Here is a 144,179-nt window from a genome sequence, read left to right on the forward strand (position 1 = left end):
AACTATGTCTGTCCTACAGTATATTAGCTATGTCTGTCCTACAGTATATTAACTATGTCTGTCCTACAGTATATTAACTATGTCTGTCCTACAGTATATTAACTATGTCTGTCCTACAGTATATTAGCTATGTCTGTCCTACAGTATATTAACTATGTCTGTCCTACAGTATATTAACTATGTCTGTCCTACAGTATATTAGCTATGTCTGTCCTACAGTATATTAGCTATGTCTGTCCTACAGTATATTAGCTATGTCTGTCCTACAGTATATCTACAGTATATTAGCTATGTCTGTCCTACAGTATATTAGCTATGTCTGTCCTACAGTATATTAGCTATGTCTGTCCTACAGTATATTAACTATGTCTGTCCTACAGTATATTAACTATGTCTGTCCTACAGTATATTAACTATGTCTGTCCTACAGTATATTAACTATGTCTGTCCTACAGTATATTAGCTATGTCTGTCCTACAGTATATTAACTATGTCTGTCCTACAGTATATTAGCTATGTCTGTCCTACAGTATATTAACTATGTCTGTCCTACAGTATATTAACTATGTCTGTCCTACAGTATATTAACTATGTCTGTCCTACAGTATATTAGCTATGTCTGTCCTACAGTATATTAACTATGTCTGTCCTACAGTATATTAGCTATGTCTGTCCTACAGTATATTAACTATGTCTGTCCTACAGTATATTAACTATGTCTGTCCTACAGTATATTAACTATGTCTGTCCTACAGTATATTAGCTATGTCTGTCCTACAGTATATTAACTATGTCTGTCCTACAGTATATTAACTATGTCTGTCCTACAGTATATTAGCTATGTCTGTCCTACAGTATATTAGCTATGTCTGTCCTACAGTATATTAGCTATGTCTGTCCTACAGTATATCTACAGTATATTAGCTATGTCTGTCCTACAGTATATTAGCTATGTCTGTCCTACAGTATATTAGCTATGTCTGTCCTACAGTATATTAACTATGTCTGTCCTACAGTATATTAACTATGTCTGTCCTACAGTATATTAACTATGTCTGTCCTACAGTATATTAACTATGTCTGTCCTACAGTATATTAACTATGTCTGTCCTACAGTATATTAACTATGTCTGTCCTACAGTTTATTAACTATGTCTGTCCTACAGTTTATTAACTATGTCTGTCCTACAGTTTATTAGCTATGTCTGTCCTACAGTTTATTAACTATGTCTGTCCTACAGTTTATTAACTATGTCTGTCCTACAGTATATTAACTATGCATGTCCTACAGTATATTAGCTATGTCTGTCCTACAGTATATTAGCTATGTCTGTCCTACAGTATATCTACAGTATATTAGCTATGTCTGTCCTACAGTATATCTACAGTATATTAACTATGTCTGTCCTACAGTATATCTACAGTATATTAGCTATGTCTGTCCTACAGTATATCTACAGTATATTAGCTATGTCTGTCCTACAGTATATCTACAGTATATTAACTATGTCTGTCCTACAGTATATCTACAGTATATTAGCTATGTCTGTCCTACAGTATATCTACAGTATATGAACTATGTCTGTCCTACAGTATATCTACAGTATATTAGCTATGTCTGTCCTACAGTATATTAGCTATGTCTGTCCTACAGTATATTAGCTATGTCTGTCCTACAGTATATCTACAGTATATTAGCTATGTCTGTCCTACAGTATATTAGCTATGTCTGTCCTACAGTATATTAGCTATGTCTGTCCTACAGTATATTAACTATGTCTGTCCTACAGTATATTAACTATGTCTGTCCTACAGTATATTAACTATGTCTGTCCTACAGTATATTAACTATGTCTGTCCTACAGTATATTAACTATGTCTGTCCTACAGTATATTAACTATGTCTGTCCTACAGTTTATTAACTATGTCTGTCCTACAGTTTATTAACTATGTCTGTCCTACAGTTTATTAGCTATGTCTGTCCTACAGTTTATTAACTATGTCTGTCCTACAGTATATTAACTATGCATGTCCTACAGTATATTAGCTATGTCTGTCCTACAGTATTTTAGCTATGCCTGTCCTACAGTATATTAGCTATGTCTGTCCTACAGTATATTAGCTATGTCTGTCCTACAGTATATTAGCTATGTCTGTCACACAGTATATTAGCTATGTCTGTCCTACAGTATATTAGCTATGTCTGTCCTACAGTTTATTAACTATGTCTGTCCTACAGTATATTAGCTATGTCTGTCCTACAGTATATTAGCTATGTCTGTCCTACAGTATATTAGCTATGTCTGTCCTACAGTATATTAGCTATGCCTGTCCTACAGTATATTAGCTATGTCTGTCCTACAGTATATTAGCTATGCCTGTCCTACAGTATATTAGCTATGTCTGTCCTACAATATATTAGCTATGTCTGTCCTACAGTATATTAGCTATGTCTGTCCTACAGTATATTAGCTATGTCTGTCCTACAGTATATTAGCTATGCCTGTCCTACAGTATATTAGCTATGTCTGTCCTACAGTATATTAGCTATGCCTGTCCTACAGTTTATTAGCTATGTCTGTCCTACAGTATATTAGCTATGTCTGTCCTACAGTATATTAGCTATGTCTGTCCTACAGTATATTAACTATGCCTGTCCTACAGTATATTAGCTATGTCTGTCCTACAGTATATTAGCTATGCCTGACCTACAGTATATTAGCTATGTCTGTCCTACAGTATATTAGCTATGTCTGTCCTACAGTATATTAGCTATGTCTGTCCTACAGTATATTAGCTATGCCTGTCCTACAGTATATTAGCTCTGTCTGTCCTACAGTATATTAGCTATGTCTGTCCTACAGTATATCTACAGTATATTAGCTATGTCTGTCCTACAGTATATCTACAGTATATTAGCTATGCCTGTCCTACAGTATATCTACAGTATATTAGCTATGTCTGTCCTACAGTATATTAGCTATGTCTGTCCTACAGTATATTAGCTATGCCTGTCCTACAGTATATTAGCTATGTCTGTCTTACAGTATATTAGCTATGCCTGTCCTACAGTATATTAGCTATGTCTGTCCTACAGTATATTAGCTATGTCTGTCCTACAGTATATTAGCTATGTCTGTCCTACAGTATATTAGCTATGCCTGTCCTACAGTATATTAGCTATGTCTGTCCTACAGTATATTAGCTATGTCTGTCCTACAGTATATTAGCTATGTCTGTCCTACAGTATATTAGCTATGTCTGTCCTACAGTATATTAGCTATGTCTGTCCTACAGTATATTAGCTATGTCTGTCCTACAGTATATTAGCTATGTCTGTCCTACAGTATATTAGCTATGTCTGTCCTACAGTTTATTAGCTATGTCTGTCCTACAGTATATTAGCTATGTCTGTCCTACAGTATATTAGCTATGTCTGTCTTACAGTTTATTAGCTATGCCTGTCCTACAGTATATTAGCTATGTCTGTCCTACAGTTTATTAGCTATGTCTGTCCTACAGTATATTAGCTATGTCTGTCCTACAGTATATCTACAGTATATTAGCTATGTCTGTCCTACAGTATATTAGCTATGTCTGTCCTACAGTATATTAGCTATGTCTGTCCTACAGTATATTAACTATGTCTGTCCTACAGTATATTAACTATGTCTGTCCTACAGTATATTAACTATGTCTGTCCTACAGTATATTAACTATGTCTGTCCTACAGTATATTAACTATGTCTGTCCTACAGTATATTAACTATGTCTGTCCTACAGTTTATTAACTATGTCTGTCCTACAGTTTATTAACTATGTCTGTCCTACAGTTTATTAGCTATGTCTGTCCTACAGTTTATTAACTATGTCTGTCCTACAGTTTATTAACTATGTCTGTCCTACAGTATATTAACTATGCATGTCCTACAGTATATTAGCTATGTCTGTCCTACAGTATATTAGCTATGTCTGTCCTACAGTATATCTATAGTATATTAGCTATGTCTGTCCTACAGTATATCTACAGTATATTAACTATGTCTGTCCTACAGTATATCTACAGTATATTAGCTATGTCTGTCCTACAGTATATCTACAGTATATTAGCTATGTCTGTCCTACAGTATATCTACAGTATATTAACTATGTCTGTCCTACAGTATATCTACAGTATATTAGCTATGTCTGTCCTACAGTATATCTACAGTATATGAACTATGTCTGTCCTACAGTATATCTACAGTATATTAGCTATGTCTGTCCTACAGTATATTAGCTATGTCTGTCCTACAGTATATTAGCTATGTCTGTCCTACAGTATATCTACAGTATATTAGCTATGTCTGTCCTACAGTATATTAGCTATGTCTGTCCTACAGTATATTAGCTATGTCTGTCCTACAGTATATTAACTATATCTGTCCTACAGTATATTAACTATGTCTGTCCTACAGTATATTAACTATGTCTGTCCTACAGTATATTAACTATGTCTGTCCTACAGTATATTAACTATGTCTGTCCTACAGTATATTAACTATGTCTGTCCTACAGTTTATTAACTATGTCTGTCCTACAGTTTATTAACTATGTCTGTCCTACAGTTTATTAGCTATGTCTGTCCTACAGGTTATTAACTATGTCTGTCCTACAGTTTATTAACTATGTCTGTCCTACAGTATATTAACTATGCATGTCCTACAGTATATTAGCTATGTCTGTCCTACAGTATATTAGCTATGCCTGTCCTACAGTATATTAGCTATGTCTGTCCTACAGTATATTAGCTATGTCTGTCCTACAGTATATTAGCTATGTCTGTCCTACAGTAGATTAGCTATGTCTGTCCTACAGTATATTAGCTATGTCTGTCCTACAGTTTATTAACTATGTCTGTCCTACAGTATATTAGCTATGTCTGTCCTACAGTATATTAGCTATGTCTGTCCTACAGTATATTAGCTATGTCTGTCCTACAGTATTTTAGCTATGCCTGTCCTACAGTATATTAGCTATGTCTGTCCTACAGTATATTAGCTATGTCTGTCCTACAGTATATTAGCTATGTCTGTCACACAGTATATTAGCTATGTCTGTCCTACAGTATATTAGCTATGTCTGTCCTACAGTTTATTAACTATGTCTGTCCTACAGTATATTAGCTATGTCTGTCCTACAGTATATTAGCTATGTCTGTCCTACAGTATATTAGCTATGTCTGTCCTACAGTATATTAGCTATGCCTGTCCTACAGTATATTAGCTATGTCTGTCCTACAGTATATTAGCTATGCCTGTCCTACAGTATATTAGCTATGTCTGTCCTACAGTATATTAGCTATGTCTGTCCTACAGTATATTAGCTATGTCTGTCCTACAGTATATTAGCTATGTCTGTCCTACAGTATATTAACTATGCCTGTCCTACAGTATATTAGCTATGTCTGTCCTACAGTATATTAGCTATGCCTGACCTACAGTATATTAGCTATGTCTGTCCTACAGTATATTAGCTATGTCTGTCCTACAGTATATTAGCTATGTCTGTCCTACAGTATATTAGCTATGCCTGTCCTACAGTATATTAGCTCTGTCTGTCCTACAGTATATTAGCTATGTCTGTCCTACAGTATATCTACAGTATATTAGCTATGTCTGTCCTACAGTATATCTACAGTATATTAGCTATGCCTGTCCTACAGTATATCTACAGTATATTAGCTATGTCTGTCCTACAGTATATTAGCTATGTCTGTCCTACAGTATATTAGCTATGCCTGTCCTACAGTATATTAGCTATGTCTGTCCTACAGTATATTAGCTATGCCTGTCCTACAGTATATTAGCTATGTCTGTCCTACAGTATATTAGCTATGTCTGTCCTACAGTATATTAGCTATGTCTGTCCTACAGTATATTAGCTATGCCTGTCCTACAGTATATTAGCTATGTCTGTCCTACAGTATATTAGCTATGTCTGTCCTACAGTATATTAGCTATGTCTGTCCTACAGTATATTAGCTATGTCTGTCCTACAGTATATTAGCTATGTCTGTCCTACAGTATATTAGCTGTGTCTGTCCTACAGTATATTAGCTATGTCTGTCCTACAGTATATTAGCTATGTCTGTCCTACAGTTTATTAGCTATGTCTGTCCTACAGTATATTAGCTATGTCTGTCCTACAGTATATTAGCTATGTCTGTCTTACAGTTTATTAGCTATGCCTGTCCTACAGTATATTAGCTATGTCTGTCCTACAGTTTATTAGCTATGTCTGTCCTACAGTATATTAGCTATGTCTGTCCTACAGTATATCTACAGTATATTAGCTATGTCTGTCCTACAGTATATTAGCTATGTCTGTCCTACAGTATATTAGCTATGTCTGTCCTACAGTATATTAACTATGTCTGTCCTACAGTATATTAACTATGTCTGTCCTACAGTATATTAACTATGCCTGTCCTACAGTATATTAGCTATGTCTGTCCTACAGTATATTAGCTATGCCTGACCTACAGTATATTAGCTATGTCTGTCCTACAGTATATTAGCTATGTCTGTCCTACAGTATATTAGCTATGTCTGTCCTACAGTATATTAGCTATGCCTGTCCTACAGTATATTAGCTCTGTCTGTCCTACAGTATATTAGCTATGTCTGTCCTACAGTATATCTACAGTATATTAGCTATGTCTGTCCTACAGTATATCTACAGTATATTAGCTATGCCTGTCCTACAGTATATCTACAGTATATTAGCTATGTCTGTCCTACAGTATATTAGCTATGTCTGTCCTACAGTATATTAGCTATGCCTGTCCTACAGTATATTAGCTATGTCTGTCCTACAGTATATTAGCTATGCCTGTCCTACAGTATATTAGCTATGTCTGTCCTACAGTATATTAGCTATGTCTGTCCTACAGTATATTAGCTATGTCTGTCCTACAGTATATTAGCTATGCCTGTCCTACAGTATATTAGCTATGTCTGTCCTACAGTATATTAGCTATGTCTGTCCTACAGTATATTAGCTATGTCTGTCCTACAGTATATTAGCTATGTCTGTCCTACAGTATATTAGCTATGTCTGTCCTACAGTATATTAGCTATGTCTGTCCTACAGTATATTAGCTATGTCTGTCCTACAGTATATTAGCTATGTCTGTCCTACAGTTTATTAGCTATGTCTGTCCTACAGTATATTAGCTATGTCTGTCCTACAGTATATTAGCTATGTCTGTCTTACAGTTTATTAGCTATGCCTGTCCTACAGTATATTAGCTATGTCTGTCCTACAGTTTATTAGCTATGTCTGTCCTACAGTATATTAGCTATGTCTGTCCTACAGTATATCTACAGTATATTAGCTATGTCTGTCCTACAGTATATTAGCTATGTCTGTCCTACAGTATATTAGCTATGTCTGTCCTACAGTATATTAACTATGTCTGTCCTACAGTATATTAACTATGTCTGTCCTACAGTATATTAACTATGTCTGTCCTACAGTATATTAACTATGTCTGTCCTACAGTATATTAACTATGTCTGTCCTACAGTATATTAACTATGTCTGTCCTACAGTTTATTAACTATGTCTGTCCTACAGTTTATTAACTATGTCTGTCCTACAGTTTATTAGCTATGTCTGTCCTACAGTTTATTAACTATGTCTGTCCTACAGTTTATTAACTATGTCTGTCCTACAGTATATTAACTATGCATGTCCTACAGTATATTAGCTATGTCTGTCCTACAGTATATTAGCTATGTCTGTCCTACAGTATATCTATAGTATATTAGCTATGTCTGTCCTACAGTATATCTACAGTATATTAACTATGTCTGTCCTACAGTATATCTACAGTATATTAGCTATGTCTGTCCTACAGTATATCTACAGTATATTAGCTATGTCTGTCCTACAGTATATCTACAGTATATTAACTATGTCTGTCCTACAGTATATCTACAGTATATTAGCTATGTCTGTCCTACAGTATATCTACAGTATATGAACTATGTCTGTCCTACAGTATATCTACAGTATATTAGCTATGTCTGTCCTACAGTATATTAGCTATGTCTGTCCTACAGTATATTAGCTATGTCTGTCCTACAGTATATCTACAGTATATTAGCTATGTCTGTCCTACAGTATATTAGCTATGTCTGTCCTACAGTATATTAGCTATGTCTGTCCTACAGTATATTAACTATATCTGTCCTACAGTATATTAACTATGTCTGTCCTACAGTATATTAACTATGTCTGTCCTACAGTATATTAACTATGTCTGTCCTACAGTATATTAACTATGTCTGTCCTACAGTATATTAACTATGTCTGTCCTACAGTTTATTAACTATGTCTGTCCTACAGTTTATTAACTATGTCTGTCCTACAGTTTATTAGCTATGTCTGTCCTACAGTTTATTAACTATGTCTGTCCTACAGTTTATTAACTATGTCTGTCCTACAGTATATTAACTATGCATGTCCTACAGTATATTAGCTATGTCTGTCCTACAGTATATTAGCTATGCCTGTCCTACAGTATATTAGCTATGTCTGTCCTACAGTATATTAGCTATGTCTGTCCTACAGTATATTAGCTATGTCTGTCCTACAGTATATTAGCTATGTCTGTCCTACAGTATATTAGCTATGTCTGTCCTACAGTTTATTAACTATGTCTGTCCTACAGTATATTAGCTATGTCTGTCCTACAGTATATTAGCTATGTCTGTCCTACAGTATATTAGCTATGTCTGTCCTACAGTATTTTAGCTATGCCTGTCCTACAGTATATTAGCTATGTCTGTCCTACAGTATATTAGCTATGTCTGTCCTACAGTATATTAGCTATGTCTGTCACACAGTATATTAGCTATGTCTGTCCTACAGTATATTAGCTATGTCTGTCCTACAGTTTATTAACTATGTCTGTCCTACAGTATATTAGCTATGTCTGTCCTACAGTATATTAGCTATGTCTGTCCTACAGTATATTAGCTATGTCTGTCCTACAGTATATTAGCTATGCCTGTCCTACAGTATATTAGCTATGTCTGTCCTACAGTATATTAGCTATGCCTGTCCTACAGTATATTAGCTATGTCTGTCCTACAGTATATTAGCTATGTCTGTCCTACAGTATATTAGCTATGTCTGTCCTACAGTATATTAGCTATGTCTGTCCTACAGTATATTAGCTATGCCTGTCCTACAGTATATTAGCTATGTCTGTCCTACAGTATATTAGCTATGCCTGTCCTACAGTTTATTAGCTATGTCTGTCCTACAGTATATTAGCTATGTCTGTCCTACAGTATATTAGCTATGTCTGTCCTACAGTATATTAACTATGCCTGTCCTACAGTATATTAGCTATGTCTGTCCTACAGTATATTAGCTATGCCTGACCTACAGTATATTAGCTATGTCTGTCCTACAGTATATTAACTATGCCTGTCCTACAGTATATTAGCTATGTCTGTCCTACAGTATATTAGCTATGCCTGTCCTACAGTATATTAGCTCTGTCTGTCCTACAGTATATTAGCTATGTCTGTCCTACAGTATATTAGCTATGTCTGTCCTACAGTATATTAGCTATGCCTGTCCTACAGTATATTAGCTCTGTCTGTCCTACAGTATATTAGCTATGTCTGTCCTACAGTATATCTACAGTATATTAGCTATGTCTGTCCTACAGTATATCTACAGTATATTAGCTATGCCTGTCCTACAGTATATCTACAGTATATTAGCTATGTCTGTCCTACAGTATATTAGCTATGTCTGTCCTACAGTATATTAGCTATGCCTGTCCTACAGTATATTAGCTATGTCTGTCCTACAGTATATTAGCTATGCCTGTCCTACAGTATATTAGCTATGTCTGTCCTACAGTATATTAGCTATGTCTGTCCTACAGTATATTAGCTATGTCTGTCCTACAGTATATTAGCTATGCCTGTCCTATAGTATATTAGCTATGTCTGTCCTACAGTATATTAGCTATGTCTGTCCTACAGTTTATTAGCTATGTCTGTCCTACAGTATATTAGCTATGTCTGTCCTACAGTATATTAGCTATGTCTGTCTTACAGTTTATTAGCTATGCCTGTCCTACAGTATATTAGCTATGTCTGTCCTACAGTTTATTAGCTATGTCTGTCCTACAGTATATTAGCTATGTCTGTCCTACAGTATATCTACAGTATATTAGCTATGTCTGTCCTACAGTATATTAGCTATGTCTGTCCTACAGTATATTAGCTATGTCTGTCCTACAGTATATTAACTATGTCTGTCCTACAGTATATTAACTATGTCTGTCCTACAGTATATTAACTATGTCTGTCCTACAGTATATTAACTATGTCTGTCCTACAGTATATTAACTATGTCTGTCCTACAGTATATTAACTATGTCTGTCCTACAGTTTATTAACTATGTCTGTCCTACAGTTTATTAACTATGTCTGTCCTACAGTTTATTAGCTATGTCTGTCCTACAGTTTATTAACTATGTCTGTCCTACAGTTTATTAACTATGTCTGTCCTACAGTATATTAACTATGCATGTCCTACAGTATATTAGCTATGTCTGTCCTACAGTATATTAGCTATGTCTGTCCTACAGTATATCTATAGTATATTAGCTATGTCTGTCCTACAGTATATCTACAGTATATTAACTATGTCTGTCCTACAGTATATCTACAGTATATTAGCTATGTCTGTCCTACAGTATATCTACAGTATATTAGCTATGTCTGTCCTACAGTATATCTACAGTATATTAACTATGTCTGTCCTACAGTATATCTACAGTATATTAGCTATGTCTGTCCTACAGTATATCTACAGTATATGAACTATGTCTGTCCTACAGTATATCTACAGTATATTAGCTATGTCTGTCCTACAGTATATTAGCTATGTCTGTCCTACAGTATATTAGCTATGTCTGTCCTACAGTATATCTACAGTATATTAGCTATGTCTGTCCTACAGTATATTAGCTATGTCTGTCCTACAGTATATTAGCTATGTCTGTCCTACAGTATATTAACTATATCTGTCCTACAGTATATTAACTATGTCTGTCCTACAGTATATTAACTATGTCTGTCCTACAGTATATTAACTATGTCTGTCCTACAGTATATTAACTATGTCTGTCCTACAGTATATTAACTATGTCTGTCCTACAGTTTATTAACTATGTCTGTCCTACAGTTTATTAACTATGTCTGTCCTACAGTTTATTAGCTATGTCTGTCCTACAGTTTATTAGCTATGTCTGTCCTACAGTTTATTAACTATGTCTGTCCTACAGTATATTAACTATGCATGTCCTACAGTATATTAGCTATGTCTGTCCTACAGTATATTAGCTATGCCTGTCCTACAGTATATTAGCTATGTCTGTCCTACAGTATATTAGCTATGTCTGTCCTACAGTATATTAGCTATGTCTGTCCTACAGTATATTAGCTATGTCTGTCCTACAGTATATTAGCTATGTCTGTCCTACAGTTTATTAACTATGTCTGTCCTACAGTATATTAGCTATGTCTGTCCTACAGTATATTAGCTATGTCTGTCCTACAGTATATTAGCTATGTCTGTCCTACAGTATATTAGCTATGCCTGTCCTACAGTATATTAGCTATGTCTGTCCTACAGTATATTAGCTATGCCTGTCCTACAGTATATTAGCTATGTCTGTCCTACAGTATATTAGCTATGTCTGTCCTACAGTATATTAGCTATGTCTGTCCTACAGTATATTAGCTATGTCTGTCCTACAGTATATTAGCTATGCCTGTCCTACAGTATATTAGCTATGTCTGTCCTACAGTATATTAGCTATGCCTGTCCTACAGTTTATTAGCTATGTCTGTCCTACAGTATATTAGCTATGTCTGTCCTACAGTATATTAACTATGCCTGTCCTACAGTATATTAGCTATGTCTGTCCTACAGTATATTAGCTATGCCTGACCTACAGTATATTAGCTATGTCTGTCCTACAGTATATTAGCTATGTCTGTCCTACAGTATATTAGCTATGTCTGTCCTACAGTATATTAGCTATGCCTGTCCTACAGTATATTAGCTATGTCTGTCCTACAGTATATTAGCTATGTCTGTCCTACAGTATATTAGCTATGTCTGTCCTACAGTATATTAGCTATGTCTGTCCTACAGTATATTAGCTATGTCTGTCCTACAGTATATTAGCTATGTCTGTCCTACAGTTTATTAGCTATGTCTGTCCTACAGTATATTAGCTATGTCTGTCCTACAGTATATTAGCTATGTCTGTCTTACAGTTTATTAGCTATGCCTGTCCTACAGTATATTAGCTATGTCTGTCCTACAGTTTATTAGCTATGTCTGTCCTACAGTATATTAGCTATGTCTGTCCTACAGTATATCTACAGTATATTAGCTATGTCTGTCCTACAGTATATTAGCTATGTCTGTCCTACAGTATATTAGCTATGTCTGTCCTACAGTATATTAACTATGTCTGTCCTACAGTATATTAACTATGTCTGTCCTACAGTATATTAACTATGTCTGTCCTACAGTATATTAACTATGTCTGTCCTACAGTATATTAACTATGTCTGTCCTACAGTATATTAACTATGTCTGTCCTACAGTTTATTAACTATGTCTGTCCTACAGTTTATTAACTATGTCTGTCCTACAGTTTATTAGCTATGTCTGTCCTACAGTTTATTAACTATGTCTGTCCTACAGTTTATTAACTATGTCTGTCCTACAGTATATTAACTATGCATGTCCTACAGTATATTAGCTATGTCTGTCCTACAGTATATTAGCTATGTCTGTCCTACAGTATATCTATAGTATATTAGCTATGTCTGTCCTACAGTATATCTACAGTATATTAACTATGTCTGTCCTACAGTATATCTACAGTATATTAGCTATGTCTGTCCTACAGTATATCTACAGTATATTAGCTATGTCTGTCCTACAGTATATCTACAGTATATTAACTATGTCTGTCCTACAGTATATCTACAGTATATTAGCTATGTCTGTCCTACAGTATATCTACAGTATATGAACTATGTCTGTCCTACAGTATATCTACAGTATATTAGCTATGTCTGTCCTACAGTATATTAGCTATGTCTGTCCTACAGTATATTAGCTATGTCTGTCCTACAGTATATCTACAGTATATTAGCTATGTCTGTCCTACAGTATATTAGCTATGTCTGTCCTACAGTATATTAGCTATGTCTGTCCTACAGTATATTAACTATATCTGTCCTACAGTATATTAACTATGTCTGTCCTACAGTATATTAACTATGTCTGTCCTACAGTATATTAACTATGTCTGTCCTACAGTATATTAACTATGTCTGTCCTACAGTATATTAACTATGTCTGTCCTACAGTTTATTAACTATGTCTGTCCTACAGTTTATTAACTATGTCTGTCCTACAGTTTATTAGCTATGTCTGTCCTACAGTTTATTAACTATGTCTGTCCTACAGTTTATTAACTATGTCTGTCCTACAGTATATTAACTATGCATGTCCTACAGTATATTAGCTATGTCTGTCCTACAGTATATTAGCTATGCCTGTCCTACAGTATATTAGCTATGTCTGTCCTACAGTATATTAGCTATGTCTGTCCTACAGTATATTAGCTATGTCTGTCCTACAGTATATTAGCTATAACTGTCCTACAGTATATTAGCTATGTCTGTCCTACAGTTTATTAACTATGTCTGTCCTACAGTATATTAGCTATGTCTGTCCTACAGTATATTAGCTATGTCTGTCCTACAGTATATTAGCTATGTCTGTCCTACAGTATATTAGCTATGCCTGTCCTACAGTATATTAGCTATGTCTGTCACACAGTATATTAGCTATGTCTGTCCTACAGTATATTAGCTATGTCTGTCACACAGTATATTAGCTATGTCTGTCCTACAGTATATTAACTATATCTGTCCTACAGTATATTAACTATGTCTGTCCTACAGTATATTAACTATGTCTGTCCTACAGTATATTAACTATGTCTGTCCTACAGTATATTAACTATGTCTGTCCTACAGTATATTAACTATGTCTGTCCTACAGTTTATTAACTATGTCTGTCCTACAGTTTATTAACTATGTCTGTCCTACAGTTTATTAGCTATGTCTGTCCTACAGTTTATTAACTATGTCTGTCCTACAGTTTATTAACTATGTCTGTCCTACAGTATATTAACTATGCATGTCCTACAGTATATTAGCTATGTCTGTCCTACAGTATATTAGCTATGCCTGTCCTACAGTATATTAGCTATGTCTGTCCTACAGTATATTAGCTATGTCTGTCCTACAGTATATTAGCTATGTCTGTCCTACAGTATATTAGCTATGTCTGTCCTACAGTATATTAGCTATGTCTGTCCTACAGTTTATTAACTATGTCTGTCCTACAGTATATTAGCTATGTCTGTCCTACAGTATATTAGCTATGTCTGTCCTACAGTATATTAGCTATGTCTGTCCTACAGTATTTTAGCTATGCCTGTCCTACAGTATATTAGCTATGTCTGTCCTACAGTATATTAGCTATGTCTGTCCTACAGTATATTAGCTATGTCTGTCACACAGTATATTAGCTATGTCTGTCCTACAGTATATTAGCTATGTCTGTCCTACAGTTTATTAACTATGTCTGTCCTACAGTATATTAGCTATGTCTGTCCTACAGTATATTAGCTATGTCTGTCCTACAGTATATTAGCTATGTCTGTCCTACAGTATATTAGCTATGCCTGTCCTACAGTATATTAGCTATGTCTGTCCTACAGTATATTAGCTATGCCTGTCCTACAGTATATTAGCTATGTCTGTCCTACAGTATATTAGCTATGTCTGTCCTACAGTATATTAGCTATGTCTGTCCTACAGTATATTAGCTATGTCTGTCCTACAGTATATTAGCTATGCCTGTCCTACAGTATATTAGCTATGTCTGTCCTACAGTATATTAGCTATGCCTGTCCTACAGTTTATTAGCTATGTCTGTCCTACAGTATATTAGCTATGTCTGTCCTACAGTATATTAGCTATGTCTGTCCTACAGTATATTAACTATGCCTGTCCTACAGTATATTAGCTATGTCTGTCCTACAGTATATTAGCTATGCCTGACCTACAGTATATTAGCTATGTCTGTCCTACAGTATATTAACTATGCCTGTCCTACAGTATATTAGCTATGTCTGTCCTACAGTATATTAGCTATGCCTGTCCTACAGTATATTAGCTCTGTCTGTCCTACAGTATATTAGCTATGTCTGTCCTACAGTATATTAGCTATGTCTGTCCTACAGTATATTAGCTATGCCTGTCCTACAGTATATTAGCTCTGTCTGTCCTACAGTATATTAGCTATGTCTGTCCTACAGTATATCTACAGTATATTAGCTATGTCTGTCCTACAGTATATCTACAGTATATTAGCTATGCCTGTCCTACAGTATATCTACAGTATATTAGCTATGTCTGTCCTACAGTATATTAGCTATGTCTGTCCTACAGTATATTAGCTATGCCTGTCCTACAGTATATTAGCTATGTCTGTCCTACAGTATATTAGCTATGCCTGTCCTACAGTATATTAGCTATGTCTGTCCTACAGTATATTAACTATGTCTGTCCTACAGTATATTAACTATGTCTGTCCTACAGTATATTAACTATGTCTGTCCTACAGTATATTAGCTATGTCTGTCCTACAGTATATTAACTATGTCTGTCCTACAGTATATTAACTATGTCTGTCCTACAGTATATTAGCTATGTCTGTCCTACAGTATATTAGCTATGTCTGTCCTACAGTATATTAGCTATGTCTGTCCTACAGTATATCTACAGTATATTAGCTATGTCTGTCCTACAGTATATTAGCTATGTCTGTCCTACAGTATATTAGCTATGTCTGTCCTACAGTATATTAACTATGTCTGTCCTACAGTATATTAACTATGTCTGTCCTACAGTATATTAACTATGTCTGTCCTACAGTATATTAACTATGTCTGTCCTACAGTATATTAACTATGTCTGTCCTACAGTATATTAACTATGTCTGTCCTACAGTTTATTAACTATGTCTGTCCTACAGTTTATTAACTATGTCTGTCCTACAGTTTATTAGCTATGTCTGTCCTACAGTTTATTAACTATGTCTGTCCTACAGTTTATTAACTATGTCTGTCCTACAGTATATTAACTATGCATGTCCTACAGTATATTAGCTATGTCTGTCCTACAGTATATTAGCTATGTCTGTCCTACAGTATATCTACAGTATATTAGCTATGTCTGTCCTACAGTATATCTACAGTATATTAACTATGTCTGTCCTACAGTATATCTACAGTATATTAGCTATGTCTGTCCTACAGTATATCTACAGTATATTAGCTATGTCTGTCCTACAGTATATCTACAGTATATTAACTATGTCTGTCCTACAGTATATCTACAGTATATTAGCTATGTCTGTCCTACAGTATATCTACAGTATATGAACTATGTCTGTCCTACAGTATATCTACAGTATATTAGCTATGTCTGTCCTACAGTATATTAGCTATGTCTGTCCTACAGTATATTAGCTATGTCTGTCCTACAGTATATCTACAGTATATTAGCTATGTCTGTCCTACAGTATATTAGCTATGTCTGTCCTACAGTATATTAGCTATGTCTGTCCTACAGTATATTAACTATGTCTGTCCTACAGTATATTAACTATGTCTGTCCTACAGTATATTAACTATGTCTGTCCTACAGTATATTAACTATGTCTGTCCTACAGTATATTAACTATGTCTGTCCTACAGTATATTAACTATGTCTGTCCTACAGTTTATTAACTATGTCTGTCCTACAGTTTATTAACTATGTCTGTCCTACAGTTTATTAGCTATGTCTGTCCTACAGTTTATTAACTATGTCTGTCCTACAGTATATTAACTATGCATGTCCTACAGTATATTAGCTATGTCTGTCCTACAGTATTTTAGCTATGCCTGTCCTACAGTATATTAGCTATGTCTGTCCTACAGTATATTAGCTATGTCTGTCCTACAGTATATTAGCTATGTCTGTCACACAGTATATTAGCTATGTCTGTCCTACAGTATATTAGCTATGTCTGTCCTACAGTTTATTAACTATGTCTGTCCTACAGTATATTAGCTATGTCTGTCCTACAGTATATTAGCTATGTCTGTCCTACAGTATATTAGCTATGTCTGTCCTACAGTATATTAGCTATGCCTGTCCTACAGTATATTAGCTATGTCTGTCCTACAGTATATTAGCTATGCCTGTCCTACAGTATATTAGCTATGTCTGTCCTACAATATATTAGCTATGTCTGTCCTACAGTATATTAGCTATGTCTGTCCTACAGTATATTAGCTATGTCTGTCCTACAGTATATTAGCTATGCCTGTCCTACAGTATATTAGCTATGTCTGTCCTACAGTATATTAGCTATGCCTGTCCTACAGTTTATTAGCTATGTCTGTCCTACAGTATATTAGCTATGTCTGTCCTACAGTATATTAGCTATGTCTGTCCTACAGTATATTAACTATGCCTGTCCTACAGTATATTAGCTATGTCTGTCCTACAGTATATTAGCTATGCCTGACCTACAGTATATTAGCTATGTCTGTCCTACAGTATATTAGCTATGTCTGTCCTACAGTATATTAGCTATGTCTGTCCTACAGTATATTAGCTATGCCTGTCCTACAGTATATTAGCTCTGTCTGTCCTACAGTATATTAGCTATGTCTGTCCTACAGTATATCTACAGTATATTAGCTATGTCTGTCCTACAGTATATCTACAGTATATTAGCTATGCCTGTCCTACAGTATATCTACAGTATATTAGCTATGTCTGTCCTACAGTATATTAGCTATGTCTGTCCTACAGTATATTAGCTATGCCTGTCCTACAGTATATTAGCTATGTCTGTCTTACAGTATATTAGCTATGCCTGTCCTACAGTATATTAGCTATGTCTGTCCTACAGTATATTAGCTATGTCTGTCCTACAGTATATTAGCTATGTCTGTCCTACAGTATATTAGCTATGCCTGTCCTACAGTATATTAGCTATGTCTGTCCTACAGTATATTAGCTATGTCTGTCCTACAGTATATTAGCTATGTCTGTCCTACAGTATATTAGCTATGTCTGTCCTACAGTATATTAGCTATGTCTGTCCTACAGTATATTAGCTATGTCTGTCCTACAGTATATTAGCTATGTCTGTCCTACAGTATATTAGCTATGTCTGTCCTACAGTTTATTAGCTATGTCTGTCCTACAGTATATTAGCTATGTCTGTCCTACAGTATATTAGCTATGTCTGTCTTACAGTTTATTAGCTATGCCTGTCCTACAGTATATTAGCTATGTCTGTCCTACAGTTTATTAGCTATGTCTGTCCTACAGTATATTAGCTATGTCTGTCCTACAGTATATCTACAGTATATTAGCTATGTCTGTCCTACAGTATATTAGCTATGTCTGTCCTACAGTATATTAGCTATGTCTGTCCTACAGTATATTAACTATGTCTGTCCTACAGTATATTAACTATGTCTGTCCTACAGTATATTAACTATGTCTGTCCTACAGTATATTAACTATGTCTGTCCTACAGTATATTAACTATGTCTGTCCTACAGTATATTAACTATGTCTGTCCTACAGTTTATTAACTATGTCTGTCCTACAGTTTATTAACTATGTCTGTCCTACAGTTTATTAGCTATGTCTGTCCTACAGTTTATTAACTATGTCTGTCCTACAGTTTATTAACTATGTCTGTCCTACAGTATATTAACTATGCATGTCCTACAGTATATTAGCTATGTCTGTCCTACAGTATATTAGCTATGTCTGTCCTACAGTATATCTATAGTATATTAGCTATGTCTGTCCTACAGTATATCTACAGTATATTAACTATGTCTGTCCTACAGTATATCTACAGTATATTAGCTATGTCTGTCCTACAGTATATCTACAGTATATTAGCTATGTCTGTCCTACAGTATATCTACAGTATATTAACTATGTCTGTCCTACAGTATATCTACAGTATATTAGCTATGTCTGTCCTACAGTATATCTACAGTATATGAACTATGTCTGTCCTACAGTATATCTACAGTATATTAGCTATGTCTGTCCTACAGTATATTAGCTATGTCTGTCCTACAGTATATTAGCTATGTCTGTCCTACAGTATATCTACAGTATATTAGCTATGTCTGTCCTACAGTATATTAGCTATGTCTGTCCTACAGTATATTAGCTATGTCTGTCCTACAGTATATTAACTATATCTGTCCTACAGTATATTAACTATGTCTGTCCTACAGTATATTAACTATGTCTGTCCTACAGTATATTAACTATGTCTGTCCTACAGTATATTAACTATGTCTGTCCTACAGTATATTAACTATGTCTGTCCTACAGTTTATTAACTATGTCTGTCCTACAGTTTATTAACTATGTCTGTCCTACAGTTTATTAGCTATGTCTGTCCTACAGGTTATTAACTATGTCTGTCCTACAGTTTATTAACTATGTCTGTCCTACAGTATATTAACTATGCATGTCCTACAGTATATTAGCTATGTCTGTCCTACAGTATATTAGCTATGCCTGTCCTACAGTATATTAGCTATGTCTGTCCTACAGTATATTAGCTATGTCTGTCCTACAGTATATTAGCTATGTCTGTCCTACAGTAGATTAGCTATGTCTGTCCTACAGTATATTAGCTATGTCTGTCCTACAGTTTATTAACTATGTCTGTCCTACAGTATATTAGCTATGTCTGTCCTACAGTATATTAGCTATGTCTGTCCTACAGTATATTAGCTATGTCTGTCCTACAGTATTTTAGCTATGCCTGTCCTACAGTATATTAGCTATGTCTGTCCTACAGTATATTAGCTATGTCTGTCCTACAGTATATTAGCTATGTCTGTCACACAGTATATTAGCTATGTCTGTCCTACAGTATATTAGCTATGTCTGTCCTACAGTATATTAGCTATGTCTGTCCTACAGTATATTAGCTATGCCTGTCCTACAGTATATTAGCTATGTCTGTCCTACAGTATATTAGCTATGCCTGTCCTACAGTATATTAGCTATGTCTGTCCTACAGTATATTAGCTATGTCTGTCCTACAGTATATTAGCTATGTCTGTCCTACAGTATATTAGCTATGTCTGTCCTACAGTATATTAACTATGCCTGTCCTACAGTATATTAGCTATGTCTGTCCTACAGTATATTAGCTATGCCTGACCTACAGTATATTAGCTATGTCTGTCCTACAGTATATTAGCTATGTCTGTCCTACAGTATATTAGCTATGTCTGTCCTACAGTATATTAGCTATGCCTGTCCTACAGTATATTAGCTCTGTCTGTCCTACAGTATATTAGCTATGTCTGTCCTACAGTATATCTACAGTATATTAGCTATGTCTGTCCTACAGTATATCTACAGTATATTAGCTATGCCTGTCCTACAGTATATCTACAGTATATTAGCTATGTCTGTCCTACAGTATATTAGCTATGTCTGTCCTACAGTATATTAGCTATGCCTGTCCTACAGTATATTAGCTATGTCTGTCCTACAGTATATTAGCTATGCCTGTCCTACAGTATATTAGCTATGTCTGTCCTACAGTATATTAGCTATGTCTGTCCTACAGTATATTAGCTATGTCTGTCCTACAGTATATTAGCTATGCCTGTCCTACAGTATATTAGCTATGTCTGTCCTACAGTATATTAGCTATGTCTGTCCTACAGTATATTAGCTATGTCTGTCCTACAGTATATTAGCTATGTCTGTCCTACAGTATATTAGCTATGTCTGTCCTACAGTATATTAGCTGTGTCTGTCCTACAGTATATTAGCTATGTCTGTCCTACAGTATATTAGCTATGTCTGTCCTACAGTTTATTAGCTATGTCTGTCCTACAGTATATTAGCTATGTCTGTCCTACAGTATATTAGCTATGTCTGTCTTACAGTTTATTAGCTATGCCTGTCCTACAGTATATTAGCTATGTCTGTCCTACAGTTTATTAGCTATGTCTGTCCTACAGTATATTAGCTATGTCTGTCCTACAGTATATCTACAGTATATTAGCTATGTCTGTCCTACAGTATATTAGCTATGTCTGTCCTACAGTATATTAGCTATGTCTGTCCTACAGTATATTAACTATGTCTGTCCTACAGTATATTAACTATGTCTGTCCTACAGTATATTAACTATGCCTGTCCTACAGTATATTAGCTATGTCTGTCCTACAGTATATTAGCTATGCCTGACCTACAGTATATTAGCTATGTCTGTCCTACAGTATATTAGCTATGTCTGTCCTACAGTATATTAGCTATGTCTGTCCTACAGTATATTAGCTATGCCTGTCCTACAGTATATTAGCTCTGTCTGTCCTACAGTATATTAGCTATGTCTGTCCTACAGTATATCTACAGTATATTAGCTATGTCTGTCCTACAGTATATCTACAGTATATTAGCTATGCCTGTCCTACAGTATATCTACAGTATATTAGCTATGTCTGTCCTACAGTATATTAGCTATGTCTGTCCTACAGTATATTAGCTATGCCTGTCCTACAGTATATTAGCTATGTCTGTCCTACAGTATATTAGCTATGCCTGTCCTACAGTATATTAGCTATGTCTGTCCTACAGTATATTAGCTATGTCTGTCCTACAGTATATTAGCTATGTCTGTCCTACAGTATATTAGCTATGCCTGTCCTACAGTATATTAGCTATGTCTGTCCTACAGTATATTAGCTATGTCTGTCCTACAGTATATTAGCTATGTCTGTCCTACAGTATATTAGCTATGTCTGTCCTACAGTATATTAGCTATGTCTGTCCTACAGTATATTAGCTATGTCTGTCCTACAGTATATTAGCTATGTCTGTCCTACAGTATATTAGCTATGTCTGTCCTACAGTTTATTAGCTATGTCTGTCCTACAGTATATTAGCTATGTCTGTCCTACAGTATATTAGCTATGTCTGTCTTACAGTTTATTAGCTATGCCTGTCCTACAGTATATTAGCTATGTCTGTCCTACAGTTTATTAGCTATGTCTGTCCTACAGTATATTAGCTATGTCTGTCCTACAGTATATCTACAGTATATTAGCTATGTCTGTCCTACAGTATATTAGCTATGTCTGTCCTACAGTATATTAGCTATGTCTGTCCTACAGTATATTAACTATGTCTGTCCTACAGTATATTAACTATGTCTGTCCTACAGTATATTAACTATGTCTGTCCTACAGTATATTAACTATGTCTGTCCTACAGTATATTAACTATGTCTGTCCTACAGTATATTAACTATGTCTGTCCTACAGTTTATTAACTATGTCTGTCCTACAGTTTATTAACTATGTCTGTCCTACAGTTTATTAGCTATGTCTGTCCTACAGTTTATTAACTATGTCTGTCCTACAGTTTATTAACTATGTCTGTCCTACAGTATATTAACTATGCATGTCCTACAGTATATTAGCTATGTCTGTCCTACAGTATATTAGCTATGTCTGTCCTACAGTATATCTATAGTATATTAGCTATGTCTGTCCTACAGTATATCTACAGTATATTAACTATGTCTGTCCTACAGTATATCTACAGTATATTAGCTATGTCTGTCCTACAGTATATCTACAGTATATTAGCTATGTCTGTCCTACAGTATATCTACAGTATATTAACTATGTCTGTCCTACAGTATATCTACAGTATATTAGCTATGTCTGTCCTACAGTATATCTACAGTATATGAACTATGTCTGTCCTACAGTATATCTACAGTATATTAGCTATGTCTGTCCTACAGTATATTAGCTATGTCTGTCCTACAGTATATTAGCTATGTCTGTCCTACAGTATATCTACAGTATATTAGCTATGTCTGTCCTACAGTATATTAGCTATGTCTGTCCTACAGTATATTAGCTATGTCTGTCCTACAGTATATTAACTATATCTGTCCTACAGTATATTAACTATGTCTGTCCTACAGTATATTAACTATGTCTGTCCTACAGTATATTAACTATGTCTGTCCTACAGTATATTAACTATGTCTGTCCTACAGTATATTAACTATGTCTGTCCTACAGTTTATTAACTATGTCTGTCCTACAGTTTATTAACTATGTCTGTCCTACAGTTTATTAGCTATGTCTGTCCTACAGTTTATTAACTATGTCTGTCCTACAGTTTATTAACTATGTCTGTCCTACAGTATATTAACTATGCATGTCCTACAGTATATTAGCTATGTCTGTCCTACAGTATATTAGCTATGCCTGTCCTACAGTATATTAGCTATGTCTGTCCTACAGTATATTAGCTATGTCTGTCCTACAGTATATTAGCTATGTCTGTCCTACAGTATATTAGCTATGTCTGTCCTACAGTATATTAGCTATGTCTGTCCTACAGTTTATTAACTATGTCTGTCCTACAGTATATTAGCTATGTCTGTCCTACAGTATATTAGCTATGTCTGTCCTACAGTATATTAGCTATGTCTGTCCTACAGTATTTTAGCTATGCCTGTCCTACAGTATATTAGCTATGTCTGTCCTACAGTATATTAGCTATGTCTGTCCTACAGTATATTAGCTATGTCTGTCACACAGTATATTAGCTATGTCTGTCCTACAGTATATTAGCTATGTCTGTCCTACAGTTTATTAACTATGTCTGTCCTACAGTATATTAGCTATGTCTGTCCTACAGTATATTAGCTATGTCTGTCCTACAGTATATTAGCTATGTCTGTCCTACAGTATATTAGCTATGCCTGTCCTACAGTATATTAGCTATGTCTGTCCTACAGTATATTAGCTATGCCTGTCCTACAGTATATTAGCTATGTCTGTCCTACAGTATATTAGCTATGTCTGTCCTACAGTATATTAGCTATGTCTGTCCTACAGTATATTAGCTATGTCTGTCCTACAGTATATTAGCTATGCCTGTCCTACAGTATATTAGCTATGTCTGTCCTACAGTATATTAGCTATGCCTGTCCTACAGTTTATTAGCTATGTCTGTCCTACAGTATATTAGCTATGTCTGTCCTACAGTATATTAGCTATGTCTGTCCTACAGTATATTAACTATGCCTGTCCTACAGTATATTAGCTATGTCTGTCCTACAGTATATTAGCTATGCCTGACCTACAGTATATTAGCTATGTCTGTCCTACAGTATATTAACTATGCCTGTCCTACAGTATATTAGCTATGTCTGTCCTACAGTATATTAGCTATGCCTGTCCTACAGTATATTAGCTCTGTCTGTCCTACAGTATATTAGCTATGTCTGTCCTACAGTATATTAGCTATGTCTGTCCTACAGTATATTAGCTATGCCTGTCCTACAGTATATTAGCTCTGTCTGTCCTACAGTATATTAGCTATGTCTGTCCTACAGTATATCTACAGTATATTAGCTATGTCTGTCCTACAGTATATCTACAGTATATTAGCTATGCCTGTCCTACAGTATATCTACAGTATATTAGCTATGTCTGTCCTACAGTATATTAGCTATGTCTGTCCTACAGTATATTAGCTATGCCTGTCCTACAGTATATTAGCTATGTCTGTCCTACAGTATATTAGCTATGCCTGTCCTACAGTATATTAGCTATGTCTGTCCTACAGTATATTAGCTATGTCTGTCCTACAGTATATTAGCTATGTCTGTCCTACAGTATATTAGCTATGCCTGTCCTATAGTATATTAGCTATGTCTGTCCTACAGTATATTAGCTATGTCTGTCCTACAGTTTATTAGCTATGTCTGTCCTACAGTATATTAGCTATGTCTGTCCTACAGTATATTAGCTATGTCTGTCTTACAGTTTATTAGCTATGCCTGTCCTACAGTATATTAGCTATGTCTGTCCTACAGTTTATTAGCTATGTCTGTCCTACAGTATATTAGCTATGTCTGTCCTACAGTATATCTACAGTATATTAGCTATGTCTGTCCTACAGTATATTAGCTATGTCTGTCCTACAGTATATTAGCTATGTCTGTCCTACAGTATATTAACTATGTCTGTCCTACAGTATATTAACTATGTCTGTCCTACAGTATATTAACTATGTCTGTCCTACAGTATATTAACTATGTCTGTCCTACAGTATATTAACTATGTCTGTCCTACAGTATATTAACTATGTCTGTCCTACAGTTTATTAACTATGTCTGTCCTACAGTTTATTAACTATGTCTGTCCTACAGTTTATTAGCTATGTCTGTCCTACAGTTTATTAACTATGTCTGTCCTACAGTTTATTAACTATGTCTGTCCTACAGTATATTAACTATGCATGTCCTACAGTATATTAGCTATGTCTGTCCTACAGTATATTAGCTATGTCTGTCCTACAGTATATCTATAGTATATTAGCTATGTCTGTCCTACAGTATATCTACAGTATATTAACTATGTCTGTCCTACAGTATATCTACAGTATATTAGCTATGTCTGTCCTACAGTATATCTACAGTATATTAGCTATGTCTGTCCTACAGTATATCTACAGTATATTAACTATGTCTGTCCTACAGTATATCTACAGTATATTAGCTATGTCTGTCCTACAGTATATCTACAGTATATGAACTATGTCTGTCCTACAGTATATCTACAGTATATTAGCTATGTCTGTCCTACAGTATATTAGCTATGTCTGTCCTACAGTATATTAGCTATGTCTGTCCTACAGTATATCTACAGTATATTAGCTATGTCTGTCCTACAGTATATTAGCTATGTCTGTCCTACAGTATATTAGCTATGTCTGTCCTACAGTATATTAACTATATCTGTCCTACAGTATATTAACTATGTCTGTCCTACAGTATATTAACTATGTCTGTCCTACAGTATATTAACTATGTCTGTCCTACAGTATATTAACTATGTCTGTCCTACAGTATATTAACTATGTCTGTCCTACAGTTTATTAACTATGTCTGTCCTACAGTTTATTAACTATGTCTGTCCTACAGTTTATTAGCTATGTCTGTCCTACAGTTTATTAGCTATGTCTGTCCTACAGTTTATTAACTATGTCTGTCCTACAGTATATTAACTATGCATGTCCTACAGTATATTAGCTATGTCTGTCCTACAGTATATTAGCTATGCCTGTCCTACAGTATATTAGCTATGTCTGTCCTACAGTATATTAGCTATGTCTGTCCTACAGTATATTAGCTATGTCTGTCCTACAGTATATTAGCTATGTCTGTCCTACAGTATATTAGCTATGTCTGTCCTACAGTTTATTAACTATGTCTGTCCTACAGTATATTAGCTATGTCTGTCCTACAGTATATTAGCTATGTCTGTCCTACAGTATATTAGCTATGTCTGTCCTACAGTATATTAGCTATGCCTGTCCTACAGTATATTAGCTATGTCTGTCCTACAGTATATTAGCTATGCCTGTCCTACAGTATATTAGCTATGTCTGTCCTACAGTATATTAGCTATGTCTGTCCTACAGTATATTAGCTATGTCTGTCCTACAGTATATTAGCTATGTCTGTCCTACAGTATATTAGCTATGCCTGTCCTACAGTATATTAGCTATGTCTGTCCTACAGTATATTAGCTATGCCTGTCCTACAGTTTATTAGCTATGTCTGTCCTACAGTATATTAGCTATGTCTGTCCTACAGTATATTAACTATGCCTGTCCTACAGTATATTAGCTATGTCTGTCCTACAGTATATTAGCTATGCCTGACCTACAGTATATTAGCTATGTCTGTCCTACAGTATATTAGCTATGTCTGTCCTACAGTATATTAGCTATGTCTGTCCTACAGTATATTAGCTATGCCTGTCCTACAGTATATTAGCTATGTCTGTCCTACAGTATATTAGCTATGTCTGTCCTACAGTATATTAGCTATGTCTGTCCTACAGTATATTAGCTATGTCTGTCCTACAGTATATTAGCTATGTCTGTCCTACAGTATATTAGCTATGTCTGTCCTACAGTTTATTAGCTATGTCTGTCCTACAGTATATTAGCTATGTCTGTCCTACAGTATATTAGCTATGTCTGTCTTACAGTTTATTAGCTATGCCTGTCCTACAGTATATTAGCTATGTCTGTCCTACAGTTTATTAGCTATGTCTGTCCTACAGTATATTAGCTATGTCTGTCCTACAGTATATCTACAGTATATTAGCTATGTCTGTCCTACAGTATATTAGCTATGTCTGTCCTACAGTATATTAGCTATGTCTGTCCTACAGTATATTAACTATGTCTGTCCTACAGTATATTAACTATGTCTGTCCTACAGTATATTAACTATGTCTGTCCTACAGTATATTAACTATGTCTGTCCTACAGTATATTAACTATGTCTGTCCTACAGTATATTAACTATGTCTGTCCTACAGTTTATTAACTATGTCTGTCCTACAGTTTATTAACTATGTCTGTCCTACAGTTTATTAGCTATGTCTGTCCTACAGTTTATTAACTATGTCTGTCCTACAGTTTATTAACTATGTCTGTCCTACAGTATATTAACTATGCATGTCCTACAGTATATTAGCTATGTCTGTCCTACAGTATATTAGCTATGTCTGTCCTACAGTATATCTATAGTATATTAGCTATGTCTGTCCTACAGTATATCTACAGTATATTAACTATGTCTGTCCTACAGTATATCTACAGTATATTAGCTATGTCTGTCCTACAGTATATCTACAGTATATTAGCTATGTCTGTCCTACAGTATATCTACAGTATATTAACTATGTCTGTCCTACAGTATATCTACAGTATATTAGCTATGTCTGTCCTACAGTATATCTACAGTATATGAACTATGTCTGTCCTACAGTATATCTACAGTATATTAGCTATGTCTGTCCTACAGTATATTAGCTATGTCTGTCCTACAGTATATTAGCTATGTCTGTCCTACAGTATATCTACAGTATATTAGCTATGTCTGTCCTACAGTATATTAGCTATGTCTGTCCTACAGTATATTAGCTATGTCTGTCCTACAGTATATTAACTATATCTGTCCTACAGTATATTAACTATGTCTGTCCTACAGTATATTAACTATGTCTGTCCTACAGTATATTAACTATGTCTGTCCTACAGTATATTAACTATGTCTGTCCTACAGTATATTAACTATGTCTGTCCTACAGTTTATTAACTATGTCTGTCCTACAGTTTATTAACTATGTCTGTCCTACAGTTTATTAGCTATGTCTGTCCTACAGTTTATTAACTATGTCTGTCCTACAGTTTATTAACTATGTCTGTCCTACAGTATATTAACTATGCATGTCCTACAGTATATTAGCTATGTCTGTCCTACAGTATATTAGCTATGCCTGTCCTACAGTATATTAGCTATGTCTGTCCTACAGTATATTAGCTATGTCTGTCCTACAGTATATTAGCTATGTCTGTCCTACAGTATATTAGCTATAACTGTCCTACAGTATATTAGCTATGTCTGTCCTACAGTTTATTAACTATGTCTGTCCTACAGTATATTAGCTATGTCTGTCCTACAGTATATTAGCTATGTCTGTCCTACAGTATATTAGCTATGTCTGTCCTACAGTATATTAGCTATGCCTGTCCTACAGTATATTAGCTATGTCTGTCACACAGTATATTAGCTATGTCTGTCCTACAGTATATTAGCTATGTCTGTCACACAGTATATTAGCTATGTCTGTCCTACAGTATATTAACTATATCTGTCCTACAGTATATTAACTATGTCTGTCCTACAGTATATTAACTATGTCTGTCCTACAGTATATTAACTATGTCTGTCCTACAGTATATTAACTATGTCTGTCCTACAGTATATTAACTATGTCTGTCCTACAGTTTATTAACTATGTCTGTCCTACAGTTTATTAACTATGTCTGTCCTACAGTTTATTAGCTATGTCTGTCCTACAGTTTATTAACTATGTCTGTCCTACAGTTTATTAACTATGTCTGTCCTACAGTATATTAACTATGCATGTCCTACAGTATATTAGCTATGTCTGTCCTACAGTATATTAGCTATGCCTGTCCTACAGTATATTAGCTATGTCTGTCCTACAGTATATTAGCTATGTCTGTCCTACAGTATATTAGCTATGTCTGTCCTACAGTATATTAGCTATGTCTGTCCTACAGTATATTAGCTATGTCTGTCCTACAGTTTATTAACTATGTCTGTCCTACAGTATATTAGCTATGTCTGTCCTACAGTATATTAGCTATGTCTGTCCTACAGTATATTAGCTATGTCTGTCCTACAGTATTTTAGCTATGCCTGTCCTACAGTATATTAGCTATGTCTGTCCTACAGTATATTAGCTATGTCTGTCCTACAGTATATTAGCTATGTCTGTCACACAGTATATTAGCTATGTCTGTCCTACAGTATATTAGCTATGTCTGTCCTACAGTTTATTAACTATGTCTGTCCTACAGTATATTAGCTATGTCTGTCCTACAGTATATTAGCTATGTCTGTCCTACAGTATATTAGCTATGTCTGTCCTACAGTATATTAGCTATGCCTGTCCTACAGTATATTAGCTATGTCTGTCCTACAGTATATTAGCTATGCCTGTCCTACAGTATATTAGCTATGTCTGTCCTACAGTATATTAGCTATGTCTGTCCTACAGTATATTAGCTATGTCTGTCCTACAGTATATTAGCTATGTCTGTCCTACAGTATATTAGCTATGCCTGTCCTACAGTATATTAGCTATGTCTGTCCTACAGTATATTAGCTATGCCTGTCCTACAGTTTATTAGCTATGTCTGTCCTACAGTATATTAGCTATGTCTGTCCTACAGTATATTAGCTATGTCTGTCCTACAGTATATTAACTATGCCTGTCCTACAGTATATTAGCTATGTCTGTCCTACAGTATATTAGCTATGCCTGACCTACAGTATATTAGCTATGTCTGTCCTACAGTATATTAACTATGCCTGTCCTACAGTATATTAGCTATGTCTGTCCTACAGTATATTAGCTATGCCTGTCCTACAGTATATTAGCTCTGTCTGTCCTACAGTATATTAGCTATGTCTGTCCTACAGTATATTAGCTATGTCTGTCCTACAGTATATTAGCTATGCCTGTCCTACAGTATATTAGCTCTGTCTGTCCTACAGTATATTAGCTATGTCTGTCCTACAGTATATCTACAGTATATTAGCTATGTCTGTCCTACAGTATATCTACAGTATATTAGCTATGCCTGTCCTACAGTATATCTACAGTATATTAGCTATGTCTGTCCTACAGTATATTAGCTATGTCTGTCCTACAGTATATTAGCTATGCCTGTCCTACAGTATATTAGCTATGTCTGTCCTACAGTATATTAGCTATGCCTGTCCTACAGTATATTAGCTATGTCTGTCCTACAGTATATTAGCTATGTCTGTCCTACAGTATATTAGCTATGTCTGTCCTACAGTATATTAGCTATGCCTGTCCTATAGTATATTAGCTATGTCTGTCCTACAGTATATTAGCTATGTCTGTCCTACAGTTTATTAGCTATGTCTGTCCTACAGTATATTAGCTATGTCTGTCCTACAGTATATTAGCTATGTCTGTCTTACAGTTTATTAGCTATGCCTGTCCTACAGTATATTAGCTATGTCTGTCCTACAGTTTATTAGCTATGTCTGTCCTACAGTATATTAGCTATGTCTGTCCTACAGTATATCTACAGTATATTAGCTATGTCTGTCCTACAGTATATTAGCTATGTCTGTCCTACAGTATATTAGCTATGTCTGTCCTACAGTATATTAACTATGTCTGTCCTACAGTATATTAACTATGTCTGTCCTACAGTATATTAACTATGTCTGTCCTACAGTATATTAACTATGTCTGTCCTACAGTATATTAACTATGTCTGTCCTACAGTATATTAACTATGTCTGTCCTACAGTTTATTAACTATGTCTGTCCTACAGTTTATTAACTATGTCTGTCCTACAGTTTATTAGCTATGTCTGTCCTACAGTTTATTAACTATGTCTGTCCTACAGTTTATTAACTATGTCTGTCCTACAGTATATTAACTATGCATGTCCTACAGTATATTAGCTATGTCTGTCGTACAGTATATTAGCTATGTCTGTCCTACAGTATATCTATAGTATATTAGCTATGTCTGTCCTACAGTATATCTACAGTATATTAACTATGTCTGTCCTACAGTATATCTACAGTATATTAGCTATGTCTGTCCTACAGTATATCTACAGTATATTAGCTATGTCTGTCCTACAGTATATCTACAGTATATTAACTATGTCTGTCCTACAGTATATCTACAGTATATTAGCTATGTCTGTCCTACAGTATATCTACAGTATATGAACTATGTCTGTCCTACAGTATATCTACAGTATATTAGCTATGTCTGTCCTACAGTATATTAGCTATGTCTGTCCTACAGTATATTAGCTATGTCTGTCCTACAGTATATCTACAGTATATTAGCTATGTCTGTCCTACAGTATATTAGCTATGTCTGTCCTACAGTATATTAGCTATGTCTGTCCTACAGTATATTAACTATATCTGTCCTACAGTATATTAACTATGTCTGTCCTACAGTATATTAACTATGTCTGTCCTACAGTATATTAACTATGTCTGTCCTACAGTATATTAACTATGTCTGTCCTACAGTATATTAACTATGTCTGTCCTACAGTTTATTAACTATGTCTGTCCTACAGTTTATTAACTATGTCTGTCCTACAGTTTATTAGCTATGTCTGTCCTACAGTTTATTAACTATGTCTGTCCTACAGTTTATTAACTATGTCTGTCCTACAGTATATTAACTATGCATGTCCTACAGTATATTAGCTATGTCTGTCCTACAGTATATTAGCTATGCCTGTCCTACAGTATATTAGCTATGTCTGTCCTACAGTATATTAGCTATGTCTGTCCTACAGTATATTAGCTATGTCTGTCCTACAGTATATTAGCTATGTCTGTCCTACAGTATATTAGCTATGTCTGTCCTACAGTTTATTAACTATGTCTGTCCTACAGTATATTAGCTATGTCTGTCCTACAGTATATTAGCTATGTCTGTCCTACAGTATATTAGCTATGTCTGTCCTACAGTATATTAGCTATGCCTGTCCTACAGTATATTAGCTATGTCTGTCCTACAGTATATTAGCTATGCCTGTCCTACAGTATATTAGCTATGTCTGTCCTACAGTATATTAGCTATGTCTGTCCTACAGTATATTAGCTATGTCTGTCCTACAGTATATTAGCTATGTCTGTCCTACAGTATATTAGCTATGCCTGTCCTACAGTATATTAGCTATGTCTGTCCTACAGTATATTAGCTATGCCTGTCCTACAGTTTATTAGCTATGTCTGTCCTACAGTATATTAGCTATGTCTGTCCTACAGTATATTAACTATGCCTGTCCTACAGTATATTAGCTATGTCTGTCCTACAGTATATTAGCTATGCCTGACCTACAGTATATTAGCTATGTCTGTCCTACAGTATATTAGCTATGTCTGTCCTACAGTATATTAGCTATGTCTGTCCTACAGTATATTAGCTATGCCTGTCCTACAGTATATTAGCTATGTCTGTCCTACAGTATATTAGCTATGTCTGTCCTACAGTATATTAGCTATGTCTGTCCTACAGTATATTAGCTATGTCTGTCCTACAGTATATTAGCTATGTCTGTCCTACAGTATATTAGCTATGTCTGTCCTACAGTATATTAGCTATGTCTGTCCTACAGTTTATTAGCTATGTCTGTCCTACAGTATATTAGCTATGTCTGTCCTACAGTATATTAGCTATGTCTGTCTTACAGTTTATTAGCTATGCCTGTCCTACAGTATATTAGCTATGTCTGTCCTACAGTTTATTAGCTATGTCTGTCCTACAGTATATTAGCTATGTCTGTCCTACAGTATATCTACAGTATATTAGCTATGTCTGTCCTACAGTATATTAGCTATGTCTGTCCTACAGTATATTAGCTATGTCTGTCCTACAGTATATTAACTATGTCTGTCCTACAGTATATTAACTATGTCTGTCCTACAGTATATTAACTATGTCTGTCCTACAGTATATTAACTATGTCTGTCCTACAGTATATTAACTATGTCTGTCCTACAGTATATTAACTATGTCTGTCCTACAGTTTATTAACTATGTCTGTCCTACAGTTTATTAACTATGTCTGTCCTACAGTTTATTAGCTATGTCTGTCCTACAGTTTATTAACTATGTCTGTCCTACAGTTTATTAACTATGTCTGTCCTACAGTATATTAACTATGCATGTCCTACAGTATATTAGCTATGTCTGTCCTACAGTATATTAGCTATGTCTGTCCTACAGTATATCTATAGTATATTAGCTATGTCTGTCCTACAGTATATCTACAGTATATTAACTATGTCTGTCCTACAGTATATCTACAGTATATTAGCTATGTCTGTCCTACAGTATATCTACAGTATATTAGCTATGTCTGTCCTACAGTATATCTACAGTATATTAACTATGTCTGTCCTACAGTATATCTACAGTATATTAGCTATGTCTGTCCTACAGTATATCTACAGTATATGAACTATGTCTGTCCTACAGTATATCTACAGTATATTAGCTATGTCTGTCCTACAGTATATTAGCTATGTCTGTCCTACAGTATATTAGCTATGTCTGTCCTACAGTATATCTACAGTATATTAGCTATGTCTGTCCTACAGTATATTAGCTATGTCTGTCCTACAGTATATTAGCTATGTCTGTCCTACAGTATATTAACTATATCTGTCCTACAGTATATTAACTATGTCTGTCCTACAGTATATTAACTATGTCTGTCCTACAGTATATTAACTATGTCTGTCCTACAGTATATTAACTATGTCTGTCCTACAGTATATTAACTATGTCTGTCCTACAGTTTATTAACTATGTCTGTCCTACAGTTTATTAACTATGTCTGTCCTACAGTTTATTAGCTATGTCTGTCCTACAGTTTATTAACTATGTCTGTCCTACAGTTTATTAACTATGTCTGTCCTACAGTATATTAACTATGCATGTCCTACAGTATATTAGCTATGTCTGTCCTACAGTATATTAGCTATGCCTGTCCTACAGTATATTAGCTATGTCTGTCCTACAGTATATTAGCTATGTCTGTCCTACAGTATATTAGCTATGTCTGTCCTACAGTATATTAGCTATAACTGTCCTACAGTATATTAGCTATGTCTGTCCTACAGTTTATTAACTATGTCTGTCCTACAGTATATTAGCTATGTCTGTCCTACAGTATATTAGCTATGTCTGTCCTACAGTATATTAGCTATGTCTGTCCTACAGTATATTAGCTATGCCTGTCCTACAGTATATTAGCTATGTCTGTCCTACAGTATATTAGCTATGCCTGTCCTACAGTATATTAGCTATGTCTGTCCTACAGTATATTAGCTATGTCTGTCCTACAGTATATTAGCTATGTCTGTCCTACAGTATATTAGCTATGTCTGTCCTACAGTATATTAGCTATGCCTGTCCTACAGTATATTAGCTATGTCTGTCCTACAGTATATTAGCTATGCCTGTCCTACAGTTTATTAGCTATGTCTGTCCTACAGTATATTAGCTATGTCTGTCCTACAGTATATTAGCTATGTCTGTCCTACAGTATATTAACTATGCCTGTCCTACAGTATATTAGCTATGTCTGTCCTACAGTATATTAGCTATGCCTGACCTACAGTATATTAGCTATGTCTGTCCTACAGTATATTAGCTATGTCTGTCCTACAGTATATTAGCTATGTCTGTCCTACAGTATATTAGCTATGCCTGTCCTACAGTATATTAGCTCTGTCTGTCCTACAGTATATTAGCTATGTCTGTCCTACAGTATATCTACAGTATATTAGCTATGTCTGTCCTACAGTATATCTACAGTATATTAGCTATGCCTGTCCTACAGTATATCTACAGTATATTAGCTATGTCTGTCCTACAGTATATTAGCTATGTCTGTCCTACAGTATATTAGCTATGCCTGTCCTACAGTATATTAGCTATGTCTGTCCTACAGTATATTAGCTATGCCTGTCCTACAGTATATTAGCTATGTCTGTCCTACAGTATATTAGCTATGTCTGTCCTACAGTATATTAGCTATGTCTGTCCTACAGTATATTAGCTATGTCTGTCCTACAGTATATTAGCTATGTCTGTCCTACAGTATATTAGCTATGTCTGTCCTACAGTATATTAGCTATGTCTGTCCTACAGTATATTAGCTATGTCTGTCCTACAGTATATTAGCTATGTCTGTCCTACAGTATATTAGCTATGTCTGTCCTACAGTATCTTAGCTATGTCTGTCCTACAGTATATTAGCTATGTCTGTCCTACAGTTTATTAGCTATGTCTGTCCTACAGTATATTAGCTATGTCTGTCCTACAGTATATTAGCTATGTCTGTCTTACAGTTTATTAGCTATGCCTGTCCTACAGTATATTAGCTATGTCTGTCCTACAGTTTATTAGCTATGTCTGTCCTACAGTATATTAGCTATGTCTGTCCTACAGTATATTAACTATGTCTGTCCTACAGTATATTAGCTATGTCTGTCCTACAGTATATTAGCTATGCCTGTCCTACAGTATATCTACAGTATATTAGCTATGTCTGTCCTACAGTTTATTAGCTATGTCTGTCCTACAGTATATTAGCTATGTCTGTCCTACAGTATATTAGCTATGTCTGTCCTACAGTATATTAGCTATGTCTGTCCTACAGTATATTAGCTATGCCTGTCCTACAGTTTCTTAGCTATGTCTGTCCTACAGTATATTAGCTATGTCTGTCCTACAGTATATTAGCTATGTCTGTCCTACAGTATATTAACTATGCCTGTCCTACAGTATATTAGCTATGTCTGTCCTACAGTATATTAGCTATGTCTGTCCTACAGTATATTAGCTATGTCTGTCCTACAGTATATTAGCTATGTCTGTCCTACAGTATATTAGCTATGTCTGTCCTACAGTATATTAGCTATACCTGTCCTACAGTATATTAGCTATGTCTGTCCTACAGTATATTAGCTATGTCTGTCCTACAGTATATTAGCTATGTCTGTCCTACAGTATATTAGCTATGTCTGTCCTACAGTATATTAGCTATGTCTGTCCTACAGTATATTAGCTATGTCTGTCCTACAGTATATTAGCTATGCCTGTCCTACAGTATATTAGCTATGCCCGTCCTACAGTATATTAGCTATGTCTGTCCTACAGTATATTAGCTATGCCTGTCCTACAGTATATTAGCTATGCATGTCCTACAGTATATTAGCTATGCATGTTCTACAGTATATTAGCTATGCATGTCCTACAGTATATTAGCAATGCATATCCTACAGTATATTAGCTATGCCTGTCCTACAGTATATTAGCTATGTCTGTCCTACAGTTTATTAGCTATGCCTGTCCTACAGTATATTAGCTATGTCTGTCCTACAGTATATTAGCTATGTCTGTCCTACAGTATATTAGCTATGTCTGTCCTACAGTATATTAGCTATGTCTGTCCTACAGTATATTAGCTATGTCTGTCCTACAGTATATTAGCTATGTCTGTCCTACAGTATATTAACTATGTCTGTCCTACAGTATATTAGCTATGTCTGTCCTACAGTATATTAGCTATGTCTGTCCTACAGTTTATTAGCTATGTCTGTCCTACAGTATATTAGCTATGTCTGTCCTACAGTTTATTAGCTATGTCTGTCCTACAGTATATTAACTATGCCTGTCCTACAGTATATTAGCTATGCCTGTCCTACAGTATATCTACAGTATATTAGCTATGCCTGTCCTACAGTATATCTACAGTATATTAGCTATGTCTGTCCTACAGTATATTAGCTATGTCTGTCCTACAGTATATTAGCTATGCCTGTCCTACAGTATATTAGCTATGTCTGTCCTACAGTATATTAGCTATGCCTGTCCTACAGTATATTAGCTATGTCTGTCCTACAGTATATTAGCTATGTCTGTCCTACAGTATATTAGCTATGTCTGTCCTACAGTATATTAGCTATGTCTGTCCTACAGTATATTAGCTATGTCTGTCCTACAGTATATTAGCTATGCCTGTCTTACAGTTTATTAGCTATGTCTGTCCTACAGTATATTAGCTATGTCTGTCCTACAGTATATTAGCTATGCCTGTCCTACAGTATATTAGCTATGCCTGTCTTACAGTATATTAGCTATGTCTGTCCTACAGTATATTAGCTATTTCTGTCCTACATCGTTAAAGTTGTATATTTGTCTTACCTTCTCTCAGTGGCAGTACTGTGTGGCTGTAGAGGAGGTGTCTCAGAGTGATTGGGATGGAGGAGAGAGCTTGTACGGGTGTTTGAGGTGTGTGTGAGAGGTGTGTCTAGGTTGTGTGTGTGTGTGTGTGTGTGTGTGTGTGTGTGTGTGTGTGTGTGTGTGTGTGTGTGTGTGTGTGTGTGTGTGTGTGTGTGTGTGTGTGTGTGTGTGTGTGTGTGAGACTTGTGGCTAGGTGTGTGTTTGTCACACTGATTGACAGAGACAGCTTACTGTCAGCATCAATTACCACCTCCTCCCATCAGCTCATCAGCCATTTGCACACCGGCATGCTGGCCTTGTTTATCTGCGGTGTCTAAACAGGTAGGGGCTTAATTACTTCAGGTCATCATGACTGGCTCCGTTGGCTGTATCTTCCCCCACGATTAAGGCCTCACAGCTCTGTCAGAACAGTGTAGCCAGTACCTCTCTTAATCTGTTGGTTGACCAATGTAGTCCCAGGCCGTCAATGTAAATAAGAATTTGTTCTCAACTGACTTGCCTGGTTAAATAAAGGTTAAATTATTATTATTATTTTTTAAATCACTGGTCACGAACGTTGTCCTCAGGTCTTCGCCACCAAACACTGTTTAATGATAAACCTTAATGAAGGAGGGAATGTGATTAAGGGTAACATCAGGCTAAACTAATGAACAACAATACATAGGCTTCCACTTCCAGCTACATGTATTTCACAGACAGTATATTTTCCATTAGTTATCTTTTGTTTGTTTTTAGTCCCATCCTTCAGCTACCCTCAACCCCTCCCATCTATCTCTGAAGACAATCCAATTTCTAGCTGCCATATACACTACTGTTCAAAAGTTTGGGGTCACTTAGAAATGTCCTTGTTTTTGAAAGAAAATAAAAAAAGTGTCCATTAAAATAACATCAAATTGATCAGAAATACAGCGTAGACATTGTTAAGTTGTAAATGACTATTGTAGCTGGAATATGGAATATCTACATAGGTTTACAGAGGCCTATTATCAGCAACCATCACTCCTGTGTTCCAACGGCACATTGTGTTAGCTAATCCAAGGTTATCATTTTAGAAGGCTAATTGATCATTAGAAAACCCTTTTGCAATTATGTTAGCATAGCTGAAAACTGTTGTGCTGATTAAAGAAGCAGTAAAACTGTCCTTCTTTAGACTAGTTGAGTATCTGGAGCACCAGCATTTGTGGGTTTGAATTACCGACTCAAAATGGCCAGAAACAATTCACTTTCTTCTGAAACTCGTCAGTTTATTCTTCTTCTGAAAAATTAAGTCTATTCCATGCGAGAAATTGCCAAAAAACTGAAGATCTCGTACAATGCTGTGTACTACTCCCTTCACAGAACAGCGCAAACTAGCTCTAACCAGAATAGAAAGAGGAGTGGGAGGCCCAGGTGCCCAACTGAGCAAGAGGACAAGTACATTAGAGTGTCTAGTTTGAGAAACAGACGCCTCACAAGTCCTCAACTGGCAGCTTCATTAAATAGTACCTACAAAAGACCAGTCTTAACGTCAACAGTGAAGAGGCGACTCCGGGATGCTGGCCTTCCAGGCAGAGTTGTAAAGAAAAAGCCATATCTCAGACTGGCCAATAAAAGGAAAAGATTAAGATGGGCAAAAGAACACAGACACTGGACAGCATCCCGGAGTCGCCTCTTCACTGTTGACGTTGAGACTGGTGTTTTGTTGGTAAAATTTAATGAAGCTTATGTTTCCAGCTACAACAGTCATTTACAACATTAACAATTACACTGTATTTCTGATCAATTTGATGTTATTTTGATGGACAAATTTGCTTTTCTTTCAAAAACAAGGATATTTCTAAGTGAGCCCAAACTTTTGAACGATAGTGTATATTTCCACTGTGCTGTGATGTTTCACAAAAGTTCTGAACCTTTCTATTCTCAAAGTTTTTACAGATTATAAATTAAAGATAAACACTTTTGCTAAGACTGTTATTATATTATTGATCGATTGACTCTGACCAGCAGTGCTATTTGTTCTGTCTTTTCTGGTGGATGAAACTGAAATTGCAACCAGATGTCTATTGCTTGTTTAAAAAATAGCGATATTTTGGAGATAGACCATATAGACCATGTTTGATCTGGTAGATTTGAAGTCTGTGTGTAAGAGGTGGCTGTCTTGTTATGGTTGCAGTTACGTGTGACATGGGTGTCACATAGAGGATTCTTCCAGATGCTCCGCCCCCTCACAGATACACCCCCTCTCTCAGGTGTCAGGTGATGGTACAGTATTACATGTGTTGTTACATGTGACACTGGTGTTACAAAGTCAAATCATAGAGGGCCGAGTGTCTGGAGGTTTTCACTCCTCCCTTGTACCTGATTGACGAATTAAGGTCATTGATTAGTTAGTACCTCCCCTCACCTGGTTGTCTAGGTCTGAATTGAGAAGAAAAAACAAACACCAGCAGACAGACGGCCCTCCGGGTTTGACACCCCTGATAGAGAGAGATAGAGGATGGGTCCTGATGCTACTTGTGCCTTATTGTGAATACTTTTACTTTAGCTCAGCCCATGAAAATAGTTCCCACCTCTGTCTTCCTTCTCTCTCTCCATCCCTCCTTCCTGCCCTAGAGGGTCAGACTCTTAGCTCATATATCCTTTGTCTTGGCAAGAACAGCGGATGGTCATAACCTTAGGAAAGCTCAGAATAGCAGGGTTGAATGGGCTAGTCTTGACCTGACCAGGGCTGGACTAATCCTTAAGTGGTCCAATTGTTTCTTAAAGGACAATCACAAACACATATAACAAGGCTCCGGATTGGCCAGATCAACATGCATGGGCTGCTTGGCTTTTAATGATGGGACAAATCACAACATAGGCGAGGGGCAACAGGTCAGGACCTATTCTTAGACAATATTCTCGCCTACAGGGCGTTGAACATCATTTAGATAAAGATAATTCAGTAAAACGTCATAATAACTTTCAGAATCAGCATTAATTAACTATTTATTAATAACTAAATAAGTAATACATTTTTTTGTTGAAAAATGTAAACGTATATAAACATAACATCAATAATCATTTACAAAGCATTTATAAACATTTATAAGCAGTGGTGGAAAAAGCACTTAGTTTTCATACTTGAGTAAAAGTAAAGATACCTTAAAAGAAAATGTAAGTAAAAGTGAAAGTCACCCAGAAAAAAATACTACTTGAGAAAAAGTCTAAAAGTATTTGGTTTTAAATGTACTTAAGTGTCAAAAGTTAAAGTATAAATAATTTAAAATGTCTTATATTAAGCAAACCAGACAACACTATTTTATTTTTCCATTTTTATTCACGGATAGCAAGGGGCACAGTTCAACACTCAGACACAATTTACAACAAAGCATTTTTGTTTAGTGAGTCTGCCAGATCAGAGGCAGTAGGGATGACCAAGGATGTTCTCTTGAGAAGTGCGTGAATTAGACAATTTTCCTGTCCTGCTAAGTATTCAAACTGTAACGAGTACTTTTGGGTGTCAGGGAAAATGTAACTTGTAAAAAGTACATTGTTTTCTTTCGGAATGTAGTGGGGTAAAAGTAAAAGTTGACAAAAATATAAATAGTAAAATAAAGTACAGATACCGCAAAAAACTAGTACCTAAAAGTATTTTTATGGTGGTGATCTTTAACTTTAACATTGTACACACATTGCATCTTCAATGATATCTACAGTGCATGTACCTGTATGTTTTTATGTATTTATGCAATAACCAACATCATTAAAAGCCTCATTTTATTTTGGTAACATTTACTAATTACACATTGTGCGCCTGTACAAAGAAACACAACCTCAATGACAAACACAAAATCATTCATCTCAAACTATTACAATTGTTACGTTCACACTTTCCTCCCTTCCTAACTAACTAAAACCATGACTGTAAACACAATGGCAGTGTTCATCTATTTCACATACAGTACCTGTCATGTTTTGTCATTGATTATCATGTCTTGTCCCTGTGCTTCCCTTCTATTCGTTTCCCTCTGCTGGTCTTATTAGGTTCTTTCCCTTTTTCTATCCCTCTCTCTCCCTCCCTCTCTCCCTCTCTCGCTCTCTCTCTCTCTATCGTTCCGTTCCTGCTCCCAGCTGTTCCTCATTCTCCTAACTACCTCATTTACTCTTTCACACCTGTCCCCTATTTTGCCCTCTGATTAGAGTCCCTATTTCTCCCTCTGTTTTCCGCTTCTGTCCTTGTCGGATCCTTGTTTGATGTTTGCTGTTCTGTGTCCTTGTTCCGCCCTGTCGTGTTTTTGCCTTCTTCAGATGCTGCGTGTGAGCAGGTGTCTATGTCAGCTACGGCCTGTGCCTTCCCGAAGCGACCTGCAGTCTGTGGCCGCGTCTCCAGTCGTTCCTCTCTACTGACGAGAGGATTTCAGTTTTCCTGTTTTGGATTTACCTAAGATAATATCCAGGAGTATCGGTTTTTGTTTAAGACTGGAATAAAGACTCTGTTTCTATTAAGTCGCTTTTGGGTCCTCATTCACCAGCATAACAGTACCAGTCAAAAGTTTGGACACACCTACTCATTCAATGGTTTTTCTTAATTGTTTTACTATATTCTACATTGTAAAATAATAGTGAAGACGTCAAAACTATGAAATAACACATATGGAATCATGTAGTAACCAAAAAAGTATTAAACAAATCTAAATTTAGATTTTAGATTCTTCAAAGTAACCAGCCTTTGCCTTGATGACAGCTTTGCACACTCTTGGCATTCTCTCAACCAGCTTCACCTGGAATGCTTTTCCAACAGTCTTGAAGGAGTTCCCACATATGCTGAGTACTTGTTGGCTGCTTTTCCTTCACTCCGCAGTCCAACTCATCCCAAACCATCTCCGTTGGGTTGAGGTCGGGTGATTGTGGAGGCCAGGTCATCTGATGCAGCACTCCATCACTCTCCTTCTTGGTCAAATAGCCCTTACACAGCCTGGAGGTGTGTTGGATCATTGTCCTGTTGAAAAACAAATGATAGTCCTACTACGCACAAACCAGATGGAATGGCGTTTCGCTGCAGAATGCTGTGGTAGCCATGCTGGTTAAGTATGCCTTGAATTCTAAATAAATCACAGTGTCACCAGCAAAGCCCCCCTACACAATCACACCTCCTCCTCCATGCTTCACGGTGGGAATTACACATGCAGAGATCATCCGTTCACCTACTCTGCGTCTCACAAAGACATAGCGGTTGGAACCAAAAATCTCAAATTTGTACATCAGACCAAAGGACAGATTTCCACCGGTCTAATGTCCATTACTCATGTTTCTTGGCCCAAGCAAGTCTCCTCTTCTTATTGGTGTCCTTTAGTAGTGGTTTCTTTGCAGCAATTCGACAATGAAGGCCTGATGCATGCAGTCTCCTCTGAATAGTTGATGTTGAGATGTGTCTGTTACTTGAGCATTTATTTGGGCTGCAATTTCTGAGGCTGGTACCTCTAATGAATGTATCCTTTGCAGCCGAGGTAACTCTGCGTCTTCCTTTCCTGTGTCGGTCCTCATGAGAGCCAGTTTCATCTTAGCGCTTGATGGTTTTTGCGACTGCACTTGAAGAAACTTTAAAAGTTCTTTACATTTTACGGATTGACTGACCTTCATGTCTTGAAGTAATGATGGACTGTCGATTCTATTTGCTTATTTGAGCTGTTCTTGCCATAATATGGACTTGGTATTTTACCAAATAGGGCTATATTCTGTATACCTCCCGTACCTTGTCACAACACAATTGATTGGCTCAAACTGTCACGCCCTGACCTTAGAGATCCTCTATTTTGGTTGGTCAGTGAGTTGGGGTGGGCATTCTATGTTTTTGTTCTATGTTGTCTATTTCTATGTGTTTGGCCGGGTGTGGTTCTCAATCAGAGGCAGCTGTCTATCGTTGTCTCTGATTGAGAACCATCCTTAGGTAGCCTTTTCCCACCTGTGTTTTGTGGGTAGTTGTTTTCTGTTTTGTGTCTGCACCAGACAGGACTGTTTAGTTTTTTCCGTTTTGTTATTTTTTGTTCTAGTGTTCAGTGTTATTAAAAGTCATGAACACGTACCACGCTGCACCTTGGTCCTCTCCTTCTTCCTCAGACGAACGTCGTTACACAAACACATTAAGAAGGAAAGAAATTCCACAAATTAACTTTTAACAAGGCACACCTGTTAATTGAAATGCATTCCAGGTGACTACCTCCTGAGTCTGCAAAGCTGTCAAGGCAAAGGGTGGCTACTTTGAAGAATCTCAAATATAAAATATATTTTGATTTGTTTAACAATTTTTTGGGGTTACTACATGATTCCATATGTGTAATTTCATAGTTTCGATGTCTTCACTATTATTCTACAATGTAAGAAAATAGTAAAAATTAAAATAAACCCTTGACTGAGTAGGTGTGTCCAAACGTTTTACTGGTACTGTACATAATTTCAAACATACACAAAACTATTACATGTGCTTTCTTTTGATAAAAACAGACCACTATTATTTTCAAAAGTGTATACCGTTTATAGTCCAAAGAGTAGCTCAACCTTGTTTTGATCGAAAGCCATTTTAAATCATTCTTTCAGTGCCTGAGCACTAAGATGACTTGAGTTCTTGTCATTTACGTATGAATTGTAATGGATTGAGCACAGAGTTCTCTTAGAAATGGCTTGGCTCACTAAATGATGAGGTGAGCTTGATACAAATGAATGCTATCTAGGTGGGCAAAGCAAAGGTCAAATGTCAAACCTAAAAGGTCAAATGACATGAAGACTGATCATTGTGCAATACCTAGTCATGGGTGCCATTTTGTCATGGGGTGGCCCCTTACATGGTTTGGGGGGGGTAGAGGGCAGGTTAAGGTGCAAAGACAAGGGTAATCTCTGACAGGCCAGCTGTCCTTACATCCCCTTTAAAGGTCAAAGGTTAATACTTCAGATGTCCCGCCCCCTCAGGGGTCCGTGCTTCTCTGGCCCTGCCCAGTCACAAAAAAACCCGTCTCAGGTCCCCAGGAGAAGTGATGGTGTTACACTGTGGACACAGCTTCTTAGCCCCCTAGGACATAAACACAGCAATTTGAGACTGCTTTGGGCTCAACAAACATCTGTATGAAACTTGTGTGCATTACATTGTGTTGTATGATAAAAAATATAATGGGCTGTAACAATCAATCAAACTTTATTGTCCCCTGAGGGAAATGTGGGAAGAAAGCAGGGGTAACGTGATAAAAATACAATAGAGTCATGTGTATTATAGCTTTATAGCATTATTTGACAAACATCTTACCAGAGTGCGGAGCCAGCACTCCTCACAGTGGGCATGCCAGCACTGGATGGAGGTGAGGGGTGTTGTGTAAGTGTCCTACAGAGAGAGAGAGGTGGGGAGAGTGAGAGAGAGAGAGAGAGGGGGGGTGGAGACAGAAATTTCAAAGAATGAAAAACGACCCGTATGGATGACATTATAGTGCCTCATGCAACAACACATAGTGAAACACATTCCACATTGTGTATTAAATGTATCGGTTGCATGAAAGACTGTTGTCACTAGATGGTGCTAAGTGCCTCAAGAGTCCAGATTTAATCAAATGTTCAAAATGTTTATATTTGTTTGCTTTGGGGCTCCGTTTTACCCCCATACTGAAATTCAACTATTCATAACTATGCTTGATTGATAGGTTGAATGAAAGGTTCTGTGTGGCTCAGTTGGTACAGCACGGCACTTGCAACACCAGGGTTGTGGGTTTGATTCCCATGGGGGACCAGTACAGGAATATGTGTCCACTCTCTACTGTAAGACACTCTGGATAAGAATGTAAAAGTCTTAAAGGATACACTTCAGTATTTCTATTGAATTAGCTTGATCCCAGTGCAACTATACTCACTAGCCCGGTCCCAGACCTGTTAGAGCTCTTCCCAACTCCATTGCTCACTGTCAAGCTAAACAATGACAAGGAGTTGGCATGACAGCACAAACAGACTGGGACTCAGGCTATACACTCACCCTACAGATAAGACAGTTGTGTCTGTCTCCTCTGGACAGCTGCTTCTCTAGGTCCCGTATACGATTTCTTAGTGAATCCAACGTCGTCAGCCCAGAATCCTCAGAGACCCTGAACATATGCGCAACACACACACACACACACACACACAGAGAGAGAGAGGAGGGGAGTGAGGGGGACAGGAGAAGAAGATGCCAGAGAGTTATTCATAAATCAAAGACAGATTAAATGATTTGCTGGCCAACATGGACACGGAGCATGACATTTAGCTGCACTCACATAGGCAGCATTCAGTCTCATTCATCATTGGAAGATGAAGGTGAGCTGAGAGCAAGTACCAAGTACCACACACACCACAGGCACACCGCAGGCTCACCGCAGGCTCACTACAGGCACACCACAGGCATAACCAGTCGTCCTGTATGAGTTGAGCTGGACCTATGCCTAACTCGTGCATTGGTTAACTCTAGAGGTTCCTAGGATCTCCACCGTGCAAGGTAAATCTGATTTGAGTGTTAATGAGGCGTATTGCTGGAAAGAAATTCTAAATACATTTCATCTTGATGTTCTGGTGCCGTTTGGGCAATTGAAAGTATTGATTGGGGATTTATTTTTGGAGCAATGTAACTGTTTTTCTGGGTGATATGTGATGTCTTACTTGTGCTTCCCATGATAGTTTGTGTATAATGTGTATATTTATGTTGCATATACAGGACACATATGCAAAAGAGACCTAGGTCACATAATTAAAATAAATATATAGCTGAGCTTTTTTGTAAATATATATATGGAGTGCATTCGGAAAGTATTCAGACCCCTTGACCTTTTCCACGTTCTGTTACGTTACAGCCAAATTCTAAAATGGACTAAATTGTTATGTTTTTCTTCATTAATCTACACGTAATACCCCATAATGACAAAGCAAAAACAGATTTTTAGAAATTTGTGCAAATCTATAAAAAATGTAAACTGAAATATCACATTTACATAAATATTCAGACCCTTTACTCAGTACTTTGTTGAAGTACCTTTGGCAACAATTACAACCTCAAATCTTCTTGTGTATGACACTACAAGCTTGGCACACCTGTATTTGGGGAGTTTCTCCCATTCTTCTCTGCAGATCTACTCAAGCTCTTTCAGGTTGGATGGGGAGCGTCGCTGAACAGCCATTTTCAGGTCTCTCCAGAGATGCTCGATCGGGTTCAAGTCCGGACTCTGGCTGGGCCACTCAAGGACACTCAGAGACTTGTTCCGAAGCCACTCCGGCATTGTCTTGGCTGTGTGCTTAGGGTCGTTGTCCTGTTGGAAGGTGAACCTTTGCCCCAGTCTGAGGTACTGAGCGCTCTGGAGCAGGTTTTCATCAAGGATCTCTCTGTACTTTGTTACGTTCATCATTCCCTCGATCCTGACTAGTCTCCCTGCCACCGAAAACATCCCCACAGCATGATGCTGACACCACCACGCTTCACCACAGGGGTGGTGCCAGGTTTCCTACAGATGTGATGCTTGGCATTCAGGCCAAAGAGTTCAATCTTGGTTTCATCAGACCAGAAAATTGTGTTTTACATGGTCTGAGAGTCCTTTACGTGCCTTTTGGCAAACTCCAAGCTGGCTGTCATGTGCCTTTTACTGAGGAGTGGTTTCCGTCTGGCAGCTCTACCATGAAGGCCTGATTGGTGGAGTGCTGCAGAGATGGTTGTCCTTCTGGAAGGTTCTCCCATCTTCACAGAGGAACTCTGGAGCTCCGTCATAGTAACCACCGGGTTCTTAGTCAGCTCCCTGACCAAGGCCCTTCTCCCCCGATTGCTCAGTTTGGCCGGGTGGCCAGCTCTAGGAAGAGTCTTGGTGGTTCCAAACTCCGTCCATTTAAAAATGATGGAGCCCCCTGTGTTCTTGGGGACATTCTATGCTGCAGACATTTTTTGGTACCTTTCCTCAGATCTGTGCCTCGACACAATCCTGTCTTGGAGCTCTACAGACAATTCCTTCGACCTCATGGCTTGGTTTTTGCTCTGACATGCACTGTCAACTGTAGGACCTATAGACATGTTTGTGCCTTTCCAAATCATGTCCAATGAATTGAATTTACCACAGGTGGACTCCAATCAAGTTGTAGAAACATCTCAAGGTTGATCAATGGAAACAGGATGTACCTGAACTGTAACTAAATGTGGAAAATGGTTAAAGGGTCTGAATATTTACCGAATGCACTGTATATATACACTACCATTCAAAAGTTTGGGGTCACTTAGAAATGTCCTCGTTTTTGAAGGAAAAACGCATTTTCTGTCCATTAAAACAACATAGAATTGATCAGAAATACAGTGTAGACATTTTTAATGTTGTAAATGACTATTGTAGGTGGACAGCAGATTTTTTAGGGAATATTTACATAGGTGTACAGAGGCCCATTGTCAGAAACCATCACTCCTGTGTTCCAATGGCATGTTGTGTTAGCTAATCCAAGTTTATAATTTTAAAAGGCTAATTGATCATTAGAAAACCCTTTTGCAATTATGTTAGCACAGCTGAAAACTGTTGTACTGGTTAAGAAAATGTTTTTATCTTAAATTTACAATCTGTAGAAACTATGAGAATAGAAAGGTTCAGAACTTTTGTGAAACATCACAGCGCAGTTGAAATATATATGACAAAAATATATGTACAAATGGATGGTGTTAAGAGATCGATGGGAGGGGTTGAGTGGAGCTGAAGGGTAGGACTAAAAACAACAAAATTAAATTTAAAAAATTGTCACATGCCCCGAATACATCAGGTGTAGAAAAAATTGCTTTTTCTTTGCAACTCTGCCTAGACGGCCAGCATCCTGGAGTTTTGAGGGTACTATTTATTGAAGCTGCCAGTTGAGGACTTGTGAAGCGTCTGTTTCTCAAACTAGTCACTCTAATGTACTTGTCCTCTTGCTCAGTTGTGCACCGGGGCCTCCCACTCCTCTTTCTTTTCTGGTTAGAGCCAGTTTGCACTGTTCTGTGAAGGGAGTAGTACACAGCGTTGTACGAGATCTTCAGTTTCTTGGCAATTTCTCGCATGGAATAGCCTTCATTTCTCAGAACAAGAATTGACTGACGAGTTTCAGAAGAAAGTCTTTGTTTCTGGCCATTTTGAGCCTGTAATCGAACCTACAAATGCTGATACTCCAGATACTCAACTCGTCTAAAGAAGGACAGTTTGATTGCTTCTTTAAAGTATTATTATTTTATTTATTGACTATGACTTTTCAAATCACCCAGCAGTGCATTTTGCAATTATTCAGCCATTCCTGGACCTGCGACCAAAAACAAGCTACATATGGGACAGTCCCCAAACAAATGATCTAATGATTCTGTCTCTTTGCAGCAAAATCTGCAGAGCTGGGATGGTTGTATCCCCCATTTAATATAACATTCTACTGGTTGCAAGAATTTTGTATAATCATTTTAATTGAAAACATCTAAGTTTTGAATCTGGCGTCGTTTTACGTATCAGTTCATAAACCATGTGCCATGGAATCAGTGGCATGTGTCATGGAATCAGTGCCATGTGCCATGGAATCAGTGCCAGGTGCCATGGAATCAGTGCCAGGTGCCATGGAATCAGTGCCAGGTGCCATGGAATCAGTGCCAGGTGCCATGGAATCAGTGCCAGGTGCCATGGAATCAGTGCCAGGTGCCATGGAATCAGTGCCAGGTGCCATGGAATCAGTTGGGAAATCTCTTCCCAACTTTTTTGCAATCTATATGGCACAGATGTAAATGTGTTGGTCCTTACATGAAACTGGAATACTTTTTTATTCATCACAAATTTCTTTAAGCAATTTTGGTCTTTAATGCCGACAGACAAGTTCCTTACTTTTTCCCTCTTCCACTTGCCTCTTCCATTTTTGCAGTAATGCTGCAATTAGTTGGTTGTAATTTTGGGTAGAGCAGACATTTCCAAATCTCTGTGTTAGCTGAATGTGTGATGTAACTCCACCAGTCTTATTTAATATCATTTACAAAGATTATACATTTTTTAAAACATTTTTCCCCAAAATATATATTTTTTTATCAATTAGTATATTTCAGTTCAACCATAATATTTGTCATATTATTTGTTCTGTCTTTTCTGGTAGATTAAAATTGAAACTGCAACCAACTTTCAATGTGTTAAAAAAAGCAATATTTTGGAGAAGATTTCATTTTCAAATTACCAAAAGTGAGAGGTAGTAATCTGAATAAAGGGAAAAAGGCCATTCCTGAATATGGTGTGAGACATTCTTATTAATCTGCTAGAGAATTATTTTGGATTTAAGTAACTTTTGTATGACTGAAGCCTTTAGTAAGAGGTCTAATGCTTTAATATTTAATCATTTCTGCCATCCAAATTCATCTTCATTATATAAATAGGCCAGTTTAATTTTGTCTGGCTTGCCGTTCCAAATAAAATTGAATAATTGTTGCTCATATAATTTCAAAAACCAGGTCGCTAGGTGTAGGCAAGGCCATAAGCAAATAGGTAAAGTGAGATATGACTAAAGAGTTAATCAGGGCGATTTTTTCACAAATAAACAGGCATTTTCCTTTCAATGTTTGAAAGATCTTATCTATTTTTGCAAACTTTCTATTCACATTTACTGTAGTGAGATCCTTTCTTTCTTTCGGGATATGAATGTATGTCCACATCACCGTCAGAACATTTCATTGGTAAACTACACGGTAATGTAAAATATGTATTTTTTAATGATCCAATATGTAATATAGTAGTACACTTAATTTGGTTGTAATCCAGAGGTTAGAAAAAGTATCTAGATCCTCTATGAGGCTGTGGAGGGATCCAAATTGTGGATTTAAAGAAACCATTAATCGTCAGTGTACAATGACATATTTGTTTTTAAGCCCTGGATTTCTAGCCCCTTGATATTAATGTTGGATCTGATTTTAATAGCTAACATTTAGATGGCAATAATAAATAGATATGCCGATAGTTGACAACCTTGTTTTACTCCTCTTGACAGTTTAATACTTTCTGAGAAGTAGCCATTATTTAGTATTTTACACCTAGGGTTACTATACATAACTTTAACCCATTGCTTCTCCAAAATTGAAATATTCGAGGCATTATATATAAATTCCAGTCATACTTTATCAAAAGCCTTTTCAAAGTCATCTATGAATACCAGGCCTGGTTTCCCAGATTTTTCATAGTGTTCCATTGTTTCCAGTACTTGTCTTACAGTATATTATATCCAATGTATCGTCCATGTAAAACACCTGTTTGATTAAGATGAATAATATGCGACAACACCTTTTTAATTATATTTTTGTAAAGGTTTACAGTATCATGAAGTCAATGGTAATGTAGAACATTTTCACAGCTGACACTTGACGTTTCTTTCAGAACTTACATATCAATGTCACTATTTTTACAGGTCCTGTGTAGGGAGGCTATGCTGTTGTTCCGTTTGTTGCTCTCTCCGTTGCTAGTGGATGGACTTCCTGTAGCAAAAGAGGACTATAATTTTAGATCAGGACATCCACTCTTAATATCCAATTAATGAAGTATGGCGACAGGGAGCCTAGCGGTTGGAGCGTTGGACCAATAACCAAAAGGTTGCGTGTTTGAATCCCCGAGCTGACAAGGGTGTCGTAGGGCACTCAGTCTGGCTTTCAACTTACTCTTGAAAGTTGTAATAGTAGAATGCACAAGGTGTCATTTCAAAATGTGGGTAGTGTATCATCAGAGAACTATGTATAACTTGTCAGAAATGTCCAGATCAAATAGTCCAAGTCAGTTTATGTTTTTTAGCTAAGTTCGTTAGCCTTAGATTTGTTGAGTCACTCAAATATGACATGAATAAACATTAGACATGGGAAAATTTATAGATTTGCATACACACATATTAATACACGTATACACACATATTAATACACGTATACACACATGCGTATTAATACATATATGTACATGAAACTGGACAAATATAAGCACCCAACAAATTATATTATAGCTACTAAATATTAATGAATTCAAACTTAGTAGCTGTTCTCACCCTCATTTGTCCATTTGGAATGTTCCAGAGTTACTCTGTTGGACAGTGTACCACCACTGAGAAACAAAACCAATGAGACGGTTAATGCAGACAATGCTAACCACACAGGCATGTGTGTAGTGATGGAACACAGAAACAGGCCATGGGACTACAGGGTGTGGTGCGTACTTTAAAAACGCCCCCCTCAGTGCTTCCCTCCCCTCCACCTCCCCAGGATCCTGCCCTGAACAGGGGATGTCTGCCTCCGTACATCTGGATCACCATGTTAAGGAGACATAAGGACTGCATTCAACCATGTACAATTATATAGCACTGCCATATTGGTGGATCCTTACAATGATGTGGAGAACATAGGACTCATGATTAGATCTTATAAAATCTGATGTATTTTAAAGGATACTGTACTCTTCCATACTGCAGAGTGTCATCTCCATCCACGTCCAGGTCAGCGTCACTGTCACCACGGCCTTCCTTAGACGTGCTGCTGCTCACAAACACCGACCCTGAGGACGTCATAACACTCTGTGACTTATATTCATTCAATATATCTTCACTCTCACCAAATCTTCACTCTCACCATAACTTCACTCTCACCATAATTTCACTCTCACCATATCTTCACTCTCACCATATCTTCACTCTCACCATATCTTCACTCTCACCATATCTTCACTCTCACCATATCTTCACTCTCACCATATCTTCACTCTCACCATATCTTCACTCTCACCATATCTTCACTCTCACCATAATTTCACTCCCACCATAACTTCACTCTCACCAAATCTGCACTCTCACCAAATCTGCACTCTCACCAAATCTGCACTCTCACCAAATCTGCACTCTCACCATACCTTTCACTCTCACCATATCTTCACTCTCACCATATCATCACACCCATCACATCTTCACTCTCACCATATCTTCACTCTCACCATATCATCACACCCATCACATCTTCACTCTCACCATATTTTCACTCTCACCATATTTTCACTCTCACCATACCTTCACTCTCACCATACCTTCACTCTCACCATATCATCACTCTCACCATATCATCACTCTCACCATATTTTCACTCTCACCATACCTTCACACTCACCATATATTCACACTCACCATATCTTCACACTCACCTAGCACATTCTCACATAGTGGGCAGTGTTAACTGACTATCGAGTGTTAAGGGCAGATGTTTAAAGCCATTGAGAGGTGAGACTTTCTTTGCTAATCTGAGGCCATTGAAAGGTGACACTTCCAAATGTGTGGAGTGATTCGTGTCACCTATGCTGTCATGCCAGCTCATTGTCATTGTCATTGTTTGACTTGACATGTACCATATGTCTCCTTTTCAAGGGTTGAAAAATTCCCTTAACTTTCCCCAAATTCCCAGGTTTTCCAGACATCCTGGCTGGAAGAGAATAAGATTTCTGGAATACCTGAGCATTTTGGGAAAGTTACAAGAAATGTATAACCCTATCGGCAACCCATATAATCAAGGTAGAGCTTTGCTGTTGGTACTGGAAAGCAATTCATCCTTATAGGTAGGCTAATATAGTATACTGTGTTAAGTACACTGGCCTTTCTAACTGCCACTCAGTCACATTATCCACCCCACTGCACCAGATCCAAGACCCAGTCAGAGGGTCTGGTACGGGGGATGTGTTTTACCTTCACACCCTCCCAGTATGGATGTCATCCGTATCCTCCTCCGCTCACTCCATTCTTCCTCCCCCCTCCCCAGGTCCAACAAAATGTCCTGAAAACACACACAGACTACTTACTGATTACTGATGTATCTCCGAGGCGTAACCCGAGGTACGGTAACCTGATGTACAGTAACCTGATGTACAGTATCCTGATGTACAGTAACCTGCGGTGCAGTATCCTGATGTACAGTATCCTGAGGTACAGTAACCTGAGGTACAGTAACCTGAGATACAGTAACCTGATGTACAGTATCCTGATGTACAGTATCCTGCGGTACAGTAACCTGATGTACAGTAACCTGATGTACAGTAACCTGATGTACAGTATCCTGCGGTACAGTAGCCTGATGTACAGTAACCTGATGTACAGTAACCTGATGTACAGTAACCTGATGTACAGTATCCTGATGTACAGTATCCTGCGGTACAGTAGCCTGATGTACAGTAACCTGAGGTACAGTAACCTGAGGTACAGTAACCTGATGTACAGTAACCTGAGGTACAGTAACCTGATGTACAGTATCCTGAGGTACAGTATCCTGATGTACAGTAACCTGAGGTACAGTAACCTGATGTACAGTAACCTGATGTACAGTATCCTGATGTACAGTATCCTGATGTACAGTATCCTGCAGTACAGTAACCTGATGTACAGTAACCTGATATACAGTAACCTGAGGTACAGTAACCTGATGTACAGTATCCTGATGTACGGTAACCTGAGGTACGATACCAGAGGTACGGTAACCTGAGGTATAGTAACCTGAAGTACAGTAACCTGATGTACGGTATCTGAGGTACGGTAACCTGAGGTACGATAACCAGAGGTACGGTAACCTGAGGTATGGTAACCTGATGTACAGTAACCCGATGTACAGTAACCCGAGGTACAGTAACCTGATGTACAGTATCCTGATGTACGGTAACCTGAGGTACGATACCAGAGGTACGGTAACCTGAGGTATAGTAACCTGAAGTACAGTAACCTGATGTACGGTATCTGAGGTACGGTAACCCGAGGTACGGTAACCTGAGGTACGGTAACCTGAGGTACGGTAACCTGAGGTACGGTAACCTGAGGTACGGTAAAACTGTGGTACGGTAACCTGAGGTACGGTAACCTGATGTACAGTAACCTGAGGTACAGTAACCTGAGGTACAGTAACCTGAGGTACGGTAACCTGAGGTACGGTAACCTGAGGTACGGTAACCTGATGTACAGTAACCTGAGGTACAGTAACCTGAGGTACAGTAACCTGTGGTACAGTAACCTGTGGTACGGTAACCTGAGGTACAGTAACCTGAGGTACAGTAACCTGTGGTACAGTAACCTGTGGTACAGTAACCTGAGGTACAGTAACCTGAGGTACAGTAACCTGTGGTACAGTAACCTGAGGTACAGTAACCTGAGGTACAGTAACCTGAGGTACAGTAACCTGTGGTACGGTAACCTGAGGTACAGTAACCTGAGGTACAGTAACCTGAGGTACAGTAACCTGTGGTACAGTAACCTGAGGTACAGTAACCTGAGGTACAGTAACCTGAGGTACAGTAACCTGTGGTACGGTAACCTGTGGTACAGTAACCTGAGGTACAGTAACCTGAGGTACAGTAACCTGTGGTACGGTAACCTGAGGTACAGTAACCTGAGGTACAGTAACCTGATGTATGGTATACGGTAACCTGATGTATGGTATACAGTAACCTGTTGTACAGTAACCTGAGGTACAGTAACCTGAGGTACGGTAACCTGAGATACAGTAACCTGAGGTACAGTAACCTGAGGTACAGTAACCTGTACAGTAACCTGAGGTACAGTAACCTGAGGTACGGTAACCTGAGGTACAGTAACCGTATGTATGGTATACAGTAACCTGTTGTAGAGTAACCTGAGGTATGGTAACCTGAGGTACAGTAACCGTATGTATGGTATACAGTAACCTGTTGTAGAGTAACCTGAGGTATGGTAACCTGAGGTACGGTAACCTGAGGTACAGTAACCTGAGGTACAGTAACCTGAGGTACGGTAACCTGTTGTACGGTAACCTGAGGTACAGTAACCTGAGGTACGGTAACCTGAGGTACGGTAACCTGTAAAAGCAGGCCCTCTCCACATGGACACACTGAGCCTAATGGGCAGAAAGCAATACCAGGAGTTTAATTACAGGTGGCCACAACATGCTGTTAACCTCCGATTATTTCAGTAGCCCTGTTTCCAGACCAATCCACCTGCTCTATCCATCATCGATCTCTCTAAGACATCCAGTACAGTATACAGTATGAGGAATAGCTAGGCTTGCTGTCGTCTACAGTACAATACAACGCCAGTTTCTATTTAGGAACATACCTGGTCCTCGTAAGGTCTCCTCCTCTTCAGCTTGCCGATCCTGACTGAAAGAGAACCCACACAAAGAGACAGACAGGGAGCAGAGAGGGTTAGCTAGAAGATATCTGTAGAGCTAGGTAATAGCTAGGTAATAGCTAGGTAATAGCTAGGTAATAGCTAGGTAATAGCTAGGTAATAGCTAGGTAATAGCTAGGTAATAGCAATTGGCTGTGCAACTCCCCATTGGGAGTAAATGTACAATACATGGTACCTTAGTGTAAACACAGCCATGCAGTAAGACCCAAAGGAAGGAGGGATGTTGCTTCTGCTTTGTGACAATGGGGGTAAATGTGACAGAGTTGTTGGCTACTGTGTATAAAAAAAGCCAGAATACACACGAATGCATACACAAGCACACGCACACACACACACGCACGCACGCAGGCACACACAATAACAAACGTAACACAGAAGAACACCAACTGGGAACTTTTTCATCTTGTTCCTGACTGCATACTACCTGTGTTGTTCCTGACTACATACTACCTGTGTTGTTCCTGACAACATACTACCAGTGTTGTTCCTGACTGCATACTACCTGTGTTGTTCCTGACTGCATACTACCTGTGTTGTTCCTGACTGCACACTACCTGTGTTGTTCCTGACAACATACTACCTGTGTTGTTCCTGACTGCATACTACCTGTGTTGTTCCTGACAACATACTACCTGTGTTGTTCCTGACTACATACTACCTGTGTTGTTCCTGACAACATACTACCAGTGTTGTTCCTGACAACATACTACCTGTGTTGTTCCTGACTGCATACTACCTGTGTTGTTCCTGACAACATACTACCAGTGTTGTTCCTGACAACATACTACCTGTGTTGTTCCTGACTACATACTACCTGTGTTGTTCCTGACAACATACTACCTGTGTTGTTCCTGACTGCACACTACCTGTGTTGTTCCTGACTACATACTACCTGTGTTGTTCCTGACTGCATACTACCTGTGTTGTTCCTGACTGCATACTACCTGTGTTGTTCCTGACTGCATACTACCTGTGTTGTTCCTGACTGCATACTACCCGTGTTGTTCCTGACTGCACACTACCTGTGTTGTTCCTGACTGCATACTACCTGTGTTGTTTCTGACTGCATCCTACCTGTGTTGTTCCTGACTGCATCCTACCTGTGTTGTTCCTGACTGCACACTACCTGTGTTGTTCCTGACTGCACACTACCTGTGTTGTTCCTGACTGCATCCTGCCTGTGTTGTTCCTGACTGCACAATACCTGTGTTGTTCCTGACTGCATCCTGCCTGTGTTGTTCCTGACTGCATCCTACCTGTGTTGTTCCTGACTGCACACTACCTGTGTTGTTCCTGACTGCACACTACCTGTGTTGTTCCTGACTGCATCCTGCCTGTGTTGTTCCTGACTACATACTACCTGTGTTGTTCCTGACTACATACTACCCGTGTTGTTCCTGACTACATACTACCTGTGTTGTTCCTGACTACATACTACCTGTGTTGTTCCTGACAACATACTACCCGTGTTGTTCCTGACTACATACTACCCGTGTTGTTCCTGACTACATACTACCTGTGTTGTTCCTGACTGCACACTACCTGTGTTGTTCCTGACAACATACTACCTGTGTTGTTCCTGACAACATACTACCTGTGTTGTTCCTGACTGCATACTACCTGTGTTGTTCCTGACTGCATCCTGCCTGTGTTGTTCCTGACTGCATACTACCTGTGTTGTTCCTGACAACATACTACCTGTGTTGTTCCTGACTACATACTACCTGTGTTGTTCCTGACTGCATCCTGCCTGTGTTGTTCCTGACTACATACTACCTGCGTTGTTCCTGACTGCATACTACCTGTGTTGTTCCTGACTGCATCCTGCCTGTGTTGTTCCTGACTACATACTACCTGTGTTGTTCCTGACTGCATACTACCCGCGTTGTTCCTGACTGCACACTACCCGTGTTGTTCCTGACTACATACTACCCGTGTTGTTCCTGACTACATACTACCTGTGTTGTTCCTGACTGCATACTACCCGTGTTGTTCCTGACTACATACTACCTGTGTTGTTCCTGACTACATACTACCTGTGTTGTTCCTGACTACATACTACCCGTGTTGTTCCTGACTACATACTACCTGTGTTGTTCCTGACTACATACTACCTGTGTTGTTCCTGACAACATACTACCCGTGTTGTTCCTGACTACATACTACCCGTGTTGTTCCTGACTACATACTACCTGTGTTGTTCCTGACTGCACACTACCTGTGTTGTTCCTGACAACATACTACCTGTGTTGTTCCTGACAACATACTACCTGTGTTGTTTCTGACTGCATACTACCTGTGTTGTTCCTGACTGCATCCTGCCTGTGTTGTTCCTGACTGCATACTACCTGTGTTGTTCCTGACAACATACTACCTGTGTTGTTCCTGACTACATACTACCTGTGTTGTTCCTGACTGCATCCTGCCTGTGTTGTTCCTGACTACATACTACCTGTGTTGTTCCTGACTGCATACTACCTGTGTTGTTCCTGACTGCATCCTGCCTGTGTTGTTCCTGACTACATACTACCTGTGTTGTTCCTGACTGCATACTACCTGTGTTGTTCCTGACTGCATCCTGCCTGTGTTGTTCCTGACTACATACTACCTGTGTTGTTCCTGACAACATACTACCTGTGTTGTTCCTGACTGCATCCTACCTGTGTTGTTCCTGACTACATACTACCTGTGTTGTTCCTGACTACATACTACCTGTGTTGTTCCTGACTGCATACTACCTGTGTTGTTCCTGACTACATACTACCTGTGTTGTTCCTGACTACATACTACCTGTGTTGTTCCTGACTGCATCCTACCTGTGTTGTTCCTGACTGCATACTACCTGTGTTGTTCCTGACTACATACTACCTGTGTTGTTCCTGACTACATACTACCTGTGTTGTTCCTGACAACATACTACCTGTGTTGTTCCTGACAACATACTACCTGTGTTGTTCCTGACAACATACTACCTGTGTTGTTCCTGACAACATACTACCTGTGTTGTGACAACACACTACCTGTGTTGTTCCTGACAACATACTACCTGTGTTGTTCCCGACTGCATCCTACCTGAGTTGTTCCTGACTACATACCAGCTGTGTTGTTCCTGACTACATACAGAGGAGAGCGTAGTTTCAGCAGGATGACAGTAGGAAGAACAATCTTCTCCCTAGCGCCTTATTAGAAATTCATTATACTGTACTGCATCATCTGTAATAAAAGTCAGTAGTCCTCAACAAAACCAACACACACTGGAGATAGAGGAAGAGGAATGGTATGTTTCTCTACTGGCAACTGGACAAAGCACTGATACAAGAGTAGCTACTAGGTTATACACGATGTGCACAGGGAAGATACACAGGTAAGATACACAGGTAAGATACACAGGTAAGACACACAGGTAAGATACACAGGTAAGATACACAGGTAAGATACACAGGTAAGATACACAGGTAAGATACACACACACTGTGCAAAGGTAAGATACACAGGAAAGACACAGGGGTAAGATTCACAGATAAGATACACAGGTAAGATACACAGGAAAGACACAGAGGTAAGATTCACAGGTAAGATACACCGGTAAGATACACAGGTAAGACAAACATACACATGCTCTGCACAGGTAAGATATGGCGAACTATCAGCAGACTACAACCTACAAGGTATGAAATAATTTTTCTTGTGTAAAATTCATTGATGGTTTTATGGTAGAACATCCTCCTAAGTCTGTTCCCTGAAATATATAACGTATAAACTAAATAGTCAGTGAGTGTAGTCTGTGATAATGGGTGGGAAAAGTACTCAATATAAGTATTGGGGTATACAAGGTCGCCCATATAGTGTCTTGTGTCTCTTACCAGTTCCTTTGCAGTCTGGGGTTAGGTGACTTCTGTTGTGGGGACTTAAAGGGGCGGGTTTGGCGTAGCACCAGTCATCGACTGTTAACATATCAAGAGGTTAAAGGTCAAAGGTTAATAGATCCTCTGCTTGTGTGGGTGCTAGGTCAAAAGGTACCGTGCTCTCAGTGACAGGGGTCACAGGAGTCACAGTTAGGCTAGTTTCTCATTTTGAATGATCGGTGGGGTTTCACTGATCTTCAATGCAGGAGAGGGAGGATAGAAGCTCCCATTTTCATTCCTCCCTTGAAAATGTCCTCCATAATATATTGTAGCTGTAGATAGGCCTTTGAACATCATTTTACAGTCAATTACCCCAATGCAAAAGCAGTAACCCAACTAACCAACCCATCTGAACCAACAACAGATCTGTCTTTGAAATCGTATGTATTTCTGAACACATACCATTCAGTCTTGTATGTCTGTTGGTCCTCACACGCAGAAACGTCTGTGGAAAAAGGAGAGGTGAAGAACCTTCAAAGAAGTGTGTGTGTGTGTGTGTGTGTGTCTTTGTAGTGAAGAACCTACCTGGTATCTGTCTGAGTGGGGCTCTTCAGGAGGGCAGGGGAGAGAGGTGGGGGACCCACCCTCACATTTAATGTGCAGAGATAGTGAGAGGATCTGTGGACAGAGGACAGGGACAGAGTCAAAGAAAGATGTGTGTGTGTGTGTGTGTGTGTGTGCGTGTGTGCGTGTGTTATTATTTACCTTAGTAGCTCCTAATGGATGGGTCCTCTGCACTGAATTAGTACTGTTGTGTGTGTGTGTGCGTGTGTGTGTGTGCGTGTGTTATTATTTACCTTAGTAGCTCCTAATGGATGGGTCCTCTGCACTGAATTAGTACTGTTGTGTGTGTGTGTGCGTGTGTGTGTGTGCGTGTGTTATTATTTACCTTAGTAGCTCCTAATGGATGGGTCCTCTGCACTGAATTAGTACTGTTGTGTGTGTGTGTGTGTGTGTGTGTGTGTGTGTGTGTGTGTTATTATTTACCTTAGTAGCTCCTAATGGATGGGTCCTCTGCACTGAATTAGTACTGTTGTGTGTGTGTGTGTGTGTGTGTGTGTGTGTGTGTGTGTGTGTGTGTGTGTGTGTGTGTGTGTGTGTGTGTGTGTGTGTGTGTGTGTGTGTGTGTGTGTGTTATTATTTACCTTAGTAGCTCCTAATGGATGGGTCCTCTGCACTGAATTAGTACTGTTGAAAGGAAGAAAGAGGAAACACTTAAAGGGGGTCAGGAAACTAATGCTACAATATTCACACTGTTTATTGTTGTTTATTGTTGTATAGTGTTGTTCATTGTTGTTATTTATTGTTATTTGTTGTTTAGTGTTGTTTATTGTTGTTTAGTGTTGTTTAGTGTTGTTTATTGTTGTTTATTGTTGTTTAGTGTTGTTTAGTGTTGTTTAGTGTTGTTTGTTGTTTATTATTGTTCGTTTTTTATTGTTGTTTAGTGTTGTTTGTTGTTATTTATTGTCATTTGTTGTTTAGTGTTGTTAATTGTTGTTTGTTGTTTATTAATGTTATTTTTTTATTGTTGTTTAGTGTTGTTTAGTGTTGTTGTTTAGTGTTGTCTGTGTGTTTTTGTGTGGGTCTGTGTGTGTGTGTGTATGATTTGGAACTGTGCCAGTCTGCTATTCTCCTGCTCATATCTGTTCTATACGGCTACCTGATTTGTAACTGTGCCAGTCTGCCCATCTCCTGCTCCATGTGCTCCTGTAGCTCACCTGGTGGTAACACAGCATGGCACACTGGACACACTGGGGGCAGAGAGTCATACAGGACATCACCCTTACCCACTGACACAGAGAGGCAGGGAGTCATACAGGACATTACTCTTACCTACTGACACAGAGAGGCAGGGAGTCATACAGGACATTACTCTTACCTACTGACACAGAAAGGCAGGGAGTCATACAGGACATTACTCTTACCTACTGACACAGAGAGGCAGGGAGTCATACAGGACATTACTCTTACCAACTGACACAGAGAGGCAGGGAGTCATACAGGACATTACTCTTACCAACTGACACAGAGAGGCAGGGAGTCATACAGGACATTACTCTTACCCACTGACACAGAGAGGCAGGGAGTCATACAGGACATTACTCTTACCAACTGACACAGAGAGGCAGGGAGTCATACAGGACATTACTCTTACCTACTGACACAGAGAGGGAGGAAAGGCAGAGTAAGGAGAGGAGAGTTTCATTAGAATTGTCTGTGTCAAATAAATATAAAGTTTAACACACACACACAAACATGCATGAACACAAGTACACATGTACGCATGCACACACACCCCACTCCCCCTCACACTCAGCACCACCCTGTCAGTGAGCCTGCATCATAGCCTGTCAATGGGAACATTAGCCAGGCCCACCCGGCCCATTGGGTTTCCCTTCTGGATTACTGCCATAAGCAGACAGCTAGGATGGGAGGTATGCTAAATAAACATTTTACCAGGTAGATGAGGTCATTTACTCCTGAAAGCCATCAATCACATGTAGAGAAGTAAGGCCATCTGTCTGCATCATATCTCTCTCTGTATCTCAACACAATCAGACAAGAACCTCGTCATATAGCCAACGATGACGGAGTATACAGCATGGTCAATATCAGTGACATAAATAAAAATTCATACATTTGACATGAATAAAAACAAAGGCTCATTAACCTACTCATCACCATTAAAAACACTGAAACAGTCCAAGTATCACGGGTCTACACTAACTATTTCTAACCTGAGAGCCTAGGGACCTGAAGCGTGAAGTCTAGCACCCCACTGTCTCTTCTGTCCTCAGGAAGCTATTGTCCAGCACACCAGCCACACTCATAAAGGACAAGAGACATGCGGTGCAGCATGCTGGGAGCAGGTTGGCGTCCCCTCTGACATCAGCTGAGTTATGACTAATGAGGACTCAAATAGGGACAGAATGGCTGCTAAATAACACATGGCAGCAAATTGCAAAAAGACGCTCAGTGTCCTTGGGAAAGAGACAGGTCGTTCCGTGTTCCTCGCAGGTTTTTTGCATCACCCATCGAAGCCTAAATGAGTTTTACCGACACGCATCAAGTGTTCCCGGGCCTTCAGCGCTCTCCGGCCCGAAACACACGGGAGTCAGTAAACAATGAAATCTCGGGGCTGAAATTGAATTCATAAGCACATTACCTGGAGAGATAAGTGTCTCTGAATGGCGCCGGGATAAGAGGAATGGGATTAGATTTGCAGGTGATTTATTGTCCCTGTTTTTAGAACCTCTCTCTACCTCCGTTTCAGTATCCTGACACCTGTGTCTGGCAGGCCACTACGAGGCAGCCTCCAGTAGTAAGGGCCAGTTTCCCGGACCCAGAATGAGTCTTTATCTGTACTAAATGCACTTTTAATGGCTGAGAACAGAATACGGAAGTGTGTTAATGTGTGTGTGTGTTTGTGTACATCCTCCACCTCCCTCTCTTCCTCTCCCCTGCCCAGTCCCAGATGAACCCTGTCAGCATCAGCAAGCCTCAGCAGTGCTCCAGCCTGCGGGGGTCTCACACGAAAAACAGGTGGGGGCAGTAAACCAGCCTATCACTCTCACAGCCTTCACTCTGTCTAGCTACATAACAGGCTGTGATGTATTCACTCTCTGTCTGAGGCTAGCTACACAACAGGCTGTGAAGTATTCACTCTCTGTCTGAGGCTAGCTAGCCATCTCCCCATTCAACAGGAGCTGAAGGATTCCCTTAGTCTGTCTGCCTGTCTCTGTCTCAAGCTCTTCTCCCCTGGCTGCTATAGCTGTGTAGTACTCTCACTGGTCCCATCCCTTACTGGTACCATCCCTCACTGGTCTAATCCCTCACTGGTCTAATCCCTCACTGGTCTAATCCATCACTGGTCCCATCCCTCACTGGTCCCATCCCTCACTGGTCCCATCCCTCACTGGTCCCATCCATCACTGGTCCCATCCCTCACTGGTCCCATCCCTCACTGGTCCCATCCCTCACTGGTCCCATCCCTCACTGGTCCCATCTCGCACTGGTCCCATCTCTCACTGGTCCCATCTCTCACTGGTCCCATCCCTCACTGGTCCTATCCCTCACTGGTCCCATCCCTCACTGGTCCCATCCCTCACTGGTCCCATCCCTCACTGGTCCCATCTCTCACTGGTCCCATCTCTCACTGGTCCAATCCCTCACTGGTACCATCTCTCACTGGTCCCATCACTCACTGGTCCCGTCCCTCACTGGTCCCGTCCCTCACTGGTCCCAACCCTCACTGGTCTCATCCCTCACTGGTTTCATCCCTCACTGGTCCCATATCTTACTGGTCCCATCCCTCACTGGTCCCATATCCTACCGGTCTCATCCTTCACTGGTCCCATCCCTCACTGGTCCCATCCTTCACTGGTCCCATCCTTCACTGGTCCCATCCCTCACTGGTCCCATCCCTCACTGGTCCCATCCCTCACTGGTCCCATCCCTCACTGGTCCCATCCCTCACTGGTCCCATCTCTCACTGGTCCCATCTCTCACTGGTCCCATCCCTCACTGGTCCCATCCCTCACTGGTCCCATCCCTCACTGGTCCCATCCCTCACTGGTCCCATCCCTCACTGGTCTAATCCCTCACTGGTCCCATCCATCACTGGTCCCATCCATCACTGGTCCCATCCATCACTGGTCCCATCCCTCACTGGTCCCATCCCTCACTGGTCCCATCTCTCACTGGTCCCGTCCCTCACTGGTCCCAACCCTCACTGGTCTCATCCCTCACTGGTTTCATCCCTCACTGGTCCATTATCTTACTGGTCCCATCCCTCACTGGTCCCATCTCCTACCGGTCTCATCCCTCACTGGTTTCATCCCTCACTGGTCCATTATCTTACTGGTCCCATCCATCACTGGTCCCATCCATCACTGGTCCCATCCCTCAGTGGTCCCATCCCTCACTGGTCCCATCCCTCACTGGTCCCATCTCTCACTGGTCACATCTCTCACTGGTCACATCCCTCACTGGTATCATCCTTCACTGGTCCCATCCCCTACTGGTCCCATCCCCTACTGGTCCCATCCCTAACTGGTCAAATCTCTTACTGGATCCATCCCTAACTATTCCCATCCCTCACTGGTCCCATCCCTCAATGTTCTTATCCCTCACCGGTCTCATACCTTACTGGTCCCAACCCTCACTGGCCCCATCCCTTACTTGTCCCATTCCCCATTGGCCCCAACCCTCACTGGGCCCATCCTTCACTAGTCCCATCCCTCACTGGCCCCATCCCCCACTGGTCCCATCCATCACTGTTCTTATCCCCCACTGGTCCCATCCCTCACTGGTCCCATCTCTCACTGGTCCCATCTCTCACTGGTCTCATCCCTCACTGGTCTCATCCCTCACTGGTCTCATCCCTCACTGGTCCCATCCCTCACTGGTCCAATCTCTTACTAGTTCCATTACTCACTGGTCCCATCCCTCACTGGTCCCATCCCTCACTGATACCATCCCTCACTGGTCCCACCCCTCACTGGTCCCATCCCTCACTGGTCCCATCCCTCACTGGTCCCATCCCTCACTGGTCCCATCCCTCACTGGTGTAATCCCTCACTGGTCCCATCCCTCACTGGTCTAATCCCTCACTGGTCTAATCCCTCACTGGTCCCATCCATCACTGGTCCCATCCATCACTGGTCCCATCCCTCACTGGTCCCATCTCTCACTGGTCCCATCTCTCACTGGTCCCATCCCTCACTGGTCCCATCCCTCACTGGTCCCATCCATCACTGGTCCCATCCATCACTGGTCCCATCCATCACTGGTCCCAACCATCACTGGTCCCATCCCTCACTGGTCCCATCCCTCACTGGTCCCATCCCTCACTGGTCCCATCCCTCACTGGTCCCATCTCTCACTGGTCCCATCTCTCACTGGTCCCATCTCTCACTGGTCCCATCCCTTACTATGCTCATCCCCTACGGGTCCCATCATTCACTGGTCCCATCCCTTACTATGCTCATCCCCTACGGGTCCCATCATTCACTGGTCCAATCCCTCAGTGGTACCATCCATCACTGTTCTTATCCCTCACTGGTCTCATCCCTCACTGGTCTCACCCCTCACTGGTCTCATCCCTCACTGGTCTCATCCCTCACTGGTCTCATCCCTCACTGGTCCCATCTCTCACTGGTCCCATCTCTCACTGGTCCCATCTCTCACTGGTCCCATCTCTCACTGGTCCCATCCCTCACTGGTATTCATCCCTCACTGGTATTCATTCCTCACTGGTCCCATCTCTCACTGGTCCCATCTCTCACTGGTCCCATCCCTCACTGGTCCCATCCCTAACTGGTCCAATCTCTTACTAGTTCCATCCCTAACTGTTCCCATCCCTCACTGGTCCCATCTCTCACTGTTCCCATCCCGCACTGGTCTCATATCTTACTGGTCCCATCCCTCACTGGTCCCATCCCTCACTTGTCCCATCCCTCACTGGTCACATCCCTCACTTGTCACATCCCTTACTATGCTCATCCCCTACGGGTCCCATCCCTCACTGGTCACATCCATCACTGGTCCCATCCCTCAGTGGCCCCATCCCCCACTGGTCCCATCCCCCACTGGTCTTATCCCCCACTGGTCTCATCCCTCACTGGTCTCATCCCTCACTGGTCCCATCTCTCACTGGTCCCATCTCTCACTGGTCCCATTCCCCATTGGCCCCACCCCTCACTGGGCCCATCTCTCACTGGTCCCATCCATCACTGTACTTATCCCTCACTGGTCCCATCCCTCACTGGTCCCATCCCTCACTGGTCCCATCTCTCACTGGTCCCATCTCTCACTGGTCCCATCCCTCACTGGTCCCATCTCTCACTGGTCCCATCTCTCACTGGTATCATCCCTCACTGGTCCCATCCCTCACTGGTCCCATCCCTCACTGGTCCCATCCCTCACTGGTCCCAACCCTCACGGGTCTCATCCCTCACGGGTCTCATCCCTCACGGGTCTCATCCCTCACGGGTCTCATCGCTCACGGGTCTCATCGCTCACGGGTCTCATCCCTCACGGGTCTCATCCCTCACGGGTCTCATCCCTCACAGGTCTCATCCCTCACTGGTATCATCTCTCACTGGTCCCATCTCTCACTGGTCCCATCTCTCACTGGTCCCATCTCTCACTGGTCCCATCTCTCACTGGTCCCATCCCTCACTGGTCCCATCCCTCACTGGTCCCATCCCTCACTGGTCCCATCCCTCACTGGTCTCATCCCTCACTGTTCCCATTCCTCACTGGTCCCATCTCTCACTAGTACCATCTCTCACTGGTATCATCTCTCACTGGTCCCATCCCTCACTGGTCCGATCTCTCACTGGTCCCATCTCTCACTGGTCCCATCCCTTACTGGTCTCATCCCTTACTGGTCTCATCCCTTAATGGTCTCATCCCTTAATGGTCAAATCCCTCACTGGTCCCATCCCTCACTGGTCCCATCCCTTACTGGTCCCATCCCTTACTGGTCCCATCCCTCACTGGTATCATCTCTCACTGGTATCATCTCTCACTGGTATCATCTCTCACTGGTCCCATCCCTCACTGGTCCCATCCTTCACTGGTCCCATCCCTCACTGGTACCATCTCTCACTGGTATCATCTCTCACTGGTCCCATCTCTCACTGGTCCCATCTCTCACTGGTCCCATCTCTCACTGGTCCCATCTCTCACTGGTCCCATCCCTCACTGGTCCCATCCCTCACTGGTCCCATCCCTCACTGGTCCCTTCCCTCACTGGTCCCTTCCCTCACTGGTCCCATCCCTCATCCGTCCCATGTGCATGTGACAAATAAACTTGAAACATGAAACATGCATGATATAATGGTTACGCTACATCCTGGTGACTATGGTTACATCCTTCCGCTTTGGACTCCACGATCACATCAATACTATTTCTAACCTGCTGTACATTAGGCTTGATGTCACCCTGGGACATTAGGCTTGATGTCACCCTGGGACATTAGGCTTGATGTCACCCTGGGACATTAGGATTGATGTCACCCTGAGACATTAGGCTTGATGTCACCCTGGGACATTAGGCTTGATGTCACCCTGGGACATTAGGCTTGATGTCACCCTGGGACATTAGGCTTGATGTCACCCTGGGACATTAGGCTTGATGTCACCCTGGGACATTAGGCTTGATGTCACCCTGGGACATTAGGCTTGATGTCACCCTGGGACATTAGGCTTGATGTCACCCTGAGACATTAGGCTTGATTTCACCCTGGGACATTAGGCTTGATTTCACCCTGGGACATTAGGCTTGATTTCACCCTGGGACATTAGGCTTGACTTCACCCTGGGACATTAGGCTTGACGTCACCCTGGGACATTAGGCTTGACGTCACCCTGAGACATTAGGCTTGATTTCACCCTGAGACATTAGGCTTGATGTCACCCTGGGACATTAGGCTTGATGTCACCCTGGGACATTAGGCTTGATGTCACCCTGGGACATTAGGCTTGATGTCACCCTGGGACATTAGGCCAGGGCATGAACAAGGCTATAGGAACACGCTGTAAAGAATAACCTGCAGTAACCGTGGTGTAGCTATGATTGACAGACATGGGCACTGGTCAAGATTGGATTGTTTTGAACGGTAGGGTTATGATTATTTGCGCATCTGTGTCTTTCTGTATGGCAGTCTTGCGCTGCTGTCCTCGTTCATCAGTCATCACTCGGCTACTGGAAGGAAGGGGGGGGGGGGGGAGTAGGATTGTGTGGGCTGTAGTTGGCAAGCGTTCAGAGGAGACCTGAGTCATATAAGTCCTTGGCTCCCACCACACCTGTGCCTGCCCTTTCCGGTCTCCCACAACAACCTGCTTCCTATTGAAAACATCACATCAAGGATATTAAAGGATATTACTCAGCCCTTCTCTTCCTACATGCAGCACAGGCTGTGTCCTAGTGCACTACCTTTTACCAGAACCGTATGGATCATGGTCAAAAGTAGGGCACTATGTAGGGAATAGGGTGTCATTTGGGACAAATACACACTCTCTGAAGTAGAGGGTGGAGGAGAACTAAGTAGGCCGCCTTTTGTTTTTATTGGGGGAATAATGGCCTACGCTATTTAATGAACAGTACCATAGGCATGTTGCTACTAATACAGTAACATAATAGGCCATGTTGCTACTAATACAGTAACATAATAGGCCATGTTGCTACTAGTACAGTAACATAATAGGCCATGTTGCTACTAGTACAGTAACATAATAGGCCATGTTGCTACTAGTACAGTAACATAATAGGCCATGTTGCTACTAGTACAGTAACATAATAGGCCATGTCGCTACTAATACAGTAACATAATAGGCCATGTTGCTACTAATACAGTAACATAATAGGCCATGTTGCTACTAATACAGTAACATAATAGGCCATGTTGCTACTAATACAGTAACATAATAGGCCATGTTGCTACTAATACAGTAACATAATAGGCCATGTTGCTACTAATACAGTAACATAATAGGCCATGTTGCTACTAATACAGTAACATAATAGGCCATGTTGCTACTAATACAGTAACATAATAGGCCATGTTGCTACTAGTACAGTAACATAATAGACCATGTTGCTACTAATACAGTAACATAATAGGCCATGTTCCTACTAATACAGTAACATAATAGACCATGTTGCTACTAATACAGTAACATAATAGACCATGTTGCTACTAATACAGTAACATAATAGACCTTAGGCCATGTTCCTACTAATACAGTAACATAATAGGCCATGTTCCTACTAATACAGTAACATAATAGGCCATGTTGCTAATAATACAGTAACATAATAGGCCATGTTCCTACTAATACAGTAACATAATAGACCATGTTGCTACTAATACAGTAACATAATAGACCTTAGGCCATGTTCCTACTAATACAGTAACATAATAGACCTTAGGCCATGTTCCTACTAATACAGTAACATAATAGGCCATGTTCCTACTAATACAGTAACATAATAGACCATGTTGCTAGTAATACAGTAACATAATAGGCCATGTTGCTACTAATACAGTAACATAATAGGCCATGTTGCTACTAGTACAGTAACATAATAGGCCATGTTGCTACTAGTACATTAACATAATAGGCCATGTTGTTACTAATACAGTAACATAATAGACCATGTTGCTACTAATACAGTAACATAATAGACCATGTTGCTACTAATACAGTAACATAATAGACCTTAGGCCATGTTCCTACTAATACAGTAACATAATAGGCCATGTTCCTACTAATACAGTAACATAATAGGTCATGTTGCTACTAATACAGTAACATAATAGGCCATGTTCCTACTAATACAGTAACATAATAGACCATGTTGCTACTAATACAGTAACATAATAGACCTTAGGCCATGTTCCTACTAATACAGTAACATAATAGACCTTAGGCCATGTTCCTACTAATACAGTAACATAATAGACCATGTTGCTACTAATACAGTAACATAATAGGCCATGTTGCTACTAATACAGTAACATAATAGGCCATGTTGCTACTAGTACAGTAACATAATAGGCCATGTTGCTACTAGTACATTAACATAATAGGCCATGTTGTTACTAAACATTAGCATAATAGACCTTAGACCATGTTGTTACTAATACAGTAACATAATAGACCTTAGACCATGTTGTTACTAATACAGTAACATAATAGACCATGTTGTTACTAATACAGTAACATAATAGACCTTAGACCATGTTGTTACTAATACAGTAACATAATAGACCATGTTGCTACTAGTACAGTAACATAATAGGCCATGTTGTTACTAATACAGTAACATAATAGGCCATGTTGCTACTAATACAGTAACATAATAGGCCATGTTGCTACTAATACAGTAACATAATAGGCCATGTTGCTACTAGTACAGTAACATAATAGACCATGTTGTTACTAATACAGTAACATAATAGGCCATGTTGTTACTAATACAGTAACATAATAGGCCATGTTGCTACTAATACAGTAACATAATAGGCCATGTTGCTACTAGTACAGTAACATAATAGACCATGTTGTTACTAATACAGTAACATAATAGGCCATGTTGCTACTAATACAGTAACATAATAGACCTTAGGCCATGTTCCTACTAATACAGTAACATAATAGGCCATGTTCCTACTAATACGGTAACATAATAGACCATGTTGCTAGTAATACAGTAACATAATAGGCCATGTTGCTACTAATACAGTAACATAATAGGCCATGTTGCTACTAGTACAGTAACATAATAGGCCATGTTGCTACTAGTACATTAACATAATAGGCCATGTTGTTACTAATACAGTAACATAATAGACCATGTTGCTACTAATACAGTAACATAATAGACCATGTTGCTACTAATACAGTAACATAATAGACCTTAGGCCATGTTCCTACTAATACAGTAACATAATAGGCCATGTTCCTACTAATACAGTAACATAATAGGCCATGTTGCTACTAATACAGTAACATAATAGGCCATGTTCCTACTAATACAGTAACATAATAGACCATGTTGCTACTAATACAGTAACATAATAGACCTTAGGCCATGTTCCTACTAATACAGTAACATAATAGACCTTAGGCCATGTTCCTACTAATACAGTAACATAATAGACCATGTTGCTACTAATACAGTAACATAATAGGCCATGTTGCTACTAATACAGTAACATAATAGGCCATGTTGCTACTAGTACAGTAACATAATAGGCCATGTTGCTACTAGTACATTAACATAATAGGCCATGTTGTTACTAAACATTAGCATAATAGACCTTAGACCATGTTGTTACTAATACAGTAACATAATAGACCTTAGACCATGTTGTTACTAATACAGTAACATAATAGACCATGTTGTTACTAATACAGTAACATAATAGACCTTAGACCATGTTGTTACTAATACAGTAACATAATAGACCATGTTGCTACTAGTACAGTAACATAATAGGCCATGTTGTTACTAATACAGTAACATAATAGGCCATGTTGCTACTAATACAGTAACATAATAGGCCATGTTGCTACTAATACAGTAACATAATAGGCCATGTTGCTACTAGTACAGTAACATAATAGACCATGTTGTTACTAATACAGTAACATAATAGGCCATGTTGTTACTAATACAGTAACATAATAGGCCATGTTGCTACTAATACAGTAACATAATAGGCCATGTTGCTACTAGTACAGTAACATAATAGACCATGTTGTTACTAATACAGTAACATAATAGGCCATGTTGCTACTAATACAGTAACATAATAGACCATGTTGTTACTAATACAGTAACATAATAGACCTTAGATCATGTTGTTACTAATACAGTAACATAATAGACCTTAGACCATGTTGCTACTAATACAGTAACATAATAGGCCATGTTGTTACTAGTACAGTAACATAATAGGCCATGTTGCTACTAGTACAGTAACATAATAGGCCATGTTGCTACTAATACAGTAACATAATAGGCCATGTTGCTAATAGTACAGTAACATAATAGGCCATGTTGTTACTAATACAGTAACATAATAGGCCATGTTGCTACTAATACAGTAACATAATAGGCCATGTTGTTACTAGTACAGTAACATAATAGGCCATGTTGCTACTAGTACAGTAACATAATAGGCCATGTTGTTACTAGTACAGTAACATAATAGGCCATGTTGTTACTAGTACAGTAACATAATAGGCCATGTTGCTACTAGTACAGTAACATAATAGGCCATGTTGCTACTAATACAGTAACATAATAGGCCATGTTGTTACTAGTACAGTAACATAATAGGCCATGTTGCTACTAATACAGTAACATAATAGGCCATGTTGCTACTAATACAGTAACATAATAGGCCATGTTGTTACTAGTACAGTAACATAATAGGCCATGTTGCTACTAGTACAGTAACATAATAGGCCATGTTGCTACTAATACAGTAACATAATAGGCCATGTTGTTACTAGTACAGTAACATAATAGGCCATGTTGCTACTAGTACAGTAACATAATAGGCCATGTTGCTACTAATACAGTAACATAATAGGCCATGTTGCTACTAGTACAGTAACATAATAGGCCATGTTGTTACTAATACAGTAACATAATAGGCCATGTTGCTACTAATACAGTAACATAATAGGCCATGTTGTTACTAGTACAGTAACATAATAGGCCATGTTGCTACTAGTACAGTAACATAATAGGCCATGTTGTTACTAGTACAGTAACATAATAGGCCATGTTGTTACTAGTACAGTAACATAATAGGCCATGTTGCTACTAGTACAGTAACATAATAGGCCATGTTGCTACTAATACAGTAACATAATAGGCCATGTTGTTACTAGTACAGTAACATAATAGGCCATGTTGCTACTAATACAGTAACATAATAGGCCATGTTGCTACTAATACAGTAACATAATAGGCCATGTTGTTACTAGTACAGTAACATAATAGGCCATGTTGCTACTAGTACAGTAACATAATAGGCCATGTTGCTACTAATACAGTAACATAATAGGCCATGTTGCTACTAGTACAGTAACATAATAGGCCATGTTGCTACTAATACAGTAACATAATAGGCCATGTTGCTACTAATACAGTAACATAATAGGCCATGTTGCTACTAGTACAGTAACATAATAGGCCATGTTGCTACTAATACAGTAACGTAATAGGCCATGTTGCTACTAATACAGTAACATAATAGACCTTAGGCCATGTTCCTACTAATACAGTAACATAATAGGCCATGTTCCTACTAATACAGTAACATAATAGAACATGTTGCTAGTAATACAGTAACATAATAGGCCATGTTGCTACTAATACAGTAACATAATAGGCCATGTTGCTACTAGTACAGTAACATAATAGGCCATGTTGCTACTAGTACATTAACATAATAGGCCATGTTGTTACTAATACAGTAACATAATAGACCATGTTGCTACTAATACAGTAACATAATAGACCATGTTGCTACTAATACAGTAACATAATAGACCTTAGGCCATGTTCCTACTAATACAGTAACATAATAGGCCATGTTCCTACTAATACAGTAACATAATAGGCCATGTTGCTACTAATACAGTAACATAATAGGCCATGTTCCTACTAATACAGTAACATAATAGACCATGTTGCTACTAATACAGTAACATAATAGACCTTAGGCCATGTTCCTACTAATACAGTAACATAATAGACCTTAGGCCATGTTCCTACTAATACAGTAACATAATAGACCATGTTGCTACTAATACAGTAACATAATAGGCCATGTTGCTACTAATACAGTAACATAATAGGCCATGTTGCTACTAGTACAGTAACATAATAGGCCATGTTGCTACTAGTACATTAACATAATAGGCCATGTTGTTACTAAACATTAGCATAATAGACCTTAGACCATGTTGTTACTAATACAGTAACATAATAGACCTTAGACCATGTTGTTACTAATACAGTAACATAATAGACCATGTTGTTACTAATACAGTAACATAATAGACCTTAGACCATGTTGTTACTAATACAGTAACATAATAGACCATGTTGCTACTAGTACAGTAACATAATAGGCCATGTTGTTACTAATACAGTAACATAATAGGCCATGTTGCTACTAATACAGTAACATAATAGGCCATGTTGCTACTAATACAGTAACATAATAGGCCATGTTGCTACTAGTACAGTAACATAATAGACCATGTTGTTACTAATACAGTAACATAATAGGCCATGTTGTTACTAATACAGTAACATAATAGGCCATGTTGCTACTAATACAGTAACATAATAGGCCATGTTGCTACTAGTACAGTAACATAATAGACCATGTTGTTACTAATACAGTAACATAATAGGCCATGTTGCTACTAATACAGTAACATAATAGACCTTAGATCATGTTGTTACTAATACAGTAACATAATAGACCTTAGACCATGTTGCTACTAATACAGTAACATAATAGGCCATGTTGTTACTAGTACAGTAACATAATAGGCCATGTTGCTACTAATACAGTAACATAATAGGCCATGTTGCTACTAGTACAGTAACATAATAGGCCATTTTGTTACTAGTACAGTAACATAATAGGCCATGTTGTTACTAATACAGTAACATAATAGGCCATGTTGCTACTAATACAGTAACATAATAGACCTTAGGCCATGTTCCTACTAATACAGTAACATAATAGACCTTAGGCCATGTTCCTACTAATACAGTAACATAATAGGCCATGTTCCTACTAATACAGTAACATAATAGACCATGTTGCTAGTAATACAGTAACATAATAGGCCATGTTGCTACTAATACAGTAACATAATAGGCCATGTTGCTACTAGTACAGTAACATAATAGGCCATGTTGCTACTAGTACATTAACATAATAGGCCATGTTGTTACTAATACAGTAACATAATAGACCATGTTGCTACTAATACAGTAACATAATAGACCATGTTGCTACTAATACAGTAACATAATAGACCTTAGGCCATGTTCCTACTAATACAGTAACATAATAGGCCATGTTCCTACTAATACAGTAACATAATAGGCCATGTTGCTACTAATACAGTAACATAATAGGCCATGTTCCTACTAATACAGTAACATAATAGACCATGTTGCTACTAATACAGTAACATAATAGACCTTAGGCCATGTTCCTACTAATACAGTAACATAATAGACCTTAGGCCATGTTCCTACTAATACAGTAACATAATAGACCATGTTGCTACTAATACAGTAACATAATAGGCCATGTTGCTACTAATACAGTAACATAATAGGCCATGTTGCTACTAGTACAGTAACATAATAGGCCATGTTGCTACTAGTACATTAACATAATAGGCCATGTTGTTACTAAACATTAGCATAATAGACCTTAGACCATGTTGTTACTAATACAGTAACATAATAGACCTTAGACCATGTTGTTACTAATACAGTAACATAATAGACCATGTTGTTACTAATACAGTAACATAATAGACCTTAGACCATGTTGTTACTAATACAGTAACATAATAGACCATGTTGCTACTAGTACAGTAACATAATAGGCCATGTTGTTACTAATACAGTAACATAATAGGCCATGTTGCTACTAATACAGTAACATAATAGGCCATGTTGCTACTAATACAGTAACATAATAGGCCATGTTGCTACTAGTACAGTAACATAATAGACCATGTTGTTACTAATACAGTAACATAATAGGCCATGTTGTTACTAATACAGTAACATAATAGGCCATGTTGCTACTAATACAGTAACATAATAGGCCATGTTGCTACTAGTACAGTAACATAATAGACCATGTTGTTACTAATACAGTAACATAATAGGCCATGTTGCTACTAATACAGTAACATAATAGACCATGTTGTTACTAATACAGTAACATAATAGACCTTAGATCATGTTGTTACTAATACAGTAACATAATAGACCTTAGACCATGTTGCTACTAATACAGTAACATAATAGGCCATGTTGTTACTAGTACAGTAACATAATAGGCCATGTTGCTACTAGTACAGTAACATAATAGGCCATGTTGCTACTAGTACAGTAACATAATAGGCCATGTTGCTACTAGTACAGTAACATAATAGGCCATGTTGTTACTAATACAGTAACATAATAGGCCATGTTGCTACTAATACAGTAACATAATAGGCCATGTTGTTACTAATACAGTAACATAATAGGCCATGTTGCTACTAGTACAGTAACATAATAGGCCATGTTGTTACTAGTACAGTAACATAATAGGCCATGTTGTTACTAGTACAGTAACATAATAGGCCATGTTGCTACTAGTACAGTAACATAATAGGCCATGTTGCTACTAATACAGTAACATAATAGGCCATGTTGTTACTAGTACAGTAACATAATAGGCCATGTTGCTACTAATACAGTAACATAATAGGCCATGTTGCTACTAATACAGTAACATAATAGGCCATGTTGTTACTAGTACAGTAACATAATAGGCCATGTTGCTACTAGTACAGTAACATAATAGGCCATGTTGCTACTAATACAGTAACATAATAGGCCATGTTGCTACTAGTACAGTAACATAATAGGCCATGTTGCTACTAATACAGTAACATAATAGGCCATGTTGCTACTAATACAGTAACATAATAGGCCATGTTGCTACTAGTACAGTAACATAATAGGCCATGTTGCTACTAGTACAGTAACATAATAGGCCATGTTGTTACTTGTACAGTAACATAATAGGCCATGTTGTTACTAGTACAGTAACATAATAGGCCATGTTGCTACTAGTACAGTAACATAATAGGCCATGTTGATACTAATACAGTAACATAATAGGCCATGTTGCTACTAGTACAGTAACATAATAGACCATGTTGTTACTAATACAGTAACATAATAGGCCATGTTGCTACTAATACAGTAACATAATAGACCATGTTGTTACTAATACAGTAACATAATAGACCTTAGACCATGTTGTTACTAATACAGTAACATAATAGACCTTAGACCATGTTGCTACTAATACAGTAACATAATAGGCCATGTTGTTACTAGTACAGTAACATAATAGGCCATGTTGCTACTAGTACAGTAACATAATAGGCCATGTTGCTACTAATACAGTAACATAATAGGCCATGTTGCTACTAGTACAGTAACATAATAGGCCATGTTGTTACTAATACAGTAACATAATAGGCCATGTTGCTACTAATACAGTAACATAATAGGCCATGTTGTTACTAGTACAGTAACATAATAGGCCATGTTGCTACTAGTACAGTAACATAATAGGCCATGTTGTTACTAGTACAGTAACATAATAGGCCATGTTGTTACTAGTACAGTAACATAATAGGCCATGTTGCTACTAGTACAGTAACATAATAGGCCATGTTGCTACTAATACAGTAACATAATAGGCCATGTTGTTACTAGTACAGTAACATAATAGGCCATGTTGCTACTAATACAGTAACATAATAGGCCATGTTGCTACTAATACAGTAACATAATAGGCCATGTTGTTACTAGTACAGTAACATAATAGGCCATGTTGCTACTAGTACAGTAACATAATAGGCCATGTTGCTACTAATACAGTAACATAATAGGCCATGTTGCTACTAGTACAGTAACATAATAGGCCATGTTGCTACTAATACAGTAACATAATAGGCCATGTTGCTACTAATACAGTAACATAATAGGCCATGTTGCTACTAGTACAGTAACATAATAGGCCATGTTGCTACTAATACAGTAACATAATAGGCCATGTTGCTACTAGTACAGTAACATAATAGGCCATGTTGCTACTAATACAGTAACATAATAGGCCATGTTGCTACTAATACAGTAACATAATAGACCTTAGGCCATGTTCCTACTAATACAGTAACATAATAGGCCATGTTCCTACTAATACAGTAACATAATAGACCATGTTGCTAGTAATACAGTAACATAATAGGCCATGTTGCTACTAATACAGTAACATAATAGGCCATGTTGCTACTAGTACAGTAACATAATAGGCCATGTTGCTACTAGTACATTAACATAATAGGCCATGTTGTTACTAATACAGTAACATAATAGACCATGTTGCTACTAATACAGTAACATAATAGACCATGTTGCTACTAATACAGTAACATAATAGACCTTAGGCCATGTTCCTACTAATACAGTAACATAATAGGCCATGTTCCTACTAATACAGTAACATAATAGGCCATGTTGCTACTAATACAGTAACATAATAGGCCATGTTCCTACTAATACAGTAACATAATAGACCATGTTGCTACTAATACAGTAACATAATAGACCTTAGGCCATGTTCCTACTAATACAGTAACATAATAGACCTTAGGCCATGTTCCTACTAATACAGTAACATAATAGACCATGTTGCTACTAATACAGTAACATAATAGGCCATGTTGCTACTAATACAGTAACATAATAGGCCATGTTGCTACTAGTACAGTAACATAATAGGCCATGTTGCTACTAGTACATTAACATAATAGGCCATGTTGTTACTAAACATTAGCATAATAGACCTTAGACCATGTTGTTACTAATACAGTAACATAATAGACCTTAGACCATGTTGTTACTAATACAGTAACATAATAGACCATGTTGTTACTAATACAGTAACATAATAGACCTTAGACCATGTTGTTACTAATACAGTAACATAATAGACCATGTTGCTACTAGTACAGTAACATAATAGGCCATGTTGTTACTAATACAGTAACATAATAGGCCATGTTGCTACTAATACAGTAACATAATAGGCCATGTTGCTACTAATACAGTAACATAATAGGCCATGTTGCTACTAGTACAGTAACATAATAGACCATGTTGTTACTAATACAGTAACATAATAGGCCATGTTGTTACTAATACAGTAACATAATAGGCCATGTTGCTACTAATACAGTAACATAATAGGCCATGTTGCTACTAGTACAGTAACATAATAGACCATGTTGTTACTAATACAGTAACATAATAGGCCATGTTGCTACTAATACAGTAACATAATAGACCTTAGATCATGTTGTTACTAATACAGTAACATAATAGACCTTAGACCATGTTGCTACTAATACAGTAACATAATAGGCCATGTTGTTACTAGTACAGTAACATAATAGGCCATGTTGCTACTAATACAGTAACATAATAGGCCATGTTGCTACTAGTACAGTAACATAATAGGCCATGTTGTTACTAGTACAGTAACATAATAGGCCATGTTGTTACTAATACAGTAACATAATAGGCCATGTTGCTACTAATACAGTAACATAATAGGCCATGTTGCTACTAGTACAGTAACATAATAGGCCATGTTGTTACTAGTACAGTAACATAATAGGCCATGTTGTTACTAGTACAGTAACATAATAGGCCATGTTGCTACTAGTACAGTAACATAATAGGCCATGTTGCTACTAATACAGTAACATAATAGGCCATGTTGTTACTAGTACAGTAACATAATAGGCCATGTTGCTACTAATACAGTAACATAATAGGCCATGTTGCTACTAATACAGTAACATAATAGGCCATGTTGTTACTAGTACAGTAACATAATAGGCCATGTTGCTACTAGTACAGTAACATAATAGGCCATGTTGCTACTAATACAGTAACATAATAGGCCATGTTGCTACTAGTACAGTAACATAATAGGCCATGTTGCTACTAATACAGTAACATAATAGGCCATGTTGCTACTAATACAGTAACATAATAGGCCATGTTGCTACTAGTACAGTAACATAATAGGCCATGTTGCTACTAGTACAGTAACATAATAGGCCATGTTGTTACTTGTACAGTAACATAATAGGCCATGTTGTTACTAGTACAGTAACATAATAGGCCATGTTGCTACTAGTACAGTAACATAATAGGCCATGTTGATACTAATACAGTAACATAATAGGCCATGTTGCTACTAGTACAGTAACATAATAGACCATGTTGTTACTAATACAGTAACATAATAGGCCATGTTGCTACTAATACAGTAACATAATAGACCATGTTGTTACTAATACAGTAACATAATAGACCTTAGACCATGTTGTTACTAATACAGTAACATAATAGACCTTAGACCATGTTGCTACTAATACAGTAACATAATAGGCCATGTTGTTACTAGTACAGTAACATAATAGGCCATGTTGCTACTAGTACAGTAACATAATAGGCCATGTTGCTACTAATACAGTAACATAATAGGCCATGTTGCTACTAGTACAGTAACATAATAGGCCATGTTGTTACTAATACAGTAACATAATAGGCCATGTTGCTACTAATACAGTAACATAATAGGCCATGTTGTTACTAGTACAGTAACATAATAGGCCATGTTGCTACTAGTACAGTAACATAATAGGCCATGTTGTTACTAGTACAGTAACATAATAGGCCATGTTGTTACTAGTACAGTAACATAATAGGCCATGTTGTTACTAGTACAGTAACATAATAGGCCATGTTGCTACTAGTACAGTAACATAATAGGCCATGTTGCTACTAATACAGTAACATAATAGGCCATGTTGTTACTAGTACAGTAACATAATAGGCCATGTTGCTACTAATACAGTAACATAATAGGCCATGTTGCTACTAATACAGTAACATAATAGGCCATGTTGTTACTAGTACAGTAACATAATAGGCCATGTTGCTACTAGTACAGTAACATAATAGGCCATGTTGCTACTAATACAGTAACATAATAGGCCATGTTGCTACTAGTACAGTAACATAATAGGCCATGTTGCTACTAATACAGTAACATAATAGGCCATGTTGCTACTAATACAGTAACATAATAGGCCATGTTGCTACTAGTACAGTAACATAATAGGCCATGTTGCTACTAGTACAGTAACATAATAGGCCATGTTGTTACTAGTACAGTAACATAATAGGCCATGTTGTTACTAGTACAGTAACATAATAGGCCATGTTGCTACTAGTACAGTAACATAATAGGCCATGTTGATACTAATACAGTAACATAATAGGCCATGTTGCTACTAATACAGTAACATAATAGGCCATGTTGCTACTAATACAGTAACATAATAGGCCATGTTGCTACTAGTACAGTAACATAATAGGCCATGTTGCTACTAGTACAGTAACATAATAGGCCATGTTGCTACTAATACAGTAACATAATAGGCCATGTTGCTACTAATACAGTAACATAATAGGCCATGTTGTTACTAGTACAGTAACATAATAGGCCATGTTGCTACTAATACAGTAACATAATAGACCATGTTGCTCCTAATACAGTAACATAATAGACCTTAGGCCATGTTGCTCCTAATACAGTAACATAATAGACCATGTTGCTACTAATACAGTAACATAATAGACCTTAGGCCATGTTGCTACTAATACAGTAACATAATAGGCCATGTTGCTACTAGTACAGTAACATAATAGACCATGTTGCTACTAGTACAGTAACATAATAGACCATGTTGCTACTAATACAGTAACATAATAGGCCATGTTGCTACTAGTACAGTAACATAATAGGCCATGTTGTTACTAGTACAGTAACATAATAGGCCATGTTGCTACTAATACAGTAACATAATAGGCCATGTTGCTACTAGTACAGTAACATAATAGGCCATGTTGCTACTAATACAGTAACATAATAGACCATGTTGCTACTAATACAGTAACATAATAGGCCATGTTGCTACTAATACAGTAACATAATAGACCTTAGGCCATGTTGCTACTAATACAGTAACATAATAGACCATGTTGCTACTAATACAGTAACATAATAGACCTTAGGCCATGTTGCTACTAATACAGTAACATAATAGGCCATGTTGCTACTAATACAGTAACATAATAGGCCATGTTGCTACTAATACAGTAACATAATAGTCCATGTTGCTACTAATACAGTAACATAATAGGCCATGTTGCTACTAATACAGTAACATAATAGGCCATGTTGCTACTAATACAGTAACATAATAGGCCATGTTGCTACTAATACAGTAACATAATAGGCCATGTTGCTACTAATACAGTAACATAATAGGCCATGTTGTTGCCAATTCTTTAACATAATAGGCCATGTTGCTACTAATACAGTAACATAATAGACCATGTTGCTACTAATACATCTGCTGAGGAGAATCATTTCCCTTTTCCGTGATTTTTTAAAAGTTTGGTAGTTTTTTTTAGCATTTTTATTCATCCCAGAATTCCCCGGGAATACAGTGCAAAACAAAAGCAAATGGAATGTTGGGAAATCCCTTTCCGTAACTCGTTTCACTGGACAATTACCGTAATAAACACGTCCTCTGAGTCCCAAATGGTAACCTACACCCTATTTAGTCGACTACATTTGACCAGAACCCCGTGGGCCCTAGTTCCCAGTTTCACCTCACACTGCCCAATCCATTGTGTATAATGTCCTAAGGATACCCCACCACCACCCCCCTTACCACCACACTTACTCACTGCCTTGAATCAATGTCTCATCAGGACTGTAATGATTATTCATTGATTAATGAAGGCTGTATTAAGTCATTGTTGAAGGGCCTTATGTCTACATTGTACATTAGAAGTGCACATGGAGGACTGCAGCTGGAAGTCACAGTAAGGAACCAAACAATAACAAGGTAAACTGTGTTTGTGTGTTTATACTGTAGGCCTACAAGGTCAAGTATACGTGTGTCTGTGTTGTGTCTGTCTGTCTGTGTCTGTGTGTGTGTGTGTGTGTGTGTGTGTGTGTGTGTGTCTGTGTTGTGGGTGTGTGTGTCTGTGTTGTGGGTGTGTGTGTCTGTGTGGTGGGTGTGTGTGTCTGTGTTGTGGGTGTGTGTGTCTGTGTTGTGGGTGTGCAAGTGCATCTAAGCAACTTTTTGCTTTGAGCTGAGCAGCTGTGCTGCTCTTTTCAACTCCTAGTTGAATTCAACCTCAAATTGACTCATTGTGAACCACCTCAGCCCCATAGCCCTTCTCTGATGACCGCCAGATCAATAATAAGGTCTTTTGACCACGGGTCAATCGGAACAAAGACCTCCAAACAACATTACAAACCTCTTTCTCTCTCTTCTCTGTCTCTTCCTCTCTGTCTGTCTTTCTCTCTCCGTCTGTCTGTCTGTCTTTCTCTCTCCGTCTGTCTGTCTGTCTTTCTCTCTCCGTCTGTCTGTCTGTCTGTCTGTCTGTCTTTCTCTCTCCGTCTGTCTGTCTGTCTCTCTCTGTGTCTCTCTCTCTGTGTCTCTCTCTCTCTCTGTCGGTCTCTCTCTGTCTGTCGGTCTCTCTCTGTCTGTCGGTGTCTCTCTGTCGGTCTCTCTCTCTCTCTGTCGGTCTCTCTCTCTCTCTGTCGGTCTCTCTCTCTCTCTGTCGGTCGGTCTGTCTCTCTCGGTCGGTCTGTCTGTCTCTCTCGGTCGGTCGGTCTGTCTCTCTCGGTCGGTCGGTCTGTCTCTCTCGGTCGGTCTGTCTCTCTCGGTCGGTCTGTCTCTCTCGGTCGGTCTGTCTCTCTCGGTCGGTCTGTCTCTCTCGGTCGGTCTGTCTCTCTCGGTCGGTCTGTCTTTCTCTCTCCGTCTGTCTTTCTCTCTCCGTCTGTCTTTCTCTCTCCGTCTGTCTTTCTCTCTCCGTCTGTCTTTCTCTCTCCGTCTGTCTTTCTCTCTCCGTCTGTCTTTCTCTCTCCGTCTGTCTTTCTCTCTCCGTCTGTCTTTCTCTCTCCGTCGGTCTTTCTCTCTCCGTCGGTCTTTCTCTCTCCGTCGGTCTTTCTCTCTCCGTCGGTCTTTCTCTCTCCGTCGGTCTTTCTCTCTCCGTCGGTCTTTCTCTCTCCGTCGGTCTGTCTCCGTCGGTCTCTCTCCGTCGGTCTCTCTCCGTCGGTCTGTCTCCGTCGGTCTGTCTCCGTCGGTCTGTCTCCGTCGGTCTGTCTCCGTCGGTCTGTCTCCGTCGGTCTGTCTCTGTCTTGGTCTTGGTATGTCTATGTCTCTCTTTCTCTCCCCCTCTCTCGCTCTCCTTTTATCTTCTTCATTACGGGTCACTTTAGTTCCATCAGCTGTGTCCACGGCCGTGCACGTCCTTAGCCAATCATCTCTCTCTATCCATAAATGAGGACAGTGACCGCCATGTCTCAACCGCCAGGCTCTCCTCTTAGACCATGTTCACCCCGAAGGCAATGAATGAACTCTGCCTCTAGTCTTCTAACTGTAATCAATCTAGCCTCATAGAAATACATGCTTAATGATGTTTGAAACTGATCTAGAAACCAGTAAAAAAGGGAAAGGACCGTGTCAGTTGGGTCGTCATTAGTTACCACAGCCAGAAAGTCAGAACGCTACCAATCACATGAGGCAGTGTGATGTCAAATCAAATCAAATCAAATTTTATTAGTCACATACACATGGTTAGCAGATGTTAATGCGAGTGTAGCGAAATGCTTGTGCTTCTAGTTCCGACAATGCAGTAATAACGACAAGTAATCTAACCTAACAATTCCACAACTACTACCTTATACACACAAGTGTAAAGGGATAAAGAATATGTACATAAAGATATATGAATGAGTGATGGTACAGAACGGCATAGGCAAGATGCAGTAGATGGTATAGAGTACGGTATATACATATGAGATGAGTACTGTAGGGTATGTAAACATAAAGTGGCTAGTGGTACATGTATTACATAAAGATGGCAAGATGCAGTAGATGATATAGAGTACAGTATATACAGTGGGGAGAACAAGTATTTGATACACTGCCGATTTTGCAGGTTTTCCGAATTACAAAGCATGTAGAGGTCTGTAATTATTATCATAGGTACACTTCAACTATGAGAGACGGAATCTAAAACAAAAATCCAGAAAATCACATTGTATGATTTTTAAGTAATTAATTTGCATTTTATTGCATGACATAAGTATTTGATACATCAGAAAAGCAGAACTTAATATTTGGTACAGAAACCTTTGTTTGCAATTACAGAGATCATACGTTTCCTGTAGTTCTTGACTAGGTTTGCACACACTGCAGCAGGGATTTTGGCCCACTCCTCCCTACAGATCTTCTCCAGATCCTTCAGGTTTCGGGGCTGTCGCTGGGCAATACGGACTTTCAGCTCCCTCCAAAGATTTTCTATTGGGTTCAGGTCTGGAGACTGGCTAGGCCACTCCAGGACCTTGAGATGCTTCTTACGGAGCCACTCCTTAGTTGCCATGGCTGTGTGCTTCGTGTCGTTGTCATGCTGGAAGACCCAGCCACGACCCATCTTCAATGCTCTTACTGAGGGAAGGAGGTTGTTGGCCAAGATCTCGCGATACATGGCCCCATCCATCCTCCCCTCAATACGGTGCAGTCGTCCTGTCCCCTTTGCAGAAAAGCATCCCCAAAGAATGATGTTTCCACCTCCATGCTTCACGGTTGGGATGGTGTTCTTGGGGTTGTACTCATACTTCTTCTTCCTCCAAACACGGCGAGTGGAGTTAGACCAAAAAGCTCTATTTTTGTCTCATCAGACCACATGACCTTCTCCCATTCCTCCTCTGGATCATCCAGATGGTCATTGGCAAACTTCAGACAGGCCTGGACATGCACTGGCTTAAGCAGGGGGACCTTGCGTGCGCTGCAGGATTTTAATCCATGACGGCGTAGTGTGTTACTAATGGTTTTCTTTGAGACTGTGGTCCCAGCTCTCTTCAGGTCATTGACCAGGTCCTGCCGTGTAGTTCTGGGCTGATCCCTCACCTTCCTCATGATCATTGATGCCCCACGAGGTGAAATCTTGCATGGAGCCCCAGACCGAGGGTGATTGACCGTCATCTTGAACTTCTTCCATTTTCTAATAATTGCGCCAACAGTTGTTTCCTTCTCACCAAGCTGCTTGCCTATTGTCCTGTAGCCCATCCCAGCCTTGTGCAGGTCTACAATTTTATCCCTGATGTCCTTACACAGCTCTCTGGTCTTGGCCATTGTGGAGAGGTTGGAATCTGTTTGATTGTGTGTGGACAGGTGTCTTTTATACAGGTAACGAGTTCAAACAGGTGCAGTTAATACAGGTAATGAGTGGAGAACAGGAGGGCTTCTTAAAGAAAAACTAACAGGTCTGTGAGAGCCGGAATTCTTACTGGTTGGTAGGTGATCAAATACTTATGTCATGCAATAAAATGCAAATTAATTATTTAAAAATCATACAATATGATTTTCTGGATTTTTGTTTTAGATTCCGTCTCTCACAGTTGAAGTGTACCTATGATAAAAATTACAGACCTCTACATGCTTTGTAAGTAGGAAAACCTGCAAAATCGGTAGTGTATCAAATACTTGTTCTCCCCACTGTACATATACATATGAGATGGGTAATGTAGGGTATGTAAACATTATATTAAGTGGCATTGTTTAAAGTGGCTAGTGGTACATTTTTACATAATTTCCATCAATTCCCATTTTTAAAGTGGCTGGAGTTGAGTCAGTATGTTGGCAGCGGCCGCTAAATGTTAGTGGTGGCTGTTTAACAGTCTTTTTATTTTTTTTTATTTCACCTTTATTTAACCAGGTAGGCTAGTTGAGAACAAGTTCTCATTTGCAACTGCGACCTGGCCAAGATAAAGCATAGCAGTGTGAACAGACAACACAGAGTTACACATGGAGTAAACAATAAACAAGTCAATAACATGGTAGAAAAAAAAGAGAATCTATATACAATGTGTGCAAAAGGCATGAGGTAGGCAATAAATCGAATAATTACAATTTAGCAGATTAACACTGGAGTGATAAATCATCAGATGATCATGTGCAAGAAGAGATACTGGTGTGCAAAAGAGCAGAAAAGTAAATAAATAAAAGCAGTATGGGGGGTGAGGTAGGTAAATTGGGTGGGTAGTTTACAGATGGACTATGTACAGCTGCAGCGATCGGTTAGCTGCTCGGATAGCAGATTTTTAAAGTTGTTGAGATAAAAGTCTCCAACTTCAGAGATTTTTGCAATTCGTTCCAGTCGCAGGCAGCAGAGAACTGGAAGGAAAGGCGTCCAAATGAGGTTTTGGCTTTAGGGATGATCAGTGAGATACACCTGCTGGAGCGCGTGTTGCGGGTGGGTGTAGCCATCGTGACCAGTGAACTGAGATAAGGCGGCACTTTACCTAGCATAGCCTTGTAGATGACCTGGAGCCAGTGGGTCTGACGACGAACATGTAGCGAGGGCCAGCCGACTAGGGCATACAGGTCGCAGTGGTGGGTCGTATAAGGTGCTTTAGTAACAAAACGAATGGCACTGTGATAAACTGCATCCAGTTTGCTGAGTAGAGTATTGGAAGCTATTTTGTAGATGACATCGCCGAAGTCGAGGATCGGTAGGATAGTCAGTTTTACTAGGGTAAGTTTGGCGGCGTGAGTGAAGGAGGCTTTGTTGCGGAATAGAAAGCCGATTCTTGCTTTGATTTTGGATTGGAGATGTTTGATATGAGTCTGGAAGGAGAGTTTGCAGTCTAGCCAGACACCTAGGTACTTATAGATGTCCACATATTCTAGGTCGGAACCGTCCAGGGTGGTGATGCTAGTCGGGCGTGCGGGTGCAGGCAGCGAACGGTTGAAAAGCATGCATTTGGTTTTACTAGCGTTTAAGAGCAGTTGGAGGCCACGGAAGGAGTGTTGTATGGCATTGAAGCTCGTTTGGAGGTTAGATAGCACAGTGTCCAAGGAAGGGCCGGAAGTATATAGAATGGTGTCGTCTGCGTAGAGGTGGATCAGGGAATCGCCCGCAGCAAGAGCAACATCATTGATGTATACAGAGAAAAGAGTCGGCCCGAGAATTGAACCCTGTGGAACCCCCATAGAGACTGCCAGAGGACCGGACAACATGCCCTCCGATTTGACACACTGAACTCTGTCTGCAAAGTAGTTGGTGAACCAGGCAAGGCAGTCATTAGAAAAACCGAGGCTACTGAGTCTGCCGATAAGAATATGGTGATTGACAGAGTCGAAAGCCTTGGCCAGGTCGATGAAGACGGCTGCACAGTAATGTCTTTTATCGATGGCGGTTATGATATCGTTTAGTACCTTGAGCGTGGCTGAGGTGCACCCATGACCGGCTCGGAAACCGGATTGCACAGCGGAGAAGGTACGGTGGGATTCGAGATGGTCAGTGATCTGTTTGTTGACTTGGCTTTCGAAGACCTTAGATAGGCAGGGCAGGATGGATATAGGTCTGTAACAGTTTGGGTCCAGGGTGTCTCCCCCTTTGAAGAGGGGGATGACCGCGGCAGCATTCCAATCCTTGGGGATCTCAGATGATACGAAGGAGAGGTTGAACAGGCTGGTGATAGGGGGTGCGACAATGGCGGCGGACAGTTTCAGAAATAGGGGGTCCAGATTGTCAAGCCCAGCTGATTTGTATGGGTCCAGGTTTTCCAGCTCTTTCAGAACATCTGCTATCTGGATTTGGGTAAAGGAGAAGCTGGGGAGGCTTGGGCGAGTAGCAGCGGGGGGGGCGGGGCTGTTGGCCAAGGTTGGAGTCGCCAGGAGGAAGGCATGGCCAGCCATTGAGAAATGCTTGTTGAAGTCTTCGATTATCACGGATTTATCGGTGGTGACCGTGTTACCTAGCCTCAGTGCAGTGGGCAGCTGGGAGGAGGTGCTCTTGTTCTCCATGGACTTTACAGTATCCCAGAACTTTTTGGAGTTAGAGCTACAGGATGCAAATTTCTGCTTGAAAAAGCTGGCCTTTGCTTTCCTGACTGACTGCGTGTATTGGTTCCTGACTTCCCTGAACAGTTGCATATCGCGGGGGCTCTTCGATGCTATTGCAGTTCGCCACAGGATGTTTTTGTGCTGGTCGAGGGCAGTCAGGTCTGGAGTGAACCAAGGGCTATATCTGTTCTTGGTTCTGCATTTTTTGAACGGAGCATGCTTGTCTAATATGGTGAGGAAGTAACATTTAAAGAATGACCAGGCATCCTCAACTGACGGGATGAGGTCAATATCCTTCCAGGGTACCCGGGCCAGGTCGATTAGAAAGGCCTGCTCGCAGAAGTGTTTTAGGGAGCGTTTGACAGTGATGAGGGGTGGTCGTTTGACCGCGGACCCGTGGCGGATACAGGCAATGAGGCAGTGATCGCTGAGATCTTGATTGAAGACAGCAGAGGTGTATTTGGAGGGCAGGTTGGTCAGGATAATGTCTATTAGGGTGCCCATGTTTACGGATTTAGGGTTGTACCTGGTGGGTTCCTTGATGATTTGTGTGAGATTGAGGGCATCAAGCTTGGATTGTAGGACTGCCGGGGTGTTAAGCATATCCCAGTTTAGGTCACCTAACAGAACAAACTCTGAAGCTAGATGGGGAGCGATCAATTCACAGATGGTGTCCAGGGCACAGCTGGGAGCTGAGGGGGGTCGGTAGCAGGCGGCAACAGTGAGAGACTTATTTCTGGAGAGATTAATTTTTAAAATTAGAAGTTCGAACTGTTTGGGCATAGACCTGGAAAGTATGACAGAACTTTGCAGGCTATCTCTGCAGTAGATTGCAACTCCTCCCCCTTTGGCAGTTCTATCTTGACGGAAAGTGTTATAGTTGGGTATGGAAATCTCAGAATTTTTGGTGGCCTTCCTAAGCCAGGATTCGGACACGGCAAGGACATCAGGGTTGGCAGAGTGTGCTAAAGCGGTGAGTAAGGCAAACTTAGGGAGGAGGCTTCTGATGTTGACATGCATGAGGCCAAGGCTTTTTCGATCACAGAAGTCAACAAATGAGGGTGACTGGGGACATGCAGGGCCTGGGTTTACCTCCACATCACCCGAGGAACAGAGGAGTAGTAGGATGAGGGTGCGGCTAAAGGCTATCAAAACAGGTCGCCTAGAGCGTTGGGGACAAAGAATAAAAGGAGCAGATTTATGGGCGTGGTAGAATAGATTCTGGGCATAATGTGCAGACAGGGGTATGGTGGGGCGTGGGTACAGCGGAGGCAAGCCCAGGCACTGGGTGATGATAAGAGAGGTTGTATCTCTGGACATGCTGGTCTCAATGGGTGAGGTCACCGCATGTGTGGGGGGTGGGACCAAGGAGGTATCAGAGGTACGGAGAGTGGAACTACAGGGTCCATTGCAAACCAAAACAATGATAATGATAACTAGCCTGAACAACAGTATGCAAGGCATATTGATGTTTGAGAGAGACATACAATAAGGCATAAAGTGATTGCAGGTCTTGATTGGGAGAGCTAGCTAAAACAACAGGTAAGATAACAGCAGCAATAACAGGGTGCTAGTCTAACACAGCAACAACAGGTAAAAATGGCGACGACTAGGCAGAGAGGGTCGGATTAACTACACACAGATCCTGAGTTAAAGCACAGAGCCGACAGATAAAACACAAATAAACAGAATGGAGTACCGTGAATTAATGGACAGTCAAGCATGCATCAGCTATGTAGCCAAGTGATCATAGTGTCCAGGGGGCAGCCGTAGATGGAGCAGGGAGGCCTCCACTAAGCTAGCACGCGGCGTTTAAAGTTAGTAGCCCGGGGGGTGGTCTGCTCAGACGGAGGGGGTCTGCTCAGACGTGGTCGTGTCGACAGAGAATCCAAGCCAGATGGCGATGGCGAAAGAGAGGTTGTGAATTGTAGAATTGTGTTTGCTAACTGGTGCTAGCTTCGTGGCAGTGGCGCTAGCTGCGCTAGCCGCAAGCTAGCTGTGAGGATCAGAAGCAGTGGCTCAGGGATTACGGCAGGAATCCGGCGTTGTTGTCGAGAGACAGTCCGATGCTGGTAAATTGGTGAGTAATATCCAGGCTAATAACAGGGCTGGTGTCTGTGCAGAAGGTAAAAGCTACTAGCAGCGGCAAAAAAATGGCTAAATTAGCTTGTAGCTGGTATTGTAGCCCAAGAATTCGCTGGTAGACCTCTTCAGCTAGCCGGCAGATGGGCCTAGCTCGAGGCTAGCTCAAGGCTAACTGGTGCTTGCTTCGGGACAGAGGTGTTAGCCAGTAGTAGCCACTCGGTTGCAGCTAGCTAGCTGTGATGATACGGTGTAATTGTCCAGAGCTTGCGTCAGGAATCCGGTGATGTGGTAGAGAAAAAGCAGTCCTATATGCTCTGGGTTGATATCGCGCTTGCAGACTGGCAGGTATTGGCCCGGTATTGAAGCTGGCTGTGTCCGAGTTGAGGGTGAAGACCGCAGCAGTGGCTAACTGACTACTAGCTAGTAGCTAGTTATCTGGCTAGCTTCTGATTGGGGTTACGGTTCTAAAGTATAAAAAAATAGCAGGTCCGTACCACATTGGGTGAGGCGGAATGTAGGAATGTATATTCAGTTCCTAGATGGAAAGTGAAATTAAAATATATACGAAATGTATACGAAAAATACGAAAACTATTTACACGGGACAGGACAAAACAAAGACTCGTCCGACTGCTACGCCATCTTGGATTCAAGTGATGGCCTTGAGATAGAAGCTGTTTTTCAGTCTCTCGGTCCCTGCTTTGATGCACCTGTACTGACCTCGCCTTCTGGATGATAGCGGGGTGAACAGGCAGTGGCTTGGGTGGTTGTTGTCCTTGATGATCTTTATGGCCTTCCTGTGACATCGGGTGGTGTAGGTGTCCTGGAGGGCAGGTAGTTTGCCCCCGGTGATGCGTTCTGCAGACCTCACTACCCTCTGGAGAGCCTTACGGTTGTGGGCGGAGCAGTTGCCGTACCAGGCGGTGATACAGCCCGACAGGATGCTCTCGATTGTGCATCTGTAGAAGTTTGTGAGTGCTTTTGGTGACAAGCCGAATTTCTTCAGCCTCCTGAGGTTGAAGAGGCGCTGCTGCGCCTTCTTCACAACGCTGTCTGTGTGGGTGGACCAATTCAGTTTGTCCGTGATGTGTACACCGAGGAACTTAAAACTTTCCACCTTCTCCACTACTGACGCGTCGATGTGGATAGGGGGGTGCTCCCTCTGCTGTTTCCTGAAGTCCACAATCATCTCCTTTGTTTTGTTGACGTTGAGTGTGAGGTTATTTTCCTGACACCACACTCCGAGGGCCCTCACCTCCTCCCTGTAGGCCGTCTCGTCGTTGTTGGTAATCAAGCCTACCACTGTAGTGTCATCCGCAAACTTGATGATTGAGTTGGAGGCGTGCATGGCCACGCAGTCGTGGGTGAACAGGGAGTACAGGAGAGGGCTCAGAACGCACCCTTGTGGGGCCCCAGTGTTGAGGATCAGCGGGGTGGAGATGTTGTTACCTACCCTCACCACCTGGGGGCGGCCCGTCAGGAAGTCCAGGACCCAGTTGCACAGGGCGGGGTCGAGACCCAGGGTCTCGAGCTTGATGACGAGTTTGGAGGGTACTATGGTGTTAAATGCTGAGCTGTAATCGATGAACAGCATTCTCACATAGGTATTCCTCTTGTCCAGATGGGTTAGGGCAGTGTGCAGTGTGGTTGCGATTGCGGCGTCTGTGGACCTATTGGGTCGGTAAGCAAATTGGAGTGGGTCTAGGGTGTCCGGTAGGGTGGAGGTGATATGGTCCTTGACTAGTCTCTCAAAGCACTTCATGATGACGGAAGTGAGTGCTACGGGGCGGTAGTCGTTTAGCTCAGTTACCTTAGCTTTCTTGGGAACAGAAACAATGGTGGCCCTCTTGAAGCATGTGGGAACAGCAGACTGGGATAAGGATTGATTGAATATGTCCGTAAACACACCAGCCAGCTGGTCTGCGCATGCTCTGAGGACGCGGCTGGGAATGCCGTCTGGGCCTGCAGCCTTGCGAGGGTTAACACGTTTAAATGTTTTACTCACCTCGGCTGCAGTGAAGGAGAGCCCGCAGGTTTTGGTAGCGGGCCGTGTCAGTGGCACTGTATTGTCCTCAAAGCGGGCAAAAAAGTTATTTAGCCTGTCTGGGAGCAAGACATCCTGGTCCGCGACGGGGCTGGTTTTCTTTTTGTAATCCGTGATAGACTGTAGACCCTGCCACATACCTCTTGTGTCTGAGCTGTTGAATTGCGACTCTATTTTGTCTCTGTACTGGGACTTAGCCTGTTTGATTGCCTTGCGGAGAGAATAGCTACACTGTTTGTATTCGGTCATGTTTCCGGTCACCTTGCCCTGGTTAAAAGCAGTGGTTCGCGCTTTCAGTTTCACGCGAATGCTGCCGTCAATCCACGGTTTCTGGTTTGGGAATGTTTTAATCGTTGCTGTGGGTACGACATCGTCAATGCACTTCCTAATGAACTCGCTCACCGAATCAGCATATTCGTCCATGTTGTTGTTGGACGCAATGCGGAACATATTCCAATCCGCGTGATCGAAGCAGTCTTGAAGCGTGGAATCAGATTGGTCGGACCAGCGTTGAACAGACCTGAGCGCGGGAGCTTGTTGTTTTAGTTTCTGTTTGTAGGCTGGAATCAACAAAATGGAGTCGTGGTCAGCTTTTCCGAAAGGAGGGCGGGGGAGGGCCTTATATGCGTCGCGGAAGTTAGTATAGCAATGATCCAGGGTTTTACCAGCCCTGGTAGCACAATCGATATGCTGATAGAATTTAGGGAGTTTTGTTTTTAGATTAGCCTTGTTAAAATCCCCAGCTACGATGAATGCAGCCTCAGGGTGTGTGGTTTCCAGTTTACAAAGAGTCAGATAAAGTTCGTTCAGGGCCATCGATGTGTCTGCTTGGGGGGGAATATATACGGCTGTGATTATGATCGAAGAGAATTCCCTTGGTAGATAATGCGGTCGACATTTGATTGTGAGGAGTTCTAGATCAGGTGAACAGAATGACTTGAGTTCCTGTGTGTTGTTATGATGATCACACCACGTCTCGTTAATCATAAGGCATACCCCCCCGCCCCTCTTCTTACCAGAAAGATGTATGTTTCTGTCGGCGCGATGCGTGAAGAAACCAGCTGGCTGCACCGACTCCGTTAGCGTCTCTTGAGTTAGCCATGTTTCCGTGAAGCAGAGCACGTTGCAATCCCTGATGTCTCTCTGGAATGTTACCCGTGCTCGGATTTCATCAACCTTATTGTCAAGAGACTGGACATTGGCGAGTAGTATGCTAGGGAGTGGAGCGCGATGTGCCCGTCTCCGAAGCCTGACCAGGAGACCGCTACGTTTGCCCCTTTTACGGCATCGTATAGGGTCCCCGGCTGGGATCAGATCCATTGTATTGGGTGGAAGGCAAAACACTGGATCCGTTTCGGGAAAGTCATATTCCTGGTTATAACGATGGTGAGTTGACGTTAATCGTATATTCAGTAGTTCCTCCCGACTGTATGTAATGAAACCTAAGATTACCTGGGGTACCGATGTAAGAAATAACACATAAAAAAACAAAATACTGCATATTTTCCAAGAAACGCGAGGCGAGGCGGCCATCTCGGTCGGCGCCGGAAGAGCAAGAGTGTGATGACGCTTATGGTTTGTGGGAAACGACCAATCAAACGAGGGAGTTGCATGCCGACCAGATTGCAGGGGCAGGCGAGAGACCTGCTTTTCTTTTATCTAGTGATCCATCAATGATTTGGTTATTTATTAGATTTAATAAAACCAACCGTTCTAAATGCAAAGTGCTAATCAGATGTCTTATTCAAACTCAGTTTGCAAGCTTATCATGATGTTTGCCCTTAGTCAAAGTTACTCCAATATCTGCATTGTTTATAAAATGGCATGTAGGTAAACAAATTAACACAAATACACAAATCCATTTATTTTATTTTATTATTGGCGGATTATTGTATGATTTAAGATGAAAACGTGTTACTTTATTTGGCACTTAGGCACTTACTACAGTCATGTATTTATTTAATACAACATAGCCTTGCAGTTCACCTTTTTGGTATTTATTAAAATAACAACTGACTGGACTTACAGTATATGGCACTTTCTAGACACCCAAAGCTCTTCACAGTGCAAAAGGTAACTCACCACCCTAACACCACTCTATAGAGGGGTAACACACCACCCTAACACCACTCTACACAGGGGTAACTCACCACCCTAACACCACTCTACACAGGGGTAACTCACCACCCTAACACCACTCTATAGAGGGTTAACTCACCACCCTAACACCACTCTACGCAGGGTTAACTCACCACCCTAACACCACTCTACGCAGGGTTAACTTACCACGCTAACACCACTCTACACAGGGTTAACTCACCACCCTAACACCACTCTACACAGGGGTTAACTCACCACCCTAACACCACTCTACACAGGGTTAACTCACCACCCTAACACCACTCTCTACAGGGGTAACTCACCACCCTAACACCACTCTCTACAGGGGTAACTCACCACCCTAACACCACTCTATACAGGGTTAACTGACCACCCTAACCCCACTCTATACAGGGATAACTCACCACCCTAACCCCACTCTATACAGGGGTAACTCACCACCCTAACCCCACTCTATACAGGGGTAACTCACCACCCTAACCCCACTCTATACAGGGGTAACTCACCAGCCTAACCCCACTCTATACAGGGGTAACTCACCAGCCTAACCCCACTCTATACAGGGGTAACTCACCAGCCTAACCCCACTCTATACAGGGGTAACTCACCAGCCTAACCCCACTCTATACAGGGGTAACTCACCACCCTAACCCCACTCTATACAGGGGTAACTCACCACCCTAACCCCACTCTATACAGGGGTAACTCACCACCCTAACCCCACTCTATACAGGGGTAACTCACCACCCTAACCCCACTCTATACAGGGGTAACTCACCACCCTAACCCCACTCTATACAGGGGTAACTCACCACCCTAACCCCACTCTATACAGGGGTAACTCACCACCCTAACCCCACTCTATACAGGGGTAACTCACCACCCTAACCCCACTCTATACAGGGGTAACTCACCACCCTAACCCCACTCTATACAGGGGTAACTCACCACCCTAACCCCACTCTATACAGGGGTAACTCACCACCCTAACCCCACTCTATACAGGGGTAACTCACCACCCTAACCCCACTCTATACAGGGGTAACTCACCACCCTAACCCCACTCTATACAGGGGTAACTCACCACCCTAACCCGACTCTATACAGGGGTAACTCACCACCCTAACCCCACTCTATACAGGGGTAACTCACCACCCTAACCCCACTCTATACAGGGGTAACTCACCACCCTAACCCCACTCTATACAGGGGTAACTCACCACCCTAACCCCACTCTATACAGGGGTAACTCACCATCCTAACCCCACTCTATACAGGGGTAACTCACCAGCCTAACCCCACTCTATACAGGGGTAACTCACCAGCCTAACCCCACTCTATACAGGGGTAACTCACCAGCCTAACCCCACTCTATACAGGGGTAACTCACCAGCTTAACCCCACTCTATACAGGGGTAACTCACCAGCCTAACCCCACTTTATACAGGGGTAACTCACCAGCCTAACCCCACTCTATACAGGGGTAACTCACCAGCCTAACCCCACTCTATACAGGGGTAACTCACCAGCCTAACCCCACTCTATACAGGGGTAACTCACCAGCCTAACCCCACTCTATACAGGGGTAACTCACCACCCTAACCCCACTCTATACAGGGGTAACTCACCACCCTAACCCCACTCTATACAGGGGTAACTCACCAGCCTAACCCCACTCTATACAGGGGTAACTCACCAGCCTAACCCCACTCTATACAGGGGTAACTCACCACCCTAACCCTACTTACACTCTTAATTTGTATGTATTTTATTGGCCCATCCACCCCCCTCTTAGGAGGACAAAGGTAACTTTTGTTTTCCATTTTAGGTTTTTACAGATATTTTGTTACATAATACATTATTTATACACTTTACATACATGGTACTTTTATAGCCCTACACAATATTACACGATAGGAATACAGTTCAATATACACATTACACATAAAAAGGTACTGCAAAAAGTGCCACGGGTGTCACGCCCTGACCTTAGAGAGCCTTTTTATTCTCTATTTGGTTAGGTCAGGGTGTGACTTGGGTGGGCAAATGTGTTCCAATTTCGTTGTTGGCCGGGTATGGTTCCCAATCAGAGGCAGCTGTCTAGCGATTGGGGATCATACTTAGGCAGCCTGTTTTCCACCTGAGTTTGTGGGATCTTGTTTTTTGCACAGTTACTAGGTAGCATGTAGAACGTTACGTTCGTTTATTCTTTTGTTGTTTTGTTGGTGTTCATCTTAACAAAGAAAGATGTAGGCTTACCACACTGCGCCTTGGTCTCCGTCTATCAACGAGCGTAACAACAGGAGTTGGGAAACCCGTTTAAAGGCCCAACTTCTTGCATTTTATTGAGGAACATTCCATTGTTAGTAATTCAACATTAATCAAATGAAATGAATGTTGTAAACGTGTATGGAATGAATTACAGTGATCTGTGTTTGAACCTCCTGCCTTCTTGGTCATTTCAGCAGCATATTTATCTTTGGCTGTTTGTCTGTCTTTCCCCCCTGGTGGCATTCATTCATCCCTGTGCCCACAACTTGAAACAGATCACCATTGAATTGAACGCTTTTACTCTCCCAACTGAGCTTTTACTCTCCCTTATGCGAGATAGTTAGCTAGCTCATCTTAGATAAGAGTAGCAATAGTCAGCTACAGTGACTATTCACACCCATTGAATTTTTCCACATTTGGTTGTGTTACAGCCTGAAATAAAACAAATTAATAAATAATGAAAAGCTGGAATGTCTTGAGAAAATAAGTAAGTATTCAAACCCTTTGTTATGGCAAGCCTAAATATGTTCAGGAGTATAAATGTGCTCAACAAGTAATTTAATAAGTTGCATGGAATATGTGTGCAATAGTATTTAATAGTATTTAACATGACTACCTAATTTCTGTGTCCCACACATACAATTATCTGTAACATCCCTCAGTCGAGCAGTGAATTTCAAACACAGATTCAACCACAAAGACCAGGGAGTTTATCCATTGCCTTGTAAAGAAGGGCACCTATTGGCAGATAAGTGAGAAAAAAAGAACAGACACTGAATATCCATTTGAGCATGCTGAAGTTATGAATTACACTTTGGATGGTGTATCAATACACCCAGTCAATACAAAGACACAGGCGTCCTTCCTAACTCAGTCGCCAGAGAGGAAGGAAACCGCTCAGGGATTTTACCATGTTGCCAATGCTGACTTTAAAACAGTTACAGAGTTGAATTAATCTAACAGGAGAAAACTAAGGATGGATCAACAACATTGTAGTTACTCCACAATACGAACCTATTGACAGAGTGAAGAGAAGGAAAACACATATTTCAAAACATACACCCTGTTTGCAACAAGGCACTATGTAATACTGCAAAACATGTGGCAAAGCAATTCACTTTTTGTCCTAGAAACAAAGTGTTATGTTAGGGGAAAGTCCTATACAACACATTGTACCGCTCTCCATATTTTCAAGCATAGTGGTGGCTGCATCATGTTAAGGGTATGCTTGTAATCATTAAGGACTGGGGAGTTTTTTCAGGATAAAAATATGTATGGAATAAAGCTAAGCACAGGCAAAATCATAGAGGATAACCAAGTTCAGTTTGCTTTCCACCAGACACTGGGAGATTAATTCACCTTTCTGCAAGACATTAACAAAAATACAAGGCCAAATCTACACTGGAGTTGCTTATCAAGAAGACAGTGAATGGTCCTGAGTGGCCAAGTTACAGTTTTGAATTAAAACTACGTGAAAATCTATGGCAAGACCTGAAAATAGTTGTCTAGCAGTGATCAACAACCAATTTGTCAGAGCTTGAAGAATAATGGGGAAAAGTTGCACAATCCAGGTGTGGAAAGCTTAGAGACTTACCCAGGAAGACTCACAGCAGTAGAATGGCCTTTCTGAAGAGCTAAATGACTTTCAGCGTGGCACTGTCATAGGATGCCACCTTTACAACAAGTCAGTTCATCAAATGTCTGCCCTGCTAGAGCTGCCCCGGTCAACTGTAAGTGCTGTTATTGTGAAGTGGAAACGTCTAGGAGCAACAACAGCTCATCCGCTGGAACAGTGAAAACACATTCTCCGGGGTGATGAATCACGCTTCACCATCTGGCAGTCCGACGGACAAATCTAGGTTTTGCAGATGCCAGGAGAACGCTACCTGTCCCAATGGATAGTGCCAACTGGAAAGTTTTGTGGAGGAGGAATAATGGTCTGGGCTGTTTTTCATGTTTGGGTTAGGCCCCTTAGTTCCAGTGAAGGGAAATCTTAATGCTACAGCATACAACGACATTCTAGACAATTCTGTGCTTCCAACTTTTTGGCAACAGTTTGGGGAAGGCCCTTTCCTGTTTCACCATGACAATACCCCCATGCACAAAGAGAGGTCCATACAGAAATGGTTTGTCGAGATCGGTGTGGAAGAATTTGACTAGCCTGCACAGAGCCCTGACATCAACTCCATCAAACACCTTTGGGATGAATTGAAACGCCAAATGCTAGCCAGGCAACATCACCCAACATCAGTGTCCGATCTCACTACTGCTATTGTCGCTGAATGGAAGCAAGTCTCCGCAGCAATGTTACAACATCTAGTGGGAAGCCTTCCCAGAAGAGTGGAGGCTGTTATAGCAACAAAGGGGGGACCAACTCCATATTAATGCCCATGATTTTGGAATGAGATGTTTGACGAGCAGGTGTCCACATCATTTTGGTCATATAGTGTATAAACCAGTTCACTGTCTGAGCGCTAACAGCTGTCCCAGGCTAGGTGACAGTTATGGTACATACGCTGACTAGTGTTCACCTGGGGCCTGTAACTCAAATGCTTTACACTTGCACTCGTGTGACAGTAAAGGAGATTGAAAGGGAAATCAAATGTAGCATCTGATCATAGATCCTACAGTGACAGTTGGATCCCGATGTCTACTGTCATGATAACTCTACCATCTGGCTATAAACCATGGTCAACTCCTCTACTTATCTGAACTGTGAGTCTCCCAGTCCCTGCACCTGAAAGAAAGACATTTCTCTCTTGGCAATAAAGTGTGTGTGTGTGTGTGTGTGTGTGTGTGTGTGGCCTGAGTGGGTCTGGATGAGGTGGCATTAAGAGGCTAATAGAGCCATCAAAGCCCCTCGTTATGCGCTAATTAGATAGGCTCTTAAAATACAGATCCCCATTTATCTACCCACTTATTAACACACACTTCTGGCCTCTCTCTCTGTCTCTCAATTCAATTTCAATTAAGGGGCTTTATTGGCATGGGAAACATATGTTTACATTGGCAAAGCAAGTGAAATAGATAATAAAAAAAGTGAAATTGACAATTAATAGTAAACATTACAATCACAACAGTTCCAAAGCAATAGGGACATGTCAAATGTAATATTATGTCTATATACAGTGTTGTAATGATGTGCAAATAGTTAAAGTACAAAAGGGAAAATAAATAAACATAAATATGGGATGTATTTACAATGGTGTTTGTTCTTCACTGGTTGCCCTTTTCTTGTGGCAACAGGTCACAAATCTTGCTGCTGTGATGGCACACCGTGGTATTTTACCCAGTAGATATGAGAGTTTATCAAATTTGGATTTGCTTTCCAATTCTTTGTCGGTCTGTGTAATATGAGGGAAATATGTGTCTCTAATATCCTCACTCACTCACTCACTCACTCACTCACTGCTTAATGGGGGGAAATGAAAGGCTCATTCTACAAAGCTGATTGTATCAAGCACTTTGGCCCTGAACACTCACATACAATGGGACTAGATAGCAGGGGACCTCGAGTTACGGATGCACAATTGCACGAATGCATGAACGCGCAGACACACACACACACACACACACACACACACACACACACACACACACACACACACACACACACACACACACACACACACACACACACACACACACACACACACACACACACACACACACACACACACACACACACACACACACACACACACACACACACACACACACACACACACACACACACACACACACACACACACACACACACACACACACCTGTCCTCCATACACCACAGGTGTGAGTGGGTGGAAACAGTAAAACAGGACTAATATGAATCAGTAGAAAGACCAGAAAGACCAGCAGTAGAAAGACCACACATAGCCCTCAAAGTGACCCTGCTTCCTCTCCTCATACAGATAGCATCAGAAACTGTCTCACAGTCACGTACCACTGCTGCGGGTATGAGGGACATAGTATAGAAAGACCTGGACCCGTATTTATGAATCGTCTTAGAGTTTTAACTTTAGAATCACATGGACAGGGGTCCTGATCAGTCTGTCTAACTGTCAGTCTGCCTAACTATCTAACTGTCAGTCTGTCTAACTGTCTAACTGTCAGTCTGTCTAACTGTCTAACTGTCTAACTGTCAGTCTGTCAGTCTGTCTAACTGTAACTGTCAGCCTGTCTAACTGTCCGTCTGTCAAACTGTCAGTCTGTCTAACTGTCAGTCTGTCTAACTGTCTAACTGTCAGTCTGTCTAACTGTAACTGTCAGTCTGTCTAACTGTAACTGTCAGTCTGTCTAACTGTCAGTCTGTCTAACTGTAACTGTCAGCCTGTCTAACTGTCCGTCTGTCCAACTGTCCGTCTGTCCAACTGTCAGTCTGTCTAACTGTCAGTCTGTCTAACTGTCAGTCTGTCTAACTGTCAATCTGTCTAACTGTCAGTCTGTCTAACTGTCAGTCTGTCTAACTGTCAGTCTGTCTAACTGTCAGTCTGTCTAACTGTCAATCTGTCTAACAGTCGGTCTGTCGGTCGGTCGGTCGGTCTGTCAGTCTGTCTGTCTGTTTAACTGTCATTCTGTCGGTCTGTCTAACTGTCTGTCCACCTGTCTGTCTGTCTGTCTGTTTGTCAGTCTGTTTCTGTCATTCTGTCGGTCTGTCTGTCTGTCTGTCTCTCTGTGTCAGTCTGCCTGTCTGTTTTCTCATTTAGCGGGCCAGAGGGACTGAACATAACAGTGGTTGCCTTATTTAGGGCTAGGTAGTCAGCCAGACAGCCAGCCAGCCAGCCAGACAAGACAAGACACCGATCCAGCACTATCACTGGGATAAGGGCAGCCAAGTAAACAGAGTCTTTATAACACAGTGGAGAAACACAGTGGCTGATGTTCTGTGCCAGCGTGTGTGTGCGTTTGCACACATGCACGCGTTCGACCGCATGTGTCTGTAGCCCTGGTGAGCTTGATCCTGTGTGGTGCTCATCAATACCCCCAGCAATACTCCCTCCCGGTCTGCTAACACTGAAGAACAAAGAGCTCTGGCAGTGTTGGCCAGCGTTCGGCCAGTTATAGATCCTCACCTCTCTGTTTTTGTTCAATCAGGTCATGCTGTGGTGCTGTAGTGAGGACACTTTCAGTTGAATGTTTAATCTCCTTTATGAACATGGCTTCAAAAGAGCGACTTTAGCATGCGCTAATGAGGCTGGATCATCTCCAGTTAGAAGCTAGACCCAGCGGCAGGTCTAGCCCACCCAAACATAGTGGTAAGATACTGCGTTAATACTGACTGTCCTGGGATTTTGGACATTTAATAGTGCATAATTCTGTATAACATTCTCCGCTTTACAATGTGCCTGGCTGGCACAGAATATAATTAATCATTTCCGTGACACCCACAGTAAAGCTGCTAAATCTGCTGATAGTTTTAGATTATTTTCTTAGAGAGACAGCTTGACCGAGGAGTAAACATACCACACAGCAAGAGGGGTGGATATAGGTCACTTCACACTATCACAATTCCTAAAATAATGTGGATTATTTTATGACATGGGGTTGATTTCATTACAGACTGACCTCTTAATTTGCCTGCCCCTAACAAGGCTTGTGCTGTCCAGCACAGCTTGTATGGTCTATGGGAGTCAATTAGTGTCATCTCCATACTAACGACTTGTGTAACAGAGAATGTCTGTGTACTGCGATGGGTGGCTATTGAGATGGCTTCAGATGGCTTATTCAGTCAGGGTAACCCATCCACTATCCAGCCTTCTCAACCCAGCCTTCTGCCAGAATAGCCTTGACACAAACTAGTGGTGCCCGGGTCAGCTGTTTGTTCAGCCACACCTGCCCACAAGTGCTAATAACCCATCCGCACACATCCGACTATATGTAATAAAGTGGAAATCTGAGGCCGCACCAGATCCTAACCCTCTAATATAGAAAATGCGCTGTAGGCTATAGTCAGAGATAGCGGAAGGATTTTTTGACAAGTGGTGCCGATTCTTTTGTTGTTGCCTGATTTTAATGTTTATCCTTATAATTTACAACATTTGTTAGTCAACTTGCTCACCAGAATAATGTCATAAATTGATAGAATGAATGCTTCAATCTGTAAAGTTCTCTGTCTTCTCTGCTTCTTTTGCGGAACAAAGTCATTTAGGGACTAGGGAGAAAATACAACAGGCAAAGTCATTTAGGGACTAGGGAGAAAATACAACAGGCAAAGTCATTTAGGGACTAGGGAGAAAATACAACAGGCAAAGTCATTTAGGGACTAGGGAGAAAATACAAGAAACAAAGTCATTTAGGGACTAGGGAGAAAATACAAGAAACAAAGTCATTTAGGGACTAGGGAGAAAATACAAGAAACAAAGTCATTTAGGGACTAGGGAGAAAATACAAGAAACAAAGTCATTTAGGGACTAGGGAGAAAATACAAGAAACAAAGTCATTTAGGGACTAGGGAGAAAATACAAGAAACAAAGTCATTTAGGGACTGGGGAGAAAATGTAACAAACAAATTGGGAAAGATCTTCTGTGCAAAATGTCTGTGGGTTATGAGTCAACCTGCGCAAACACACATCACTGATTAGCACCATAATAAAGAGCTGAGACAACACAGGTTATATACTGCAGGACCGCTGTTTTCCTACCAATTACCAGGTCAGTGATACTGCAGAACCACTGTTTTCCTACCAATTACCAGGTCAGTGATACTGCAGGACCACTGTTTTCCTACCAATTACCAGGTCAGTGATACTGCAGAACCGCTGTTTTCCTACCAATTACCAGGTCAGTGATACTGCCGGACCACTGTTTTCCTACCAATTACCAGGTCAGTGATACTGCAGGACCGCTGTTTTCCTACCAATTACCAGGTCAGTGATACTGCCGGACCACTGTTTTCCTACCAATTACCAGGTCAGTGATACTGCAGGACCGCTGTTTTCCTACCAATTACCAGGTCAGTGATACTGCAGGACCGCTGTTTTCCTACCAATTACCAGGTCAGTGATACTGCAGGACCGCTGTTTTCCTACCAATTACCAGGTCAGTGATACTGCAGGACCGCTGTTTTCCTACCAATTACCAGGTCAGTGATACTGCAGGACCACTGTTTTCCTACCAATTACCAGGTCAGTGATACTGCAGGACCGCTGTTTTCCTACCAATTAGGTCAGTGATACTGTAGGACCACTGTTTTCCTACCAATTAGGTCAGTGATTTACGGTCACAGTGGATTGGTATTATCGGTGGTGCGCAGGGCGTGTTTAGTTTGTCTGTGATTCTCCTCAGTAAGCGTCTGTTTGACATTTCTAACCTCTCTATCAGTCTGAGGGATTTTTTAGACTCCGTGGACAGAACAGGCACAGACCAGGGACAATCCAGGGACAAAACAGGGACAGAAAAGGTACGGGACAGAACATGGACAGAACAGGGACAGAACAGGGACAGAACAAGGACAGACCAGGGACAGACCAGGGACAGACCAGGGACAGACCAGGGACAGAACATGGACAGACCAGGGACAGACCAGGGACAGAACAGGGACAAACCACAGACAGAACTGTCTGGTTAGACTGTAAACTCTCCTTCCAGACTCATATTAAACATCTCCAATCCAAAATTAAATCTAGAATCAGCTTCCTATTTCGCAACAAAGCCTCCTTCACTCACGCCGCCAAACATACCCTCGTAAAACTGACTATCCTCCCAATCCTCGACTTTGGCGATTTCATTTACAAAATAGCCTCCAACACTCTACTCAGCAAACTGGATGTTAGTCTATCACAGTGTCATCCGTTTTGTCACCAAAGCCCCATATACCACCCACCACTGTGACCTGTATGCTCTCGTTGGCTGGCCCTCGCTACATATTTGTCGCCAGACCCACTGGCTCCAGGTCTTCTATAAGTCTTTGCTAGGTAAAGCTGAGGCTCACTGGTCACGATAACAACACCCACCCGTAGCACGCGCACCAGCAGGTATATCTCACTGGTCATCCCCAAAGCCAACTCCTCCTTTGGCCACCTTTCCTTCCAGTTCTCTGCTGCCAATGACTGGAACGATTGCAAAAATCGCTGAAGTTGGAGACTCCCTCACTAACTTTAAACATCAGCTATCTGAGCAGCTAACCGATCGCTGCAGCTGAACACAGCCCATCTGTAAATAGCCCATCCATTCTACCTACCTCATCCCCATATTGTTTTTATTTACTTTTTTGCACACCAGTATTTCTACTAGCACATCATCATCTGCACATCTATCACCCCAGTATTAATTTGCAAAATTGGCCTACTATGGCCTATTTATTGCCTTACCTCCTCACGCCATTTGCACACACTGTATATAGACTTTTTTCTATTGTGTTATTGACTGTACGTTTGTCTATTCCATGTGTATTTCTGTGTTGTTGTTTGTTTCGCACTGCTTTGCTTTTTCTTGGCCAGGTCGCAGTTGTAAATGAGAACTTGTTCTCAACTGGCCTACCTGGTTAAATAAGAACACAGACAGACCAGGAACAGAACAGGGGATGTGTTCAGTGATCCACAACCGTTGCCCCCGTCCCCTTCACCCTAGACTTCATCACCCTATTCCCTATATAGTGCACTCCCCCACACAAGGCTCTGGTCAAAAGTAATTACTATATATGGAATAATAGGGGGCCATTTGGGACGCAGCCTTCCCTACATCCAGCCACCCAAAGCCCCCCCGCCACCCTTCATCTCCCCTCTACACTTGTGGTCTCCATCTCCCTCCACGGTTCTTTGAAGTGAGATCAGAGAGAGAGGCGTTCAGACCATGTGATGCAGCAGGTCCATCAGGTCCATCAGGTGCAGGGAGACAGAGGCTCTGTTGAAGCAGACTGTTGTTTTAACGACCCCTGGTCCTCTCTCATAAACTCTCTCTCTGTCACCTCAACCCACGTCCTCTCAGTCTACACTGCTGTTCAATATGAGGAGAATGCAGAAAGATAAGATGCACACCCTTGGGAATAGGGTGCTATTTAGGACGAAGCCTTACCCTCTCTCTCCCCATGTTACTGTAAAAGTCCTCCAGTCTGGCCGCTGGGCTGACTGACACACTTTAACTGGGCTCCTTTTAGACCTGAATGAGGACATATGGATTCCATGTCACTCGCAGACAACCCCCCTTGTGTCTATACACTGAGTGGGTGTGTGTGGTGGCTGGTTGAGGATATGGGCACTACAGACGACAGTACAGTGAATGTTACTTGGGACTATAGAGGTTGTTTGGAGTGGGAGGCAGTTTAGGGCAGACAGTTACGAGGCAGTCTAGGGCAGACCGTTTCGAGGCAGTCTAGGGCAGACAGTTACGAGGCAGTTTTGAGCAGACCGTTACGAGCCAGTCTAGGACAGATGTGGTGTAAAGAGGTTGTTATGGATTAAATGAATGTTAGGGGTTGGAATAACAAGTCCTAAGGATAGTTTGGGATGGGGGTTTCTACTCTGTGTGTGGGTGGTATGGATGGAAGGATAATGTAGCAATGTGCTGTGTGGGTGGGTGGGTGTTATGGAAGGGTAATGTATCAATGTGCTGTGGGTGGGTGTTATGGAAGGATACTGTATCAATGTGCTGTGTGGGTGGGTGGGTGTTATGGAAGGATAATGTATCAATGTGCTGTGTGGGTGGGTGTTATGGAAGGATAATGTATCAATGTGCTGTGGGGTGGGTGGGTGTTATGGAAGGATAATGTATCAATGTGCTGTGTGGGTGGGTGGGTGTTATGGAAGGATAATGTATCAATGTGCTGTGGGGTGGGTGGGTGTTATGGAAGGATAATGTATCAATGTGCTGTGTGGGTGGGTGGGTGTTATGGAAGGATAATGTATCAATGTGCTGTGTGTGTGGGTGGGTGTTATGGAATGATAATGTATCAATGTGCTGTGGGGTGGGTGGGTGTTATGGAAGGATAATGTATCAATGTGCTGTGTGGGTGGGTGGGTGTTATGGAATGATAATGTATCAATGTGCTGTGGGGTGGGTGGGTGTTATGGAAGGATAATGTATCAATGTGCTGTGTGGGTGGGTGGGTGTTTTGGAATGATAATGTATCAATGTGCTGTGGGGTGGGTGGGTGTTATGGAAGGATAATGTATCAATGTGCTGTGTGGGTGGGTGGGTGTTATGGAAGGATAATGTATCAATGTGCTGTGTGGGTGGGTGTTATGGAAGGATAACTTCTACCACTTCCACACACTGCTGCTCCTGGCCAGACCAGATGAAGGGAACGAGAAAGAAAAAGAGAATAACAGCCCCCCCCCCCCCCCCCCCGTCACCCCGCCAGGATGAAAGCTCCCCACTTAAGAGTACATTAGAAGAACAAATTACTGCCACGACAGGAGGGCAACAGTCAAACACGACCCTCGAACATCAAACACAGTCACCGTCTCATTCATATGCTTCTTCTTATCTCAGACAATGTGTCTGAAATCCCAAAGTGCAGTCCACATGGTCCAGACATTCTCTTCATCTACAGTATGGTAACACAGCTGTCAAATGGATCGTACCATTAGAAGATCCCTTTGATTTGGGGGATGTTTGGTTGGGTTATTCTATCTCTTTCTGAACGTAACCCCGCTCAGTCTAATGCTAACTTATGTGTGTGGCAAAGAGAGGAGAGATCTCTGTAGCAGATGTACAGTACGTCCACTCACACCATGACTCAGAAACTCTGCAACTTGACGGAGTCTCGGATTAACGCTCCTGTTCCCAGTCACTTGAATTGGACACAGATATGGGGGAAATCTTCCTTATCAGGATGGGTGGCAAAATCTGCTGTTGAGGGACTGTGGGAATTCTATGGGATAACTGGATAGAAAACAACTAAATCCTCCACTGATGGGGAAGCGAGGCCCAGGGAAGTTACCAGAATGGGAGAGGGGAAACATTTGAGCGTAACACTCCAGGGCTTGGTTCACCAGATGTGTTCAGTGTTTAAGAGTCCTCTACGGTCTGTTATACACGCCTGTTATGGAACTCAAGGGAACACCAAACCTAACTGTACAGAATCAATATCCCATAGACTAATGGTAGGCTACATTCTAAATGACAATGTGTTCCCACAGTAGTGCACTGCGTAGGGAATAGGGGGCCATACGGGACACAGGTGCAGACTTGCCACAGGGATTCATTCTCATGTGATGCTTTATGGGTTTAGTTGGTTCCAGACACAGTTTACGTGTGTGTGTGTGTGTGTGTGTGTGTGTGTGTGTGTGTGTGTGTGTGTGTGTGTGTTCTTTCAGAGCAGCTGTCCAGCTGAGGGTGTATTGATTGATGTCTCCTGTAAGACATACTGTTTACATCTAACAGAGGAGGAGATCAATAGGGACCATTCCATGTTCATGCATACACATCTATCTGCTCTTTATTCCCAAGATGTAGTCTCACACACACACACATACACAACACACATTCCACACACAGAGACAGACACACACACACACCACGCACAGACAGACAGACACACACACACACACACACATACATACACACACACATTCCACGCACAGAGACAGACAGACACAGACACACACCACGCACAGAGACAGACACACACACATACCACGCATAGAGACAGACAGACAGACAGACACACACACACACACACACATACCACGCATAGAGACAGACAGACACACACATACCACGCACAGAGACACACACACACACACACACACACATACCACGCACAGAGACAGACACACACACACACACACACAAACCACGCACAGAGACAGACACACACACACCACGCACAGAGACAGACTCACACATACCACGCACAGAGACACACACACACACACATACCACGCACAGAGACAGACACACACACACACACAAACCACGCACAGAGACAGACACACACACACCACGCACAGAGACAGACACACACACACCACGCACAGAGACAGACACACACATAGCACGCACAGAGACAGACACACAGACACACAGACACACAGACACACAGACACACAGACAGACAGACAGAGAGACAGACACCCATACCACACATAGAGACAGACAGACACATAGAGACAGACAGACAGAACAACACACAGACGCATACCACACATAGAGACAGACAGACAGACACACACAACACAGAGACAGACAGACACATGCCACACATAGAGATAGACACACACACACACACACACACACACACACACACACACACACACACACACAGACAGACCACACACAGAGACAGACAGACACACACAGAGACACATAGAGACAGACAGACAGAAAGACACCACACATAGAGACAGACAGACAGACACAAACAGACAGACACAGACACACACCACACATAGAGACAGACAGACAGACACAAACAGACAGACAGACACAGACACATACCACACATAGACAGACAGACACACATAGAGACACACAGACACATACCATACATAGAGACCGACAGACAGAGACAGATAGACAGCTACACCTTTGTCTAATGGCTTTACTTTGCTACAGAATTATTTTCTCACCTGCCCACATTTACTATTCATACAACTAGACACACCAATCAGAACTCTCCCTTATAGTAACTCAACCTCAAAACCATACGGTGTGATAACAACAGGGATTTGAAGGGAAGATCACCACAGTCTGTCTGTCTGGAAAGCTGCAGTAGAATATGTTTTTTCATTCTCTTCTTCTGTTTTTGTATTCTTTTAGTTATACAGCTTAACCCCTAGAAGTTTGAAACATCTCCCTGAGGAAAATCAGCATGATTCGCCTCGCTGGAGACATCTGCCCTTTGAAAGAGAGGAGCCGTTTAAACAGCTGTCACATCTGTTCCTCTGCACATCTTCAGATAAAACGTCTGGGGCCATAATGCTGATCTACTGTAAGGATCAGGCCCTCCCTCTGCCCATGTAGTCTTATTCATTGTGATGTAAAAAAGCAAATCTGATCCTAAATCAACACTCCTACTCTGAGACGATTGGCACATACGGCCCCTGGGATAATGTTGTGTTTGGATACTGGAGAAGAGAAGGGAGACATCAAGCAACACAATGATACTGAAGACATATAAACAAACACTGTGTCAGACAAACAACCAGGATAGCCACAACAAGCCTGTCTAACCAGAGCACATAGAACCGTTTTTAACTCTTGATATACTCACACAAAATATGCCAATTCACAGTGAGCTCCTGTAGATAGATTTCAACTGGAGACTGTATGCTAATGAATGTATCTCCAAGTGCATAGAAGATGGGTAAATCCGTTTGAATTCAATCCCTTTTTGACAGCATCCCTTTTAATTTGAATGAAACCTTTCATACATTTTTGCCCGTTGTAGAAGTGGTCAGAAAGTGACTTTTTGGACCTTAAAGCCCAAACATTCAGGAGATGCTCAAAGTTGACCCATTTCGCATACCCCACCGTACCATGACACATTGTGTTGCAACATCCATGTCTTCATCACTGGAAAAGATAAAAGGTTTAGATTGATAGCAATTTAAAGCTTACAAACAGGGTTTCCAATATGTTTTATTTTACCTTTATTCAACTAGGTAAGTCAGTTAAGAACAAATTCTTATTTTCAATGACAGCCGAGGAACAGTGGGTTAACTGCCTTGTTCAGGGGCAGAACGACAGATTTTTACCTTGTCAGCTCGGGGATTCAATCTTGCAACCTTTCAGTTACAAGTCCAAAGCTTTAACCACTACGCTACTTGCCGCCCCAAATATAAATATAATTTATTGATAGAATAGAGAGGGACATAAAGAATGCCTGTGAACAAACTTGGTGTTTTGTAGTGTGTTTTGTGGTGTATGGGTTGCGCAATATGGGTCATACGAGTCGTACTGTATGGGTCGGTATGTGTGGGTCGTGAGGTATGGATCATGCTGTATGGGTCGTACATGTCCATACGTAGGCTACATGTCCATATATGGTGTCATGTATTATCATGAATGATCATACCGAGGTTTTCTACTTAGCAACCAAAGAGTTTCATCCCTGTACGTTTTGAAGCTTAACACTGTTAGTCAGTCAAGAGGAACCAAATTTCAGACTTTAGAAAAGTGCTGGCAGCTCAACTGCATCAAAGCCCTGAGTTTGCCTGAGCTTCAATCTAATTGGATAAAAAAGGACTAACACTCAGAGTACATTTTTCCAGAACAGATTTGAGCTACATAGCACCACCCACTTTGGGTTCGGCAGCCCTACTCCCTGCCCCCTGTCCATCCATGCCTGTATTTTCATCAAATGATTCTCTGTTTGGAGGTAATATGAGCACACATACACATACAGAAGTGCACACTCGCTTGCGTAATGAACACATACACAAACACACACTCACACGCGCAGGGTGTCGCTCTCGTAATAAGCATATAAACACACGCACACACACAAACACCTGTTTGGCATCTTCCCTTTCCTGTCACTGTTAGGTTTCATTATTGGGATTCCTGCCTGTCATTCACCCGACTGCATTTCAAAACCAGGAAGTTCCACAAAGCCAGACACTCACAGGCTTGCACACACACACACACACACACACACACACACGTACAAACAATCAAACAATCCACTTCTTTTGTTAAGACAAGGCATCCCAGCTCCAGGCCTTGATGTGGGATGAAAAGTATCTTTGTTATATGAGGGGATATCACGGCTCTCCCCCTCCTCCCCCCCTCTCTCATTGTCATTATTTTCAACATGGCCCTCCCCTGATCTACCGAGGATTGTGGGCCCTCTCTCTCTGGGGACTTTCATCTGTCAGGCGCCACCTTGGTGGCCGTGCGGGGGTTAGATTTCCCATCATGCCTTGTGCTGGAGTGCCTGCCTTTCTTCCCACTCTTTGGAGGTGGAGGCAAGACGAGGGCAGGCGAGCGTCGTCGTGCCCCCGCGCCGTCGGGCAATTATCCTCTAGCGTAATGAGGAGCAGCTCTCTCCCCGTCGCTCTGACTGACACCTCTCTCCTTCATGTTGTGAACACAACAGATGGCTCATGATTGCGTGGGTGGCCATATTGAGTTGAGGATGTAATTTGTGGAGGAGAGAGCTGCGTCATTTCTCGTCGCATGGCTGCCTTGCTCGCTCCGTCACCTCGTTATCTCTGAATAGTGTGTTTCTCACTCAAACTTCCTCTCCTCTTATGTTTGTCTTCCACCTTATTGAAAAACTATACATTCAGTGGTAGTACTAATGGTAATCCGTGACCAATAACCAGAAACATGGACTAGTGGCCATTTTTTGTCAGCTCATGTGACGTCCAAGAGAGCGTCACATTCTTTGCACAAGCAGGAAAAGATTTGGGTTAAGATTGTCAGAGTAGAAAGGACACACTGCATAAAGACACACATTAAAAATTCAAGATGTAGGCCTTCCATAACTGTCAATGATTTCATCGATTGTATTGAAACCATGGATAAAAAAAGCATACAATTCCTGCTAGCCTGGTATGAGGATTTTGCTGCGTGTCTTTAAATCACACAGTATTACTTCCAGTATATTACCACCCATATAGATATGCTTGGAGAAGTATATACAGAGGAGGATACTCACAGTGTTCTTTGCGGTCCTCAGGACTAGACGAGGCCTCTCTGTCCGACAGCAGCCCAGACACCGTAAACAACTTCCTCCCAGAATCCTCAGCGGCCTTGAGTGATCCCGGTGAGCCAGAGAGGAAACACCCTCCTCCAAAATCATACTCCTTCCCCTCAGAATCTGTGTAGCAGCCCTTGAGCCTCTTGGCAGGGGTGAAGGCTGACTGATAACCCCTGGCCTCCCTCTCTTCAGGAGGGGAGGAGAAGGGTCGGAAGGCCCCTACCCCAATGTGGTTGAGCATCCCCAGGGAAGGGCAGTCCAGGTTGTTGGGGTGAAACTGGAACTGGGGATGAAGGTGGAGCAGGGAGGCAGGGAAGTCTCTGGCAGGGAAGGAGCCGTGGCCGGAGATAGGCCCCTGATGGTTGTACATGGAGGCAAATGTGTAGGAGCCGGAGGGGAAGGGGAGGTCCTTCTCAGAGATTGGGACTCTGAAGGACCTCGGGGTCTGGCAGGGGACGGAGGCCTGGCAGGGGACGGAGGCATCACGGCCTGTCTTGGCTGTGGAGGCCAGCACCATCAGGGCTGGGGACGCCAGGGGACCGGGCAGGTAGGAGGAGCTGTCCATCTTGAAGGCGGGCCAGTGGAGGTCCATCCAATCCACTCCTCGCTGTCCCTAAAGCGAGAGGGGACTGGTCAATAGGGGATGGGCTTAGTAATGGTGTGCTTTGGAGACAGATGAGGTTGATGCTGAATGACTTCACTGTGAGTCCATCCTCAGTGTTGGGCCAGTAACCGAAATGTCACTGGTTCAGACGAAAATCTGTCGATGGGGCCTTGAGCAAGGCACTTAACCCTAATTGCTCTGCTAAATGATGTACAGTAAATGTAAGACATCTTGATAAAATACTATTGTCACAAATGAGGGTGATATAAGAAAGAGATATGAGGGATGAAAAAGAACTGTGACACAATTAACTGATGCAAATGTTAAATAATAATTTTACCAAAAATAAGACATTTCCATAAGGAATATGCAATCTGGACAGAAAATTATGTTAAGAATGGTAACACACTTTCATAGTCTAAGTAACTAAACTGGGAAATGAAAAGCTGCGCTAGTAACTGAGAATGTGCTGTTAAATTAAATTGAAAGATACATTTAAAAAAAAACATACAAACATACAATAGAAAATAACGTAAAACGCATATATTTCCATGTGCTTGACATTACGTTTTATCAAATAGATCTTTGGGTGAATATAATTTTTTTTGTGTGGTCTGCATAAAACGTTATAAAATAATCCCAATATTGGTGTCTAATTCTAAAATCTAAATGTGAAGATCTTGAAGAGGATTATGAAACGAATCGTTTCTGTTTTCTCAATGCTAAAGTTTCTGAAATTAACATATTTATAGGCTACAAATTATTAATAAAAAATGATGTTCCTTACAGGTTTGGTTATGAAAGAGATCGTTTTGCTATTGACCATCTACACTTATAGTGAACTATGATAGATATATTAGATTTTTTTTTTACATATGAATGTGCAAATTAAAAACTTCTGTTCAACAAAAAACAATCACATGAAAGAGGTCGCATATCTACAGCGTTTTCTCTCGCTCCAAGTGACTTTTTAAACACTACTCAGTCTACCAAAATCTACTATTGTGTACCTTAGCAGCGCTTCCCTTCCTCATTGTTTTACTACTCGGTACTCATTCTAATGTGAAAGCGTAATAACATCCCTTAGACTCCCTTCAAGAGATTTTTTTCAGTTTTGTTAATTTTATGTATTATATAGGTCTATTTAGACTTAACACGCCAAACCTATATATTAGAAACATTTCAAGCCATCCCATGTGTTTGATATATTCCAGAGATGACACACCTTAGTCAACTTGTCAACTAATCATCAAGGCCTTGATTAGGTGAATCAGGCGAGATAGTTCAGAGCCACAACAAAATTGTGAAACGTCTCGGGGTCCCCAAATGAGCGGTTTAAGAACAACGTAAGAAGTTGGACAACGGAATTCCCAACAAACATCTTGAAAAGTAGGCTATTCAAATGTAAAACAAACCCTAATTTGCGAGTAAAAAATAAATAAAAAGCGTAGAAGTCTTCAAGAGCAAATACCTGATAATAAAACATGTATCCAGATAATTATACAAAAATATATATTAATAGGATATTGCATATAGTCCCGACAAGAAGCCAACAAAATGTAGAATAGGCTACACAATAAGGCTATACATGTGCTAATTTAACCCATTAAACCTAGGTTACCATAACAATTTAACAGTTAAGAAGAAGTTGCATATAGGGCTAGAGCTAGGCTACTTACCGAGTTAAAGCGCCGTATTGGACCTGTGTTAACCGCACAAAGAACACTTTCTCAAGTTAGGATGTCAGAGATGGTTGGCACCTTAAAAAAAACACGCGCTTGCAAAAAGTCGCGATTCTTTCCAAGTATAGTGCGGTATTTGTCACGTGGACGGACCAATTCTAATTGTAACAGAAGAGGTGGTGGATTTGTGAGGTTAAAGCGACGCTGGATCAGGCTGTTGTGGCTACTGCTGCTGCTGCTCAGATGCTTGTCCACGCTTCGAGTGATGATCCCCTCTCCCTCTCTTAGCCTACCTTTCCCCTCCGAGTCTGTGAGCTACATTTAGAGTGTTCAATCTGTTATCCTCAGTGCTAGCCTCTATCCTGAACAACAACAACAAACATTATACTAAAATGTGTTTAAACCATATCCAACTGCTTTAAAATAATGTACCTCTGGCAAAGGCACAAATAAGTCACATACATTGCCATTTAAATCCTGATAACAACATGCTTTAGTCCTGATTGTAAACGTGGGGTATTTTTTCTACCCAAAACACAGATGTTCAGGCATAGATATTGTCTCACTTCAACTTAACATTGAGATTTTACGTTTGGCATTGTTTCTTTCCATAAAATAAACTGCACTTTTTGTAATGGCAGTGTAATGAACTACTAGGCTACTTAAGTTTAAGGTAACAGTATAGGCTGGGGACTGAGAAAGGGGGATAACCTTGAAAAGGACCAACACTGGACAGTAAGAGGCCCAGGCTTACTAACATGCCTAATGGGGTCAGTCTCACATGTGACGGAAAACTTTATCAAATGTGAAGGGCTTGGGACTGAGTTGTCTTCCATTCCTCTGTTCAATAGAGAATTGCTTAGGTTGATGGCCATGTCCTGAGCTTTTGATTTAGGGAAAAGATGCTGTTGTTGAGTTAGAACGCAAATGATCATTTAATGCTGAAATTGTGTCTATTGGGTGTTTGATCTTCTTGACTCAGGGCGATTCAGACATTTAACACTGTTGGATGGCATGACACGAGAAAATCACAAATCACTCTTCATGTGTTTTTATCAGAATTTGTATAGTTTAAAGACTTCTTGGGAATAATGTTATTGAAATAATGATGTCTTCCCCTGAGCCAATCCAGAGGTTCCGTTGGGCTAATCTAATGTGACACGTCATTTCCGTGTCTCCAACGGTACGATGTTTGCTTCCCCTCAGGTCTCAGTCTGTAATGAACATCCATTTGAGTGTCAGCGAGTGTGGAGAGACCTCTGAGATTGGGAATACGATGGGAGGTTTGGGAGTATTTGGGAATGTCACAACGAAGGCAAATACAGGGGAAATTCCTTTTGGTGTGCGAGTGGGAAAACGGGATAAAAGTGAATAGGAGCAATTTTGGAATGGTAGCTCCAATGTCTACTCTGACATTACTTCCCACTGGCCACAGATGTCAATTCAACGTCTATTCCACGTTGGTTCAACGTCATTTATTTGAAAAAATCTGGAAACAACGTTTATTCAACCAGTGGGTTGGTATGTGCCAGTACAGCTAATAACGTGCCACATTGCCATATGCTGGCATTAAAGCTGGAATCAATCATGGTGGAACTGCCACAGCTGTTTGCGATATTACAACAAAAGAGATATTACTTCAAACAACAAACAATGTTTTTTCCCCTTGGAAACCATTGGCCATAATTTCACATGCAATAGAACAGCAGCGTATATATTTTTACCATGAAGCTGGATGCTCCTTGCCTCCATTTCATAAACAAAACAAAAACAAAACAATAACAATTGTGCTGGGGTGAACAGTGGCACTGTTTCCCTTAATGCAGATTCCACTTTTAAACTGTCCCTAAAATTAATAGCTTCTCCATGAGAATTTTAAAGAGAAATTCAATGCCCATTGTAGCCTATGTCTACTATCATAATGTGGAACTCTTCAGTCACCCGCTCCACAGCCCACCCCAGTTTGTGTGGGGAAATAGGAAGGCAGACAGCAGATGCAGAAATTTAACGGGAATATAAACAGGAGACATTAGACTGACTGGCTAGCTCTGTCTCACCTCCAGACTTATGTGACAGGCCTTGGTGTGGGGTCTGACATAGGATGGTCATTATTTCAGTAAGTCAATTGCGCTAGCTGGCTTGTGACATTGTTTAAGGGTTAGATTCAGTGAACACACACCACTGAAGCAACAGGCTGTATGTAAACAGGCATTCCAGCGTCTGCTCATCTTGTCGACCTCTATAAGTCTGGCAAAAATATTTACAAGCACCTCCAAATTCCAGTTTGTCCCTTGGCTAGAATCCCCTGGTTAGTGAACATCCAGACAGACGCACAGCAGACACAGTCCTGTTAGCAGCTAGCTTATATCCCTCCCTCTTTCCACAGGGACATTTGTTTTCCTCAAGGCCCCCACACCGGCCCATTTGTTTTCCTCAAGGCCCCCACACCGGCCCATTTGTTTTCCTCAAGGCCCCCACACCGGCCCATTTGTTTTCCTCGAGGACCCCACACCGGCCCATTTGTTTTCCTCAAGGCCCCCACACCGGCCCATTTGTTTTCCTCAAGGCCCCCACACCGGCCCATTTGTTTTCCTCAAGGCCCCCACACCGGCCCATTTGTTTTCCTCAAGGCCCCCACACCGGCCCATTTGTTTTCCTCAAGGCCCCCACACCGGCCCATTTGTTTTCCTCAAGGCCCCCACACCGGCCCATTTGTTTTCCTCGAGGCCCCCACACCGGCCCATTTGTTTTCCTCGAGGCCCCCACACCGGCCCATTTGTTTTCCTCGAGGACCCCACACCGGCCCATTTGTTTTCCTCAAGGCCCCCACACCGGCCCATTTGTTTTCCTCAAGGCCCCCACACCGGCCCATTTGTTTTCCTCAAGGCCCCCACACCGGCCCATTTGTTTTCCTCAAGGACCCCACACCGGCCCATTTGTTTTCCTCAAGGCCCCCACACCGGCCCATTTGTTTTCCTCGAGGACCCCACACCGGCCCACAACTTTCCTCAAGATCCCCATTATTTGACCAAAAAAAGGATAATTCTGCATACAAACGAATTTACCCAATGGGATTGATGGACCAGCCCACCTGGCATTTGCCTGAGTTGCCCCATGGCCAGTCTGTTTCTGCCCTTCTATCCTTCACAGAGAACTGGTGGCTCTGCGTGGTGGTGGTGGTGATGTTTGCCTTGCGTGTCCTGCAGGCCCACTCAAGTGTTAATGATGTCCCTGTCTTTGCCCGGTTATGGCACAGTAGCACCGGGCCCTGCGCTGTATTGGCCGGGGTCTACTGTACTGACTGGCACCCAGAATAAATTGCCACCCCGAGCCACAGTATCTCAGTCAGCAGCATCTAATTACAGGGCTGCCTGGGCAGCTGATGATGATGTTATGTGATGTGATGTTGATTGGACGTCTTCCTTTGTGGCAGGACGTGAGTCATCTGGATGTCTTTTTGTTGGCCTCACACTCATTCCCAAATGACTGAATCATCCTAATCAGTTGGAACACATACTTGTGTTGTCTCCAATACCTTCAGGCCTACATTTTGAATAATGGCTCTTATAGTTTACATGATGTGGAATATATTCCCAGCAACTACTACAGTATAAACCCAATAGTCATATAAATGAACATGAGCCATTAAGGTAAACTCAGCTTATAGAGTAACATCATCGAGTGTAACAATATACACTAACAACAGACAGTGTCCTAACAAGATTTTGTCATGTTCTTAAAGTTTTTTGTAAATCATTCTCTCATTTTGTTCATTCTAATTTCATTTGAACCAGTTGATTACAATCATCTCTCTCATGAGGTGAATTAAATGGGTGTTCGATATGAGATCTCTACTTCTTTATTACGATGCCAGAGATTATTATTAACCCTATAAGTTAATCATGTAAGTCTTTTAACTTTCTCACTTCCTAATTGGAGAGTTGAAGTATTTTTTTATTTTTGTTATTTTTTCAATCCCAGCCCACGTCCCCGCAGGAGGCCTTTTGCCTTTTGGTAGGCTGTCATTGTAACATAAGAATTTGTTCTTAACTGACTTACCTAGTTAAATAAAGGTTAAATGCTTTTTTTTTTTTAAGTACACCAGAGTGTAAATACTGAGAGCCAGTCAGTATGGCAATGTCCCAAATGGCTCTCTATTTCCCATATAGTACATCCATTTAGAGACCTATGGGCCCTAGTCAAAAGCAGTTCATTATATAGGGAACAGGGAGCCATTTGGAAGACACCCTATGTTCCTTCTCTCTTTCATCCTCAGGGCCAATAGTAAACCTTGTTACAGCAATCATCTCCACACACTCCCTAGAGGAAATTAAGGCTGATGTAGATTTCTCCAGGAGCACAGAAGTTCCATAGCAATACAAATATTCAGCACAACACCTCTTACCTTGAATGTGAATCAAGTGTGACTATATTTAGCGTTGCCTCAGAGTTTACTGATAGTAAAAAAGGCTAACTTTAATATCGAATCAAAGATGGAGACAGAGAGAACCAGAGACTGGCAATGGACCACAGGGACTCAAAACGCACACTAGCCAGAGCTCAGTATGTTAGAGACAGATGGGTAGTGGGTAGTTGTACGACTGAGTCCTACAGTACTCAGTATATTAACATAGAGACAGTCAACTAGTACTGCCATGGAAAGAGAGGCTAGCCACTATATTAACATAGAGAGAGGCAGGGCTGAGAGAGAGAGAGAGAGAGAGAGAGAGAGAGAGAGAGAGAGAGAGAGAGAGAGAGAGAGAGAGAGAGAGAGAGAGAGAGAGAGAGAGAGAGAGAGAGAGAGAGAGAGAGAGAGAGAGAGAGAGAGAGAGAGAGAGAGAGAGAGACCATCGACCAGATAGCTACAAGATGGAGTGGAAGGGAATGTGTGAGAGTTGAGCTGTCTGCGCCTCAACTGTGTGTATGTGTGTGTGTACAACCAAGTGCGTGTACCAACAAGTGTGCGTGTGTCTGCCACCTCCCAAAGCAGCCAGCGAGCGTGAATGTGAGGAGTTGCAGAAAGGTGCATTATGGTCCCAATCATTGATCGCTTCCTCCCAGGACCACTATTTCGCTTCCACCCCCAAACACACACATGAAGAGGTAACCCCTGACACACCCTGCAGCGTGCTCTGTTTTCACATCCACAGCACTCTCATTCTCTACCATTGGTCCAATACATGCAACCCGACCTCCAGATGGAAATGTGTCAAAGTCTTGCCCTGGAAACATTTTCATCTGGACGTTGTGTCGTACATCTGATAGTAACCTACTTTGGAAATGGCAAACTTGGACATATAGCCGTGAGAAGGGATTTTAGGTACAATGGAAATGGAAAATAATAAAGACTAAATCTGAATCTAATATCTGTATCAAAAACAGTACATTATCTCTGGAGGGAAACTGTCATGTTTAACGGATAGGAGAAGAAATATGACCTTTGAGAGATAATGTTGTCCAATAATTCCGAATCCGCCAGTCTTTTGCTCTCAATGTTGGGCAGTCAAGTGGCTAACAGTGAGGGGCAGTGACAGGCTATCTCTTCACATCCCTCTAATCCACCAACACGCACCCCTGCCAAGCCCCTGTCACCCTTGCAGCCAGAGGCTGACACTAATGTGACACCCTCAGGATAATTAGCAACAAACGCACTGCTGACTGAAACAGTTCTCATCTCACAGTGGACTGTTTCTAGTCATTAGTCTGCACCCACAGAGAGGACCAGAGAGGACAAGACCACAGAGACGACCACAGAGAGGACCTCAGAGAGGACCACAGTGAGGACCACAGAGAGAACAGGACCTCAGAGAGAACAGGACCACAGAGAGGACCACAGAGAGTACCACAGATAGGACAGGATCACAGAGAGGACCGCAGAGAGAACAGGACCTCAGAGAGAACAGGACCACAGAGAGGAGCACAGAGAGGAGCACAGAGAGGAGCACAGAGAGGACAAGACCACAGAGAGAACCACAGAGAGAACAGGACCTCAGTGGCGACCACACAGAGAACAGGACCATAGAGGGGACAACCGAGAGAACAGGACCACAGAGAGAACAGGACCTCAGAAAGGACCACAGAGAGGAAGGGGAGGGAGGGGGGCAAAGGACCCTACCATTATCTTTACTGATGCTGGGAGGGGGGAAGGACCCTACCATTATCTTTTCTGACGGGGGAGGGGGAAGGACCCTACCATTATCTTTACTGATGCTGGGAGGGGGGAAGGACCCTACCATTATCTTTACTGATGCTGGGAGGGGGGAAGAACCCTTCCATTATCTTTACTGATGCTGGGAGGGGGGAAGGACCCAACCATTATCTTTACTGATGCTGGGAGGGGGGAAGGACCCAACCATTATCTTTACTGATGCTGGGAGGGGGGAAGGACCCTACCATTATCTTTACTGATGCTGGGAAGGGGGAAGAACCCTTCCATTATCTTTACTGATGCTGGGAGGGGGGAAGGACCCTTCCATTATCTTTACTGATGCTGGGAGGGGGGGAAGAACCCTTCCATTATCTTTACTGATGCTGGGAGGGGGGAAGAACCCTTCCATTCTCTTTACTGATGCTGGGAGGGGGGAAGGACCCCTCCATTATCTTTACTGACCACAGAGAGGAAAATGTTTTGGTTTTTACCCTAACAATACACAGTTGATTCAAATGATCAAAGCCTGATGAGCGCACAATCGCTGTGTAAATGTAGACTGCCATAAAGGTGATTCTTTTTCAAAATGCAAGATAGGCTACAGAAGTAAACAACATTTTACACCTGCATTTGGAGCTGAAAGTCATTCATGTTAGCAGCCAATATTAACTAGGGATATATCGTGTTACTTCTCTGGAGTCCAGAGCAAGCAAAATACATACGGAAGTTGCAGGATCAGATGGCAAGCATGTTGTCTGCACAATGCCATCCCTTTGAAAGACAACCTGCCTGCAGACTGACTGCTCGTTGTCAGCCCAGTAGCCCGGTTCTTCATCACAAATATCATAATATATTTTCCAGAATATGTTACATCTTCATCCCATAATATCGAAGGCAGTGTGATGTTACAGCTGCTTATCTTTAGACATATACCAGTAGCCATCCAATCTAGACCAATCTGAAATCTGGTAAGTATCAATCACATCGCCAGGTAGCCTATTATTGTTAGAAGTATATTGCTAAACTGTATTTTATATGAATGATAAACGTAGGTTTTGCCAGGCAAAACCGGAATATATTAAACAACTTCATTATGGTTACTAATCTGGACATAGATTAATCTGGACCCTTCTTTGCTCGCCAATGTCATTGGTCATTGGTCAACAATCAAGATGCACAACTTTTTGGTTCTGAAGCATGTGCTGTATGAGACTACTGGTGGACACTGGGATCAGAAGAAAAAAAGACGAAAAATGTATTAAAAACACAAAACATTCTGGGAAATTATACCACCACCGAAAAGGGGACATTGGAGACTGGAAGGGACATGTGCACTGCACAGGTAGAGCCCTATCTGTGCACATGCCTATCTGAGACCAGGCTACACAAACCCCTCCTGTACACTATTTTTCCTCTCTCTCTCTGTCCATTTTAAGACTAGTAGCCTTGGGGAACAATGAGAGAGATTACATGCCTTTACCATTCCAAGCTTACTGATGTGGAAACCAAGGAACTTGAAGCTCTCAACCTGCTCCACTGCAGCCCTGTCGATGAGAATGGGGGCATGCTCGGGCCTCTTTTTCCTGTAGTCCACAATCATCTCCTTTGTCTTGATCACGTTGAGGGAGAGGTTGTTGTCCTGGCAGCACATGGCCAGGCCTCTGACCTCCCTATAGGCTGTGTCATCGTTGTCAGTGATCAGGCCAACCACTGTTGTGTCATTGTCAAATTTAATGATGGTGTTGGTGTCGTGCCTGGCCGTGCAGTCATGAGTGAACAGGGAGTACAGGAGGGGACTGAGCAAGCACCCCTGAGGGGCTCCTGTGTGAGGATCAGCGTGGCAGATGTGTTGTTACCTACCCTTACCACCTGGGGGCGGCCCGTCAGGAAGTCCAGGATCCAGTTGCAGAGGGAGGTGTTTAGTCCCAGAGTCATTAGCTTAGTGATGAGCTTTGAGGGCACTATGGTGTTGAACGCTGAGTTGTAGTCAATAAATTGCATTCTCACATAGGTGTTCCTTTTGTCCAGGTGTGAAAGGGCAGTGTGGAGTGCAATAGAGATTGCATCATCTGTGGATCTGTTGGGGTGGTATGCAAAATGGAGTGGGTCTAGGGTTTCTGAGATTATGGTGTTGATGTGAGCCATGACCAGCCTTTCAAAGCACTGCATGGCTACAGACATGAGTGCTACGGGTTGGTAGTCATTTAGGCAGGTTATCTTAGTGTTCTTGGGCACAGGGTCTATGGTGGTCTGCTTAAAACATGCTGGATTTACAGACTCGGACAGGGAGAGGTTGAAAATGTCAGTGAAGACACTTGCCAGTTGGTCAGAGCATGCTCACAGTACACATCCTGGTAATCCATCTGGCCCTGCGGCCTTGTGAATGTTGACCTGTTTAAAGGTCTTACTCACATCGGCTGCGGAGAGCATGATCACACAGTGCATGTTTCAGTGTTATTTGCCTCAAAGCGAGCATAGAAGTAGTTTAGCTCGTCTGGTAGGCTTGTGTCACTGGGCAGCTCTTGGCTGTGCTTCCCTTTGTAGTCTAATGATTTGCAAGCCCTGCCACATCCGACGAGCGTCAGAGCCGATGTAGTACAATTTGATCTTAGTCCTGTATTGACGCTTTGCCTGTTAGATGGTTTGTCGGAGGGCATAGCGGGATTTCTTATAACCTCTCCTTGAAAGCGGCAGCTCTACCCTTCAGCTCAGTGTGGATGCTGCCTGTAATCCATTGCTTCTGGTTGGGGTATGTACATGCGGTCACTGTGGGGACAATGTCATCGATGCACTTGTTGATGAAGCCAATGACTGATGTGGTCGGAGGAATTCCAGAACATATTCCAGTCGATGCTAGCAAAACAGTCCTGTAGCTTAGCATCCGCTTCCTCTGACCACTTTTTTATTGATCTAGTCACTGGTGCTTCCTGCTTTAATTTTTGTGTGTAAGCAGGAATCAGGAGGATAGAATTATGGTCAGATTTGACAAATGGAGGGCGAGGGAGAGCTTTGTATGAGTCTCTGTGTGTGGAGTATAGGTGGTCCAGAGTTCTTTATCCTCTGGTTGCACGTTTAACATGCTGATAGAAATTTGGTAAAACGGATTTAAGAGTCCCTGCATTAACTTGTCTGGCACCAGTGGGACGGTAGCATCCCACCTGACCAACATCCAGTGAAAGTGCAGGGTGCCAAATTCAAACAACAGAAATCTCATAATTAAAATTCCTCAAACATACAAGTATTATACACCATTTTAAAGATAAACTTCTTGTTAATCCAGCCACAGTGTCTGATTTCAAAAAGGCTTTACGGCAAAAGCACACCATGCAATTATGTTAGGTCAGCGCCTAGCCACAGAAAACCATACAGCCATTTTCCAACCAAGAAGAGGTGTCACAAAAGACTGAAATAGCGTTAAAATGAATCACTAACCTTTGATGATCTTCACCGGATGGCACTCCCAGGACTCCATGTTAGACAATAAATGTTAGTTTTGTTCGATAAAGTTCATCTTTATGTCCAAATACCTCCTTTTTGTTTTTGCGAGTTTAGTCCAGTAATCCAAATGCACAAGGCGCGGGCACTAAGTCCAGACGAAAAGTCAAAAAAGTTCCATTACAGTTTGTAGAAACATGTCAAACGATGTATAGAATCAATCTTTAGGATGTTTTCATCATAAATCTTCAATAATATTCCAACCGGACAATTCCTTTGTCTTTAGAAATGAAAGGGAACGGAGCTCGTGCTCACGGCCGCGCGCCTGACTAAACTAAAGGCTTTCAACCAGACCACTGGTTCAAGCTCTTATTCGCTCCCCTTTCACAATAGAAGTCTGAAACAACGTTCTAATGACTGTTGACATCTAGTGGAACCCTTAGGAAGTGCAGTCTGACCCCATTTACACTGTATATTGGATAGGCAATCACTTGAAAAACTACAAACCTCAGATTTCCCACTTCCTGGTTGGATTTCTCTCAGGTTTTCGCCTGCCATATAAGTTCTGTTATACCCACAGACATCATTCAAACAGTTTTAGAAACTTCAGAGTGTTTTCTATCCAAATCTACTAATAATATGCATTTCCTAGCCTCTGGGCCTGAGTAGCAGGCAGTTTACTCTGGGCACGCTTTTCATCCAGATGTGAAAATAATGCCCCCTACCCCAAAGAAGTTAAAGTCCCCGGCTACTACAAGCGTTGCCTCTGGGTGAGCATTTTCTTGTTTGCTTATGGAGGAATACAGCTCATTCAATGCTGTCTTAGTGCCAGCCTCTGACTGTGGTGGTATGTAAACAGCTACAAAGAACACAGATGAAAACTCTCTCGGTAGGTAGTGTAGTCTACAGCTTATCATGAGAAACTCTACCTCAGGCGAGCAATAGCTCGAGACTTCCTTAGACATCGTGTACCAGCTGTTGTTTACAAAAATACATAGCCCGCCGCCATTTGTCTTACAAGACGCCACTGTTCTATCCTGCCAGTACATCGTATAACCAGCCAGCTGTATGTTGATATTTGTTCGTAGAATGGAGGTAAATGGAGGTTTATTCGATCACCTACAAATTCTCAGAAGGCAGCCCGACCTTCGGTCCCTCTTTCTCCGCCTCCTCTTCGCACAGATCACGGGGATCGGGGCTTGTTCCTGAGGAAGCAGTATATCCTTCTCGTCGGGCTCGTCAGAGTCATGAAAGGGAAAAAATGAATTCTGCTAGTCCGTGGTGAGTGATCGTATGTCCTTGTGTCTAGAAGTTATTTTCTGTCATAAGAGACGGTAGCGGCAACATTATGTACAAAATAAGTTTAAAAAATGAGTTACAAACAATGAAAATAAACAAACAAAAAACTAAATCGGCTGGGCCACGTAAAATGTCTGCCTTCTCCGGCGCCATCTTACTTTATATCCTTTTACCAGTTCTGGCATAGCAAATATTAAAATGTATGCTTCCATTGGCCAGGATAGTCTGATTGGTACCTTTTTTGCTATGTAAAACAGCCAGACTCTCTGAGAAAAACATGAAAATGTGGAATCTAATTCCCTATGATTCTGTGTAATGATGGCTGCAATTGTACCAGTATGCATGTATGAAATATTATGGTGTGTGTGTTCATTTTTGCTGAGGACAATAAGACCAAAGCTCAATAATCTTCAATAATCACAGGGAGCATCAATATCCAAAGTTTGAATCTGCGTGAGAGAAACCTCAGGCTGGTGAACACAACTCTTTCATAACCCCAGAGGGGTTGCAATATTACAAATCTGTTCTTCCCACACGGACCTGGCCACAGCTCTAGTTGACCTACCACAAATACCCCATTACTGAACGTCAGTATGCATTAGGTATGGTATCTATGTTAGGACAGTCTCAGCCTCAGTGTGAACCGTGTCCATATTAGAACAGTCCAATCTCAACACCGTACTTACGTATAGCTTATGAATGTTTTATTAGGAAGTCCTTATGTCACAGGTGCGGCTGCCCACAGGAGGGAACACAGACCAGAGGTAAGGTGGTTTTCGGGAGAATGGGGGGGGAATGTGCATGTTTGTTTCTTTGATTGTTTGTTAGTGTCATTTTAAATTGCATGGTTTGTATATGTTCTTGGACCAGTGGGATAGGCCCCTGCTGAAAAGGTGAACTTCTTGTTAACCATTCCCTGTTATGTATTAAATGCTGAAACAAATCATTTGTGTTTTGTCACTACTTCACTCTGCCAGCACAACACAGATTCTAAGAACTTGTCACTTTCCACCACCTGGCACTTATGTACTGGTTGGTACCCTTCAAATAAAGAGTTACCAAAACGGTTCTCTATCCCAACGAGCTTGATGGGCTCAGGACAAGAAGAGTTCAGGTTAGGTGTCATTATGTCACAGGAACGAATGGAGAACCACCATCCCTTCATTTAGTGTCACTGGAGCTGAAACCGGAGAAGGAAGCATTACCCCAGGATGTCATAGACCACTGTGCTAATGGAACTCATTCCAGCATGAGAGAGAGAGAGAGAGAGAGAGAGAGAGAGAGAGAGAGAAAATAGGGAGAGAGAGAGAGAGAGAGAGAGAAAAGAGGGAGAGAGAGAGAAAAGAGAGAGAAAAGAGAGAGAGAGGACGGGAGAGGGAGTGGGGAAAAGAAAAGAGAGACAGAGAAGAAGAAATGGAGTGATGAGTTAGGGAGAGGGAATGAGGGGAAAGGAGAGGGTTAATGAGGGGAGAGGGAGAGGTGATAGAGGAGAGAGAGGGAGAAGTGAGGAGAGGAAAAGAGTGAGAGGAGATGCTTGTTTGTGTGTCATGCTTCTGCCATTGGCTTTATCCAGTCTCATCCTGGACCATGAAACTACAGTGTGTAACATTGACACCCATCCAGGCTCAGTAAAATATGCCTATTCACTCTCAGCCAGGGCTTACACGCATGGGTTTTAAATGCACTATTCATTATGTGGGTTGAATGCTGTAACAACACAGAATAAATGTAACGCGCTTCCTCCTTCTCCTCATCAGAAGAGGAGTAGCATGGATTTGACCAACGTGCAGCGGGTTTTGAATACATCATGAAACTTTATTTACAAGACAAAACTAAACACACGAAGAACACTTGAATATTTTACAAAACGAAGAAGACAGACCTGAACGAGAGTACTTACATAAAACACGAAGAACGCGCGGACAGGGAAAACAGACTACACAAAAACCGAACAAACGCTACAGTCCCGTGTGGTACACCGACAAGGACACAGGAGACAATCACCCACAAACAAACAGTGAGAACAACCTACCTTAATATGACTCTCAATTAGAGGAAAACGCAAAACACCTGCCTCTAATTAAGAGCCATACCAGGCAACCCAAAACCAACATAGAAACAGCAAACATAGACTGCCCACCCAAAACTCACGCCCTGACCATCACACACATACAAAACAGAAAACAGGTCAGGAACGTGACAGAACCCCCCCCTCAAGGTGCGAACGCCGGGCGCACCAGCACAAAGTCCAGGGGAGGGTCTGGGTGGGCATCTGACCACGGTGGTGGCTCAGGCTCCGGACGCTGTCCCCACACCACCATAGTCACTCCCCGCTTCTGTATCCCCCTCCCAATGACCACCCTCCAACTAAAACCACCTAAATGAAGGGGCAGCACCGGGATAAGGGCCAGCACCGGGATAAGGGGCAGCACCGGGCTGAGGGACTCTGGCAGGTCCTGGCTGAGGGACTCTGGCAGGTCCTGGCTGAGGGACTCTGGCAGGTCCTGGCTGAGGGACTCTGGCAGGTCCTGGCTGAGGGACTCTGGCAGGTCCTGGCTGAGGGACTCTGGCAGGTCCTGGCTGAGGGACTCTGGCAGGTCCTGGCTGGACGGCTCTGGCAGGTCCTGGCTGGACGGCTCTGGCAGGTCCTGGCTGGACGGCTCTGGCAGGTCCTGGCTGGACGGCTCTGGCAGGTCCTGGCTGGACGGCTCTGGCTGGTCCTGGCTGGACGGCTCTGGCTGATCCGGTCTGGCGGAAGGCTCTGGCTGATCCGGTCTGGCGGAAGGCTCTGGCTGATCCGGTCTGGCGGAAGGCTCTGGCTGATCCGGTCTGGCGGAAGGCTCTGGCTGATCCGGTCTGGCGGAAGGCTCTGGCTGATCCGGTCTGGCGGAAGGCTCTGGCTGATCCGGTCTGGCGGAAGGCTCTGGCTGATCCGGTCTGGCGGAAGGCTCTGGCTGATCCGGTCTGGCGGAAGGCTCTGGCTGATCCGGTCTGGCGGAAGGCTCTGGCTGATCCGGTCTGGCGGAAGGCTCTGGCTGATCCGGTCTGGCGGAAGGCTCTGGCTGATCCGGTCTGGCGGAAGGCTCTGGCTGATCCGGTCTGGCGGAAGGCTCTGGCTGATCCGGTCTGGCGGAAGGCTCTGGCTGATCCGGTCTGGCGGAAGGCTCTGGCTGATCCGGTCTGGCGGAAGGCTCTGGCTGATCCGGTCTGGCGGAAGGCTCTGGCTGATCCGGTCTGGCGGAAGGCTCTGTAGGCTCTTGGCAGACGGGCGGCTTTGCAGGCTCATGGCAGACGGGCAACTTTGCAGGCTCATGGCAGACGGGCAGTTCAGGCGCCGTTGGGCAGACGGGCAGTTCAGGCGCCGCTGGGCAGACGGGCAGTTCAGGTGCCGCTGGGCAGACGGGCAGTTCAGGCGCCGCTGGGCAGACGGGCTCAGACGGAGCTGGGCAGACGGATGGCTCAGACGGCGCTGGGCAGACAGGCAGTGCAGAAGGCGTTGGGCAGACGGCCGACTCTGCCCTGCTGAGGCGCACAGTAGGCCTGGTGCGTGGTATAGGCACTGGCTGCGCTGGAGAGGAGGAAAGCTCTGACAGCGCTGGACAGGTGGGAGCAGCTGGAGAGAGAACCCGGAGAGACAGCCTGGTGCGGGGGGCTGCCACCGGTGGACTGGTACTTGGAGGTGGCACCGGGTATACCGGACCGTGAAGGAGGACACGTGCTCTTGAGCACCGAGCCTGCCCAACCTTACCAGGTTGAATGGTGCCCGTAGCCCTGCCAGTGCGGCGAGGTGGAATAGCCCGCACTGGGCTATGCTGGCGAACCGGGGACACCGTTCGTAAGGCTGGTGCCATGTATGCCGGCCCGAGGAGACGTACTGGAGACCAGATACGTTGGGCCGGCTTCATGACATCTGGCTCGATGCCCAACCTAGCCCTCCCAGGCTAAGCACGCGTACTGGGGACACCGTGCGCTTTACCGCATAACACGGTGTCTGACCAGTACGACGCTCTCTCACTCCACGGTAAGCACGGGGAGTTGGCTCAGGTATCCTACCCGGCTTTGCCACACTCCTCGTGTGCCCCCCCCCAATAAATTTTTGGGTCTGACTCTCGGGCTCCCAACCGCGTGGCCGCGCTGCCTCCTCATGCCAGCGCTCCTGGGCTGTGGCTGCCTCCTTCTCCTCCCGAGAGCGGCGATTCTCTCCCACCTTAGCCCAGGGTCCTTCTCCGTTGAATACTTGCTCCCAAGACCATAAATCCTGCTTCGTGCACTGTCGTTGCTGTCCATTAACCCGCTGCTTGATCTGGGTTTGGTGGGTGATTCTGTAACGCGCTTCCTCCTTCTCCTCATCAGAAGAGGAGTAGCATGGATTTGACCAACGTGCAGCGGGTTTTGAATACATCATGAAACTTTATTTACAAGACAAAACTAAACACACGAAGAACACTTGAATATTTTACAAAACAACAAAACGAAGAAGACAGACCTGAACGAGAGTACTTACATAAAACACGAAGAACGCGCGGACAGGGAAAACAGACTACACAAAAACCGAACAAACGCTACAGTCCCGTGTGGTACACCGACAAGGACACAGGAGACAATCACCCACAAACAAACAGTGAGAACAACCTACCTTAATATGACTCTCAATTAGAGGAAAACGCAAAACACCTGCCTCTAATTAAGAGCCATACCAGGCAACCCAAAACCAACATAGAAACAGCAAACATAGACTGCCCACCCAAAACTCACGCCCTGACCATCACACACATACAAAACAACAGAAAACAGGTCAGGAACGTGACAATAAAACTATTAATAAAAGTCCCATGATGGTAGTAGTGACTGCCCATTACTGCTTATCACTTATTAACCCTACTTTATTCAAATCACTTTAATAAAATATTTCAGGTGTTGTGTAAATGACATCTGGTTTTATTTGATGACTTTATTATTTCATTCCAAGTCATCAACTCATCTCTATAGAGCTGCTGCCTATGCTGTCAGACAAAATCACTATTTTAGTAGTTCTTCTAAGTAAATAAGGCATACTTTTATGACTGCTGGATACCAACTATCAATCATTTAGATGATGTGTTTTCAGGTAGAGACCTCATAAAGCAACTGCTCTCTATCCCTGTCGTATGTTCTCTTAATTACCACATTGTATGAGTTAAACTATGTAGAATAGTGGACTGTTGAAAACTACCACTCCCTACTACATCGCACAGGTCAGACTTGATCTGATTTATCTCTACAGAAACTGAGCATCAAGTTAATCAATGAAACATTTTGGTTAATCGCTCGGCATTATTACCAGATATTGTAATTGTTTTTAATAACCTGCCCAGGGACTGCGGTTGAAAATTAGCCGGCTGGCTAAAACCGGCACTTTTACTGAAACGTTGATTAATGTGCACTGTCCCTGTAAAAATAAAAATAAACTCAAACTCAACTCAGATAAAGGGGGCTATGCAATGAGCAGTCATCACCTGACTTCAATGTCATTTTGTGTGTACACTCACACACACGCACACAGACACACACACACCATCAGGTAAAGGTCTCCCATTGGTGATCTGTGAGTGGCCTCAGTTCAAACAGATCAATATGACGCTGGCATGTCCGTCCCCCCGCCAACCAGGAGAAAACAATTAGAAGCCATTGATCCTGTGCCAGTCCCCTCCATAAATATGCATGTGTCCTTGACCTTCCCTTGGAGAAAAAATATAGGCAGAGAAAGAGAGAGAGACCAGAGAGAGACCAGAGAGAGACCAGAGAAAGAAAGAAAGAGAGAGACCAGAGAAAGAGAGCCCAGAGAAAGAAAGAAAGAAAGAGAGAGAGACCAGATAGAGACCAGAGAAAGAAAGAAAGAGAGAGACCAGAGAAAGAAAGAGAGAGACCAGAGAAAGAAAGAAAGAGAGAGAGACCAGAGAGAGAGAGACCAGAGAAAGAAAGAGAGAGACCAGAGAAAGAAAGAAAGAGAGAGAGACCAGAGAGAGACCTGAGATAAACCAGAGAGAAAGAGACCAGAGAGAAAGAGACCAGAGAAAGAGAGCCCAGAGAAAGAGAGACCAGAGAAAGAGAGACCAGAGAAAGAAAGAAAGAGAGAGAGACCAGAGAGAGCCCAGAGAGAGACCAGAGAGAGAGAGACCAGAGAAAGAAAGAAAGAGAGAGACCAGAGAAAGAAAGAAAGAGAGACCAGAGAGAGACCATTTGAGATCAGAAAGAGGCCAGAGAAAGAAAGACCAGAGAGCGACTAGAGAGAGAGAAAGACCAGAGAGAGAGACCAGAGAGACCAGACAGAGGCTAGAGAGAGACCAGAGAGAGACAAGAGAGAGAGCAACTAGAGAGAGACCAGAGAAAGACCAGAAAGAGAGAGAGAGAGAGAGACCAGAGAGAGACCAGAGAGACTAGAGAGAGAAAGACAAGAGACCAAAGAGAGAGAGACCAGAGAAACTAGAGAGAGACCAGAGACCAGAGAGAAACCAGAGACACCAGAGAAAGAAAGACCAGAGAGACTAGAGAGAGAAAGACAAGAGAGACCAAAGAGAGAGAGACCAGAGAGACTAGAGAGAGACCAGAGAGAGAGAAAGAAAGAGAGACCAGAGAAAGAAAGAAAGAGAGAGAGACCAGAGAGAGAGAAAGAGAGAGACCAGAGAGAGACCCTTTGAGAACAGAAAGAGGCCAGAGAAAGAAAGACCAGAGAGAGACTAGAGAGCGACTAGAGAGAGAGAAAGACCAGAGAGAGAGAGACCAGAGAAACCAGACAGAGGCTAGAGAGAGACCAAAGAGAGACAAGAGAGAGAGCGACTAGAGCGAGAGACCAGAGAAAGACTAGAGACCAGCGAGAGACCAGAGAAAGACCAGAGAGAGACCAGATAGAGAGACCAGAGAGCGAGAGAGAGAGACCAGAGAGAGACCAGTGAGACACCAGAGAAAGACCAGAGAGAGACCAGAGAGAGAGTCCTTCTGAGACAGAAGTGCATTTCCTACTACACTGTGACAAATACTCAGACCTAAGAGCATATTTCTTTCCCAAAATTATAATTCAATACAAAGAATTTGAAACTATAAAAGATGAAGAAAAAATCAAATATTTATTGGGTGAAAAGCCAAAATGTGCAGTTTTGGCAGCCAAATATGTGTCCTCCTGCCACAACCTGAGGGACAGCCAGTGAAAAATGCAAAGTAATGTTGATAATATTTCCCATTTAGCTTAGTTTTGTTTTGTCTTTTGTACCAGGTCATGTGTCTTCTCAAGTCATATTGACACTGGTCTACTACCATTGCTTTAATGTATTGTTGTTCTGATTAATATTGTTGTTGTAGCTGTTATTAATGGTAATCCCATGTCCACTACTACTATTATTATTGCTGTTAGTGTAATGGCATTCCTCCTCCTCTTCATCCGAAGAGGAGGAGCAAGGATTCGACCAAAATGCAGCGTTGGAATAGGACATAATGAATTTATTTAACAAGACAAAAAACGAACTATACTTGAATAACAAAATAACAAAACGGAGTAGACAGACCTGGACATGCGAACTTACATCAAACGAAGAACTCACGAACAGGAAAAATGACTACACAAAAGAACGAACTGACAAACAAACCGAAACAGTCCCGTGTGGCGCGACAAACACAGACACAGGAGACAACCGCCCACGACAAACAATGTGAAACCACCTACCTTAATATGGTTCTCAATCAGAGGAGATGAAAACCACCTGCCTCTAATTGAGAACCATATCAGGTGACCCATTACCAACATAGAAACACATAACATAGACTACCCACCCAAACTCACGCCCTGACCGTCAAACACATATAAAATAACAGAAAACCGGTCAGGAACGTGACAGTTAGTCCCACCATTTATTTATATATATATATATATATATTTTGTGTATATATATACATATATATTTTATTTTATTTATATTTTAAAAAATATATATATTTTATTTAAATTTTTCGGTATACTTTGACAATGTAAGTAATAATGAACTTGCCATGTCAATAAAGTCAATTGAATTGAATTGAATTGAGTCCAGAGAGAGAGAGAGAGACCAGAGAGAGACCAGAGAGACTAGAGAGAGAAAGACAAGAGAGACCAAAGAGAGAGAGAGACCAGAGAGACTAGAGAGAGACCAGAGAGAAACCAGAGAGAGAGAGAGAGACCAGAGAGACACCAGTGAGACACCAGAGAACGAAAGACCAGAGAGACTAGAGAGAGAAAGACAAGAGAGACCAAAGAGAGAGAGAGAGACCAGAGAGACCAGAGAGAGACCAGAGACCAGAGAGAGACTAGAGAGTGAAAGACCAGAGAGACCAGAGAGAGAACCCCCCCCCCCCACACACACACACACACACACACACAGAAGGACACACCCACAGAAAAACACACCGAAACACACCCACAGCCCATCTCTTTACTGCCCTGACACTACATCCATCCTGCGGCCAAAGCCGAAGGGCGTAATAGAACAACCCTGTGTCTCGTCACCACGTCACATAGTATTAGTACGCCCAGGAGACGGCTAATTCAGATGACAGCTGTCAACAGCCTGGTTTAAATAGCCACTCCATAAAATACATAGCTGGAATTGTATCAAAGCCACTATGGCAATGAATAGGTTTACAGTTTACGTGTTTGTGTTTGTGTTTGTGTTTGTTAAAAGAAAAGTCCAAGTAAACACTTGAGGAAATGTGTTGTAAGTTGAGTTGTGTGTGGTGGTAGGTGTGTGTGGTAGTAGGTTTGTAGGGTGGTAGGTGTGTTTGGTGGTAGGTGTGTGTAGTGATAGGTTTGTAGGGTGGTAGGTGTGTGTAGTGGTAGGTGTATGTGGTGTGTGTGGTGGTAGGTGTCTTTGGTGGTAGGTGTGTGTAGTGGTAGGTTTGTGGGGTGGTAGGTGTGTGTAGTGGTAGGTGTGTGTGGTGGTAGGTGTGTTTGGTGGTAGGTGTGTGTGGTGGTAGGTTTGTGGTGGTAGGTGTGTGTGGTGGTAGGTGTGTGTGGTGGTAGGTTTGTAGGGTGGTAGGTGTGTGGTAGTAGGTTTGTAGGGTGGTAGGTGTGTGTGGTGGTAGGTGTGTGTAGTGGTAGGTTTGTAGGGTGGTAGGTGTGTGTAGTGGTAGGTGTATGTGGTGTGTGTGGTGGTAGGTGTCTTTGGTGGTAGGTGTGTGTGGTGGAAGGTGTGTGAGCTGGTAGGTGTGTGTGGTGGTAGGTGGTGTGGTGGTAGGTGTGTGTGGTGGTAGGTGTGTGTGGTGGAAGGTGTGTGTGGTGGTTGGTCGTGTGGTGGTAGGTCGTGTGGTGGTAGGTGTGTGTAGTGGTAGGTGGTGTGGTGGTAGGTGGTGTGGTGGTAGGTCGTGTGGTGGTAGGTGTGTGTAGTGGTAGGTGGTGTGGTGGTAGGTGGTGTGGTGGAAGGTGTGTGTGGTGGAAGGTGTGTGTGGTGGTAGGTGGTATGGTGGTAGGTGTGTGTGGTGGAAGGTGTGTGTGGTGGTAGGTGTGTGTGGTGGTAGGGGGTGTGGTGGTAGGTGTGTGTGGTGGTAGGTGGTGTGGTGGTAGGTGTGTGTGGTGGAAGGTGTGTGTGGTGGTAGGTGTGTGTAGTGGTAGGTTTGTGTGGTGGTAGATGTGTGTAGTGGTAGGTTTGTAGGGTGGTAGGTGTGTGTGGTGTGTGTGGTGGTAGGTGTGTGTGGTGGTAGGTGGTGTGGTGGTAGGTGTGTGGTGGAAGGTGTGTGTGGTGGTAGGTGTGTGTAGTGGTAGCTTTGTAGGGTGGTAGGTGTGTGTGGTGTGTGTGGTGGTAGGTGTGTTTGGTGGTAGGTGTGTGTGGTGGTAGGTCTGTGTAGTGGTAGGTGTGTGTAGTGGTAGGTTTGTGTGGTGGTAGGTGTGTGTGGTGGAAGGTGTGTGTGGTGGTAGGTGTGTGTAGTGGTAGGTTTGTAGGGTGGTAGGTGTGTGTGGTGGTAGGTCTGTGTAGTGGTAGGTGTGTGTAGTGGTAGGTTTGTGTGGTGGTAGGTGTGTGTGGTGGAAGGTGTGTGTGGTGGTAGGTGTGTGTAGTGGTAGGTCTGTGTAGTGGTAGGTTTGTGTGGTGGTAGGTGTGTGTGTGGTGGTAGGTGTGTGTGGTGGTAGGTGTGTGTGGTGGTAGGTGTGTGTAGTGGTAGGTTTGTAGGGTGGTAGGTGTGTGTGGTGGTAGGTGTGTGTGGTGGTAGGTGTGTGTGGTGGTAGGTGTGTGTGGTGGTAGGTGTGTGGAGTGTGTGGTGGTAGGTGTGTGTGGTGGTAGGTGTGTGTGGTGGTAGGTGTGTGTGGTGGTAGGTGTGTGGAGTGTGTGGTGGTAGAGGTGTGTGGTGGTAGGTGTGTGGAGTGTGTGGTGGTAGGTGTGTGTGGTGGTAGGTGTGTGTGGTGGTAGGTGTGTGTGGTGGTAGGTCTGTGTAGTGGTAGGTTTGTGTGGTGGTAGGTGTGTGTGGTGGTAGGTGCATGTGGTGTGTGTGGTGGTAGGTGTGTGTAGTGGTAGGTTTGTAGGGTGGTAGGTGTGTGTAGTGGTAGGTGTGTGTAGTGGTAGGTGTGTGTGGTGGTAGGTCTGTGTAGTGGTAGGTGTGTGTGGTGGTAGGTGCATGTGGTGTGTGTGGTGGTAGGTGTGTGTGGTGGTAGGTGTGTGTAGTGGTAGGTTTGTAGGGTGGTAGGTGTGTGTGGTGGTAGGTGTGTGTGGTGGTAGGTGTGTGTGGTGGTAGGTGTGTGTGGTGGTAGGTGTGTGGAGTGTGTGGTGGTAGGTGTGTGTGGTGGTAGGTGTGTGTGGTGGTAGGTGTGTGTGGTGGTAGGTGTGTGGAGTGTGTGGTGGTAGGTGTGTGTGGTGGTAGGTGTGTGGAGTGTGTGGTGGTAGGTGTGTGTGGTGGTAGGTGTGTGTGGTGGTAGGTGTGTGTGGTGGTAGGTCTGTGTAGTGGTAGGTTTGTGTGGTGGTAGGTGTGTGTGGTGGTAGGTGCAGTGGTGTGTGTGGTGGTAGGTGTGTGTAGTGGTAGGTTTGTAGGGTGGTAGGTGTGTGTAGTGGTAGGTGTGTGTAGTGGTAGGTGTGTGTGGTGGTAGGTCTGTGTAGTGGTAGGTGTGTGTGGTGGTAGGTGCATGTGGTGTGTGTGGTGGTAGGTGTGTTTGGTGGTAGGTGTGTGTGTCAGGTCAGAGTGACGTGTGTGTCAAGTCAGTGCCAACCAGCCATCTCTGCTCTTGCTGCTGCTCAGAGTAAACATCCCTGAGTTGACACCAGCCACAAAGCTGTCCTCACAGATTGTACCGTGGAAAGCCGGTGCTGGACGGGCTGGACGGGCTGGACGGGCTGGACGGGCTGGACCATCACTAGCCGGGTAACAAAGCATTTACCTTGCTGACAGCATTCCACTTTGTCCAGGGAATGTTGCTACTTGAGAAAGAGAGGTAGTGAGGGAAGGGGGGAGGGATGGAGAGAGAGAAAGAGAGAGAAGAAGAGAGGGATGGAGTGAGGGAGAGGGTGGAGATAGAGTGAGAGGATGGGAGGAGGAGAGAAGGACAGGAGATAGAGAGAGGTTTTCAGGACCATGGACAGCTCCAGACACAGTAGCTAGATATTTGTATTTGTCTTTATCAGGGATCCCCATTAGCTGTTGCCAAGATAGCAGCTACTTTTTCTGCGGTCCAAACACATTAAGGCATTTACATCACATGTAAAACAAAAGAGAAAACATTACATCATATTGCATTATTACACCACTACATATCTGCAATACAAAATGTATAATACCAGCATGCAACAATATTACAGTGTACGTGTTTGTAAAGTGTGTGTGCTAGCGCTTGTGTGAGGATTTCCATACACCACGTTAAATCAACAAATAACAGTGAATATAACACATAACACATTGCTGTGGTTTTCATCCATAGTATCTCCATCAACAGTCCTGTGCTGCTCAGAGCTACGCTGTAGGTAGTTCATCCGTGTCACTTACCTAGTTCTGAAGTGAACTCTCCTATCCTTTATTAAACAATGCCATTCTACAGAACACACCCTCCTCTCATTCAATCTCTCAACTCATTCTCACACACTATTTGTTGTATTGAGAGAGTGTGTGTCTTCTGGTACTGATGAGGCAGTCATTGGCTGTATCCAAAATGACACCATATACCCTATATAGTGCACAACTTTTGACCAGAGCCCCAGGAGGGTCAGTAGTGCCCTATATAGGGGAAATGGTGCCGTTTGGGACACAGGCATAGATAGGGTTCCTCTCTTATCCTCTCTGCCCCTGTGGGTGGTAGCCCAACCGTGACAGATACTCAGTTCCAAACCAAAAAAAAGAGAAGATTGGCCCTGAATTGAGATCAGTAGTGAATGAACAGTAGACTGGCTCTGTGGTGGGGTCGGTGGCGGTGCTGGGGCCTGCTTATCCCTTCTGGCTGAGGCTGCTACAAGAGACACCAGAGTGGCACAACGACAACATCAACAACCTCTGGGCAACAGCGAGATGTTCCACTGCTGCACTATTGATATGAAACTCCAATGGTTTGATACTCAGTGTTCCCCACTGTAGCACAGGGCTACCGTGTCCATATTAGGATATCCTCAGTCTCAGCCAGAGTTCGATATCTGAGGTGTTTTAGAGCTTGGCTAGAACAAAAGCCTGGACATGATGTGTCTCTAAGGGACTGCAGTTGACCAAATGTGCACCAGGGTGGTTGTAGACCAAGGTGGTTGTAGACCAGGGTGGTGGTAGACCAGGGTGGTTGTAGAGTGATGATATGTTATGCAACCAAAACCCTTACCCTTTCTCCACTCTAGAGGAGTACAAGGTTCCAACCATAGAACTAAAATGAGCATAATTGGAATTCTATTGTTACAACCCCCCTGCCCAGTTCAGTCATAGTGGATTGTCCAAGAGGAAGAGGAAGTGTCATACTCTCTATGACCTCATCCTACTCATACCTCTCTTGAGTGATGTGAGTGAGAGCTCCACTAAACTAACCTTACTGTTCATCACCACCTCCCCTGATGCCACAGCTGATCCTGGTCAGACCAGAGGACAAGACATTGACGCTGCGTGTGTGTGTGTGTATATAAACATAGCTGGAAAACTGACCTAAAATAGAAATGTATACATCTATGTGACCTGTAGCAGACATCAACATCATCACCTTTATCCGTCTATCAGGTTGACACTGGTGCACCCTATCCAAGGGTGTCTCAGGGGGAGTGGAATACGCAAAAAACTATTTCCAATTCGCACATGCGTTGAATACACATTTGTAAAATGTAAGTGTAACGGATGTGAAATGGCTATCTAGTTAGCGGTGGTAATAGCCTTTCAATCGGTGATGTCACTTGCTCTGAGACCTTGAAGTAGTGGTTCCCCTTGCTCTACAAGGGCCGCGGCTTTTGTGGAGCGATGGGTAACGATGCTTCGTGGGTGACTGTTGTTGATGTGTGCAGAGGGTCCCTGGTTCGCGCCCGGGTCGGGGCGAGGGGATGGATGTAAAGTTAAACTGGTCACCATAGCAGCTCACTGGTCACCATAGCAGCACCCACCCTCCGCACGTGCTCCAGCATATCTCACTGGTCATCCCCAAAGCCAATTCCTCCTTTGGATGCCTTTCCTTCCAGTTCTCTGCTGCCAATGACTGGAACGAACTGCAAAAATCACTGAAGCTGGAGACCCATATCTCCCTCACTAACTTTAAGCACCAGCTGTCAGAGCAGCTCACAGATCCCTGCACCTGTACATAGCCAATCTGTAAATAGCCCATCCAACTACCTCATCACCATATTGTTATTTATTTAATTTATTTTACTCCTTGCACCCCAGTAACGCTACTTGCACACTCATCTTCTGCACATCTCTCACCCCAGTGTTTAATTTTCCATACTGTAATAATTGTAACGGTATTCATCGTCTGAAGAAGAGGAATCATCGGACCAAAGCGCAGCGTGGTAAGTGTTCATGCTTGTTTTATTAAAACTGAACACTATAACAAAAATAAACAAGAGAATAACCGAAACAGTCCTGTAAGGTGAAAACACTAAACAGAAATTAACTACCCACAAAAACCATGTGGGAAAAAGCTACCTAAGTATGGTTCTCAATCAGAGACAACGATAGACAGCTGCCTCTGATTGAGAACCACACCCGGCCAAACACAAAGAAATACAAAACATAGAAAATGAACATAGAATGCCCACCCAAATCACACCCTGACCAAACCAAAATAGAGACATAAAAAGCTCTCTACGGTCAGGGCGTGACAATAATTTTGCCACTATGGCCTATTTATTGCCTCACCCCCCTTATCCTACCTCATTTGCACACACTGTATATAGACTTTCGCTTTAGTACTATTTACTGTATGTTTATTTATTCCATGTGTAACTCTGTGTTGTCGTTTGTGTTGCACTGCTTTGCTTTATCTTGGCCAGGTCGCAGTTGTAAATGAGAACTTGTTCTCAACCTGCCTATCTGGTTAAATAAAGGTGAAATATAAAAAAATAAAATTAAAACAGACACACACACACACGCACACACGCACACACACACACACACACACACACACACACACACACACACACACACACACACACACACACACACACACACACACACACACACACACACACACACACACACACACACACACACACACACACACACACACACACACAAACACACACACAATGCATTTGTTCAATTCCCAATGTAGCAGTCAAAAAATGCATTCTTCTCAGGAGAGGGGGAGGGGCTGTCAGTGTGATAATGTCATCCCCCAAATCTCTGCTCATCACAGGATGCGTCTCAAATGACACCACATTCCCTATATGGTGCACTGCTGTTGACCTTTTGACCAGGGCCCACAGGTCTATGTAGGGAGCCATATAGGGAATATGGTGCCATTCAGTATGCAGACACTAATTAAAATGCCCATTTGGAGAGTATTAGCAATCGCTCTTTTCGTCTTTTTGTTGGACCTTATCATCGGATTTCTCTGTCAAACTATTGTGACAGGCCTGTCACGGACACAAAGGTAGTCAACATCAATCTGATAGGCTTTGGTCTTATTCCCTCTATTGCTGATTCCTGCCCAAGCCAGTGAATATGTCCCACTCCTCGTCACATTGGTTTGTGTGCGTGTTTTTCGTGCGTGTGTGTGTGTGTGTGCAGATCCTAATATAATTTATTTTATTTTATTTTTTACCTTTATTTAACTAGGCAAGTCAGTTAAGAACAAATTCTTATTTTCAATGACGGCCTAGGAACAGTGGGTTAACTGCCTTGTTCAGGGGCAGAACGACAGATTTGTACCTTGTCAGCTCGGGGATTCGAACTTGCAACCTTTCGGTGACTGGTCCATGCTCGGAAAAAAAGCAAGGAAAAGAAGCCACTTAAACCTGTTGTAACAGCCCTCTCCTCCTCTCCTCCTCCTCCTCGCCTTCTCCTCCTCTTCTCCTCCTCTTCCCCCTCTCCTCCTCACCTCCTCCTCTCCTCCTCCTCCTCCTCAACTCCTCCTCTCCTCCTCCTCAACTCCTCCTCCTCGCCTCCTCCGCCTCCTCTCCTCCTCCTCCGCCTCCTCTCCTCCTCCTCACCTCCTCCTCCTCACCTCCTCCTCCTCTCCTCCTCTCCTCCTCCTCACCTCCTCCTCCTCACCTCCTCCTCTCCTCCTCCTCTCCTCCTCCTCCTCACCTCCTCCTCCTCTCCTCCTCCTCACCTCCTCCTCCTCCTCCTCTCCTCCTCCTCCTCCTCCTCCTCCTCCTCCTCCTCCTCCTCCTCCTCCTCCTCCTCCTCCTCTCCTCCTCACCTCCTCCTCCTCGCCTCCTCCTCATCTCCTCCTCATCTCCTCCTCCCCCTCCTCGCCTCTTCCACCTCCTCTCCTCCTCCTCTCCTCCTCATGTCCTCCTCCTCCTCCTCCTCGCCTCCTCCACCTCCTCTCCCCTCCTCATCTCCTCCTCATCCCCTCCTCCTCTCCTCCTCCTCCTCCTCACCTCCTCCTCCTCACCTCCTCCTCTCCTCCTCTCCCCCTCTCCTCCTCGCCTCCTCCTCCTCCTCTCCTTCTCCTCATCTCCTCCTCCTCCTCCTCCTCCTCCTCCTCCTCCTCCTCGCCTCCTCCACCTCCTCTCCTCCTCCTCTCCTCCTCCTCATCCCCTCCTCCGCCTCCTCCTCCTCGCCTCCCCCTCCTCTTTTGCACCCCCTTCCAAACGGCAATGTTGTCCTCCTCCTCTTCCATGCCTCCTTCTTACCTCCTTCCTCCATTCTTCTGCTTCTTCCAGACATCGAGCTCCTCCTCCTCCTCCGCCTCCTACCACTCACATCTGTCACTCCACTGTAATTATGAGAGGTGAGAGTGTCTCAGTATGAATAGGATCAGGGGCCTGATTGTGATGTCTAGTGTTTCATTACCATGTCAGGGGCCGGATGGCCGCACGCGTCGCCATGTAGAAAATCCTATTTAGGCCCTCATTTAGGTGGCTCCCTGTCCCGCCTGATAGCAATCACACTCTGTAATTGTGTGTGGGGCCTGACAGAGCGGGCCTCAGACAACAGAGAGACGAAGAGCGAAGGAGGGAGAGAGAGCGAGGAGGATGAAGAGAGAAAGAGATCTGACACCACATCCACATAGGTACCTTAATCAATCGGTCATTCCAGTTTTAATATGCAGAATATTCATTGGGAGGAGAGATCACGTTAAGTGAATCATTTTGATTTATGACACAATCCCTGTCAGATATTACACATGTCCTTCCTGATTTGAAGACAACAACTAACCAGCCCTCTAGCAGTCAATATTTACAAATTTTCCATGTCAAAGTAGTTAACTAGTTTAGTATTTTATTACTTTTTCCACCAGACAAACATTTCTGAAGATCTGACCGTGTATGTGTGTGTGTGTGTTTCCAGTGCTCCTAGGCTAGTGGATACTCGCTGTCTAATTGACTAATTTAAACGCTGTTTGCCTACAGGAGGGCCTTTGCGTTAAATGTTTGATTGCACTCATATTAAACATAGTTACTCCCATCGTCTCCCTTTCCTACTCCTCATCTCCCTTCTCTCTCTATTCACCTTGCATAATTAAGTAGAATATTCAAAAATATGGAAATGAAGAAGCTCTCTGAATTTACATAATGGTCATTATACCACAGTATGCATTTTCTTCAGCTTGAGACGTAAAAATACAAAATACTGCATAGTTTCCTAGGAACGCGAAGCGAGGCGGCCATCTCTGTCGGCCCCGGGAAGTATGGATCTGAGTGGCCACTGTCTGTCTCTCTCTCTCTCTCTCTCTCTCTCTCTCTCTCTCTCTCTCTCTCTCTCTCTCTCTCTCTCTCTCTCTCTCTCTCTCTCTCAATTCAATTCAAAGGGCTTTACTGGCATGGGAAACATGTTTACATTGCCAAAGCAAGTGTCACGGCCATCGAAAGAAGTGGACCAAAGTGCAGCGTGGTGAGTGTACATTTCCTTTTATTTTAAAATGTCGCCAACAAAACAAGAAACAAAATAAACAACCGTGAAGCTTACGAGGGCTGTGCCACTAACAAAAGTCAACTACCCACAATCACAGGTGGGAAAAAGGGCTGCCTAAGTATGATTCCCAATCAGAGACAACGATAGACAGCTGTCCCTGATTGAGAACCATACCCGGCCAAAACATAGAAACACAAATCATAGAAATAGAGAACATAGAATGCCCACCCAAATCACACCCTGACCAAACCAAAAAGAGACATAAAAAAGTACGTAGAGTTCCACATGTTTATTAAATGAAACTC

General features: G+C 41.9%; 1 protein-coding gene across 2 annotated transcripts; it reads right to left on the minus strand.

The window, feature by feature from the left end:
* Positions 1-44,049: 44,049 nt before the first annotated feature.
* rnf220b (ring finger protein 220b) lies at positions 44,050-115,778 on the minus strand. Of its 2 annotated transcripts, none has more exons than XM_071344249.1 (16): positions 115,533-115,778; positions 113,208-113,862; positions 61,430-61,520; positions 60,757-60,799; positions 60,295-60,387; positions 60,172-60,214; positions 59,728-59,808; positions 55,790-55,833; positions 53,405-53,492; positions 52,131-52,233; positions 51,899-51,982; positions 51,731-51,786; positions 51,086-51,176; positions 45,702-45,810; positions 44,988-45,062; positions 44,050-44,756 (listed from the first exon to the last, which is right to left on the minus strand). In XM_071344249.1, exons 2-16 carry the CDS (start codon positions 113,839-113,841, stop codon positions 44,685-44,687), a joined length of 1,707 nt encoding a protein of 568 aa, XP_071200350.1. In that variant the 5' UTR covers positions 113,842-113,862; positions 115,533-115,778; the 3' UTR covers positions 44,050-44,684. The 2 variants fall into 2 exon arrangements, with proteins under 2 accessions (XP_071200350.1, XP_071200349.1); XM_071344248.1 differs by lacking the exon at positions 60,757-60,799 and adding an exon at positions 60,915-60,957 and having other exon boundaries at positions 44,051-44,756.
* Between the last annotated feature and the right edge of the window lie 28,401 nt (positions 115,779-144,179).

Source organism: Salvelinus alpinus, chromosome 15 (assembly GCF_045679555.1).
Source record: "Salvelinus alpinus chromosome 15, SLU_Salpinus.1, whole genome shotgun sequence".
In the NCBI taxonomy this organism is placed as follows: Eukaryota; Metazoa; Chordata; class Actinopteri; order Salmoniformes; family Salmonidae; genus Salvelinus; species Salvelinus alpinus.

Bases quoted from the DNA above. Each gene is read 5' to 3' on its own strand.
- rnf220b (XM_071344249.1), bottom strand. From the start codon at position 113,841: ATGGACCTCCACTGGCCCGCCTTCAAGATGGACAGCTCCTCCTACCTG. The intron at 60,388-60,756 runs GTAAATAATAAC...CTCTGTCCACAG, and splicing joins ATCCATTAGGAGCTACTAAG to ATCCTCTCACTATCTCTGCA. The intron at 51,983-52,130 runs GTATCCTTTAAA...ATGGTGATCCAG, and splicing joins CTGCAGTATGGAAGAGTACA to ATGTACGGAGGCAGACATCC.